Source organism: Xyrauchen texanus, chromosome 17 (genome assembly GCF_025860055.1).
Source record: "Xyrauchen texanus isolate HMW12.3.18 chromosome 17, RBS_HiC_50CHRs, whole genome shotgun sequence".
NCBI classification, from domain to species: domain Eukaryota; kingdom Metazoa; phylum Chordata; class Actinopteri; order Cypriniformes; family Catostomidae; genus Xyrauchen; species Xyrauchen texanus.
Genome location: NC_068292.1, coordinates 41,638,217 through 41,782,395, shown reverse-complemented (window position 1 = coordinate 41,782,395; position 144,179 = coordinate 41,638,217). Strand labels below are relative to the sequence as shown.

The window sequence follows — 144,179 nt, the reverse complement described above, 5'->3', positions numbered from 1 at the left end:
CTAAAGTAAAGTTATGATGAAATGGGATATCTAGAAGCTTTCAGAAGCTTTGTCATGTTGAATTTGTATTGCAGTTTTACTGGAGTAACAGGAACTATATATGATAGTTTGCCTAAACTATGGTTATTAGTGTGAAAAATTGAAGAACAACCAAATACAAATATAGTTTCTTCTCCCAAATAGTATGAACAGATAAATATCTCTAGACCATTTTCCCAGTTTAGTCTTTCATACTTGGTAACACTTACTGTAGGGCACAATAAGGTTGCATTTATTAAAGGGATAGTTCACCCAAAAATGAAAATTCTCTCATAATTTACTCACCCTCATGCAATCCCAGGTGTGTTTGACTTTTTCTTCAGCAGAACACAAATACAAATTTTTTAGAAGAATATCTCTGAAACTGAAATTAAAATTCAACTTTGAAGTTAACTTTTTCTTCTTGGACAGTATAATGCGGTAAATGTCTTTATATGATTTATATTATTACAGAGAATTTGCTTGAATGCTGGCAGCGTTTTAGTGTTTAATCTGTGAGTGGGTGTCTTGAGCAAAATGAAAAGCCATAAACACAATAGAGCCTCTAAGACAAGTGAAGAAACCATCTCATCAAAAGTATGATTGTTTAGAATAAATGCAATTAATTACCAATTAAATTCATTAGCCTTTAATTAATACCATGGCTGCAGTAAATGTTTTGCTACCTTATATTCGAATGACAAAGTATGTATGCAAAATAAAACAAATAGTCTAAAACAAGACTCTTATAGCAAAGTGAGGGTAACTACTATATCATAATTGTGCATTTCATTGCCTGAAAATAAATAAGCTTTGCCTCTTTAAAGATCTGTACCCAGCATAATCTGATCTCCAGTCAGACAGATCTAATTGCTGGGTGGAATTGTTGCACAACAGGTCATAAGGCCCTAATTACACCAATTAGATTTGGGTCCAATCTTAAACTTCACTGCTGGCATGGCCCTCAGTCTTTATTATTCGGTGTCACCTACAGTTATCTTCATCAACCGAGAGGCCTGTTTAAACAGAAGACCCTTTTTGTGTCCAGCATTCGAGTACACAAAGAGCTCCAGAGCGGCCAAAGTGTGTGTATAATCCCTGCTTATTCATTGCATGCGACGCATCTCCCGGGCATAATAAACACAGGAGCGGATTTACTGTATGGAGAATGAAGACTTCATCCGCAAGCGGGCGAGTAATACGGGCAAGCTGCTGTATCTCTTTGCATTGCACGAAAACACTCGCTGACTTTAATCTGAACTTGTTTTAAAAGTGAAACAGCCCGAGTGAGACCCAGCATGTGTGGAGGACCTAGCCGTATCTCAGAATAGTAGGTCAGCAGAGAATTGCCAGACAGGTTTGAGCTGACAGAAAGGCTACAGTAACTCAGATAACCACTCTGTATAATTGTGGTGAGAAGAATATCATCTCAGAATGCTATTCTGAGATGTGAGTTGGCGCAGTTTTGGCAGCACTAGGGGGACCTACTCAATATTAGGCAGGTGGTTTTAATGTTGTGGCTGATCGGTGTGTGTGTGTGTGTGTGTGTGTGTGTGTGTGTGTGTGTGTGTATATATATATATATATGTATATATATATATATGTATGTATGTATGTATGTATATATATATATATATATATATATATATATATATATATATACTCACACACACACACACCACTTAGTTTCGATCCTCGAATCTGATTGGATGAGAGACGTTCCATGAGTACTAATGGACTCACACCATCATCACTTGGATGCTTCTCTTTACATGTAATTTTTTGACATTACATATGTTACCCAGCAGCTGGTGGCAAAATATCATTTTTGTGTGTAATATGAGCCAGTTAGGTGACGTGAAGTCAGCATCAGTCAGTCTTTACATACAACAGTACTATGTAATCGCTTGTATTACTACTAAAGCTAGGAAATAGCTTTAAACATCTTTAAACAAACAACTTCAGCATTATGGCTCATCACAGCTGAGAGACACAACAGACTGATTAATTACACAAACTCAAGGCGCTTACCTCTTACCGGACATTCGAAATCAGAGAGGACATACTGTTTAAAATGGCAGAGAATATTGTGGTTTCTATAATGAAAGACTCTTGCACACTGGCTACCGTGAAATAGGGAGAAATATCCCCGCTTGGACGGCTATTTTTCCACAGAGAAAGCTGATCTTCAGAAAGCTGACAGCATCTCCGCTTGGGAGTGGCAACAGGTGATGGTACACCATCAGGCTCCATCTCTCACTCTCTCTCTCTCTCTCACACACACACACACACACACACACACACACACACACACACACACACACACACACACATACACACACATCCTTGTCTATTCAATAACTTGTTAGAATCAGCACAAGCTGTGATATTATTTCTGAAGTGAACTTTTTTAATTACTATGGAGGTTTGGATGCATCATTTTGTTTGAACATTAATGGCAGATTCTGATACGTCACGCAAGAAAGTAGTTCCATGCACAAATGCGTTTTTTTTATGACCGTACTAATTTTTTTTAAATATACTTGTTCATTAAACTGTTGTGTATAAGCAATATCACACAAGCATGCAATGTGGCCCTACATCAGCACTGCTGTGATTCGGCCGCAGGCTGAGTGCCATATATATATAGTACTGTGCAAAATTGTAGTCACTTCTGAAAAATTTTGCATTGTGACGATTTCTTCATAAATAATCCAATATAAAGTTTTCAGTGATCAATTAATGTTATACAAAGTCCAGTAAACATAAAAAAATAAATCAATATTTGGTTTGACCACCTTGGCATTCAAAACAGCGTCAATTCTCCAACGTACACCTGGACAGAGTTTGTCTTGTTTTTTGGCAGATAGGATGTTCCAAGCTTTTGGACAATATGCCACAGTTCCTCTATCTACGTTTTTAGGCTGTCTCAGTTACTTCTGTCTCTTCATGTAATCCCAGACTGACTCGAAGTTCAGTGGTGGGCACTGTGTTGGCCATGCCATCTGTTGCAGGGCTGCCTGTTCTTCTATTTTATTTTAGTCTATTTGCAAAAGGAATGCTTGTCTAAAATGTATATTTCCCATTGACACACTAAAACTGAAGATATAAATAACCATCTTAAGTTTGAGAAGGTCAAGACCTCTGAGATGGGGCAGGCCAAAATCACCATGTTAAGTTATGTTGTTTTCATACTACATTAATCTTACCTTAGATAATAGTTTATATAAAATATCTAATTGTTCTTTCTCAAAAAAAAAAAAAACTAAACAAATGCAAATAAAAAGGGGGGGGAATTTGTTTTGTAATGCCTTTAAAAAATAATGGGACTTCAAAGTGTACCCTATTCGTGGAAAGTGCCATGTGTGTTTTGGCGGGTTTAGAGACAAAACTTTAGGTTAAAAAACGGAAATGTTAGCTTTTTCAAGCTTTGTTCGAACATAATAATAAAGCAAGCCTGGTTTAGAAGGCAGAGTGTGTGCATTTTCACCTTAACACAATGAAACAGACCTAACTTCTCGGCATAGAAAACTAGACCGTGACTGCCACATTTGAATATGAAATAGCCGAAGATTTCTGTATCAGACACCTTGTACATTGTGCCAACAAAGGCACCAATTTCAGGAAAGAAAGACAAGTGAATTTAAAGCAGGCCTTTGTCGTTGTTTATAACTGTGTTGTCTTTGTTCCCATTTCTCCTCTGCAGGCGAAAGAATGGGCTGAAATATTTTTAAACAGTAATTACCTGGCCGCGATCCGACAGAGGAGGATTAATGGAGGAATGCGGAGCATCAGGTTCCAGAGATGGCTGCTGGAAGGTATGATGAGGGAGAGACATGTTACTCCGGCACACACGGGAAATGAGGAAACACACATTTCTGATGTTCTTTTACACAAACACAAGACATCAGCTCAAAGAATCAGCTTCAAATCCAGTCTGGAGATTTTTACAATTACAATCAAGGATGGTTAAATGAATGTGATTTGGTGGTGGTTACAAAAACATCCAGCATATATTATTTTAAAAACCAGGATAGTTGCACCAGCTGTGCGTAAGGTCTCACGTAAATTGGGACGTAAATTTCACACTATGAGCTTAATAACTACTTATCAGTGCTTAATTTGTTTGCACTACTTGCTCTTAATCCAAGACTTAACTTGTAGGTTGTAAGCTCTCCGTTAAGTAATGCGTAGTTGCATAATTTGAGGTTAACCTATATTGATCCAATAAACAGCCTTCAAATTTGTACACAGAAGTGTTAAAAAGCCATCAGCTCCTTGTTACTTGATGTTGTTACGGTTGATGTTCAAACCTTGTTTGCTTGCGTAACTGTCAGCTGTTATAAATTGTATCCCCATTAAAATTCAATACATAGTAAAAGTACAACAAAAAAAAAAAAAGGCAAAAAACATGGCATCTTTATTTTGATCAGATTAGATTTGTCAAAATGTTTTGAAGCAGCAGCAGTAAGCACATTATGCAATACATTTCTACATTTCTATTCTAAAGGAATTTCTTTAGGTAATTCTCAGCACCATAACTGGTAATCAGAAGGTCGCTGGTTCGATCCCCACAGCCACCACCATTGTGTCCTTGAGCAAGACACTTAACTCCAGGTTGCTCCGGGGGGATTGTCCCTGTAATAAGTGCTCTGTAAGTCGCTTTGGATAAAAGCATCTGCCAAATGCATAAATATAAATGTTATGACATGTGAACTCTTTTACTATAGTGCATGACTTGTAAGGCGATACATTTTAATGTTGCGTTGCATAACAAACTACATTTATATGCTTGTACGTGTGCGATTAAATTGCGTGGTAGCTCAACTGATAGAGTGCTGCACTTGCAATGGAAAGGACCGGGGTACGAGTCCTGAAGAACATGCAGTACCTGAGCTGAAAATGTCATAGAAGCACCACAAAATAGCATGGTTGCTTTAGCAATTGTGCTTTTTATCACACATTTGGTTTTATGACACTATCGGTTACGTTTATCTGTTTGGAAGAAAATGTAACTCGCTTTTAGCACCACACAGTGGACATTTCATGTTAAATGTTGTATGTGGAATGATAGTATGATGCCAGTCTTTTGCTATATTACCTCTTCAGCAAACGCAACTTCTTTTAACAAGTGTTAAATACGTGCTCTGACCAACTTGTAATCAAACTTTAGTCGTCACTGAAACCCTGCTGAAAAGATCATATACTTTGTATGGAAACTATGCACTTTTAAGACAACCTCCACCCCACCCCCAACATTTTGTTTTGACTTCATTTGGGGTGTTCAAGCCTTAATTGGGGGGTAAGACACAACCCAACACCCCCATATAATTTGCATCCTGTCCATCATCTAACGTTATTCAGAGGTACACTCAAATTGAGCTTTACTATGATGCATCAAAACATGTTTTGCACTAATACAGAGGTCTGTAGTTAATTGAGAGCGCTTCATAAATGTGTCTGATTTATAATCGGACATAAACTGATTCCTTCCATAAACCACCCGTGCAATCTAGAGTCTAATTTCAACAACAGCATAAATCACGAAAAAACACAATATAAACAAAATAAACTTTTGCCTGGAAAGTAAACAGTGTTATAACTATGAAAAGCAGCGGAACGGAGTCATAAAAGCTCATTTAAAAGCTGATATTATGCCTGATCATAGAAAATGTCAGTGGTCTATTGATAGTAAGCAATGCATTATTTGTGAGTAATGGGCAGGCAGGAAGTGGTGTTGTTATGGCATAGGTTTGTCTGTAGTTGGAGAATGTTTTGAGTCTGAAAACCAACAAAAGGATGAACAGTATGGCTGCAATTGTGATATTTGACAAACTATTAATAGCAAAGGTGAAGTGTATATTTTTTTGTGGCACCAAAATTCACACCCCAAACAAGATTTCTAAATACTCTCCCCGTCTGCCATTGGTCAGAAAACAGGTTTTTCCACCCAAAAGTCAATGCTATTGGTTGAGCTAGAAGTTGGCAAATTAATTGTAAAAATGTTTGACCGATTGTGACCAATTGTATTTATTTATTTTTGAAAGACCCTTAAATGTGCAAAGTCAAATTATAGAAAGTTTGCGCTACATACAAGTATTTGCATATGTGTTTTCAACAAAAGGTTTTGTATCCCTCACACATTACCTCACAACTTGTGAAAAAAAGCACATCTAATAAGGTGATTACTGCACTTTTTACTGCTTTCACCGTCTGTTGAACAACTCAGCGTTTGATTCAGAAAAGAATAAAAATAACATGTGATCAGACACTAACACGCCAGTTTAGCGCACCATATCTGTCGTTCTAATCCCAAAACAAAAACAACAACAGCAGTAGCAGAAATGCAAAAGCAGACCTAACCATGAAGCACAACAGATATGAAGTGGCTTTATTGTGCTGTAATCCTGTTAGCACAAGAAACACCCTGTCATTGAGTTCTCCACCCTGCAATTCAAATCAAACCGAGAACCTGTGCTCTTTCCACCACTGCAGCATAATAATAACTCATTAATGATCCATGCTGGGATGATCCTTTATTATCAAAGCTATATTTAATATAACACCAGCATGGGAAATCAATGTACAGTTAATGTGAACTCGGTGTACTTCACATATCTTCTCTGAGCTCAGTGGCCTGCGGTGGACTTATGGAATGTAGAGTCTCCTCTCTGCGTTTTTAGTTTTTTGTAAGTCTAATGTAAATTCATGTTATGGTTACACTCTTTTGTTTTTTTGCTGATTGCTAAACTTTAAACAGAAAGAAACAGTAGGTGCATGTTTCCATCCAAGGAATGAATTTAGTTAATGCACAAAATGTAATATTGCAAAAATAATTTTTGTATAAAGCTGCGTATCCATCCTATGAGTTTAAGAGAATAAAGTCATCACTTCTGGTGAAACTGGCACAAAATAGGAATCAAAATGGAAGTTGAAGCCACTGTGGCTCTTTTATTAAATGTAATGATTGCTTGTGATGTAGAGCACGCAGACAAAACACTCTGATGAACTTCATGCTTGCTTGCCTTTAACGGAAAAGTGTGTCTGACAGTTCTAGTTGCCAGACATTTTTATAACAATCATTTTTAGAACCAGAGCAGCATTTTGGATGCTTTTACAATATAATATTTATTTGAATATATTTGGTAAATGTGTTTACATTGTATTTTATGCACATGTCTTCTAATCAAATAACACATGTATCCACCTCTAGCAAGCATGTATGTTTTTCATGCACATTTTGGAGATTTTATCTGCATCTTGCTGTTTCTTGCTAGGTGGCAGTGAACATAAACCTGTTCACATAGACCTGTGATATAAAAAATATTTGTTTTGTTTGATGTTTTTAATGTTATTTTCTCTTCCTTTTTTCTTCTTTTTTTAGGAGAATAAAATAAAATGCATGCCCTTCTTAAAGCTTGGAGAAGAAAGATCTAGGGCCCTATTTTAAGAGTGCTAGGCGCAGGACTTTACATGTAAGTCATAAACTCAAAGCCAATGGACATGGCCATGGCTGGACTGATAATCTGGCATACCAGGAATTTTCCTGGTGGGCCGAAGCAATCCCTAGGGAGGTGTTTCAGGCACGTCCAGCTGGGAAGAGGCCTCGGGGAAGACCCAGGATTAGGTGGAGAGATTACATCTCCACAGTGGCCTGGGAACGCCTCGGGGTCCCCCAGTCAGCGCTGGTTAATGTGGCTCGGGATAGGGAAGTTTGGGGCCCCCTGCTGGAGCAGCTGCCCCCGCGACCCGACTTCGGATAAGCGGTTGAAGATGGATGGATGGATAGATGGATGGGCCGAAGCACTTTTTGGGCCCTTCAGGTGCGGAATGTCCATCGGGAGAACCGAGCGGGCCGGTGGTTCGGACACGAAACGTGCCGAAAGGGCCGCGATAAGCAACAATGAGCAGCTGCGTTATGCAGAATGGACCACAAAACGACGCCGCGATATGCAGAAAAGGAACACCCCCCATCCCCCCTAACTCAACAATTGGGCCAGTTGCCATGTAAAATCCCGGGCCGATTTCTATTCCAAGTCCAGCCCTGGACATGGCCATAATGTTTTGGTATTTTCATGGAAGCTTGTGCTAAGTATAGGCGCATGTGGGTATGGCGATATTGTTTGTGCAGTGCGCTAATGGGTTGGGTCAAATGCAGTTTAATTCGGAGGTTAGCGCTGTCTGCATCCTATTATATAGTGCATTCCCTGTCAAGCACCAACTATATTTTATCAAGACAGCACATTCATTAGAAGTTGGTAGTGTAAATGGACTGTATGCAATGAATTAGATAGAATAGAAATATGGACTTATGTTCTCCTGTGCATTAAATGTGTCCTTGTTGAATGTCTGGCATATTTCTGTTACAGTGACACGCACCTTTAATGTGCATGGAAAATGTCATATTCTTAGATGTGCGCTCCATTCAATTATAGAAAATGTAATGATCTATCGATCTACTGACACACATCATGGCTAGTATCAACAGTGATTGTATTGGCACACATTTCACTTCTACCCGCTCGATTTTGAATATTTAATTTATTCCGTTTTTAATTTATTATACATAAAAAAATTAACAAAAAATAATTCAAAATTTTAAATATAAATTAAATACAAAAATATAATCAATATAACAATGTGGTCAAAAAATAAAAGTACAAACATTTTACCCTCTCTATCTTCCACCGGCACTGAGTTAAAAATCGCTCTATGACAACAGGTGGAAAAATACCAATACATAAACCATGACCTATAGATAGTTTAACACAAGTCTCGTAAAAACAATTCATAAAGCAGCTACAATAGTGATTATCCGGGACATAATTTGATGTTCCACTATATTTTCAGAGTATGGACATGAAATTTATCACCTCCTTATGGTGGAATCACCAAACTGCAAATGCAGGAACTGAGTTTAAACTTTCCACTGAAAACAGATGTATTTCTAAATGACCTATTTATTAGGAAAATAGCAAATTGTGCTTTGCGCCACTTCATTAACATATGATACACCCAAAGTTTGCACACATATGGCCACAGATAGCGCACATACTCCTACCCACACCTACTTGCGCTTTGCGCTGGCTCTAAAATTGCACTTAGAATTAGCGCTTTCATAAAAATAGTTGTTGCGTGGAACACTGTGCTTAGTTTGGTCATGAAAACAGAACCTAAAATGTCAAGCACTCAATGATGGTTGCCTCATTATGTAAATAGATGCATACAGTATGTCTATGTATGCATGTTGTTTAAAGCACTTAGGCAGTCTTCACTATATGCTTGACCAAATTCAGATAATCTTGCATCTGGTAAGCAGAAAATAGCTATGCTCTTGTGTGTATGCGGTCCCTATTAGCATTAATGCCATTTGTTAGACTGTCATCTGGAGAAGTCACTCATGCCTTAATATTCTGTCTTAAAATATCATAAACAATACACATTTTGAACTCATCGTTTAGTGCTAATCTTTTTATGTTTTGTAGATTTGAAGAATTGTTTTATTAATGCAGTAAGTAATGAGAGGGTGTGCTTTACAACTCAGCAACTTGGAGTATTAATATATACTGTATGTATGTATGTGTGTATGTATGTATGTGTGTGTGTATGTATATATATATAATGTGAGCTCAAATGAGTACATGTATCTACATTTTACAATGGCCTTTTAAGAATGCAGGTGTCTTTATTTTGTTTATGCTGGGTTGGGTCATACTATTTGACAATACTGTACAGTACATTTTGTAAGAGAAAGCATATTACTATAAACGATACTATAAACAATTAAAGAATTGTGTGGAGAACAAGATTTTTTACATTTCGGAAAAAATATGTGTGGTAATTTCTCATGCAAAAGATGCCTTCATGGCTAGGGTGTTGTAGGTGGTTGTCAAGGTGTTGCTATGCAGTTTCTAAGATGTCCTGGGTGGTTACTAGGTGTAACGGTGGCCAGCTGGTAAGTAGCTGTGCATTGTGTAAACCTTAATCCCATGGCCTAGCAACTGACGTTAGGAGCTGTAGCATTTAGCCTCCTCATAATCGCGCCCACCTCCCATGCTAGAGATGCCGGCTCAAATCTTGCTCGGAGCAGGTTGTGCAGGACCGGTTACAGTGGTACCGTGACCCGGATGGGAGTGAGGTTTATGGGGGTGAGTCTTACAGTAGCCAGCTGGTATGTGATAGCTGTGCAGTGTGTAAACCTCACTCTCATGGCCTCAAGAGGCACACTAGCGACTGACGCCCGCCTTCCATGCCGGAGATGCATGTCTCGGAGCGGGTCTAGCAGGACCGGTTACTAGGCACTTGATAGGGTGGTTGCTTATTGGTCCAAGTTAAAAGAGCCCATCTCCATGTCTCCAGATATGGATCACTCCTACAATGTAAGTCCATGGGCTATTTTCACAGTTTTATCGTCCAACAAGGCTAAAATAGCAAGGAAGATCACTCACATTATAGACATTACAGTTTTATCGTCTGTTAATGCCTGATCTTCTGTAAAGCTGCTTTGAAACGATGTGTGTTGTGAAAGGCGCTATACAAATAAAATTGACTTGACTAAATCAAAAGAATAATATGAATGCACCGTAAGGTGATTTGGGTTTAACTCTACCAGCTGCCATCAATATCATTAGCATTCACCATGACCAATTGTAATATTAGATTATTGAATACCCAGAGGCTGATGCACATGAGCGCCAAATCCTGCATATCATTATACAACATGTGAGATTTATTTGGAATACAGCCTTTCTCATGTAAAATTGAAAAAATTGTCTTCAAATGTTCTTGCAGTAGGATGTGATTTATGTAGATTGTTTTGTAGTGCATGTTGTAGTGTCAAAGCCAGAATTGTTTTTATTTATTTCTTTGCTCAGAGGTTACTGGAGTTTCATTTGTGTTTTATTTTGGGTGCCAACTTTGTTTCAGATTTCTTTTACAATTCCTTAGGAAAAAATAAAAGACACCAATGGGTTAACATTTGGGAAGAGTACACAGCTACAAAATGTATGTGAAAAAATCTCATAATAAGGTTTTGGGAGAATTTCATGAGAAATGTTTGAGTTGATATTGAAATCTCTGACTTTTGATGAAAGATTTTGGTGTCTTGGAAAATTAAGCACAGAGACATTGCTGAGATATCCTCTAGAGAAGACGCATGCGAGTTTCCTACTGTAGGGTATTTTTCTCCTAAAACTAATCTGTGAAGCAGAAGTCTTGGCAAAGTCTCAATTTGCTCCTAATTTAATCTCTTTGCTGTCCAGGAGAAACAATTTAGAGATCTCATTAGTTGTTAGTTATATGTAAGATAAGGCCATATAAAACATGTTCGACACTCTTGTTCCAAAACCATGTAGAACTTTCTTCTGTGGAAGGCAAATTGAGATGTTAGGGACTGACAGTTTCAGTCACCGTTCACTTTCATTTTATGGAAAAAATACATTACAAATTAAATTAAAGTAAATGGTGATTGAGAGCAAAAATGAAGTCTCACTAGTATTTTATTATACGTGTGTTATATGTACCATAAGACCACATAAAGTTATGTTGATCAGTTTAGCATTAACAACACTGAATGGATATTTTAGGGTTAACGCACATCTAGTGACAAAAACATCTCGACCACATGGCCGTCTCCCATTGTGCTGTCTGTCACCTGAATTAAAATCATACCAAACGTTTCACTGTAAGTGACTGAACGTCTTCCTGTCAAGACACCCATAAGTAGAAGAATTCATGCTGATCAGACATTTCTACAATGAGTTAAGATACTCAACAGAACTCTACCATGTATTTCTAGATGTCTTTAGAGAAAACATTTGACATGCCCACTGTTCACAAGGTCTTTTTCACCAATTAGAACAGGTCATGCTTTGCAGAAAAGCTCTTATGCAGACATTATTCTGATTTTGCATTAAATATGTACCATAAGCCATCTGCTTCACTGTTATGTGCTGGACACTCTGTGAGCTCATGCAAAACTGAATGTGCCCCTCATATCTCAGTTGGTTAAGCTTATCAAACTTTTATCAATACTACACAGGTTTTACCATAGAAATCTGTCTGTCTGTCTGGCTGGCTGGCTGTCTGGCTTTCTTGTTATCTGTCTGTCTGGCTGACTGACTGACTGCCTGTCTGCCTGGCTGATTCCCTGTCTGATTGTCTTTCTGTCTGGCTGGCTGCCTGTCTGTCTGTCTTTCTAGTTTTCAGTCTGTCTGGCTGGTTGACTGACTGCCTGCCTGTCTGGCTCTCTGTCTAGTTATCTGTCTGGCTGACTCCCTGTCTGATTGTCTGGCTGGCTGCCTGTCTGTCTTTCTAGTTCCCCTTCCCCTAGTTATGTTGATGTAGTGACACTAGGGGTTGCTCTCGAGAGCCCGAACACCTCCCATTCTTTGAGAAAAGGCCATTGAGAATTGGCGAGTGGAATTTGCATGCCACTCCCCCGGACATATGGGTATAAAAGGAGCTGGAATGCCCACTCTCATTCAGGTTTTGTGCTGAGGAGCCGAGACAAGATCCGGCCATTTCAGCGGCTAGTACAGTGCTGTGGCAAGAGGGACACAATGTCTCGTTCCGGGCTCTCAAGAGCGACCCAGGGAATGTAACCTCCGTTCCATCAGGGAACGGAGGTTACGACAGTAACCATCACATTTTCGGTCTATCTGTCTGTCTGCTACTAAAAATATCACAACTGTTTTGCACAACAGATTGGTGACATCCCCCTTTCTAATGACACCGTTAGTCACCCAAATATCTGACATGGCATGTGAAGTTGCAGCTTGATGAGACAACTGATGTTGCAGGGCTTCCACAGTTGCTTACCTATGTACTTTATGTCAGATATGTCAAAGATAGTAACATTGAGGAGGACATTATTTTTTCTCTGTGTCTTCCAGTGCACATTACTGGCAAAGCATTGTTTGAATTTCAGGATATGTATATATGAGATGCAGAAATGTCATGGGATAGATGTGTGGGGATATGCATGGATGGGGCCTGTTCAATGACTGGGAATGTTACTGGGAAATTTTAAGAAACTCTGAATAAGTAGAACAAAAAAAAATACGTTCTTTTGTGCATTAACTTCTTCCTTGATGATTGTCAGGCATATTTATATGACAGTGAAATTATTGGAAAATATTTTTAATCAGTTTCCCTCTGCTGACACACAAATCATGGCTAGTGTTAACAGTGATTGTATCGTCATGCACTTCACTTCTGCCAGTCGATTTTGAACAATTATCACATTTCAAACAAAACGCAAATATCATAAAAATAACAAAGTGGTAAAAAAAAATCTACATTTTACCTTTCTCAGGAAAATAGCACATTGCACTTTGCGCCAGTTCATTAATATACAATACACCCACAGTTTGCACACATACACCCACAGTAGCGCAAACACTCCCGCCCACGCTCACTTGCGCTTTGCACTGGCACGAAAATTGCAATTAAAATGAGGATGAGATGTTGCACATGGTTATTGCATGTAGCTCATGAAAATAAAGCCCTATATGTCTACCTGTCTGTCTGAATGTTTGTCTGTCTAATCTGTTTATCTGTCTGTTTGTCTGTCAGCAGCCCAACAACCTCTCAAAACATTTTAGAAACCAACACCCTAGTAATGCCCTAGCAACCTTAGAAAATCTATATAAATCCTAGGCAGCTATAGAGACGATCTTAGTATATTTAGCAGTGCCCTAGCAACCACCTAGCATCTACCTAACAACTGCCTAGCAACCATTCAGAACACCTTAGCAAACATGTATGAAGGTTTTAAACAGTTTTAAACTATTTAAGGCCGATATAACCTACAAACTTTAAAACTGTCTACAAACTGCCATGGCTTAAAATAACCTTCATACTTTAATATGAACTTCGGACTGTTTAAAACTTTCAGGCAAGGCTTTGTTAAGCCAGCATTCAAATTTTGCCATGGGAGCTTTCAATTTCTCGTTATCTCTTTGTTACAGTTTTCTTAACAGTCAGTTTATAACTTTAAAAGATCAGGTACTTGCTTGACTAATATTTCCATTTTGAAAAGCATATGAAGTGTACCAATTTCTCTGGGCGAGCCTGTCACAAATAATGTCAAGCGATGTTACACTGCTGCCAACTGTGCTCAGTTCATAAACTTCACCTTATTGTTGTCAGTAGCTGTACCATTCTACAATATTTCCAGCCTGCTTTTGTTAAGCACAGCATACTCTAAGCCCGCCAGCATAGCCCTGTAAACCACATAGGTGTAGCGCTGAGAAATTGGCAGTTTGAGGCTTTCATTTGTAGAGACTGGAAAGTCACACTGATGGTTCTGAGGAAGTCAGTCTATAACACCCTTTGAACATCAAATGAGGCTCATGTGCCGCTTGAAGAGTAGATGATGTCTCGTGATGTCAACAGGACACACAGTGACCTTTAGAGAAAGCCCACAGGTAATGTTTTTTTTTTTAAATAGCAGCTGGTGATATTTTAGAATTGTGTTAACGTGTATGTATTTACTAAGCTTAGCCGGTACAGAAGAGTTTGACATTCCTGGACAAAACCATCTGCCACAATTTCAGTGTCAGAATACTGAAAACCAGGCCAAAATATCTTATTTCTTCCAAAAGATATAATTTGTTTTTATATAAAATTATTTTTTTATTTTTATTTTTTTTAACTATCAACTTTAAGTACTTTTTGTAGCTGTCATTTTCAATATATTTTACAAAAAAAAATTGGAAAATATTATTCGTTTAACATATAAACAAGAAGAGACGTTTTAACACAGGTGCACAGCTTATACACTATATATTATACTGTATATACAGCAATGTAAACAGTATAAATAGTCAATTTTATTGCAATATTTCAAAGGTGAATTACACTTAATCGAGCAAAGACTTTAAATACAACACACAACAGGGTTTTTCCTGGGTCAAAAATGGTCTTCGGTGGTGACTGATTTATACGTTCATCATAAATAAACTTATTATTAATGCTTTTTTTTAATTTTTTTTATTGCAACTCATATTTAATATAAGTTGTTGCATTTCATGCTTGAAATGAATATTATTTATTTTTGATCATCTGATCATCTAGAAACTTCTGAACTCAATATAATTATTTGTAGACTAGGTAGGTGTGGTAGGAAATCAAACTTCACACCTTATTTCTCTAGGGCTAGTTATAATATTCATGAGTAAACCACTTTACTGATTTGGAACTGTGCTTCTATATTTAATGTTATTTTTCCTATTTCATAACAGATATTGTTTTTCTTTTATCAGACTTAGTGATTTAGGAATCCAAACCAGGCCAGTTTGTTTCCTAATATCAAACATCATTAGAAAAGGACATTTCTTTCAATATTACACATGCTACATGACTTTCTTCATAATTTATATTTACAGTTGTTAAAAGCATGGATTGCTCCTCAGTTGTTAGTTAGGTAGACTTTCTTAAAAAATAGTTTATTTGTCATGAAAAAAATAATAGCCTAAACACATTTAAAGGCTCACAAGAGCCCTTGTTTCAGCACAGTCGAGCACTCACCACATTTTTAAATGATGCACTCAAAGTGGGCGTGATCATCAGCAGAGCAGACTGGATCAACTGTCTGATCCAGTCTCTCTGCTTTATTTCAATAATGCAGTTAACAACATCAAAGATTTATTTCTTATAATTACTCAAAACAGAATGCACAAATAAAGTTTTGCAAGCTCACAATACATTGCACAGAATCACACTGGTCATTTTATATCTGTATTTTAATAGGCAAATAAATGCCATGTGCTCTGTATTGAAATTATGTGAATGTTTTTACACGTAACTTTTGAGACTTATTCCAAAACATTGATTTACAAATATATGTGCTTAGACCGGTTTTGCATTAAGGATGGATGGATCGATGGCGTTTGTTTCTCCTGTCATGTTAGACAGTCCTCCTCAATGCATATCTCAAAACATGTATGCTAATAAATGCATTCTGTGCAAACATTTAAAAGTGCTGCCTTTGACTGAAAGCCTGTTTTGTCCCTCTGTCAACAGCGCGGGGAGGACTTACGTCACTCTGTCACTGAGGCGGTTGAGAGTTTGAAGTGCTGGTCATATGCATGGCAACAACACTGACAAACCGGCGGCACTCGCTCGTCAAAGGGTAAAGGCCACGACGTCTCATGAATAATATTGAGAACTCACGTGATGTAGAGGCACTGAAATTCAACGCTAATCTAAACCCTCTATGTCACGACTTGTGACGTTGACTCTTTGTACATTTCAAACCAGACAGTCGAAAATAGCCCGAAAAATCCCCTAAAAATAACAAATGATGACATTCTCTTCGCTTGTGTGCAAGACATATATACCTGTTAACTTCTCCAAAAATGTGTTGTAGTGTTTCTTGACCCTTTAAAAACTTAACTTTAATACAACTACTACATATGTAATGAAAAAAATGTCATGCCATCATGTCACTGGAGCTCGCATACAGTAGTAGGATAGAGAAGAGCGCATCATTCTAGAGATTCTCGGTGAATCGCATGACATGCAAGTGATGCCAGTCTTCAATCACCCCATGCACATCTGCATACCATATAAGAAGCATATTAAGCACGTATTCACCTTGCTTTTCACAGCTTTATGTCATAACATTTGTTTTGGGGGCCGACAACATTTTTTAGATGCAGGAAAAACCCTGTACAAGCAGTTTAAATATCGCAAGCTTTAACTTATTTTACATTTTTGAATCATTGTATGTATAACTATTATCTCTTTACCCTGTCCTTCATTTAATAAATCTTGTAAACTCTTATGTGGCATGTCATGACTGCTGCAGTGGGCTGACGCAATCACTTTTAAATACTGATTTTGATTTCACTCATCCTTATTTCCGGATTCTCCACCATTATTTGTTGAAGACGAGTACAGGTGGATTGTCATCTCAGCACCTACTCACGTTTTTGACAGCGTGTCTGATTCCAAGGCTGAGGGTTTTATTGTTGTGTCGGATTCTCATTGAAATAATTTATGTGGATTGCACAGATGTTGTTCAGATCCTTATTTTTTCCCCTCAATTACAGAATCCATCTTGCTGTTTTAATTATCCTATGAAAAGCCCATCTTCCTCTCCCACTCCTCTTTTTAAGCTCATATTAAGACCCGCTGTATGGTCTGGAACTATTTCAATGTGCAATCTCAATCTATGCGCCTTCTCTCCCATAGTATTGTTCATTGTTTGTGTTGGCACCTTAGATTTATTTGTCGAGTGGTTCGATGAAAAACGTTGTCAGCGCTCTTGGATGATGCACAACTGAACCAAAAGCAAAAGCTTTTTTTTTTTTTTTTTTTTACATCAAAGTCAACATGAATTCAAATTGACCATATTTACTTTCCTATTGTGAGCAATTAATTAGTGCATGCTGTAGCAAATAAAAAAGTTTATCTTTCTTGCCACATAATCTTTATCTGTCACATAAAAACCACTTTTTTCAAATCAATACCTGTTATTTGTTTTTCTATCTATTTACACCCAGTTTTTAGAAACATCACATTACGGAAGTGAAATGCTTTGTTGACGGGGCTTCACATTGAATTTACTCAAGATTTTCATCCAAATTTGAATCTGGATGCTAGTGTACGCTTAAAATGAAAAATAACTTTAAGCATATACAATTATATTTACAGTCCTTCTCTCCTGGGAAAAGGGGCAAAAATATTGTTGACTTAAGCTGCATTGATTTTGCACAATCAAATTCTCTCTTGAATAAGAGTGTACTTCTCCTAATACTACGCGCTTCTGACTAGCAATAAATAGTCGCAAATTATGGTTCACGGCTATGTTGTGAATAAAGTCTATTGGCTGTTTTACTAAAAAAGGGGCAAACCCAGGAAAGGAAATTACACTTGTCAGCCATTTCTGGGGGTCTTTAATGTATAACTTTAACTTTCTTAACACATTTCCAACAGCAGTTTCTGCAAAATGTTCTTTTTAACCTCATTTACGTGGCCGTCATGTGTTTGTGTCTCATTCCTGCGTTCCCTATGTTCCTGTTATGATCTGAAAGTTCTCTTTCTACTCTTTTGTTTTTGTTCTCCACAGTCATTTCTTTCAAATAGAGGAGAGCTGTTGTATTTCCGTAACTGTCTATAAGTCACTGTAGGAGATGTTCCCTTTAAACCCGACGCCAATGCTTTTGTCACTGGCAATGTTGCATTATGGATAAACACTTTGCCTTAGCAGATAATCCGTGGCGTACATTCAAGCCCACAGCTAAAAGCAACAATTTGATGGGTCGTCGCAGACAGTACCTGACATTTGTCCCCAGTCCGACCAGATGCCGCATGAAAAATTGACTTTGACTCGGAGCACGAAGAAATCAACATTTCTCCCGCGACTTTTACTGAGGGGAGCGCAAGGTGAGCAGAACTCGCGCTTGTCATGGATGCGCGCTTCTGACAAACATAAGTAGATGCTAATGGCGAATTCGTGACAGAGCAGTCCCACCACCATATGGCTAATTGCCACAACAATATCTTCAGTGTTATTAATCACGTTTTCATAGCGTGCCATGATAATTGGAATAATTAGAGCGAGAGTAGGCGCAGGCCTTGCTCTCTCTTTTAACATCTCTCTGAGACCAGCAGAAGTGAATATTTCACCTCCCCCTCCTTTGTTTATATATTCTTTAGGGATTTTTTCCCTACATCCATATGTTATCCTTTTTTCTAAACCTGTAGACTCTGTATTTTCTTCTTGTGTTGTGTACAGTTGTCCTTTGGAAAACGTTGGGTATAAATAATGGATGATTTCTCGGGGACCTCGTCTGGCAGCTCAGGGTGGGGTTGGGCTCAAAGGTAGCTAAATAAGAACATTGCTCACCCCACCGCTGATTATCAATGTCAAAGAGACTCTTAGCCCACCCTGTTCACTAAATTAATCCTTGTCTTGAATGTACGTCTTTTATTCTTTGTTGTTGGCTTTTTTTTTTTTGGTTGTTAGATTTTTGTGTTTTCATATTTGTAGTTTTTTTTGCAGGTTGAGGAAATATGGATTATGTTTTTTCTTTTTCTTTTTTTACATTTGTCATGGTAATCTCTTCAGCTGTAACATAATGATAATAATAATAATAATAATAATAATAATAATAATAATAATAATAAAAGTTAGATTGTACATTCTCTAACAAAAAAGTGAGTGGCGCTTGCCGTGGCAAACCTTGTCGGTACAAAGTCAAAGGAGCCCACCCCCATGTCTCTACAATGTTCTGGTGCAGAGATATGGCTGGGTCATGTTGTTATACAGTTGCTAGGGTGCTCTGGATGGTTGCTAGGGCATGGCTAGGCAGTTGCCAAGCTGATAATCTAAGGCTGCTAGCTATCTCAGGTCAAAAGAGCCCACCCTTATGTCTCTACGATGTTCTGGTGCCGAGATATGGCTGGGTCATTTTGCTATATGGTTTCTAGTGTTCTCTGGATGGTTGCTAGGGCGTGACTAGACAGTTGTCAGGGTAATAATTATAGGCTGCTTGCTCTACCAGGTCAAATGAGCCCCCTTATTATCTCTATGACATTCAGATCCAGAGATATGATCCCACTGATCCCTTGTCAATGGAAATCTATGGGATGTTTCACCAGATTTTTTGCCCGCCATGCAAACACCATACTCCCTATCTCTTTTAAAAGACATAGCACACTTCTCCTCATTTAGCCTATCAATTTGACACCTCATTCATGAAGGTGACTTCATTCACGTTGTGGAACTAGTTAGATGCCTAAATTTGTATGGAAGAAGATCAGTTAGGTTAGGAATTTTGAAAATGTAAAAAAAATTGTAAATGCCAAAGTAGCCTTCTTATAATGTAAACTTTGCACTGCATTAATTAAAGTTCTTCCTTTTCTTCATGTTTCTCCACGTATCTTCGTTGTTCTCATGCGTAAATAGCGTGAAGCAGTCCTGGTATAACAAAACCTCTTTTGAGACATTTCTATTGTCACACGGTTTATACCATCATACCACCTGGTCCTAGTATACATTGTTCGTTTTTGACGTTTTTTAACCTGATTTATCTCATCTGTACTGATAGCATGAGACTCATCAGTTTTTGATGCTGTTTTATGCCACAATTTAGCCTTTTATCATTGTTTCATCATCCTTATGTACCACATTGCACACAATCCAGCCAGGCCTTTTGTTTTCATAGATGGCTGTTTACTATGACAGGTTATGTTTGAAGTTGAGTAAGTGGGCACTTGTGTGGCATAAGCAGAAATTGGTGTGGCGTAAACAGCTGCCGGCGTGCGCTCAGCCTCTCTGCTCCTTCATACTTCCTCCAAAAGTAATGTGCAAGGAAACAGAGAAAAGCAGCTGCTTGTCTGACCATAAAGCGAAGAGCAGGGGCGTTAATTTTTTCCCAGCTGAGAAGGAATTAGTTCACACCAACCAAAACCCGTTCAAACTCCAGGGAGGCACGAGAAGGGCGGTGGGCCGCTTTGGCAGAGCCAGAGTGGTGAGTGGGTGCAGGCCCAGCCGTAACTCTATTACACCGTGTGGGTAAGGGATGGAGGTTCCGTTCCAGGATGTCCACACGCTTGCCCAATGAAATCTCAGGTTACTCAGAAAACAAAAAAGACAGAAAGTAAGAAAGATAAATAACCAACCAAGACAAAGATTAAGAAACTGAAAAGAAGTAACACACATGGAATCCATCACAGATTACACACATATTCAGAACAACAGCATGATTGCAAATAAGTTCCATAAACAAAGTAAATATTGGGTATCTTCCATTTTAGACACAAAATTACCTGTTTTTGTTTTTTCATCTATTTTTGCTCAGCTAACAAAAATAGTTTCAAATGAAGCCAAAGCATGGTCAACCTGCAACTGCAGTGCTAGATTAATGCACAAAGGCCATGTCCAGACTAGTAGTTTTTTATTTAAAAACACATTGATTTTGCTGCATTATTGCCTCTCAGAGTGTTTCGAAAATGCTCTCCATCGCCTGGAAAATAATGATGTTAGAAAAGTAAAACAGTGGTTTCAGACTACGAATCAGTGTGGATGTAGCCCAAGTCACCACGTTGCTTGGAAAACATAAGCAGCCTACAGCTAGTCTAATGAACTTTATTACTTGGCGGAAGAATTGTTAATTGTTATTATCATAATAATCTCTCTTCGGAGACTCACAGCACGTGGAGGCTCATGCTACCCTCCGCAAACCATGCACAACTTACCACGCACCCCATCGAGAGCGAGAACCACTAATCTTGACAACGAGGAGGTTACCCCTTGTGACTCTATCCTCCCTTGCAACCGGGCATTTGGTTGCTTAGGAGACCTGGCTGGAGTCACTCAGCACACCCTGGATTCAAACATGTGACTCCAGGGTTGGTAGTCTACGTCAATACTTGCAGAGCTACCCAGGCCCCCCCTGTGATTTATCATTATTAATTAACATATTATTTGTTGACTATTGTTGCCGTTTATTTTGTGAATGTAATGGATACATGTCCGGGACACATTTCACTCCAAAATCAAAGATGAGAATTAAAAAGTGTTAACTAATTATTTCAGAATGAAACGATTTTTGCATTGTGACATTATTTTCATGATCATCAAGCTCAATCTCTTTAGCTTTTCTCATTATTGTCCTGTTATTATCCTTGAGTTTTATTTAATTTACTTAAGGGTCATTCCATGTCAACTCAATCAGAGGTCCCTGGTTTAAATTTGTGTTTTTGTTATTTTTAGCTTTTGTAAAGAAATACATAAATGATGATTAAAACCAAAATTTTAAATGCCATGGATACATTTTTACTTAGTTATCCATTAGAGGGGGTCAATATGACGATTTTGGAGCAAAACTACAGGTAAACAAAATAACCTTAGAAAGGTGGCAGCAAAAGTTTTTATTTATTCATGTTTACACAGAGAAAAGTAGGTCTATTACTCAAATCGGTTGACTTCAGTACCCCTTGTTGCATTATATGCCAATGGTATGTTTCCGAAAATGGGAAAAAAATTTTGTATTGTTTTTTCTAAGTTTGAGTGCTTGTAACTCCAGAAGTATTAAAGATATATTGATATCCTTTTAGATTCTGTTTCAGAAGAAACATTCATTTTTGTATCTCCAGTTTTAAGGCCCTACATGGTTAAATCCCAGCGATATGGGACTCTATCTGAATTTTGTATTTTTTAATTTTACCCATTTCCAATTATCGAAAACAAAATGTTGTTCACATGGTATGAAGCTACATTTTCTAGTCCAACAAAACAAAGGTCTGAAGTACATTTAATTAAATTTGGTTGCTTTTATATGGAATAACCCTTGAGTTCTTGTTTAACTTGACAGTGTCTAAAAAGGTGGTTCTCTTGCGCAAGACGCTAAAAACCCAGCGACAGCAGAAAGGCTAGAAAACCTTTCTATACTGCTGTTGTTGTGATTCTGTAAAAGCGTTAAGCCAGGTGAGGCCATGCGTTGCAGTGATCTTAATGCAGTTGAAGTAGTTTCTGGCACTCTTGCTTCCTGGGTGTCCCGTTGTTGCTTAATTAAAAACCATCTTATCAGTACATTATCACATGCATATTATGTGCATGTATATAAATAAATTCCTTGTGTGCTTTGAGAGGTGCGTGAATGGCTTGCTCTCTAGAGGTGATGTTGAGGTGGCTCTTCAGATGAGTTTGCTTTGCATTTAATGAGGCAGCGGGCCATGAAGGTCCAAGCACTCATAAATGATGTATTCATTAAATCAATGGTGCTTAATGATGACTGTAAAGACACAAGTGACCCGAGCACTCCTGTTGGGCGGCCATTACCGTGGAGACAGCCAGCTGGGTGACATGGACGTTTCCACCATTTAGACTGTCAATGAGATGCTTAAGTCTAATAAATGAGTCCACTTCAGCGCTGCACAGTTTTTATGGGGAGGGGTGAAGGGCTTAAACTGTCGCAGGTGGAATACATGCATATGTCTACTGGTATCTATCTATCTATCTATCTATCTATCTATCTATCTATCTATCTATCTATCTATCTATCTATCTATCTATCTATCTATCTATCTATCTATCTATCTATCTATCTATCTATCTATCTATCTATCTATCTATCTATCTGTCTATCTATCTGTCTGTCTGTCTGTCTGTCTGTCTGTCTGTCTGTCTGTCTGTCTGTCTGTCTGTCCATCTATTGTCTGTCTGTCTGTCTATCTATCTATCTGTCTATCTGTCTGTCTGTCTGTCTGTCTGTCTATCCATCTATTGTCTGTCTGTCTATCTATCTGTCTGTCTGTCTGTCTGTCTGTCTGTCTGTCTGTCTGTCTGTCTATCTATCTATCTATCTATCTATCTATCTATCTATCTATCTATCTATCTATCTATCTATCTATCTATCTATCTGTCTGTCTGTCTGTCTGTCTGTCTGTCCATCTATTGTCTGTCTGTCTGTCTGTCTGTCTGTCTGTCTGTCTATCTGTCTGTCTGTCTGTCTATCTATCTATCTATCTGTCTGTCTGTCTGTCTGTCTGTCTATTATCTGTCTATCTGTCTGTCCATCTATTGTCTGTCTGTCCGTCTATTGTCTGTCCGTCTATTGTCTGTCTGTCTGTGTCTATCTATCCATCTATTGTCTATCTATCTATCTATCTGTCTGTCTGTCTGTCTGTCTGTCTGATCTTTTGTTCTCTGTCCAAGAGATCTCTTAGCCTGAAGTCGTCTGTCTTTCGATCTGTCTTAGTTGTCTGTTTATTAATCTGTAGTTCATCCATCCATCCAATGTGACAAAGCTACTTAAACCTTTTTAAGTTCCTTAAACCTTTCTTTTTTGTATTAACCTTAATGCATTATGATCTTTGACATATTTCAGACAGACATCAGAGGTCACGGAAACAGCAGGGACCTTTATGTCATACAATTGAAGCCAGTTTGATCTGGGGGCTGTGAAGAAAATGATGCTTGCTCTTAACTGTAAGCATTTAGTACAGACGTTTTCAGACTCCATAATTCATACGACTTTAAATAATCTACCTTTAGTTAATTTTAGGGGTTTTGCATGTTCCTCTCCCCATCTTGAAGAGAAATGTTGCAGTGTGTTACCTTTCTTTATCTCCAGAGTCAATCATCGCTCCCTGTGGATCTCTGCACATTAGTGGTAAAATAATGCTTCTTCCACTCTCTGGGCTCATGAACGTCACAGAGCAGGTTTGTAGGCATAATATCTTTGTTATCAAGAGCGGTAAATAACCAGACTGGTATGTATTATCTCAGTAATGGCTCTAGGACTGCATTTCAGTGGTGTGATGCTGTCGTTAATCGTCAAGAATTTCGATTTGGTACAAATCCCAAAGGTGACACTAATGTATCCAGATATATTTGCAACAGATGTTAGTTTTTATTTTTAATGATGGAACAAGAGTTTAAGATTTTCAGGATCGTCAAATAGCAAGTTTTTAAATGAGGCCTTTGCCTGCTCCACAGTGTGAGAAGTGTACCACCTACTGGTCATAAATTGCTTTTCATCACAGTCATGAGGCTTCACTGTAGTATGTAAACATCAGTACAGTACACAAAAAGATGAATTCATCATTGAAAGGAGCAAACTAATGAAATGATTTAATATGTTTATAACCTGCTGTGTTTTCATTGAGAAAATAGATTCACTTGTAATACATGGAATATTGTAGTCATTATGATTTTCTTGCTGTAATTACCTACTGATATAAAAAATGTCAGAAAGTCATTCATTTAATTCAAATAGAGGCACAATGTACTTTTAAGCAGACTCTATGTTTACTTTAATGTACAATCTACATTATGTTATTGTGAGAGGCTGATCAGATGTTAAACATCATGTGACCAGTTATAACCTCTTTTATACTGTATATCAAGAACAATGTGATTGATATCACCGCTCCTACACTATAGACATAGGCTGCATTCTGATATGCATACTTCTACTACACACTACAAGTATGTACTTGTGAAAATATTTTTTATTAGAATTGATATAGCAACAAAATGTGTGTGAAAAAAATGTCATTAAATTAAGTGTTTGAATGCTGAGGAAGAAAAGTAAAAAAGCTAATGGTGCAATTACCAATTTTAACCCTTAATGTATAATACTATTGGCACTATTTTGAGATCTGGACAGAGCTTGACAACACAGGGCCCCTCCTTCTTCTACTTAGTCCTTAGCCAGGACAATAACACCTGTATTCTTTTTAGAAATAAGGATGTTTGGGCACAAAGGTGTGATCACTATATTGAAGTATCAGCCATAAGTGATGAAACATGTCACTCAAAAACTTAGCACCTAAGTTTGTGATTTTCACACATAAATTTGCCTAATTTCGTTCTGATGCAAAGGACCCCCGAATATGATGATCTCCTTGCGGGAACCCCTTTCCCGCAATATAATGCAGCTATATATTTTCAGCTATAAAGAACCATTGGTAACACTTTACAATAAGGTTTCATTCATTAACATTAGATAATGCATTAGGTATATTCAACAAACTATCAACAATATATTCTACAGCATTTATTTATCATGTTAGTTCATAGTGCATTAACTAATACAAACAAATAACAAAACTTGCATCATGTGCGCAAAGTCAATGGGGCATGGCCATTAAGTTTTGGTATTTTTGTGCAAGCATGTTTCAAGTGTAAGCACAAGTGTGTTTTGTTTGCAAAGTGCTAATGGGTTTGGTCAAGTGCAATTTAATTCGGAGGTTCTTCTCCAGTTTTTGAACCATCTGCATCCTATTATATAATCCACTACCTGTCAAGCACCAGCTATGTAAACGAAGACAGAATTTGTGTAAGAATTTGGTAGTGTAAATGACCTGTTTGCAATGTATTAGAAGAATAAATATGGACATAGGTTCTTTTGTGCATTCTTCTTGAATGTCTGGCAATTTTATATGACAGTGACATGCTCCTTTTATACGTATGGAAAATGTGGTTTTCATCAGGATTTGGATGTACTCTCCATTAAATTATAGAGAATGTAAGTATTATTGATCTACTGACACACAATGATGGTTAGTATTAACAGCGATGGTTAAGCTGTGAATCGAGGGATCCTTTTCTTTTTTTTTCACACATTTCACTTTTACCAGTCAATAAATGTATTCATTTATTAAAACACCAAAAATTTAAACCAAAAAATATTTATAATTTCAGTGTACTTTTAGAACTAAACAAAAATAGAATTAAAATAACAAAGTGGTCAAGAATCCTATATAAAATCCAAATATTTTACCCTCTCCAACTTCTTTCTTCCTTTTGCAGTGACTTAAAAATCCCTCTATGACAACAGGTGGAAAACTGTCAATACAAATTAGATCATAAATACAATTCTAAATATGAACACAATAATAATAATAAGAGTAATTGAAAAATAAACCGTGACCAATAGAAATTTTAACACAAATCTCATACATTTTTGTTTCATAAAACAGCTACAACAGTGATAGTCAGGGACACGGTTTGATGTTCCACTATATTTTCAGAGTTTGGACATGAACTTTATCACCTCCTGCTGGTGGAATCGCCAAACTGCAAATGTAGAAATTGATTTTAGACTTTGCACTGAGAATAGAGGTGCTACTGAAACATCTTAGCGCAATGATCTATTAAACAGCGCCAATTCATTAACATACAATACACCCACAGTTTGCACTCATACACTCATCGATAGAGAAAACACTCCCACACACGGCCACTTGTGCAGACAAAAATGCGCGCTCTCACAAAAATGAGATAAGGTCATTGCGTGTAGCTCGGTCATGGTTTAAGATCAAATTTTCACTGTTTACTTGATTATTTTTCTTTCTTATTAGAATCCTAATGAACTTGTACGTAATGCCTGCGCTGAGCGTTGTGTTAAAGCTTCAGCGTTAGTTGTTTACGAACTCTCTTGATGTTTCAATGTCATATGATTTACTTTTTCAGTCACCATTCACTTTCCTTGGATCTTTTATACATACAATGAAAGTGAATGGAGGTTAACACTCTGCCTAACATCTCCTTTCATGTTCTCCAGAAGAAATAGAGTCATGAGGGTTTGGAACAACAAGAGGGTGAATAAATGATAACAGAATTGTCATATTTAGGTGAACTGTTTCACTTTGACTTTCACCCTGTGAACCGCTGGTAGCTAAAGGGGAGGGCAGAGACAGATATGTAAGACTAAGTGATCACTTTATAAATGAAAGCAGATGCCTGGAATTATGAACTGTCGGTTTGCAGATGGAGGATGTCGGTGATGAAGCGCTTCCCGACCCCGCTCATGATCACTCACTTCTGATGCTCATGTGTGTTCCCCGTCATGCGTGTATTGCAAAACTAACACGCTATTGTTTCAGTGAGCAGGGTAAACCTCCTCCCAGACACATGATTATGGCCTTATGACTTCTTTATTTCCCCTTCCTTCAACGTGTGCTATTTCGTATTTTTTGCCCAAGCATCGCGTTTGATTGATCTGATTGTTGTTGCATGTGTGATTGATAGCGGTTGTGGCAGAGCGCGAGCCCGCCAGCGTTTCTACGAGCGTGTAAGAAAAGAAGGCCCTGTCAGCGTAATTGATCTTCATATAAATGAAACCTTCCGTTTCCTGCTGCATTTTATTGTTAAATGCAGTTCATTAGCGACAGAGAGATTTATCACCAGTGCTCTCTGTCGAGTGAAGAACTGCACTACAACAGCGCACGCCACGCTAACTGGTAGGTCGAGCCAACCTGAGGGCAACATCATCCATTTTGTGTGTGATCCGTCACGGAGAGTAAGATGCTAACCCAAAACATGCCATAGATATTCAGACTTTTTTACCTTTCCTCCATCTGAGCCGTTTTACGTGTAATTACCTCTAAGTGCATTGACATACCATATGTATCATTAAAGGGATAGTTCACCCAAAAATCACCCAATCCTGTCATCATTCACACCCTCATGTTGTCCCAAATGCATTCAAGTGTCAGAAATATCATAATTATGAGTTCTGAGCACATGAATGTCCCAAGTCATTTACAAGTTGGAAAAGTCATTTTTATAATAGTAATTTGTTATATGAAGTCAACCCTCATGTTTTATGCTAATTAATAATTTGCTAGCTCACATGCATTAATAAATCAGATATGTCTTGGAAAATTGTTGCAGGATTATTTACTTATGCTTATTCTCTGGTACAATAAAGAAAAGAGCTTTTGCCGTCGTTTATTGTGTATTTGTTCATTGTTGTATAATGTTTCCAACTTGAATGCATGACATGTTAGAATAACGATTGCTGGCAGTGTGAATGACCCTTTAGAAGCCAGCTGCCTATATAGGCGGTAGACAGCAAGGCAGCTCACTAGATTTTGGAACTGAGCTGTAGTGTGCAAGATTTGAAAAGATTTTAGCTCATGTACCAGACGTGGACTTTTGATATCTTTGTTGTCCTTTAATGCAAACACGCTTTAATTTTGTTCAATACAATGATTTATACATACACAGTTTTGAACTTTAAAAACATGTATGTATATGGTAAGGTACTACCATGGATGGTATATATCAAAGTACCATGGTTTTGCTACCTAAATTCATCACTGTGCCATGGTGCAGTGGCACTGTACATGCCCAAGTACTTTGTAGTAAGGGTAACCTTCTCAGTTTCCTGTCTTGTCCGATGTTGTACTGCACATGCAAGCTACTATGTTCATCTTTTCTGAAGTGAAAGGCTTCCTGTTTTGTGTTTCAATTTACATATGTGATATTTCCACTAATGCAATAATGCAAAATTTCCACTCTCCCTTAGAGGAACCAGCTGATGCACTAACAATATGACCCTTCGAGAACAAAAGCTGCACTTCTGTTTGCTGCTGTTAAACATCTTTTGTGTCTGAGCGATTAGAGGGCAAACTTCATTGCGTGAGATGTCTCGGCTCACTCAGATTCAGTAACAAAGGCAAGATAAATGAGCACAGGACTGCTCTACGTTTTATTTGAGTCGAACTGCAGAATTTTGACTACATAAATCCATTGACTAAACAAGCGATATTTAAATTTATACTGTTGCATTAACCCTAAAAAGGGGAACATATATAAGTACCTCTAAAAATTAATTCATTGCTATTTTCCAAAACATTAGGACCCACATAATACATTTACATGTTTTTATTTATTTATTTGTATTTATTGTTTTATTTTTTTATACAATTGTATTTATTTAAAAATATATATATATATTTTCTTTGTAAATCTTGAAAATAACATTGAAAAGATAGGAGTGATTGCCTCAAGGTCAGATGCTGATCAAAAAATGCTGCCTTTTTACTTTTAGAAACAGATTGTTAGTTGATGCTAGACTTTATATACAAAGTCGGATGTCCTTGGTTTTAATATTTAATTTTTTTTATGTAAAACAACTTTTTAGGGTTAATTCTTCTCAGCATCTAATTGATCAGAAATGCTGTATGCAATGAACAGGCCCAGACGAAATCTGCATTTTAATATGGGAAAATTTGTTAAATCGAGCTGAGAGTACTATACTTTTATTGGTAGCTGCACTGTATAATAATAATAATAATAATAATTTTCTTTCTTAGTATTTTTATATTGCTTTCCAGGAAAATATCGACACATCCTTAAAACAAGAGACATTTACTTGAGAAGGAAAATTGCATAGCATATTAAGTCTTGTTTCAGATAATACATCTTCAATTAATAATGAATTAATTGTTAATCACTTTGTACTACTCAAAAAATGACCCAGTTACTCATTACCCATTTGTTTTTAAGAATAAATCTAATACATTTAGTGAAGTTATGCTTAAAACAAGTTAAAATAATAATAATAATAATAATAATAATAATTTGCCAATGGGGTAAGACAAATAAATGTAATTCAAGATATCTTCTAGATATTTTCACTATAAAACAAGACTAAAATGTTGTATTACAACAATAATACAATTATGTTGTATTTGTCCATATCGGTTAGCAAAATGTGTTCATTGGAATTCACAATTAACTTTTCTTTTACCACATATTAGTTTTGGTTAATGTTAATTTCAACATGCATACAGTACAAATGCATTTTTGTAAAAAAAAAAAATCATAAGTCAATATTTGTTAATGCATTATGAACTAACATTAACTAACAATGAACAATTGTATCTTCATAGATGAACATTAATAAAAATAAATGCTGTAAAACTATATTGTTCCTAGATTAGTATCATCGTATCATCACATTATCACCTAATGCATTTAGTAAAAGATAATGTTACATGTATGTGTTTATTTTGTGATAACAACCAACTGACTGTACATTATCCTGCTTATTATATGGCTACTAACCAAATAAATAAATACATGGACATAAAATATTGATTTGCATTGAAATTATGTCATTTTAGAAGAAATCGCCAAACAGCTGGAATCAACCTCCAGTTTGGGGTCTGAGTTATGTTGTTTTTTACTTTGTAAAAATGACCGTCTGACGATTCATTATTCAGACTATTTACATTTAGATTTACATTTATGCATTTGGCAGACGGCTTTTATCCAAAGCGACTTACAGAGCACATATTACAGGGACAATCCCCCCAGAACAATCTGGAGTTAAGTGTCTTGCTCAAGGACACAATGGTGGCGGCCGTGGAGATCGAACCAGCGACCTTCTGATTTACACTTATGTGCTTTAGCCCACTATGCCACCACCACTATTAGCTTACTTGTAGAGATCGCAAAGTGAACTGAGAAGCAGGAAAGACGGCTCGCAGAACCCGGATGAGCGGTCTGAAACGTCTAAATCCCCGGATGTGCGGTTGTTACAGAGAAATATCTGACCACTGGATGGCGCCATTGACCAATCAGAATTGAGTATTCCAGAGAGCCATGTAATAACTAATGTTAACAAATACAACTTTATCGTAAAATGCTACCATGAAATCATTATCAAATTAACCAGAATATCTCTTAAACACACAATTTGTATATACAGTATCTTGTCATGTGCTGCCCTTTAAAATCCAGTTAAACATTCTTCTGAAAAGTTCTTTAGCTTAAACAATGTCATTCTGTAGAGGACGTATTTTAAGAACAACTCTAATCTGCTGGTCAGCAAGTGTAATTTATTAATTATTTTACTGCAGTTGCAGGATACCCTTTATTGACATGGAGTGAGCCATTGTACATATTGGAATTAAACTCAGTGTTACCTGACTGTGAACTGTAAAACAGGGCTTAGGGTTATTCCCAGTCCTACAGGTAGATTTAGCTTCCGTTTTGAGATGTGAGAGCAGCTCTACTCATCCATATTCATCGCTTGAAATTGGGAACTGTGGCATATGGTTGGTACTCCTGTATGCCCCACAGAATGAGAAAGACAAGTTCAAAATTAGATTTAACACTCCATTTCCCCACTGAACTCATGGGCTGACACAATTACTATCCTGGAGTTGTATCAGGCAGGTCTAATCTTATAACAGTAGCTGCGATCTACACGATTCTGCAGCAGATCTGTCCCAGTCTGCATTTTAAAGAAATCACAGCTCTGTTTGGAATCGGGCACAATGGTTCCCCCTAATGCTGAAGTGTTTAAGAACAGGTGGTGTTGTTTGGTGTCTTTTGCATATATTACAACAGAGGAAAGCCTTCTATAAACATTACCATGGATAAAAAACTGCTTGGGTGACAGCGGTAGTTTGTAGTTCACAGTCATGGCCAACTCAACAAACAAGCGTCTAGTCGATTAGCAAGCCCAGACGAATCTGCAGGCATTTTCTGCACTGATTATGGAGAAAAATCTGATGAATTTTGCAGAACGGATTTAAACTTTGTAAAATGTGTTGAATGGAGTACTCTTATTGGTAGCTGAAAGCATCATCATATTTGAAAAACTTTTTAATAAAGGTGCAAGAGGTGGCGAATGGAGACTGGCGATTGGCGGGAGCTAACTCCAAATCATCTGTCCTCATCCTCCTTGACTTGTCTGCTGCTTTTGACACAGTGAACCACAGGGTTCCAATCTGTGACTAAATTGGTCACAAATGGGACCAAATATAATTGATTGCGACAATAATTAGATATCTAGTCGGGATGTGTGCATTCATATGCAGTTTCTTGTGAGTTATTGAGTACATCTTTAGAGTGTGCACCAGTGTGTCTCCAGCCTCTTTACACCCGTTTATATATATATATATATAATCAAGCTTTTGAAACTTAGGACAATAGAACTTTTTCACAGAATGTGATGATGCGTTTCCGCCTTATTTAGCAGCGGAAATCTAGCAAACTTTATTTAAATAGAGAGTAAGTTTATAACATTGTGCTTTGTGTTATATTACCCTGGAATTAGTTTTAAAAACAGCTGCTGAGAAAGTGGCAGTAAATTTGGCATCTTCTCCCATCTGACTGTTTTAATCCACCGCTCTTTTATTTTTTCTCTGCTGGAAATTCATTCAAATGTAATAGTATATTTTTTCTTTTGGTCTTAGAGCAAATGGGTAAGTGAAAATAATATTTGCTGTGATCTCCCATTCACTCCCATTCACCTCTGTCGAGGTTTACCCTGCAAACATTTCCTTCCACTTTCCAAAATCCAGAGTGTGAAAAAGGTCTATTGAGGGACTGAATGCAAACATACATTGATGCTCAGGAAGACAACACACTACTACATGCATACTGTACTTTATGTAGTTATCTATGATATAGATTCTGAAGAGAGTACTAAATAAAACAATTTTAGCACTTATATTTATAGAAATTATGAAAGGGGTGTGAACATTTATGCGACAATAGGGAATGCAATCTCCTCTTCTAAACTATGTTTATTAAACCTCTGATTAATGGGTCTATCTTGTTTCTGAATAGCAATCTAAATCGAGCAATTCTGTGATTTGGCAACTAAAAACATCCATTTGGCTACTTGATGTTTCAGTTTAGGAGCCGATGGCTATGTTGGGTAACATTACTTTTAAAAGTAACTTGTAAGAATATTGCATTACTCCTAAACTTACTTAATTAAAAAGTAAATTTTTATGGAAAGCGTTATGTTACTTCTGTATTATTTGCGTTACTTTTTTCTCACAGCTACTTTCTGTTCTGCTATGCTATGCATTCCAAATAAGCCATGCATTGCATACAAGAGACATTACAGGTCATGCTAGCTACTGTTCAACACTGTACAACATTTTTCACAATTCCTGACATTTAATCATAGAAAATATTCCCTGTCTTAGGTCAGTTAGGATCACTACTTTATTTTAAGGATGTGAAATGTCAGAGTAATAGTAGAGAGAATTATTTATTTCAGCTTTTATTTATTTCATCACATTCCCAGTGGGTCAGAAGTTCACATACACTTTGTTTGTATTTGGTAGCATTGCCTTTAAATTGTTTAACTTGGGTCAAAAAATTGGGTAGCCTTCCACAAGCTTCTCACAATAAGTTGCTGAAATTTTGGCCCATTTCTCCAGACAGAACTGGTGTAACTGAGTCAGGTTTGTAGGCCTCCTTGTTCGCACACGCTTTTTCAGTTCTGCCCACAAATTGGATTGAGGTCAGGGCTTTGTGATGGCCACTCCAATACCTTGACACTGTTGTCCTTAAACCATTTTACCACATCTTTGGGGGTATGCTTGGGGTCATTGTCCATTTGGAAGACCCATTTGTGACTGAGCTTTAACTTCATGAATGATGTCTTGAGATGTTGCTTCAATATATCCAAAAAATTTTCCTTCCTCATGATACCATCTATTTTCTGAAGTTCACCAGTCCCTCCTGCAGCAAAGCACCACCACAACATGATGCTGCCACCCCCATGCTTCACAGTAGGGATGATGTTTTTCACACTTTTCCTCTAAACATCATAATGATCATTATGAACTAAAAGTTTAATTTTTGTTTCATCAGACCAGACCTGTCCCCACGTGCACATGCAAACTGTAGTCTGACTATTTTATGCCAGTTTTGGAGCAGTGGCTTCTTCCTTTCTGAGCAGCCTTTCAGATTATGTCGATGTGGGACTCGTTTTACTGTGGATATAGATACTTGTCTACCTGTTTCCTTCAGCATCTTCACAAGGTTCTTTGCTGTTGTTCTGAGATTGACTGGCACCAAACTACATTCATCTCTGGGAGACAGAATGCGTCTTCATCCTGAGCTGTATGATGGCTGCGTGGTTCCATGGTGTTTATACTTGCGTACTATTGTTTGTACAGATATACGTGATACCTTCAAGTGTTTGTAAATTGCTCCCAAGGATGATCCAGACTTGTGGAAGTCCAACATATTTTGGCAGATTTTTTTAGATTTTCTCATGCAAAGCAATGAGGCACTGAGTTTGATGGTATGCCTAAAAATACATCCACAGGTACACCTCCAATTCAGTGCACCTCCTATCAGAAGCTAATTGTATAAAGGCTTTACATCATTTTCTGGAATTTTCCAAGCTGCTTAAAGGCACAGTTAACTGGAATTATGGAAATATGACTTGTCATGCACAAAGTAGATAGTTTGTCCTAAACAATACAGTTTTTGGCTACTCTACCCACCTCTTCTAGTGAGTGATTTGATAATCAGTTAATCTTTTATTATTTTATTATTTCTTCAATGAATCAGATAAACTAATTTCCTATTTAAATGTTTATATAAATAAAATAAATATATATGTGTATATCTATATATATATATATATATATATTTATTTATATACATATATATCTATAAAATATATGTAATATATATCTTGAAATTCATAACATTTATGCTCTCATGGGTATCATACAGCAAAACACTATATATTCATATTTATAAAGGGCTTGGGTCATTCTTTTTTCACTTCAACTCATGTTTATGCAAGGATATGCGTGCAAACTCTTTTACATGTAAGGTCTCTGTGCACGATGCACATATTCAACTAATCGATAATAAAAGTGGTATTGATTATTATCGATATTGTCTTGTTCTACGGTCAGTTTTCTCTTTTAGATCAATGACTGTCATGGTGGAGCAACAGTTGAGTAATCTTGCTGAGTAAGTTAGTCAAACAACATGTTTATAGCTAGCTACCTGAACAATAACATCCGTTTGAAGGGCTGTTTTATCTTTTTAACTCGTAGTGTCAGGGAAAAACATTTTAACTGTTTAAAATAATGTTAATATTAAATAATGCTAAAACTATAGTGAATCATGAAGTTTTTACCTCCATTGATTTTTAATCTGAGCCAACAAGTTTATATTTCAGTATTCGAAGACTATAAATTCAGTTTATGGAGGCTAAAAAAAAATGAATGTATTATAGAATTTGTTTTAATTATTTCCACAAAATGTTCTAATATTTCTTAATTTTACTAGCGATGTAATTAAATTTTAAAGCACCACAAGATATCTAATCCCTTTAGTTTTTGATAATCAGCGAGCAGTGAGAATAATTCTTTGGGTGTGTTTCTGTGCTGATTAAGAGCTCTCGATTTTCCCCCCTCACCGTCTGCCCAGCTGGGCCGGGGTGAGCACAGGGAGGCAGGTATCCGTGCTGACAGATCGCACTGTTAATTGCTAATTGTGTCTCTCATTAGGCACTGGGGTGACAGGTGTTGTTAGTGTGTTGTGAGTTTTTGTTCACTCTCTCATGACTTGTGCAGGCTCCCCTGCGCTTTACCGCAGAACTACGCTTTAATGGCTCCCCAGAGATATCCCATCAGCCCCTTGGCACAATGCACCGAGAGTTCAGCATTTGATACTGTGTTGCAGTCAATCGGTAGTTCCCAGCGGAACGAGATTCACTGTCTATCTCGGCTTACCACTCTCTCAGGTATATGGATAAGTAAATCTGAAATACAGTTTATTTAGTTAGTTAGTTAGTAGAGTGTAGTACAATCTAATATCTGGTCTTTTTTGGATTAAATGTAGTTCTCCAAAGGTCTCAAAACTAGCGGGGGATGAATTTCACGCTTTTCTTCTGTTAGTAACACTAGCCATGGTTCACTGCTTTTGTAGTATTTTAGTCCACTTTGTTGGTGTATGAATGGAAACAGTGGCATGAAATGTAATTTATATAGATAATAAATATATATATATATATATATATATATATATATATATATATATATATATATATATATATATATATATATATATATATATATATAAGGAATATATTAGTTTTGACTTAGTTGATGCTGTGTGAAAACGTCACTGCTCTGATTTTATTTTTTTAAATCCTGTCCACCCTAGTCCTAAGCAACTAAATAATATAAAAGTATAAATTAGATATAAATTAATAAAAAGAATGCACCAAAACAATTTATACAGAGTTTGATGTGGAGTGGTGATATGGAGTGGTGGTGGTGTAGTGGTCTAAAGCACTAAACTGTTAATCAGAAGGTCGCTGGTTCGATCCCCACAGCCACCACCATTGTGTCCTTGAGTAAGGCACTTAACTCCAGGTTGCTCCGGGGGGATTGTCCCTGTAATAAGGGCTCTGTAAGTCGCTTTGGATAAAAGTGTCTGCTAAATGTAATGTAAATGTAAATGTACATTTTTTTGTTATTCTCTGTAAAGAGTGCAGATAATCTCGTCATGCTTGGCACTCAATGGCCCCCTGGTCACTTTATGATCGAAAAGTATTTGTAAAAACTTTTACATCAAGTACAATACTGAACATTGTTATTCTGTGAAACAAAAATGAGATGCATTGTTACGTTTACAAGTCCTCGTCATGCATGTTTTTCATCTTAAAAATTCAAATTTAGTGGGACTAGGCCCTTTAAACTAATGATGCATTTTTACAGTTTCCTCTGTAATAGAAAAGTGTCTGATGATTGTTTTCATGATTAATAATTATTGTTGTGTCTCAAGTGCTGATGTCCCTGTTTACCTTGCTGAAATTCTCTCTCTGGTGAGCCATGTTGTCACTGGCTACTAATTACAGCCTTAGGCGCTTCAGTTCAGCATCTCTCCAGACCGACTCGACCCCGTGGCCCTGCTCTCTGATTTAACTCTTCTCTCACTCCTTGCTTCCTGTCTCTCACGCTCACTCTCTGTGGACATTAGCTCATCTCGCTGCTGAATATTAACAGCGTTATTAATAGGCTAGCCCACCTGGCATCTAATGTGATATTAGCAGCGAGTCTGTGAGTTTTTGGTCCTCAGTGAAGCTGTAGAGGGACGAGCGCTGGTAATCGCTCCCCTGTCGCCGGCTCGCTAATGATCAGTCCCGTTCAGGGACCCGTGTGCTGGTGAATCTACTCAAGGGATCCACACCTTTGAGTGAGAGCTTGAAATTCTCCTCAGGGACAAAGACGCTTTCCTTTTCTGAGATTTTGTTTTCAGACTGGAGGGGGGAAAAATACATGTATTTTTTATATCTATATTTCTAGATCCTAATCTAACATTTTGCCAATGGGGTACAACAAAGTAAAGTAAAATGTAAAAGGATAGTTCATTCCAAAATGGAATTTCTGTCTTCATTTACTCCCCCCTTAAGTCATTCCAAACCTGTATTACTTTCTTTTGTTTAACACAAAAGGAGATGTTAGGCAGGATGTTGCCTCAGTCACAGTTTGGTTGCAGTAATCTTTGCCCAGATTGTTCATCCGGACACCAGGAGTGTGTTTGATATTTAACAGTGCTGAAATCAAATATTGCAGATAAATCAATAAATTCAAACCTCATTTGTTTTCATCACGTCTTGAGACCACTGACATCATGTCACAAACACCAAATAAGATTGATGATATCAACGTTGCCACAATATTTGATTTCAGCACTTTCATTCTGGTCATCACACCATGTGATCATATTGCTTCAGAAGACTTTGCATGTACGGTAGTGCATGAGGTTCATCTATTACTTTCCTGTCGTTTCATGCTTTTTCCTTTTCTTGTTTCAAGCTTGACAGACTGGAGCCACTATTAACATTTATTAGATGGAGAATAAACCCTATAAAGATTCAACTTTTTAAAAAATACTTTAAAATTTGTTCTTTATTGATCAACGGAAGTCAATAATGACAGGGTTTTCATCTATCCCTTTAAGCTTTATCAGCACCATCTGTTCAATTATTACAGAAAATGTATCTGCTATATTTGATTTCAATATCAAACGCACTCCTGGTATCTGGATGAACAATCTGGGCAAAGATTACTGCAACCATACTGTGACTGAGGCAACATCCTGCCTAACATCTCCTTCTGATGTGCAACAAAAGGTTGTTGAGCTTCACAAAATGGGAAGTGGCTATAAGAAAATGCCCATTTCCACCATCAGGGCAATAATTAAGAAGTTCCAATCAACTGGAGATCTTAAGAATCAGCCTGGTAAAGGACGTGTGTCTATATTGTCACCACGCACAGTGAGGAGGATGGTTCAAGTGACCAAAGAATCTCCAAGGATCACAGCTGGAGAAAAACAAACATCAACACAAATATGGTTCACTGACCACAAAATCATGGCCGTCCCAGTCCCCTGATCTGAAGGTGTGAAATTCTGAAAGATCGAACTCTCAATTCCTATTGGATGAAATGTGCAACAGAATGCATCCCTCAACCATGATGTCATAGAGAGTTTAAAACCCCTAAGTGTAGCCTCGCTGCCCAAGGTAGTAAGGTACATACCTGAACATTGACCATTCAATCTCCATCTCGCCGAGATTCTCCGTGTTCCACCGAGCATGCTAATGGATCCGAAGGAGACTGCTGAGCAACCCGTGTCTCATCTTTTTGCCTGCAGAAGTGAAGAAGATTTCTCTTCCTTCTTCAACCAAGTTGACGTTGCTGATTTCTCCACCAACCCACCAAAAATCAGCCGCCATACTGCCCACAAACAGAGCAAGGAAACGGCCTCTCATCATCACTCGAGCTTTGAGGAACCGAGACGGAGTCAAACGACTAAAGTAAGAGGTTTACATCTGGGCAGAGATAGATTCTTGTGTATCAAGGCTATTGCTTGAACAGTTTATGGACTGCCGAGTCTGCTCATTGCTGCTAATAATACTCAAGGTTTTACTGTAACTTGCTGTTACCACGAATGAGATTTGCTATGTTGTCGTCCAACCACGTTGGGTTGTTTGTTCATTTCCGCCATCGCGGGTGAGACCGGCACACTGAGTTTATCCATGAAAGAACCAACGACTGCACCGGACTGATTATGAGCCTTTCACCGCATCACAGAGTGATAAAACGACCAGTTGCCATCTCTCCCACGATCGCTAAACCGGCTTCATTGCCATCAACATGTTCTCTCTCTCTTGTACTAACCGAACACACACACAACCCCTCACAAACATACCCACACACACATTTGGCGAAAAGATAAATTGGCGATAGAGCCCAGCTTTGTCCCCAATTTATCGTAACAGCAGAGACGCGTGTTAAACGGGCAGACGTCATTAACCAGTCTCTCCGCCCACATTCTCCGGCCGGAAACCTTACATGATGCACTCTCCACGAGAGCCACGCCCACCATTTTGTGCACACCTTCTCTCCTTACACACACACCCACTCACACACACACCTCTACCCTCCTCTCATGTATTATAGGCTTATCTGTTACCATATCTAATCATGTTACTGTTTAGTTTGCAGTTGGAAGTCAGAAGTTTATTGACTGTAGTGTATTGATTATTAATTAATATTACTGCATCAAAGAAGTGTTTTGGTATTGTCCTGCATGTACCTGTGCCAAGGGCTGGCAGGGGATGTCAGTGCTCGGATTCACGCCTTCTTTGTTCCCTTTTTGAATGTAGATGTTCTCCGGACACTGACTTGAGAGATCGTGTCTGGTAACGTGCGTGTATGGGATGGATGGATGGATGACAGATGGATGGATGGATGGATGGATGGATGGATGGATGGATGGATGGATTGATTGATGGATTGATTATTCATGTTGCACTCTAATCTCCAGTCAAGTCCAGCCTGTTGAAACATGCTATTATGACATCATAAAGCATCTGTATATTAGATTTTTTTCCACAAGGCCTCAGATATTTAAACTGTGATGTTTTGTGATGTAAACTTCGCAAGGCAGAACTATTTCTGTTGCTGTAAACCTCTGACATGTCTATTAATGGTCACTGTGGGTAAAATAAGAGGTAGGCGTTGGACTGTGTTTGACAGTCACATGATTTATCTAAACCTGTCCTCTCAGTTTTCACCACCATGCTCAGCTTCGCTCATGTCAGTCATAATAAGCATCAACTCGCGTCTCCGCTGAGGCAAATACTCCCATCACCAGCAGGTTTTTGTTCTGGCAAACTCTATTTAAACAACCTGGTAAACATGCCTGTCTTCATTCATTATTTCATCGCTCATCATGATCAAGCCTCTCAATTTAATGAGGCAAATAGATATTTTTGCAGTGATTGTCTCCCCCTCCAAGTATTAAGAATATTAAATGGACACATCTGTTTTTAATTAGCTGCTAAAGTCACCTCGATGCTGCCTTCCATTTTAATGTAGTTTTTTTTTAATCACGACTGCTCCATATAAACAGACAAGATTCGTAGCTAAACGAAGGAAAATTAAGAAGTCGAAAGTCTCTGTTCCTCCATTTCATCCTTTGCTCTAGTTTGTCCTGATTGGCCCACCGAAGTAGCCCCCAAAGAGCGTTTGGAGACTTTTGGGCATTTAAATTTATAGTTCACCCAAAAATAAAAATAGTATCATTATTTAATCACCCTTAGTCTGTTCCTAACCAGTCATTACTTGCTTTTTTCAGTGAAACACAATAGGAGATTTTGAAATGAATAATGTTGACGCTGCACTTTCCCATACAATGAAAATGAATTATTTGTCTCAATTTTTCTGCAACAACTTTTCTCTTTGGGTCGAAACATAAACATTGGCATAAGGTTGTTTTTTACCCTAAACAAACTTTTGGAGTAGCATTTTTAATCTGTAAAGAGTGCCACCTATATGTCAGTGCCAGTACTATTCTTTTACTGTACATATACAGTAAAAACTTCATTTTGAGTTAGAAAAGTTGATCATGTGAATACTCACACACTGTATCTGTTTAAACAAATACAGATACGTGGTTCATATTCTAAAATATTTTTATTTCAGGATCAGGATGACACAGTGACTTGGGTGTGATCTCTTTTGGGTTGGGCCAGTTAGCAACCATCCACGGATACCAGCAACCATTTAGTAATGCCCAGACCTAGACGAAATCTGAGCACACAGAAAATCTGAGCACCCTTGTAATTTATTTATTGGTTTATTTGTATAGAGACAGTACAAAAACATGATTTCAGCATAAAAACTAAGAAAGATGCATTGTACATAGAGATTTTAGTGCATGCTAATTTGCATCTCAGGTCCCTAGATAAGCTTTTTTCATTAAATGGCAACATCTGTCGTTCATAAAAGTTCTGCACATTCCCCTGCCCTTGCATGTTTGTTTTAGTAAATAACAATCTCCTAGCAACACCCTAGTAACCACCCAAGACATCCTGATATTACACAAATAATATAAACCAGTATCATTAAAATGTACAGTCATGTTTTTTTTTACTTATTCATTGTCGTGGAGAATTTAGAGGCTTTTTGACCAAATACAAGATTGAGATTCGTTTTTTCCGCTGTTTTTTTTAAACAGGACAAAAATGACCCAAACATAAAAGGAGGGGTTTTTTATTTTTTATTTGGAATGCCTAATTCCCACTACTTAGTTGGTCCTTGTGGTGGCATGGTTACTTACCTCAATCCGGGTGGCGGAGGACAAGTCTCTTCTGAGACAATCCACTCATCTTATCACGTGGCTCGTTGTGCATGTCACCGTGGAGACTCGCAGCATGTGGAGGCCCATGCTACTCTCCACAATCCACTCACAACTTACCACGCACCCCAATGAGAGCAAGAACCCGTAAGCGTGACCACGAGGAGGTTACCCCAAGTAACTCTACCCTCCCTTGCAACCGGGCCAATTTGGTTGCTTAGGAGACCTGGCTGGAGTCACTCAGCACACCCTGGATTTGAACTTGTGACTCCAGGGGTGGCAGTCAGCGTTAATTCTCACTGAGCTACCCAGGCCCCCAAAAGGAGTGTTTTAAAATAAATACAATTTGATTTGATATTAAGTTAATTTGTTAATAAAATGAATGCAATTATTCATGTCCTCAGACCATACTACTCATTCCTGCCATGAAGCTATTTAAGCTTAATCAAAGTACCACCTGTTTTCAAACTACGTTTAACTTGACACAGCAACCTAAAAATGCCATTTATGACAAAACACAACCAAAGTGAGATGCTATCAAATGTTGGTCTGATGCATGTGTACATTGATGCATCCCTAGAAAAGCCCATATAATAAATCTATCTCAACAGCTTGACTATTTTAGTTGCAAAATGTATTGCTGTGGACTGTAGGCCAATGAAAGTATTATGTTCAACAATATATTGCCTTCTAAAGCCACTTTTTGTAATGTCTGTTCAATGATTTACTTGTCTGCCACAATAATGTAATTTACATTTTTGAATTATTATATTATTAATAATAATAATACTATATCTGGAATTATTTTAATATAACTATGTACAGTAAATTAATCATTATATATTGAATTATTGGTATTTGAGGGCTGCAAGTCTAATTTTCTGTAGTAGCCTGACCCTAGACCTGTCATAACAGTATTGGGTGCTCTAAACACAGGACTTCTCACACCTTAAGCAAGAATCAACATTTAAAGGTGAAAGGTCACCTTGTGTGGCTGGTTACACCTTTAAAGAGAGTTGTCTGTCCTCTGGAGACACCTCTGGCTGTTAAACGCTCAGTTGAGCTGGGAATTATGAGAAAGGTTACTCAATGAGGGATGATTTTAGTTCTGCAGACATTGCATGTTTAGGGTGCAGGTGAGCGACGCTTCACGCAGGTGTACATAATAAGATACACACAAACACTCACTAAGGGCATCATGAAGATGCACACACAGATGCATGCATGTGTGTACACGCACACAAAAAACGAAGTATTTTCTGAGCTCCACCTGCCCTCTAGTGTTGCCCTGTGTCCTCTTCTAGTTCACTATCAAGTGTTCAACAGAGGAAAATGGCAACTTTACAGTGTAATTACTGTGCATAGAATTGTTTCTAGTGTTATAATAATAGAATAACTGATCCCAAAAGAAATGTTATTGCTCAGAGGCTGATTTTTCATTGCTCGGGAGACTTAAGAACCATCCTTGTTCTTACTAAAACTCCTTAAAGAACAAACAAATGGCAAAATTGTTGATATACAGTTGACAAAGAGCTATAATAGTAATTTTAACAGCATACAGTAGCTCAGTTAATTCAGTTTTGAGATAAATTGATGAGAAAAGTTTGTGCATACATGGAGATCTCTGAATTTTGACTGCAGACTTTGGTATCTCGATAAATCTGAGCACAGTTTGAGAAACTTTGAGACTCATCTGTAGTAGACATGTGTGATTACAGGGATCTTTTTCTCAGTAGGAAAAACCTGAGAAAAAAGTTCTATAGTTGTACTACAGTTATAATATACAGTCAAAAAATACCTATTTTGAAGATTTATGCGTTTAAATTTCATAGCAAAATTCCATAAAATTGACATGGGTAATTTTAACTAAATTAAATGAATAAAGTATTTCTTCTTCTTCTTATTATTATTATTATTATTACAAAAGATTACTCAATACAGATTAAAGGAATTTTTGTTATGAATTTCAAAGGTGTACTTTAATAAAAATGGGGTAACAATACGTTGGTTTACATTTGTTAACATGAGTTAAAACATTAAGTATCATGAACTAACAATTCATTACACCATTGTTAATGTTAGTTAATAAAACACAAGTGTTTATTATTAGTTCATGATAGTTAATTTTGCATTAACTAATGTCAACAAATACAGCTTTTGATTTTAATAAGGCATTAGCATATGCTGAAATTACAAAACAAAGAATATTAAATGCTGTAAAAGTGTTGTTCATTGTTAGTTAATGTTAACTAATGCTGTTAACATTAGTTATATACAATATTAGTTATATTCATAACCTTATTTTAAAGTGTTACTAAACATCAAGTGCATATAGTACATATTTATTTATTGGTTTATTTGTGTAGAGAAAGTACGAAAACATGATTTCAGCACAAAAACTAAAAAGATGCATTGTACATGGAGATTATAGCACATGCTAATTTGCATCTGAGGTCCCTAGATTTTTGCATTAAAAACAACATAAATCAAGCAATATAAACTAATCATATACAGTTGAAGTCAGACGTTTACATTCACTTAGGTTGAAGTCATTAAAACAATTTTTTTTGCTCTGTTCTGATGAAACAAAAATGTAACTCTTTGGCCAAAATGACCATCGTTATGTTTGGAGGAAAAAGGGTGAGGCTTGCAAGCTGAAGAAGAACACCATGCATGGGGGTGGCAGCATAATATTGTGGTGGTGCTTTGCTGCAGGAGGGACTGGTGCACTTCACAAAATAGATGGCATCATGAAGAAGGACAATTGTGTGGATATATTGAAACAACATCTCAAGACATCAGCCAGGAAGTTAAAGCTCGGTCACAAATGGGTCTTCCAAATGGACAATGATCCCAAGCATACCTCCAAAGTTGTGGCAAAATGGCTTTAGGACAACAAAGTCAAGGTACTGGAGTGGCCATCACAAAGCCCTGACCTCAATCTGATAGAACATTTGTGGGCAGAACTGAAAAAGCATGTGTGAGCAAGGAGTCCTGCCAAACCTGACTCAGTTACACCAGTTCTGTCTGGAGGAATGGGCCAAAATTTCAGCAACTTATTGTGAGAAGCTTGTGGAAGGCTAATCAAAACGTTTGACCCAAGCTAAACAATTTAAAGGCAACTGCTACCAAATACAAACAAAGTGTATGTGAACTTCTGACCCACTGGGAATGTGATGAAAGAAATTCACAAATTTCACATTCTTAAAATAAAGTAGTGATCCTAACTGACCTAAAACAGGGAATATATTCTATGATTAAATGTCAGGAATTGTGAAAGATTTAGTTTAAATGTATTTGGCTAAGGTGTATGTAAACTTCTGACTTCAGCTGTATATTAAATAATAATAATAATAATAATACATTGCTAAATAAAAGGTCCGGTGGGTCGGCCGCGAAACGGGCCGCCCACGAAATGGGCCGAATGGGCCACGATAGGCTAAAATGAGCTGACCACAAAACGGATGTTATGCAGAGCGGACCACAAAACGGCGCCGCAATATACAGAAAAAGACGGCATAGCCTGTTGCTATGTAAAATCCTGGGCTCATTTCTCTTCCCTGTCCAGCCCTGGTCCAAACTCTAATGCAATATGAAAAATGAGACAAAAAACATTGCATGCATAAAGAGCTGAGCCGCCTGCTTTGAAATGCACTGTATAACATATTTGAAAAATGTAAGTTATCTATTTTACAGTCAACAACTTTAGGGCTGTTCTCATTTAGAATCACATACCACCACACACCCAAACCCATCCCCTCCACCCCATTAACAACTTTGGGGCTGTGTTGAAGCGGGTTTCGACCAAAATACAAATAAAAAAAGACCACTTTACTGTGAGTGTTCCATATAGCTGCTTTTTCAGAGTTGCAGTACCTTCAGTCACCACCAGAGTGCAGCATAAGATCACGTGAGCAGTGAGAAGCGGCACAATCACAGTGCACCTGTGACTATGTTTAGAATAGCACACTTGCATACTATTACCATTTCTGCTGTATTTAAAAAGTTTACTAAGCACAGAATGCACATATCCCACAATGAAATGCGTTTGACATCACATTTTCACTTGGACAAATGAACCAGAAGACTTTTAACATCTCTTTCTCCACTTCACATTAGATCAGACTGACAAAAATATCAAAGTCCAATATAAACCAACTTGGATTAAATATGCAAAATGATTTTAGTTTAAGTTTTTATTTCAGATATTATAAACTGATGCCACTCGTTGAAACATGTATGTGATGAGATTATGTGATAACTATATACTATGGTTTGAAATGTGTATAGATGTATACAGATTCTCATATTATTTTTGAAATATAGTAAACAGTTTACAGTATAATCTGCACAGTATTCAGCTAGCAGTCCATTGCAAACACATCCTAGGTGTCCGTTTTTGTCTTTTTCTTTTTTTAAGCGTGACAGACTTGTTCACTATGAACAAAAAGAGCTTTGTAAAAACTTTTCAAAAATATTCCACATCATAATTGTGAGTAAAACATTACAAATGTAATTTTTTTTTAGCTAACTATTCCTTTAAATTGCATGAAGATATATATAAGAGACAAAAACAAACCGTGTTCATACATGATTGTGATCTGTTACCACTGACCAGTTTAGTCAACAATAGCAGTAATATTGACATATTGTGAGGTTTTGGTGAGGTGGAGAAAAGTTTATAATGTACTTAAAAGTTTATAATGCACTTCCTATCTTCAAATATTGTGTCATATCTGATTTGAGAAGAAATGAGAGTCAGGGATTATATCCCTCCGTCATAACAGGGGTGAACTGGCATATAATCAAGTGAAACGATGAAGCTTACTTGAGGGGAATCATGGTTTTTGGATAAAACGGATTAATATTGGGGTTTTATGTTTAGTCATTAATAGATGATCCGAAACAAATTGGCTAATCTAACTAATGACAGTGTTTTTGATGACGTCTACAATTATCGTGGCAACAACCACTGAGGTCTGTGAAAAAACCTTCTAATGTGGAAATAATTGGGGGGGGATTATGAACATTGTGGCGTCTATGAGACTAATTAAGGTTGATTATTGATTAGAACTTTTGTTGTTTTGTTGTATTTTCTTTGCTTCAGAATTGAATACTACTATTAAATTACTCTCACCATATTATCAGCATATGAAGTAGTTTGGATACTGTGCACAGTATGCACATTTTCAGTATGCATAGAATTTCCAGTGTCCCACAATGCAACACTCTTGTCTTGACCTCCCATTTCTAGTGTGATGAATGAACCTGATGCAATATCAACTGTGTGAATATTTTTTTTTTATTGTCTTCTTTTTGACTCATTGTTTGATTCTGTAAAACTATTTTTCATACAGAATCTGATTTTTTTTTTAATGCAAAATAAGCATTTTAAAGTTAATATTTAGATCCCACTGAATTTGAACTTGCATAGAAGTAAGGCATGTGAGAGCATATGAAATATGTATTGTTACATAATGCCTGCAACAAAAATATATATGAGACAGTGTACAATATGTACTGCACAATATAGTAAAATTGTAGGGTTGGGAACCGATAACCGGTCCTCACTCGAAAAACCAGTAACATACAATTCCCAAACGAATAAATCTAACGAGCCAGTTCATTCCAATGTACAGTACAGCGCGAAAATCTACAGCGTGACCAGTGTAGTCTGATTCCTGAACAAATGACTCTAGTGAGATTTTATTTATTTTTGTATCTACCGTGCAACCAGTGTAGTCTGATTCCCGAATGAACAAATGACTCTAATGAGTCGGTTCTTTTGAATCTAAAGCATGAAACACATAGCGTGATCAGTGTAAAGTGATTCCAGAATGAATGACTCTAATGAGTCGGTTCTTTTGAATCTAAAGCACGAAACACATAGCGTGATCAGTGTAAAGTGTTTCCAGAATGAATGACTCTAATGAGTCGGTTCTTTTGAATCTAAAGCACGAAACACATAGCGTGATCAGTGTAAAGTGTTTCCAGAATGAATGACTCTAATGAGTCGGTTCTTTTGAATCTAAAGCACGAAACACATAGCGTGATCAGTGTAAAGTGATTCCAGAATGAATGACTCTAATGAGTCGGTTCTTTTGAATCTAAAGCACGAAACACATAGCGTGATCAGTGTAAAGTGTTTCCAGAATGAATGACTCTAATGAGTCGGTTCTTTTGAATCTAAAGCACGAAACACATAGCGTGATCAGTGTAAAGTGATTCCAGAATGAATGACTCTAATGAGCCGGTTCTTTTTAGTGAATCAAAAACACTTTGGTTAAAAATAGTTCTAGATTTTGCAGATATACTTTCCAAGTTTTGTTCTAATTGGTGGAATTTTAATTAAATAAATATATGAAATACTCTAGCACCTTTTTTTCAGAACTTTTTAATATGTACTGTAGGAAGACGTATTGGATTGCATTTATGCTTCTAAAATAAATCTTTTAGAATAAAGTAATTAAAAAGTTGGTTATTACGCCTTTTGCCAGAATTGTGTTAAATGTATCTCTAGAATTTGTTCTATCCACTTTGTTGACATCTGAAATGATGTCATCATTTGGCAATAGACCGCTGAGGGCAGTGAATGCAATAAAAATTCAATTTAATTATTATTATTTTTTTTTTAAATTCCATTTACATTTCAGGAAGAAATTAAGAGTTATTGAGTTATTAATGGAAACAAGGAATTCAAGGAATCTGAACTGTAATCATTAAATTCCTCATGATCTTATCCCTTTAAACTAAAACACTATTTCCAAAATGGTTATAGTGATGCTTGACTAGTAGCTTACACATTTACAGTAACGCCCCCTCCCCCCTTATTGCAAGCATCCAAGTGTTATTAAACTGTAAAAGGTTGAGAGGAAAATGCACGATTCATCACACGGCCTGCATTAAAAACACTTTCTCTCCATCGTACGTGAGTTCTAGTAAAGCCATTGACACACAAGCCTCTCGAGCTCTCGTGTAGCATTCTGCATGCACAATAGCCGAACATCTTGAGTGGCAAATTAAATGACTAATTATGCAGTCTTGCTCCATAAATGTTCAAAACGTTGGGTCCTGTGGGGTCAAACGTTTCTATTGTTGTCTTAGTTTTGGGGATTGAAAAACACATCATTACCGACACAAACTTCTTTCACACACACTCGGACTAAAGCTTCCGACAGAAAAAAGATCCACACTGTTGGTTGACCAGCATAAGCAGTCATTGTGTCAATGAGAAACGCTGTTAGTTTTGTTAAGGTCTTGTGACTTTGTTAATGGGTGACCTTATGAAACTTCAGCCCTCAGTTGACCTTTGGAATCCACTCAGCAAGACCGCTCAAAAGAGGACAGATAATTAAAAGAGTAGGAAAACGTCGTTTTCCTTGAAATAGCTGTATCGCAGATGTTTCTCTTGAAATCTCTTGACAGAAATGAAAAAGAGACAGTTGTTGACAAAGTAAGAGGAGAGAGTAATGCAGTTAATGTGGATCACATAGATCATTTGGTCTTGGAAGAATTTAATAAGATTGTGTTTGTATTAAAACCTCTGACTTTTGATAGCAGACTTTGGTGTCTTCGCAAATCTGAGTTTCACAGTTTAAGACTGTTGAGATCTCTTCTGAACTTCTAGAGGAGGTTACTGGGGTTTTTCCCAGGAGAAACATCCGACAAGCAGGAGACTTCAGCATTTGCTTTTCATTCAATCTTCTTGCTGTCAAGGATATACAGATATTAAGGAGATCTCATTGGTAACCCTTCTCACATTTGGAGAGTAGTTTGAAGTTCCTCCTTCATTTTAACTTTCACTTCCTTAATAAAGTTAATTGTATAAACTAAAGAGTTTAATCTAAAAGCACTCTCAGTGACCTGTGTATTTAGTTTGGCCCATCTCACAGAGCGCAGTTAACATAGTGTCAGGTGAGGTTTTAATCTTGGAGGGTTGCTTTTACATAAACATCTCATGATTAAGCAGAGAATAAATCACGACAGCTGGGGTTAGAGTACGTTTAATTCTGAAACTAAAAACATGAATCTGTATGCCATCAGGTTACGCTCCACTTCTTGTGAAATCCTTCAAGCAAAACCAACATTAAGAGATGGGACATTCCATATTTCTGAATGGTTCCCCTTTTATTCCCAAAAGCTGAACGACGGCATTCAATCTGAATGATTATTAAAGGAATGTTTCACCCAAAAATGTAAATTCAATTATTATTTATTCAGCCTCGTGTTGTTCCAAACACCCATGCAACATTTCTTCTTCTGTGAAACACAAAAGGTTTTTGTTGTTGTTGTTGTTGTTTTAAACAAAATTAGAAGAATCTTCATACTGTTGTTTTCCCTACAAATGTAAGCACAGCGTAGTTCTAGCGGGAAGACTAGCAGCTGTACATCATCACACCATTAGCTGGGTAATTCCTAGCCAATCACATGTAAGCCATTGCTTTATAAGTCTGCCACAATCCATCACATTGCCGTTTCAGTGTGCTAACACGGCAACCTCCTCCACCCCACCACCACCAGTTGAGTCCCATCCAGCACGGTGGTAGGCCGAAAGACAATTCAATCTTGACCAAGATTGAATTATTTATTTCAATTAATTATTTGTGCTAGTTATCTTACATCTGGCTAAGTGATAGTGTAAGCATACGTGTATAAACGTGCGGAACAGGAATAAAGTGTGTTCACTGCTACGCGATTATTCCCTAGTGCTGAACGCGCCTTTATTCCTTCTCTCAGCGCGTTGCCTCTCTTCCCGCTATAGAGGCGCCACATAAAGCCTAATTCGCTGTACGTATTTGCAGTCACGGTTATTTTAACAATAGTAGCGGAGACACCGTTACAGAGACTGGCATCTTTCGCTTAAACACACCGCAGAAAACAAAATGAAGCAAAGTGAATCTATCTTCACAATTATCTATCTGTGATTCAGACCAGGGATGGATTATGACTTGCACCAATTATCTCCAAAGGCCCCCTCCACCAAAAAGGGTTTTTAAGCAGGGGGGTCACCTAACTAGATCGCACAGCCTTAAAGCCCAGGGCACCCCCGGGCTGTCAAGGGCCCTCTGGTAGTCAATCCCTGTCCATTCTCGAAGATAATATTTTGACTGTTTAGGATTTGCTTTTTTTTCTTTCTTTTTTTTTTTTCAAAGTACAATTGCTGCCAATGACAGTAGTTTAACTATTTTAGATTAGTAGCTTCCCCAACACTGACAGCTATTGTATGGCTTCAGGACACTTGGTATATAGCACCACATTTATTTATTTTTTTAAGCTTGACGGATGTGGTCTCTATAAACAATAGTATACAGAATTTTCCTTTTTGGTTGAACTATTCCTTTAATTTGACTCTAGAACACAAGGCAGAGTGTTTCTAATAAATTGTAACTTGAAGATTCTTCAGGCTTTATCTCAGGGGAGAGCAGCTATATTCTCAATGGGCTTTATGTGAGGACACTGAAGAGAAATAGGCCACCATTAGCACTGTAAGCAGCTCATATGTGTGTTTATGGAAGCTATTTGCAGGCTTGTTTTGGTCTCGCCTCGGGCTCCATGTCCCGGTCATGATCCCAGTGCTAGTTCTGCAGGGACACAATCGGTCTCCAAACTGCTGGAGGTACCACGCTTGACCACAACAAAACAGCCCGTCTCAGGACAGAGTGACTCGAAAAAAGGGTTCTTTTAGTGGTAAGCCAAGCATTAAACACAGACTGCTCGACTCGAAGTTTGAAAAGAGAAAGAAAACATGTCTAACCCCTCGACCTGGCTGTCATTTATTCAGAAAGAAAAGGGATGGATGTTGAATAAACATGCCACTAACACTCCTCCATAACAAAAGCTCTTTAAGACCAGTCCCGTTAGAGTAAATTGTTTTCTTTTTCAAAGACTTGGAAGATGCAACCGTGTCAAAATGTATTTAAAGGAATACTTCACAGTGCTGGGTAGTAACCGGTTACATGTAATCTGGATTATGTAATCAGATTACAAAACCAAGTACTTGTAATTGGATTGCATTACATTTTAATATACTCATAATCATATTACAGTTACAGTTAAAAGTTACTTTTTGATAGATTACATGATTAATTCAATCTTTTAAAATATGTTTTATATATTTAATATATTTTGCACCTCACCTTTGGAATAGGCGATGGACTATAAATAAGCAGTCAGGGTTCAAAGTGTTTCAGTGTTTTTAGATGAAAGTTTTGACCTAGCAACATCATTGCTGTTTATTTTATGGTCATTAATGTTTGTTATGTTGCTATTGTTTTGTGCACTTAAAATGAACTTGATGTCTCAGTGTTGTGAATTATAAACGTTATCCATGTACTGTCATTGCTGTTAGAGTTAATGTTTATTTTGTTCATGTAATGTTTAATGCACCTTTTAAAAAATGTCATAAGGAGCTCTTTTTGTTAGTAAAAGCAATGGAATACATTTTCTTCCGATTTGTACTTTTATGTTAAAATGATTATCCTATGTGACATAAAATAGAATTAAGTTGAAAGTAATCCGAAAGTAATTAGATCTATGAGAATACATTACTGGTTGCATTTTTTATACCTGATTACAGTTCACAAGTAATCTGCCCAGCACTGATAGTCAACCAGTTTGGGATTTGGACTACACAGGTCGCATTGGATGTTTTGCCCTGTAGATTCAAAAGAACCGCTCATAGGAGTCATTTGTTCAGGAATTGGACTACACTGGTCACGCTGTATATTTTGTGGTGTACATTAAAAAGAACCAGCTCATGAGAGTCATTTGTTCAGGTATCTGACTACACTGACGCGCTGTATGTTTTGCACTGCAAGGTTAAAAAGAACTGGCTTATAAAAGGCATTTGTTTGGGAATCGGACTATACTTGTCTGTGTTTTGCGCTGTAGAATCAAAAGAACCGGCTCATAAGAGTAATTTGTTCTAGATTTTGACTACACTGGCCGTGCTGTGTGTTTTGCACTGTAGATTCAAAAGAGCCAGCTAATAAAAGCTATTAAGCTATTTGTTCAGGAATCAGACTACACTGGTCTCACTGTATGTTTCATACTGCTAATTTGATTTAGTATCAAAGTTGCAGTGCTGTTGAATGGTTGCCCAGGAAGCACTGACAGAGTATTTAATACTGTGTTCCATCCGTATCGGTGGAAGAATGCACATTTGAGAACTGTTAACGGCACCTAATGTCATGAACATCATTCAGTTCCAGTATATTTTCAATAGCTAAACCAGTTCTGAATAAAAACCAGTTCTCAGATCACAATGCTACTCTTACTGTAAGTCAACAAATGTCTCATTTGCTTTCATTTTTATTTCCCCTAAGGAGTTTTAGAAGACGTCAAAGTTGATCCTCATAACTGATAACTCCATTTCTTCTGAGCTATGAAAGAGCAACATCTGAGCATCTTCATTTTTAACCTGGGGAGATCAAAACAGCTTTAGCTTCAGGGCACTCTGTGTTCTGATCCTGAATATAGATCAAAGCTTGCGGCTGTAAAATTAGAAGGCAGCGGTGAAGCCAATATAGCCTTCAAATTCACTTTGAATGGAACTTGCCATGAAAATGTTATATCAGTCGTGATCGTGAACCCGCTGAACACTACTATAGTTTTGCGAGGAACAGATTGATTGCTTTGCTGTGTATTGAGTGCGTTTGAGTGGATGCATCTAGCATGGCCACATTTGTGCTTTATTGTTTTAGTTTTTTGTTTGCTTCAGTTTAACATCCCAGAGAGAGCATTATAACAATATAGAAACAAAACCTGTCTGAATGATTCATTCATGAATTGGACTGACTTTTCTTTTCAGTGATAAAATGACTAAAATTCATCATTTTCTCATATAAAGCTCATGAATGACTTCAGAAGACTTGGAATATAGCACACTTGTCATATGGACTTCTTTTATGGTGCTTTTGCATCCTTTTTGTGAACATGTTTGTTCCTTTCAGACGAATATGTTTTTTTTTTTCAATCCGATACCAAGTACTATCAAGACCAGTATCGTTGTTATCGATACCAATACTAATACTTTGTCATGTCACTCTATTAAATGAATTTTTGTAACATTTCTGAGGATTGAATGGGTAATTTTAGCTATTTAACATTGTATTTAGCTATATATATATATATATGTGTATATGTATGTGTGTGTGTGTGTGTGTGTGTGTATATATATACATATATATAATGCAAATATTCAGACATAATTTCTATTTATCATTGTTTAACAATAACAGAACATTTGAGTCGTTTAACAGATTTTAATTTAAATATATTTGTCACAAGCACTGTGACAGATTTCTGTGCGTTAAGATGAGCAGGAGGAGAAATAGATACAATCATACGCTAATATTTGCTTGTCTAGTTCTCTTTTTGTCACTTTGAATATTAAATAAATAATAAAATCACTAGGTTAGTAAAAACATTTAGGATCAATATTTTTATGTGAGTATTGATCCACCGATCCCTACTGAAGTGTAACATTTTATTGGATTTTAAACATATGAATATGGTTTGGATCAGGTTTGTAATTATTTGTATTTATTTATTTTATTTTATTTTATTTATGCCATTTAACCCATTTGAGTCAAAAAGGCTAAATTGTCCTGCCTGCACAAAGTCTTTGTAAGCACACACTTAGACTCTGGTATTTGGCACGGTCATGGGTTAAATGTGGCTTGCTGTGTTTGTATAACATGTTCTGCGATTTGTTGACTGCTTCTGTCACACATCCTGCTCACTAAGCGACACATTTGATCTAACCCAGATCTTAAACTCTGTGGTCAATTCTAATGAACTCTAATATAAAGTAATCTGACAACTTACTAAGAGGTGGTGGTCATAATAACCTTCGCTTTTAAGCTTGTGAAAGACATTGTGCAAGGTCTGAGTTAAGTGTTACTGTTAAGGCCAAAGTATCCTTTGTTTTTAATCCGTTTTTTGGCACAAATTTCATCAGCACAGTACGTGCGTACTGCCCATGTGCAGCCCATAATCCTCGACTGTGCATGCATCTGCCACTGACAGCCCTAAAGAGTAACACAAAGCGCTCGTAGTGAGCATGTGAAGAACGCACCCCTACGGGCTCACATTCAAAAGAGTTTATGTGCATGAGACGTAATGACATGTGGTAAAACAAAGTAAATCCTAGCCTCTAGGTAACTGATTAATGTGTGGTATTACAAAAAAAATAAATAAATGTTTTTGTAATTGAAATGTAATCATGAAACCAACCACCTATCTCCATCCTGGTAACATCCACTTTTTTACGATCCGATCAATTAAAGGGATAGTTCACCCAAAAAATGAAAATTCTCATCGTTTACTCACACTCATGATATCTTATGTGTGTTTGACTTTCTTTCTTCAGCAGTACACATTTGAAGAAAAACAACCAAAAAAATATCTTAGCTCAGTAGGTCCTTAAAATGCAAGTGAATGGAAATGTATCTTTTGAAGCTCCACAAATCACAGACAGTCCGCATGAATATCTTCTAAAGCAGCATGATCACTTTTGGTGTGAAAAAGATCAATATTTTAGTACTTCTTTTAACTCTAAATCAGGGGTATTCAATTAAAGTTCCAAGAGGTCCGATCTCTCCATTTCCTTTCCAGCAAAATCTGGATAATAATAACTTAATCGGTGTCAGTAATCAGTATGGCTATGAAACATACATATATATATATATATATATATATATATATATATATAAGCAATATCACCCAAGAAAGAGAGCAATGTGGCCCTACATCAGCACTGCTGTGATTCGGCCGCATGTCGAGTGCCGTAGGTAATCACATCAGTGCTGATGAAAATTACAACCTTTACATCTTGACCATTAACATTTAGTCAATATTTCATCATGACATATTCAATAATTCTAGTCAATTTTACTCCAAGTAAAATGGCATAATTTTAGTTGAATGTGCAAAAGAGCATTTTGGAAAATGCATAAACTACTTATAATTATTTGAACATACAAATCATAGATGTATTGTCTATTATGTAAGATTAAACAACATTGGGAAACTGTCCTTCAAATGTCGTTTTTGTTGACAAAAAATAAATAAAACCTGTCCATGAACAAAGTAATGTCCTTGACGAGATGAATACTGACTGGGTTTTCTTTATACTGGGAAACAGTGCTGTAGTCAAGAAGACCATCTAAACTGAGACCAAGTCAGAGACCAGGCCAGTGCGAGTCCCACACTGCATGACACACTTACGATTAAATGTGGAACATGCAAAACATAGGCACTCCTCAAATTGATCTGAAAGATCCACATTCCCATAATCACACCCACAGAAAACAAATGAAGATCCCTCTTCATTCACCTCTTTTATTGCCATATATACGTGTGTGTGTGTGTGTGTGTGTGTGTCTCAGTATACCATGAGAAATGTCTTGATAAATAATGAAAAGTCATTGCAGAGGTGAATTTTATGTGTGTGAATTTTCCTTTGTTTTCTATGAGAAAAAACAAATACAAACAAATACTAAGGAGCTGAAATGAACTTCACTTTTCTATTGTTTCTTAAACAATATAGAAAGTATTTTGTTGTTTTTGAACCAATAACAAGCCTTGTATAAATGTGTGCAATATGCTAGCCACATAGCTAAATCTAGAAAATAGAACAAAGAATGCCGAACATAAGCAAAGCAGCCTATTTAAAAATGATAATTATTCATTGTAGCGTTATGTCGGTGCTGACATTAGCTAATGTTGATGTTACGTAACTTTATATCCATTAGCTACATAGCTTTATGTGGCATGAGCTACATCCCTCAATATATGTTAACTAAATTACATAGCTTGCACACCTAGCTAGGTTGCAAATAGCTGGAAAGCAACTGAAATTAGCGCCCTAAAAACAGTCAATACATAGATAGCTAATACTCACTAAATCCCTTTGGGAGAGGGGTGAAGATGAGTTTAGGTACATTTATGCATTTGGCAGACGCTTTTATCCAAAGCAACTTACAGTGCACTTATTACAGGGACAATCCCCCTGGAGCAACCTGGAGTTAAGTGCCTTGCTCAAGGACACAATGGTGGTGGCTGTGGGGATCGAACCAGCAACCTTCTGATTACCAGTTATGTGCTTTGTTAAGTCCAACAAATACCAGTTAAGTCCAACAAATGTTATGTGCAGGCGTCCGTTGGAAAGATGAAGAGGAAGTTCACCTTTCAGCATGACAACGACCCAAAGCACACATCCAAATCCACAAAAGCATGGCTTCACCAGAAGAAGATTAACGTTTTGGAATGGCCCAGCCAGAGCCCAGACCTGAATCAAATTGAACATCTGTGGGGTGATCTGAAGAGGGCTGTGCACAGGAGATGTCCTCGCAATCTGACAGATTTGGAGCGCTTTTGCAAAGAAGCAAATATTGCCACGTCAAGATGTGCCATGCTAATAGACTCATACCCAAAAAGACTGAGTGCTGTAATAAAATCAAAAAGTGCTTCAACAAAGTATTAGTTTAAGGGTGTGCACACTTATGCAACCAGGTTATTGTGAGTTTTTCTATTTTTCTCCCTCAAAGATTTCCGTTTGTTTTTCAATTTAATTGTTCACGTTATAGGTCACATTAAAAGTGGAAAAAGTTCTGACATGATTTATCTTTGTCTCATTCTTTTACTTTACAAGAACCTGGCATTTTAACAGGGGTGTGTAGACTTTTTATATCCACTGTATATCCCACCCCTTGACAGGTGCCATTGTAATGAGTTACATTTTATTAACTTCACCTGTTGGTGGTTTTAATGTTGTGGCTGATCAGTGTATGTTGAGGGGTCTGCCTAGATCTCCTAATGCTGTCACATCTTTCAACAGAACTATTTAAGAAACCTAGAAGGGCAGATGCTGCCTCTGGAAAGACTTCCTCTTTGGGAGTTGAGGAACTGTCCCCATTTTAATGGACTGTGAGTATATGCGTGTATCAGTGTCCCATTCCGTGTCTAATCTTCCCAGGTGTCCCCAGCAACAAACCCAGATCTCTCCCCGGGGCTTTTCCATTGCTTTCCACGAAATGTAGTTTAATCAATAGTAATGCCTTCAGTCTGCGAGCATCATGCCATTGAGTGAAAAATCTCTACTGGCTCACTGGGGTGGCTATAGATCTCCCAGGATAGGTCATGTTTTAAAATCATCCGTCGGAGAAAGATCTATTGGGTAATAACAGCAGAGAATCTCATAGCTGGCATTATTAAGATTGCTGTTACGCAAGCTCATAAGCAGGAGCCAAGGGTGATTCATCTAATGACTGTAAGGTAAACAGGGGTACAGTGTATATATCATCTGTTTCGGGTGTCAATACTGTGTACTTTAGAGAGCTCGACGTGTTGTGAGAGCCAGTGCTGTGATATAATGATCTTTCACATACAGTATACTGTATGACAAAGCTGATAAAGTCTTTGTTGGTCTTACCTGGATATATTTTTATGAAGAAAAATGACAGCACTTCAGACCTGTTGAAGTATGTGACGTCTCGATAATGATTTGATGTATTCTAAGTAAATAACTTTAAATCTAAAACAGCAATTTTAGTGTTTCTCACAAAAACTGTCAAGAACACATCCAGGTCACATTTCACTGCATAATTAAAAGGAAGCAAAAATTATATTTTGCATACATTATTGCATTATTTCAGTTGTAAAGTGTTTAATTTATGCAGCCATTTTTATTTTATAAGATATAAAAAATATAACGATTTTGATTTACAAGAATCCCAAATAAAAGGTACTTATTTGCATGTGCAATCAAACAAACTTGCATACACATTGTTTGGTTGAATAATTGCACAAACATCCACCCATATTTTTAAGGAGGATTTTAAGTTTAGTAATACTAAATACCACCCATGCAACTAGCCACCCGGTGCACTCACTTGCAGTTCACACTAAATATCACAGGTTTCGAGTATGAAGTTTTATATGATTTATAAAATACACATTTATTGTTGTGTGTAATAGGCATGAGACGTGAGACTTGAGAGAATCTTCACAAGAAATAGTTCAAAAATGTAATTAATGATTTATTTCAGAGCATTGGGTCTAAACAGGGTTTAACAAAACTTATATTTTCTTGGAAACTATCATCCACTCCTCACTGGTATAACTGGTTCACTATAGTTATAAATACACAACAACAGCACTGAAATTCATCCACAAACTGTTTCTTTTTTCATGTCCAGTTAAATCTCTGGTCACAACTTGTAAAGTCCAATGGAAGTAGTTCACAAGATCCAACAGTAGCATGGCACAATGAGAAGACCAACGGAATGAGCCGAGAGGCAAATACTGACAAACGAGAGCGACTTGTCGGATTAAAAAAAGGCAATGAAAGACAGAGCTTCAAAAACATGGCAGAATCATATTTGAATTGTATTCTCATATTCTACTTTGTTTCCAGGAATGGTTGAGAAGCTTAACCGCAGCACTCGGCGTATAGTATTCAGTCCATTCTAACAGGCCACGTTCTCACTGCATCGAAATTTGGTTTCAGGCCGCTGAAAAACGTAGGTAGTGACAATGACATTTACATTAAACTGTAACTTTCACATTTTAAATGCAGTCATCGCTCCCAAAACGTTGCAGTGTGTACATGGCCAATGAAACTTTACAATTGACCTATAGAGTCTTCACTATTCACATGTACAGTAGCTGCTGGTAATATCTAAAACTATACTCTCTCTCTTGAACCACCAAGTGGCGTACGCCCTCAGATTCCTCCTGAATCTTTCTAAGATCATTTCTGGACCCATCTGTACAAGCAAACAAAATATGAACTCTTTTAAAACATCAATTTCTTTTAATAAAATAATCTCCATTAAAATTTCACATAGCAAAAAAGGTAACAGATCTCTATATATATATTTTATACTGTATATATACACACAAACATACACTATTTTGGCAGACAGAACATGAATTAGTTCTTATTGTAAACAGCATGCCTCTTGCCTCTTTCTATTCACACTCGACATCCAGAATCTGGATCCAAATCTGAATTCTATTACATTCATGGCTCCAGTTCGAATTCCTCTTACTACTCTTAAAGTTTCTGTATGTAGAAATGCCCTAAAGCGAGGTTTGGAATGCCCACCTGACCCTAGAGACCGGACACAGGAAGCAGAGGGGGCGGAGACAAGAACAAGAAGTAGACAAGACCTTTACTCCTCTCGTAAAACCCCTTTTCTATCCGTTTCTTTCAGGGGCATCCATCGGGTGATGTGCCAAGCTCGTTTGAAATGTTCTAAGACACCACTGCTTCACCCCGGGATCGAGAAGCAGGATTGGTGGGGTTTTTGGCGGAAGGGTTCAGTAAATTCAGTTCTCCTTATCCATGATGTCCTCCTTGCTGACAGCTTTCTCAGGAATGGCATCCAGACAACGCCGGACCTTGGAGTCCGACCCTGATGATGACCCGGGCCCTTCTTTCACCAGGTTACAAGTGAGCGCAGCAGAGTGGATCTGTTCCAGGTTTTCGAGCACTTCTGCACGGGCGTGTTTCAACAGATCGGTCTGGCCCTGAGAAGACAGCAAGACAGAAGTCAAAACGAAACGAAATGTCACAATATGTGTAAAGGTGCACTCAGTAGGGCTGGGTAAAAAAACAGCTTTCTGATAAATTGCTATTTATTTTGAATGATCCTGATATTGATTCTAAAAATGAAAAGATCGATCTTTAACTCTGTCAGGGATGCTCATTACATCAATCCCGATCGACCAGCCTTTCGCAAGACAACCACTGGTTGATCTCGTTAAGAGGGTAGAAAGAGAAACGAAAAAATAAGGAGAATCTGAAAGATCACTTTATTTCACCCACGCGCTTTTTTATTTATTGGCAGGCGGCTTGTGTGTGCATTTATGTGTGGATACACCGCTAAATGGTTCGAAATTCTGTGATGCATGTCTTGTTGAGACTATTTTTGAAGGCATCATAAAAGTAAACCATAAAACTCCAGAGGATTAATTCATGTCTTCTGAAATGAAATGTTAGGTGTTGGTAAGAAATGGATCAATATTTCAAATGTTTGCTTCCGGCCAGCTGTGGTTTGCATGTTGACAAGGGTGGCATTCAAACTGTTTCTCACATGATGTAAGCGCATAAGCCTCATCTGCATAGATATTCATATACCTTATTAGCAGCGGTTCCTATGGACCACAATACTGTTTCCACACAAAAGCAGTTTATGCAGCATTCAAACCGATTCAAGCAGCTTTCCTTGTTGACCGTTCCAAGATGGCGCTGCAGATGACGTATCCAAACCAGCCGAATGAGGCATCTATGTACGATTATCTATGCTCCTCTATTGAAAACAACACTGCGCTTCCGCATTTATTTCATATTTCACGCATCAGTGCTCGCGTGAGCTTGCCAACGTGACAGGCTGCGTGACCTCGACCCTCGAGAATGTTTGGTAAAAAAAAAGTTTTAAATATTGATCTATTTCTTACACCTTGCATTTCACATTAAATAATCCACTGGGGTCGTATGGACTACTTTTCTGATGGTTATATATGCTTTTTGGAGCTTCAAAAAGTCGGCACCCTTTCACTTGCATTTTATGAACCTACAGAGCTGAAATATTCTTCCAAATATCCTAAAATCTTAATTTGTGTTCAGCAGAAGAAAGAGAGTCATGCACATCTGGGATGGCATGAGGGTGAGTAAATGATGAGAGAATTTTCACTTTTGGGTCAACTAACCCTTTAAAGTAGTTTTAAGTTACTTTTCATTACTTTTTCCAATTTCTGAATGTTTACTTGAATACTTAATACTGTTGTTTTATTTGTATCTTTGTTCTGTTGGTTTTTATTTGTTCCATTGCTTGTCATTTGTTTCTTAATTACTGACTGTTTACTTCAAATCTTCAAAACTTAAAACCATGTTTACTCAAATCAGTTAGTATTTGATTGTGGTCTTGAACTTGGCATTGTCAATCATCAAATTGCTTTCATATGGAAGCAAAATGGACATCTTTACTGAAATATAACCAAATTAATTGAAATGAATCAAATCAGGATATCTGTATTAACACTTAGTCAGGTTTATGTCAATGTTGTGCTGGATTTATACTGACACCTAGAAGCACAAAGCACTACTATTCTGTTGCAGATGCCCATGTAGAGAGGTGCTATTTGCAGTTCACCATAATAAATGTGTTTCAGTACGAGGTATCATTCATGTCCACAGCACAAAGTGTGAGGGATGAGGTACGTCCCAAATTTAAAGTGACAGACACCCAGACATGTCTATCATTCTGTCATAATTTACTCACCCTCATATTGTTCCAGACTCATACGACTTTTTGTCTGAACTATCCTTTTAAGGCTTATGGATTCTGAAAACTCCCTAACCCAAAGTATACGCAATAATAATAATATTGGTGCTTGTCATAGCAAACACCACTAAAAAAAGAAATACATAAATGCTGAACTACAGCGAATTAGATGTAATTTGTGTTCTAGATGTGAGAAATCTCCAGTAATAGCTCTGCGATGGACACGATGTCCCTAGTCATTTTCAGCACAAATGCTGTATTCAGTAACATGGTTGTGTAATCAAACAGACAGTAATCACATTCACCATTTAATTATCACCGATGCTCTTTAACCACAGCAAATCATCACCTTAGTGCTTTCTAATAGCTGACTGGGTTTCCCTGACAACGGCGATTTGAAGCATGGGTCAGTGCATTTCAATTTTGAACCACCTCTGTTTTGACATCTTATTTTCAAGGGCAGACGCATTATGGGTGTATGCAGTGTTTGGGAGTAACTAACTAAAAATGACCGACACGTAATCACATTTTAGAGTAGCATTACAGTAGTTCAGCTGTTTTCAAAATAATGCCGATTTTTCTGAGTAACGATGCTGAGCTAGTCTAAATTCTGTTACAGGATATTTGTCCATGTTACCAATGTGCCAGTCCTCAAAACTGGCACATTGGTTGAGAGACCATTATCATGTATTCAAAAAAGTTAATTGTGATACATGAAAACATCTGAATTCTTTCTGAAAATGTTTTTGAGTTTAGATATGTGCAAATCTTCTTCTCAAACATTAAAGGGATAATTCACCTAAAATGAAAATTCTCTCATCATGTACTCATCCTCATGCCATCCCAGACTGTATTTGACTTACTTTCTTCTGCAGAACACAAATTAGGATTTTAGATTTTAGAAGAATTTTTCAGCTCTGTAGGTCCATTCAATACAGGTGAATGGTGACCAAAGCTTTGAAGCATCAAAAAACACATAAATGCAGCAATCCATACAACTCCAGTGGTTTAATCACTGTCTTCTGAAGCCATCCAATCGGTTTTGAGAACAGACCAAAATAAAACTCCCTTGTCAATATAAATCTTGACAAAAATCTCCTTGGCAAGCATGATTTCAAGCTCAATTACACTTCCTATAGAGCCATCTAGCACTCCGAGAATGTGCCAAACACTAGGAAGTGTAATCAAGCTTGAAATCATGATCGTGCCAGAGAATGTAATGGCAAGATGTACAGTGATAAAGGAGTTATATATTGGTCTGTTCTCACCTAAAACCAACTGGATCAGTTCAGATGACATTGATTACACTAGTGGAGTCGTATGAACTACTGTTTGATGCTGACTTTATCTCCTTTATGGAGCTTCAAATGCCTAGACACCATTCACTTGCATTGTATGGACCTACAGATCTGAGATATTCTCCTAAAAATATTCAGAAATATTCTAAAACTCTTTGTGTTCTGCAGAAGAATTCAATTCATATACGTCTTGGATGGCATTAGGGTAAGTGATGACAGAATTTTTATTTTTGGGTCAACTGTCACTTTAACAGAATTTTTCACCAGGTGTTAATTGGCTGTTTAAAATCACCTTCAGTATCGTGATGTTCCAAGTGAAGCTCTCCACAGATTTATGGAGTTTTCTTCCTTTGAGTCCCTCCTTCACCGCCATGTCAAGCAGATTCTCATGGAACTCCATTGCTGAAATGAAACATTCAGAGGTACAAATCAGGGCTATATTTCTTATTACATATATACAAACCTGTATTTATATTTATATATATATATATATATATATATATATATATATATATATATATATATATATATATATATATATATAAGGGCCTAACCTTATAACTTTATAAACTATGCGGACGGCCGTTACCTGGAAGCCAGTGATTACAGTTTATAAAGTTATAAATATGGATATTGTTCATACAAATATGCATCACTTCGCTTCAGAAGGACTTCATTAACCCCCTGGAGTTGTATGTATTACTTTTTCGATGGATAGATGCTCTTTTTTGGGGTTTCAAAATGTACCATTCACTCCCATTATAAAGCTTGAAAGAGCCAGTAACTCAAATTGTGTTTGGCTGAAAGAAGAAAGTCAAAAACACCTTGGATGGAGTAAATTATTGGCTAATTTTCATTTTTGGGTGAACTAACCCTTTAACAAATACAATCTTACCAATACTATCAACATATTTTTTGTTAGTAATTTGGAGTGCAGCTAGCTACTTTTTTTTCAAGTGTAGATAGACTGTCATTTAGTAACATTAAGTTGAGTAGCTTGGGAAGCAACAGTTTCAAAGTAGCTTCCCCAATACTGATATACTGTGTAAATACAACAGATATATTTATCTCAACAATGGTTTAATGATGCAGTCTTTACAAAACATAATGGATTCATTTAAAAAAAAAAAGCATCAAACAAATTGTGAATGTAACATGAATATTTAATATACCCCCCATTTCAGTATTTCGCAGAAATCAGTTGTGCCTCTGTATTTATAAGTGCTTTGTTCTTGACTATTTCAGTTACCAGAATAAAAGAAAGGATGGAATGCGGTCTCGTTGTGTTTGCTGTTTAATGTCCACACGGGTAGCTGTTACAGGAGTTTTGGTAAATCGAGAGTGTCAACTTTCTCCTCGAGCGTCGCCTTGTAAATGCGGATAGTAAACACTAGTGACATGATCAGAACACAAGTGTCTAACAAATATATAAAACAAAGGAGGAAGAGTGACAGAGAGGAAAATAGATATGAGAAGATGCCAGATGCATGGGCACAGCAGACAGACATTTGGACCTTTCAGAGCGCATTAGCATCAAGGCAAAGAACAAGAGAAGAGATTTGTCACCCAAGAACCTCACTGTTGTGTTTCTATATTTGTATTATTTTTTTCATTCATTTCCATTGATCTGAAGAATGAATGCGGTGTATGAACCTTCCAACAACCGACTAGTCAGCGAGATGACACATCTTTTTTTTTTGTGATTTTTTTTTTATTTTTATTATTATTAGCACGATCAGAAAAGTAAATAAATTCTTCAATTGCATCCTCTTTAAAGCACTGTTGTTACAGCCATACACATGCACATGGACATCTTTGATTGCATCATGACTCACACTGTTTATTTGAGCGTCTTACACCATGAGTGTTGCATTTTTATAAATGAATTTAGAAACCCCTGCATTCTGTTACATTTTGCTGCAATTCACCCAGTTGTTGAACAAAAGAATGTGTCCAGTGTAGAGGTCGATTTTTTGCATTTTTTACATAATCGGCATCGGCCAATATCCACGCATATCAAGCCGATTATTAGGCAGGCGCATCTGTGGGCAGCCTAGTGTTGTTGTGGAACACGTGTTTGACACACGCTGCCCCTAGAGTCATTTTCCAGCAGAGTGAGCAGACCTCATCCAGTGCCTAAGGAAGGAGCTAAGCTCCTTGGAGAAAATGGTAAGGATTACATTTGTATAACTTATTTATATTTAATTAAAAACCTTTGATATGTTACTGCCAACTTCGAGAAAAATGCGACATGACATTCGGCTACTTTGGATATTGATAGCGTAGTTGAAGTTGCATTATCACAATAAGCAAGCAAGAATTTTGCAATTACAGACAGTGAATCTGAGACTTTTATTTGTTCTGTTTGTGTGTCTTATATTTGAGAGGGTTGTCACTCAATGCAGAGAAATAAGTAATACAAATATACCAACGCACTATAGGCTATTGAAGGACTGGCTTTGGTAAGCTCGGACGTTATCGGTTCTGCTGTCTGTACTGGAGAAATTAAGAAAATACATTCTTTATTGCTATAAAGAGAAAGTTATTTTATCTCGCCAGCCATTTCTATGTATAATAATATGAACCCATTTGTCTGTGATGCAATTTAGCTATTCGCAGTCAGAGAGAGAGAGAGAGAGAGAGAGAGAGAGAGAGAGAGAGAGATCTCGCGCACAGCGAGCGCAACACAGCCCTGCTAAATGAGTGACAGAACTAAACATTCAAACGTAGCCTGGTTTAGATCTGTGATATTAGTCTGATTTTATTTTAGATTTCGCCTTCCAAAGATTATAAAAAGAATATTTATACATAAGCCGCATTCTGTCTAGCACAACTTCCTTCCCTTCACAGCGGTGCACTGACATTTCTCCCTAAAACTTAACTTCAGAATCAGCACGATCGGTGATTGTTGTAAAATGCTACTGTTGCTAAATTGTGGGACGCGTTTAATAATAAAATAGAGCAAGAGATACCGTTCCCAAAGCGGCGCGCGCTCCGAAACACACCGCAACGAGACAAGCAAAGTATAGGCTACTTTGGGTTTCATGTGCGCGTCTAAACGATCAACTACACACAAAAATATGTCAAAACGACTGGCTTGGAGATTCACTTAAACACAGTTTATGTCTAAAATGGACGTAGTTATGGAAATAGTTGGGAGAAAATATGCTGCATCAGGAGTCTATTAGACTCGGTCTTAAAGGGGAAGCATCCTAATAAACATGCTGACGATTGAGCCATTACTGCGAATCAAACAACAAAAGGCAAAGAGAAAATCACTTACAGCTCTTGAATGAATAACTTCTGCATTAATGAGCATTAATCTATCTATGATAAACTATGCAGTGTTATTTTACAATTGATTATTTTATTAGATTTCTTTTTAGACCACACCTGAACAGTAATGTTAGTAGACCTTCCTGAAATTAAATCACTGTGCCTATATAACGTTTATATTTGTGTAATATATATATATATATATATATATAAACAAAAAGAACCGTTAAGAATACCGTTAAAGTACCGGATCGATAAGCAGTATCGGTAAGAGTAGTAATACCATTAAATCCTTAACGATACCCATCCCTAGTTATGCCTGTGCTTCTCTTGGATGCTCTGAATATTGGATTACATGTCTGGATTGCCCCTTAATTAAAGCTGCATTTGGATCTCAACCTTCGTGTCTCGGAGCAGTTCGTAACACCTGCTTTGTTTGTTTAATATATTTATTATACATTATTTATACAATATGTTTTTACATTATACATTTTTAATTTTAAGTGTACAAGTGCAGATTGGTCAAGTGTTCAATAAATGTATTTGTTGAGAAATTTTGTCTATCTTAAGTAATTATTTGTGTTACATTTTATCTTTCAAATAAAAGGTTCAAATAAGAGGTTAAAAACAAGCACATATCAGCCAAATATTGGCCAAAATAAATCGGCAGCATTAATCGGCCATCGGCCGACCCGGATTTCAAAAGATCGGCATCGGCCTGAAAAAACCAATATCGGTCGACCTCTAGTCCAGTGGGGGTCCTGGGGGAATGCCCACAAATGAACGTATCTGACTAGGGTCAGGTGGTTTCCTAAACACTAATTAGTTAAATAATAATTTAGGCAGTAGATGTGCATATACGATTCTGAAAATATTTAGTTTTGCACATCACAGTTTTGTTACCATTCTGTTAGTTTGCATGGTACAGTCTTTCTGAAAACACTTGCATTGTTATTTGAGTGTCTTGCACCACGAGCGTTATACATTTAACTTATGGTTCTACTGTTAAAAATGCACATCGAGATCCCTGCATTCTCTTCCATTCTGTTGCGAACCATATAGCAATTTTTTAACATAAATGCACCCTGTGTGAACGCCCACTAACAAATGTATCTGATCAGGGTCAGGTGAACCTGAAACCAGCACAATTATTCAGGGTTTCCATAACACTAATTAGTTAACTAATCATTTGACAACCAACCTACTAACTGATTATTGCACATCACTAAGGCAGGAGAGACAAAAAACAATCAGTGACATCAAGTTGTGTGTTGACAATTGAAACAATCTATTAGGAAATTGAAATTATTGAAAACTAGCAGTGAAAAACGTAATATTTTCGTATACATCAGCAACAGCATATGGGAGTTCATGTGTCCATAAATACCGTTGCTCTATGTCTAGCTGTATTTATGCAGCAACATGTCCTGTAGGGGAAAATAAGTTCTTAGTGCCGACATCCCTTCATGGATATGCAAACTCAGCAGACAAAATTATCTCACCACTGCCTAGCAACCCTGTAAACACTTCCCGGTATTCCGTAGCGACACCTCACTAAAAGGACATCACCGATTTAAACATTGGTCTCTAGATGCCGATCGCTGGCAAATGAGGCGGCACACAACCCCGGGGAGACAGTGTTTGACTTTGTACAAATAGAGCAATATTACTCGAGAGAGGAAAGCCATTACCGGGAATAGCGTGGGCATATTTCAAGATGATTTGTAATCATTCTTGACTTTACTTTCACACTGTTCGCCTCAGTGGTGGTGGTGTTTGCAAGCTCCTCGGATTTGACGGGCGGTAAGCAAGGAGAGGTGCTGTCGGTTTAATGATGCGTTATCGTGCAGAGGAAGGCAGCCAACGGCCGGTGTTGCCTAGCAACATACTGTAGGCAGATTGGGAAAAACCGGCTGTGATTTTACATACACAGTTCCCAAGCGGTGTGTCTGTGAACGCATGCACTGACACAGTGCAATCACCATGAAAAGAAGTCACATACCTTGACCGCACATGTGAAGGCGGCAATGTGCTTCTGAGGCACCTGTGCATCACTTCATAGCCCTTTATGTGCTTTATATTATTGAAAATGTGAACTTGGAAAAAGATGATACACGGCATACAATAGCCATGCCTTGCGGGTGAACGCTTGTGTGATCTGTCAACTGCAAAGATGAGAGTGACTGCAATGGAAATAATGTTGTTAGCTCTTTATAAGTGCATTCCTGCAGAAAAGACCACAGTATTTTGTTTTGAATGGTGTATTTCCCCACCAGCAGAGCCGGATTATCCATAAGGGCACTTGGGCCAGTGCCCAGGGGCACCAACCATTCACAACCACTAGGGGGGCACCACATGACACAAGCTTTAAAAATATTTTTCGTAAATTGTTATATTATTAACTTGAAATTCTTGAAAGACCATACATAACTTGTTTATGAACACTAATTTAACAATAATAATAATAATAATAATAAATTATAAATAAATGAAGATTACATGACCACTATCACTCCCCTTCCCCAATCTGTCAGAGTTGAGTTGGTCCACAACAAGTACGCGCAAATGTGTCATTTTTTAACGGCTACAGAAAATGAATCAAAATCCAAAATGGACAGACGGCAATTGAGTGGTTTCGCAAAAAGAAGATTAAAGAAAGAGAAGGACGCTAGACGTTTAGCTACAATAAAAAATGTTCCAGGGATCGACAATTTTTTTGTTAGATCACTAGTTTTTTGGGAGAACACTGGAATTGCAGACACCAGCAGCACTAAGTCTGACACCGCTGGCGCTGCTAGCGGGGGAGATGCAGCAGCTGCTAATGTTAGTCAGGGCGTCGGCGATGACCGCCAGGCGAATGAGGATATTCTCCTTGTCCTTAGGGGAGACAGGAGCGAGGAAGACTCGGGTGAGGAAGAGGACATTAATGAAGGTAAATATTAGGGGTGGGACGGTACATGTAAGTTATTCGTACTGAACCGAAACGGTACGGGCGTCACGTCTCAGTGCACGAATTTACACGGAGAATACACGGTATAAAAATAAATAAAACTAAATAGCGATACATATCGCTCATTATTTCGCATAATGAACAGTCTGATCAAGATTGCAATGCTGGAGTGTGTGTGTGTGTTTGTGTGTGTGTGTGTGTGTGTGTGTGTGTGTGTGTGTGTGTGTGTGTGTGTGTGTGTGTGTGTGTGTGTTTGTGTGTGTTTGTGTGTGTGTGTTTGTGTGTGTGTGTGTGTGTGTGTTTGTGTGTGTGTGTGTGTTTGTTTGTGTGTGTGTGTGTGTTTGTTTGTGTGTGTGTGTGTGTGTGTGTGTGTGTGTGTTGTGTGTGCGCGCGCGCGATCGAACTGTGTGTGTGTGAGAGAGACACTGATCTATTATAGAATGTCATTATGTAGATCAGTAGAGCGAGAGAGAGAGGCGCGGGCGCGATCGAACTGTGTGTGTGTGTGTGTGACGTGAGAGAGAGAGAGCTGTGGTCGCGATCGAACTGTGTGTGTGTGTGTGTGTGTGTGTGTGACGTGAGAGAGAGAGAGCCGTGGGCGCGATCAAACATAAAAACATACTCCGTCATTTTGTTCATACAGGACATCATTCAAACTGCAAAGAGTTTACTTATATTCGTGTACACTCGCAATAAAACACAAGAAAGTGCTTTTGTCACACTCTAAACTCTTGTCAAACTGTAACCTACAACTGTCACCCAACAAAACACACACACACACAAATCTGTTTATTTTTAAGTTACACATTCTACATTGATTAAAAATCAAATGTGTTTTAATGGTAGTATTAATAAATTGAGACATTTGAATATAGTGCTCACTGCTCATTTGCCTACATGTATGTAGTTGGACAAGTTAGGAAATTACATTTGAGAAATCACCTTGATTATGTCTTGTCTGATTGGGGGGGGGGCCTTTTGAGGTATAGTTCCCAGGGGCACCACACTGTCTTGATACGACCCTGCCCACCAGTCTTCTTTGTGACAACTAAACCACCAGCCCTGAGCTTTTTTACTACCCCACACCACCTAATCAGCTAGACCAGAATCAAACCAGTACATATACTGTATAACCTATGGGCTGATGCTTACATCGTCTGTCATCTGCAATGAGGAGGGACTGCATTGGCAACATGCATTGGCAAGTATTTGCCAGTGCACCAAAACTATTTTTGCAAACCAAACCATGTTCCAAGTCAAATCTTGTTCAGCCAGCTGGTCAGGGTTTGGATTTAAACATTTTAATTAATTCATTAAAAAAATGTACACAATTATTCATGTCCCCGGATCGTAATATCCTACCATTGGAGCAGTTCAATCTTAAAGAACCACCTATTCTTTAGGCAGGGGGCAGAAAGAGATACTCCAGCTGTATAGGTAACGTGCAGCTACAGACAACAAAACATAAATGAAACTTTATGAAGCAATGAGGCTTTCAATACAAATGTATTGAAAAAAGGTTCATTTCTTAAAGCTTCCGTATATAGTTCAATTTACTGCAATTTGGTGGTAAAAAAAAAATGAAGTGCACCTTGTAACCACTGTGGCTGACAATTTTTTGAAGCAATAAAATGTATTATCGATGCTATTATGATACTGTTAATAATACTGTTTTCATGTTTTATAACAGGGCTCTCTGGAAAACTCGATTCTGATTGGTCAGTTTATGATGCAACGCAACCATCGGCATGAAAACTTTTAATCAATTGACAGCCTTAAATTAAAAAAGTTAGAAAATGTTTCTCAGGTATATTGATCTTGTTTAAAGGATGTCTAGATATTTAACTTAAAAAAAACAAGACAAAGACTTGTAATATTTACCAGCAACATCTATCATATAGGCAAATGCATTTGCTGTCTGTAACGCAGTTTTATCAGGTTTCTGGATGGCAATATGCAGATGGAAATTATATGCAGCTGAGATTATGGTTGTAAATATGGTTATTTAGGGCAGGAGACGGCATGGGGAAAGAAGCTCCTGCATGTAGAGAATATAAGGTGAACTTTATGAAGGTTCTTCATACATCTTATACAGTGAGGAAAATAAGTATTTGAACACCCTGCTATTTTGCAAGTTCTCCCACTTAGAAAACATGGAGGGGTCTAAAATTGTCATCGTAGGTGCATGTCCACTGTGAGAGACATAATCTAAAAAAAAAAATCCAGAAATCACAATGTATGATTTTTTAACTATTTATTTGTATGATACAGCTGCAAATAAGTATTTGAACACCTGTCTATCAGCTAGAATTCTGACCCTCAAAGACCTGTTAGTCTGCCTTTAAAATGTCCACCTCCACGCCATTTATTATCCTAAATTAGATGCACCTGTTTGAGGTCGATTAGCTGCATAAAGACACCTGTCCACCCCATACAATCAGTAAGAATCCAACTACTAACATGGCCAAGACCAAAGAGCTGTCCAAAGACACTAGAGACAAAATTGTACACCTCCACAAGGCTGGAAAGGGCTACGGGGAAATTGCCAAGCAGCTTGGTGAAAAAAGGTCCACTGTTGGAGCAATCATTAGAAAATGGAAGGAGCTAAACATGACTGTCAATCTCCCTCGGACTGGGGCTCCATGCAAGATCTCACCTCGTGTGGTCTCAATGATCCTAAGAAAGGTGAGAAATCAGCCCAGAACTACAGGGGAGGAGCTGGTCAATGACCTGAAAAGAGCTGGGACCACCGTTTCCAAGGTTACTGTTGGTAATACACTAAGACGTCATGGTTTGAAATCATGCATGGCACGGAAGGTTCCCGTGCTTAAACCAGCATATGTCAAGGCCCGTCTTAATTTTGCCAATGACCATTTGGATGATCCAGAGGAGTCATGGGAGAAAGTCATGTGGTCAGATGAGACCAAAATAGAACTTTTTGGTCATAATTCCACTAACCGTGTTTGGAGGAAGAAGAATGATGAGTACCATCCCAAGAACACCATCCCTACTGTGAAGCATGGGGGTGGTAACATCATGCTTTGGGGGTGTTTTTCTGCACATGGGACAGGGCGACTGCACTGTATTAAGGAGAGGATGACCGGGGCCATGTATTGCGAGATTTTGGGGAACAACCTCCTTCCCTCAGTTAGAGCATTGAAGATGGGTCGAGGCTGGGTCTTCCAACATGACAATGACCCGAAGCACACAGCCAGGATAACCAAGGAGTGGCTCTGTAAGAAGCATATCAAGGTTCTGGCGTGGCCTAGCCAGTCTCCAGACCTATACCCAATAGAGAATCTTTGGAGGGAGCTCAAACTCCGTGTTTCTCAGCGACAGCCCAGAAACCTGACTGATCTAGAGAAGATCTGTGTGGAGGAGTGGGCCAAAATCCCTCCTGCAGTGTGTGCAAACCTGGTGAATAACTACAGGAAACGTTTGACCTCTGTAATTGCAAACAAAGGCTACTGTACCAAATATTAACATTGATTTTCTCAGGTGTTCAAATACTTATTTGCAGCTGTATCATACAAATAAATAGTTCAAAAATCATACATTGTGATTTCTGGATTTTTTTTTTAGATTATGTCTCTCACAGTGGACATGCACCTACGATGACAATTTCAGACCCCTCCATGATTTCTAAGTGGGAGAACTTGCAAAATAGCAGGGTGTTCAAATACTTATTTTCCTCACTGTATGTACATTCTTATAAATCTGAAACTTTTTGTGTTTATTTTAAATCTGTCTTTTGTGTGTGTAATCTCCTTTTAGGATGAGATCTATGCAAAGACTTATACATAAGGATCCTGAACAGTATTGCTTTAAAGTGGACCTATTATGCAAAATTCACTATTATATGGTGTTTGTACATAAATGTGAGTCTGCAGTGTGTACACAACCACCTTATAATGTTAAAAGTCCACACACTCCTTTTTCTTATATTTCTATTAATCAAAAACAGTGTGTCAATTAACGGTTTTCGTTTCTGCTCTAAAGTGACTTCTCATTAGAGCAGGCCTCGCCCACGACTGGTGACGGACTCCGCCCTATTATCATAGATCCTCCCCTGAGTGATCTACAAACAGTCTGACATTTGTTTCCACACTGGAGCAGATACAGTGAGAAGAATAATATCTCAGCTTCATAAGCATCATAAGTGTTCTGTTATTTGCTGTAAAATGATCATAAGGGTCTTCATGTTCTCCCGTCATGTGAGACCCTGAAGACGCAGTGGACAAGTTGTTTTTGAAGGAAATGTGCCCCAAAATATACAAAAATTTCTGTATGTTTCTGCAAATCATTTTACACCAGACTGCTTTGTGATTGAGTGTCAATATAAAGCAGGATTTAAATTTGTTTTTATTCTCAAGCATGGATTAGTACAACTGTTTATATCCTGAAGATGTAAGTATCGCTTTTTATATTTTGTGAATGTTTGCAAATCACCTTTCCGAATGTGCTTGTTAGCTGATTGCACGGCTAATACAGCTAAAGTTACCATTGCCTCTGACTGTATTCACGGAGACCAGATATACACATACATATATATATATATATATATATATATATATATATATATATATATACACACTCACCTAAAGGATTATTAGGAACACCATACCAATAGTGTGTTTGACCCCTTTCAGCCTTCAGAACTGCCTTAATTCTACGTGGCATTGATTCAACAAGGTGCTGAAAGCATTCTTTAGAAATGTTGGCCCATATTGATAGGATAGCATCTTGCAGTTGATGGAGATTTGTGGGATGCACATCCAGGGCACAAAGCTCCGTTCCACCACATCCCAAAGATGCTCTATTGGGTTGAGATCTGGTGACTGTGGGGGCCATTTTAGTACAGTGAACTCATTGTCATGTTCAAGAAACCAATTTGAAATGATTCGAGCTTTGTGACATCGTGCATTATCCCGCTGGAAGTAGCCATCAGAGGATGGGTACATGGTGGCCATAAAGGGATGGACATGGTCAGAAACAATGCTCAGGTAGGCCGTGGCATTTAAACGATGCCCAATTGGCACTAAGGGGCCTAACGTGTGCCAAGAAAACATCCCCCACACCATTACACCACCACCACCAGCCTGCACAGTGGTAACAAGGCATGATGGATCCATGTTCTCATTCTGTTTATGCCAAATTCTGACTCTACCATCTGAATGTCTCAACAGAAATCGAGACTCATCAGACCAGGCAACATTTTTCCAGTCTTCAACTGTCCAATTTTGGTGAGCTCTTGCAAATTGTAGCCTCTTTTTCCTATTTGTAGTGGAGATGAGTGGTACCCGGTGGGGTCTTCTGCTGTTGTAGTCCATCCGCCTCAAGGTTGTGCGTGTTGTGGCTTCACAAATGCTTTGCTGCATACCTCGGTTGTAGCGAGTGGTTATTTCAGGCAAAGTTGCTCTTCTATCAGCTTGAATCAGTCGGCCCATTCTCCTCTGACCTCTAGCATCAACAAGGCATTTTCGCCCACAGGACTGCCGCATACTGGATGTTTTTCCCTTTTCACACCATTCTTTGTAAACCCTAGAAATGGTTGTGCGTGAAAATCCCAGTAACTGAGCAGATTGTGAAATACTCTGACTGGCCCGTCTGGCACCAACAACCATGTCACGCTCAAAATTGCTTAAATCACCTTTCTTTCCCATTCTGACATTCAGTTTGGAGTTCAGGAGTTTGTCTTGACCAGGACCACACCCCTAAATGCATTAAAGCAACTGCCATGTGATTGGTTGATTAGATAATTGCATTAATGAGAAATTGAACAGGTGTTCCTAATAATCCTTTAGGTGAGTGTATATATATATTCATATGTATATGGCTGAACTCATAATCTGGTATACCAGGCATTTTCCCGGTGAGCTGACGCACTTTGGGACCAATCAGGGGTGGACTGGCCATCGGGAGAACCGAGCGGGCCGGTAGGTCGGCCGCGAAACGGGCTGAATGGGCCGCGAGAAGCTAAAATGAGCCGGCACGTTATGCAAAACGGACCACAAAACGGCGCCGCAATATGCAGAATAGGACAGCGAAAATCCCGAGCCAATTTCTCTTCCCAGTCCAGCCCTGGCTGAACTCTGGTATTTACGCTGTCATATTGGTTGTGATTTCGGGGGGGTCCCTGTAATAAGGGCACTAAGTCGCTTTGGATAAAAGCATCTGCCAAATGCATAAATATATAAATATTTGTGGACTGCTCATTCTTCAAAGCGAATGCAAGGTATTTTTAAGCAAAGTATGATCGTAACATGAAGGAAATGCTGAATAAGAAATGTATGTTGCATATCATGGCCAAACTATTAACATTTTAACTAAATGTGTCTCTCTCTCTCTCTCTCTCTCTCTCTCATACACATCTTTTTTAGATGGTTACTGTAGCAGCAGTCAAACTGTCTACATTTTGTTGGAGGCTTCCAGATTCATCAGCCGTCTGGGAGTATGCCACACGAATCGATAAAAAACTAAAGAAATCTTTTATGCTTTCTGAAATTTGTCTCAGCATCATGGCCAAAATGACAGCATGCACCTGTCTTTACTCAAAAGGCAGTTTGTCATTTACTCTGCCTGTTGATCAATACCTGGGGGGTCTTTTGCAGTGGCCAGTTTTGATAGATTATTCAGGATTGTCGAGGCCAGTTTTCCACTGGATGCTATGGGTATTGACCCACTTTTCCAATTCACAGTGAGCTTGAGCTCCTGATTCAACTCCCATTGGAATAGCAATAAACCACAGACCAGCAGTACATTTTCTACCTTTGATTTACTGCATATTAAGTGAAGTAATGCTGCTACAGTACCTACCTGTGCAGAGACAATTACAAGTAACCCATTTGTAGGTTGATTTAACCTAAATGTGTAAAGATGTGACTCAGTGCTGCTTTCAAAACATTTCTCTGTTTGACACAGCAACATTAGCTAAACCAATGGCGTTACTATTTGTTTGGCTGCATATAGCAGATTAAGAGTAGTCGCACAGAAATGACAAACTTCACCTTTAAGGTAGGCAAGAAACAGCAGAGATTGATTTATAGTGTACGCTTCAGATTAGACACAGCGATTCTCTGTTCACTTGTGCTGGGACAAAATCGGATTAATATTTGATGTGGCCACAGAGTCGGAAATCAATGAAGGATTTGTGGTCTTGTCACACTTATAATGAAAGATATTAGGCCACATTAAAAGTGGTGAAAATAAAAAGGTGTTAATCATAAGAACAGTGAAAAATTGAAATGTTTGCGTGACAGATTAAAATAATGTGATTGGAGCTTGCCCCTGTAAAAGTCACAGCCACAAAGCTGGGGAGGCCAGGGCATTGTTATACAGTTGCTAGGGTGTTCTGGGAGGTTGTTAAGGTGCTATAAGTGATTGTAAGTATGTTGCTATCGTATTGGGGAAGCTACTTTGAAACTGTACTTTCAAGCTAAAAGCTACATATGAACAGTTTAAACTACAGTCAAGATTCAAGAGTTTCGCTACACTACAAGTTGCTGACTACACTGAAGCTATTTAAAGAAGAAAATATTTTCAGATATATAACAATCAGATTGTGTTATTAAATTCCAAAATGTGGATCTATTTTAAAGTACAGTATATGTAATTCATGTGACACTCTTACCAAAATTAAACATGGTACTACTACAGTAACTAGCTATCTGAAATAAATAGGGCTGTCAATCGATTAAAACTTTTAATCGAATTAATTACATGGTGTCCCGATTAATTAATCGCGATTTAATCTCATATACAAATAATTACTGAGAAAGCCCCTCATATAACAATAATTCAATATATAAAGATTATACATATTTAAATCAATATATAATTATACATAGTTATCTTTAAATATTAAAAAATTATATATATAAGTAAAAAATATTCAGATAATTAAAATGCATTACATTCCTGTAGCAGAAGAGTTAATCATTAATAAGACAATACAAAAAGTGGCTTCAGAATATCATTGTCAATCATTGGCATACAGTTCACAGCAATCCATGTCAGGCTTGGGTTCATAGTATTCTAAACTAAAGTGTAAGAGCAGCGCAGATGTGCACAAGAGCTATGTGTGTCTTTTCATTTTTCCCTGTGACATTAAAGGTTTTAGCCAGCAGGTGCTGAATTTTTATGTGTCAGTCAAATTTGACATGCATAGAGTCAGCCCTGTCAGTGAGCAAGTGGTTTCTTTGAAGTCACTCACTCCATGATCGCTCAGATTACTACTATCACAGCTGAGAGACACATCCGATACATACGGAGGGCACTTACCTGATACTGGTGTTTCTGCATTGTGAAGAGTTGTGATCAACATGGCGGAGGAGAGAGTGAGTGACTCTTGCACACCGTCTACCTCGGAATACCCAGGGGAGACCCACGCTTGGATGGTTATTTTAACAGAGATAATAGGATGTTTTTGACAAGAATTCACATTATCACCCCAAATTATGTATTAACAAGTCCCCCTTTTGCTGGAAAGAATGGATGGAGAGGGGTGTTGCTACACTTGGTGACCTTTATGAAAATGGAGCTTTGAGATCATTTGAAAGTATAATACAGAAATTTAGGACTACTAGGTCTCAATTTTTTACTTTGTACTATTTTTTGTGGTAGTACACGGCCCCCTAAAGCTGCAGACATCCACTGTATGGTGCTCACAGCCTTTGGAAGGGTCATGAAGCATCAGTGTATTATTCCTCATTGATTCAGAGTGATGGGGCCTTAACAGCTCTTAAGAGGTTATGGGAAAGAGATTTGAACTTGGTATTGGAGGATTGGGAAAGAATTTTAAAAACATTTTAAAACTATGTCTAGGTCAATGGTACGCCTTATTCGGTTTAAGATTTTGCATAGTTTCTACTGAACTGGATAGATTTTTTAGGCTTGGTTTAGAAGACACATCTCCCTGCTGGTGATGTCTGTTGGACGATGGAGACATAGCCCATGCTCAGAGGTGCTGAGCTAAGATTCAAGAATTTTGGGTAAGAGTCTAGAATTTTATGTGAGAGGTTCTAGATTCTCAAATTTCATTCTACCCCAGACTATGTATATGGGTAGTTTATAGGTCCAATCTAGTGTAATGATTGGCAGACAGACCATTCTTAGAGTATGGAAGTCAAAGTGCGCTCCTTTATTTCAAGAATGGTTCACTGAATTGGGCAGGGTGGCGGCATTTGACAGATTAGACGTGTATGGTAAGAAATGGGACAAATACTTGACCTTTCTGGAAGGCTCTCAGTGAGGACCATGTGTAATATAATTATGGTCGAAATTTTTTATTGTATCCATTGTGGAATTTTTCTTTTCTCCTTTTCTCTCTTTATTTGGTGATTTGTTATAATTTAATTTTCTGTTTATATTGCATGTGTGTAACTCAGGCTTGACCATGGAGATGTTTGTTGAGGGTTGGGGATTGGGAGGGGGATAGAGTATTAATGGGGGTTAAACTGGGATAAAACAGCCCAAGCCGTCATTACTAGTTCTGAAGTGGTGTTTTTGAATTAGTAATGGCGGCTTGTGAGTATCTTTAAACAAGCAATGGCAGATCCTGATCTGTAGCGTAAGAAAGTAGTACCATGCACAAATATGATTTTTTGTTGTTGTTGAAAATCTTTAGTTTTTCCTCAATGTTTTATTTACTTGTTCTTTGAACTGGTGTATAAAAGCAATAGCACACTCACAATCATGTTAATGCTGTGATAACCTGCAGCTGAATTACAGCCATGCTGATGTAGGGCCATACAGCATTCTTGCTTTTGTGTTGTCTTGCTGCTTTAGTAAATAATTTATGAGTAGTAATTCATCAACAGTAGGTCATCAGTGATCCAGTGATAATTTTATACCCCTTTTCTCTAGGGACACCATCAGTGAAAATCAACATGAACATTAACATTAACTTATGGTTAATGTATACCTACTTATCATCAAAACCTCTTCAGAGCGCTAATTTGTTTTAAGCTTAAAAAAGTAATAATAATAAAAGATAAATCTGTAACTATCGGCTTAGATTTTTGTTGTTAACCAAAAAAAAAAAAAAACTATTGGCACAGATACATCGGTTGTCCTTTAAATAATTTTGGCAAAATAGTCAATTTCAATGAACAGTCTAAAAGAACCGACTTACTAATATGAATCAGAGCTCTCAATGCTAAATAGAAGGACATTGTTTATTTTAACTAGTTAATTTACATAAACTGTCTGAAAAAATGATTCACTTTAAGTCCCCAGAGAAAGAGGGCAACTCAGGTGAGCGAGTTTGATTACTCCCAAAGCTCCATTGCTGCTTTCGCAATACAATGTGACAAATGTAGCGTTTTTTGATGCTCCAGTGCTACATACTATACTAAGGTAGTAGCATCGCTACTCACTACTCCCCTATACTGGTTGCTATGTTTGCTAGGATGTTCTGGGTGGTTGCTAAGGTGCTATGTGTGGTTGTTAGTACATTGCTATGCAGTTGCCCAGGTCAACAGAGCCCAGCCCCAGATTTCTATAACACTTTAGATATGACTTGTAAGTGTAAGTGTATGACTGATTTTTTTTCTCTCCCATTTTATCATCCGCCAAACAAGTCTTAGTAATAGCGCAACTCTCCCAAACACGCTAATTCACGTTGTATTACATAATGTAATATTAAGGGCAAGAGTTTTTTTTTAAAAATCCTCAACCCTAAGTATGAGCAATAGTAATAGTGATACTTGCCTTAGCAAACATTTCGGTAACACATTACAATAAGGTTCCATTCGTTAAAATGAGTTAATGAATTGGGTATCATGAACAAACTGATGAACAATTAATTTTGTACAGAATTTTTTCATCTTTGTTAACGTTTGTTTTTTGTTTTTTTTATTGTCCAATGTTAGTTCATAGTGCATTAATTAATGTTAACAAATACAACTTTTGATTTTAAAATGTATTAGTATATGTTGAAATTAACGTTAACCAAGATTAATAAAATGCTGTGAAAGCAATGTTGACTGTTAGTTCAGGTAAATGTTGTTAATGAACCTTTTTGTAGTGTTACCAACATTTCTAACTCCAGTGCATTAAGGTTTATTTTATTTAGGAGATCAATGACCGGAAATGGCCTGTGTGACAATGGAGTGATATTGATCCAGTGAATGGAGAACATATTGGTTTCAGTGTAGGCTTGACAAAACAAGGGGTATGTTTGCATTTGTGCGCACCAGTGATAATTGTTCATCGAGAGAACACATAATGAACTCTTTAACAGCTTCCTGTGCCAAGATTCCATCAGCCCAGATCAATAAAAAAAGAACGCCAACCCACCGCATCGATTACCTGCCAATTTCATGGCAACAAAACCAAGGTGAAGAAAAAACTACAATAAAAATGATTATCAGTTTCCACTCTGCATCACCAAGTTGATGAGCTGAACTATGAACACTTTAAAATATAAAAAGATAAATGCCACGGGGAAATTGATTATATATGAATTACAGCAGGAGTGATTCATATTCTCGTTTAGTTTTTTAGCCACAGCTTATAAAATGCATGACTTTATACCATATACTGTTCAAATACTCGATTGTTTTTCCTCATTTATGTGAAAATGACAAAGAATAGAAATTCAATATTACATGTTCTTAGGAGTGACAACCTAATCAACAGGAGTGCGTTAAACGATTTTAATGCACTTCACATCGGGTAGTTCTTCGCCTCTACGTCATGCATTAAAAATGGAGCACTAAAGGCTGTGCATTACAATGATTTTACTGTGGTAAATGTGTGTTTTTGTCAGGAAAACTGTCTGTTCATACTAATCTGTTTTATTTTGAAAACTCGTTGATTTCGTTAAGTTTACACCTCTTATACACACTGAAAAGTAATTTTCCTCCACCAAAAACGGAGACTTTAGAAAACAAATTTATGACGTTAGGAAACTGAAAACGGAGGTTTCAAACAATTAAAATAATTATTCCGCTCAGTATAATAGTTAAGCCACATTCACACTATTATGTTTTTGTTTTTAAACATTGATTTTGCTAAGTTTACTCTTCTCAGCCACACGGGACAGATGGTTTCCTCCATGGAAAATGAAGACTTTCACAAACACGCTCCATGCATACTTTGGAAAACGATGATATTAGGAAAATGAAAACAAAGGTTTTAAACTATCAATTTCAAATGAATTACTGTGTACATGGCCTTAGAGTGGCATACTGCTTTTATAAAAAGGCGGCAACAGCAATATGATAAAAACAATACCAATGTTTCATAACAAAAATGATCATTAATACACTGGCATGTGGTGGAGGCAGAGTGCTATCTCTAAAATGTATTACAAGTCAAATATAAACTCCTATTTTATGTCGGCCATTTTTAATTTAGACATCAAATGCTGTATTTTATGAATGACTTGGCGTATCATTATGAAACCTGGTATGTGTTTTTGGCACCATGCTCTGAAGGGACTCAAAAAGTTCAGAGAGAGCACCAGCTTGTGGTCAAAAACTGTAATGCCACTCATCCGTGGTTCATGCAAAGAACAACGATACCAATTATGACATGATCGTGCATACTACCTACTTTTTCGAACTCCTAGACTGTTTGTCTGATTTGCATGAAAATTAGCCTGCATCTAGAGGCACTCACAACAAAACGTTATTAACAGAACTTTGATAAACAATACCGTTTTTGAATTGTGCTTCAATGAATTCGATGAAGAATGCGCAAAATTGAACTTGAGGCTGTATCTCCGCAACGCTTTGAGGGATTGGGATAAAACTTGGTACGTGTCATCATCATTAGGCCCTGAGTTTACCTGCAGCGTGTTGGTGCACTACCCTCTACTGGTCAGGAGATGGCAAAAACGGATTTTTGTGGCTTATAACTCGAACACTTGCCGAAAATAACGAAAATTGTCTCTTTAGATCAAGTGCTACATACCAAGTCGAACGATACCACACTTTCCTATGTTGGCCATTTTGAATTTGGACATCAAATGCTGTATTTGACGAACGACTTGGTGTATCGTTACGAAACACTGTATACTAGACTGTTTGTCCGATTTGCACGAAAATTGGCCTGCATCAACAAGAGGCACTCATGGCAAAAACGTATTCAAAGACTTTTGATAAACCATAACATTTTTGAATGGCGCTTCGACGAATAATGCACAAAATTGAACTTGAGGCTGTATCTGCGCAAAGCTTTGAGGGATTGGGACAAAACTTGGTACGTGTCATCACCATTAGGCCCCGAGGTTACCTGCAGCAATTTGGCACACTGCCCCCTACTGTTCGGGGGATAGAAAAATTGCAATTTTTTTCTTATAACTCTTGAACGCTTTCCTACACGATAACCATCATGCCCAGATAGTACCTCAGCAGTTTCAGAACAGTGCCACATACTGGACAAAATTCTAAGAACTAGCTTTTTTTGTTATTTTTAAAATAAATGGGAAGTTGAAAGTTGACTTATTCTAACCCCTCATACTCTAACCAAAAACATGTCACAAAGCTTCTTTTGCTGCTCATGGTGCCGATAATTGACTTAATCCCGGTATTGCTGCTTGCAGCTATATTGATCATTATCATCCTCATCAAAAAAAGGGTTACACATCTAACCCTTCCGGTCAAAAATGGCCGCGAATCCCAAAAGGAGGTGCCATTTTTCAATACCATAGGAGGGTTAACTTGTATTGAACCCGGATATTCCTTTAATTCGCCTAATTGTTGGCTGGCTGTTAGTGGTTGCCAAGCAACATTATAACAGAATGTGCAGTCGTTTTACACGTGCACACATATACTAATGTTACATTTTGCAAAGGGTGGATGTAAAGCTGTCTGTTTTCTAAATTCAATTTTGATTCTTTCACCTGATTTGATTTGTCGGATTAGAAGCGAAGTTTAGGATGAGGCCATTCTACTTAAAAAAACAAAACAATCAATGCAATTTCAAAAGGGCACAGATGCACCTTAAAATTACACAAACGCTTGATAACACAGACTGCTGCCTTTCTTCTGCATTCAATGCTTCTCTTTCATAATAGAGTGAATGCAATCAAGACTGATATCCGGCAATCACATCATCCAGCTGCTGGAGTCACCATTGATTGCGGGGGGCTTTGATAGGCCATAGATGTTTATCCTTTTTCTGCCCTGTTAATTAACAGGGCAGAAAAGCCACTGACAACATTGAGAGTCAAAAAAACACTTAATCGGCATTTGAAAAGCAGGACATCACACAGGTGAAGAGAAAAGCTTGCGCAATGAGCCTTTCATAACAAAACACCCCATAATTAGCTTATTCTCTTTGAGCTCTTTTAGTTCGACACACTTGTGTTTTCTCCGCTCTATTTCAGAGGTCACTGCGATCGAAGGGATGCGTCGATCGAATGTGTTCCAAGAAACATCTCTCCCTGGTGGAACACAGTCTTTTTTTTCTGGTCTCTCACTCGCTTTTATTCAACGTCCTGAACCATTCATACTCCCTTACAGTGTTTGTCTCTTACCTGTTTTCTGGACTTGCAGTATTCTGTCATACATGCTATCAGAGTTCTCGAGCAGAGTTCGACTTGTCTGGATCATCTGGGAAACACAAGATAAAGAGATACATAGTTAACATTCATGTAGTTACTGTAGCAACTTGATGATCGCTTTAAAAGATGATGCCTGGCCTCATTTATAATGTGCTACAATGGTCATACATTGCCTGTACACTGGATGTCAAAGATAATGTGTTAACTCAATTGCCATATACTGTACAATGGCCCACAAAGTATTTGTACACTTAAACCACACTTAAAAATATAAGAATGTAATTGTATTAAATTATTAAACTCATTTTAAAGATATGAAGCACAAGCTAACTCTGCGGTATTTGCTTGCAACAATTAAATAATATTATTTTATTTAGTATTATAATAAAATAATTTTTGGTTTTTGCAGTCATTGATCAAATATATATTACTAGGCAGTTATGCGCCGTGCAGTCGAGCACACTTTGGTCTTTTTAAAAAGTCAAAAATGGCTTTGGTTAATCCTGAGAAAGCTCTAGTATCATTTGTGTGCAGAATTCACTTGCTTTGATATTTTGTTCTCTAATGTAATGACACTCAGACATGTTTTAAAGGGATAGTACACCAAAAAATATATAATTAAAAAGAATGGTGACTGGCGTTGTCTCAAAAAGAGATTTTGATGACAGAATTTTCACTTTTGGGTGAAATATCCCTTTAAGTGTAATGAAAAAAAAAAAAAAATCTAAATACTTTTGGGGGCCACTGTACAAAGTAATGTTTACCACATTGTTAGAAGCAGAAGTCAATACAAAAGAGGAAGTACAGGGCTATTGCATGTAAACCTCTCACTTAATGAATAAAGTCGCAGCAGGACAGAAAGTGGGGCAGATTATGTAACAGATACGCTCTTTTGTTCAGCGCGGACCCACACTCTTCTAATGAGGTGAGCTGAATCCTAATTTAATTATGGGAGACCATTAAAACACTCTAAAACTAATTCAGACAGACATCTCAGCACAGGGCCTATGGCTGTATATCCTCCACTGCACTCGTAATGACATCAAAGCCACACCATAAACCCATAGTCTAGAATAGAAGCTTTTTAATAGAAGAGTTCCCAAACCATTTGTCTAAGAATTTCTGTGACTTTATAGAAGAAGAAGTTTTATTTATATAGTGCCTTTCCATAGCTCAAGGTCGCTTTACATTGTACATTTCAAATACATTTAGATGCCCTCACATACATTACAGTCACATAGGATACATTGTCACCTTATCCAAAATGCATGTTAAATAGATATGTTTTTAACTGGGTCTTAAAATTAGCCACAGATGTGGTATTACGTAGTGTCAGAGGTAGCGAATTCCATAATTGAGGAGCATTAATACTAAAAGACCTTCCACCTACAGTAGACAACCTGAAACGAGGGATGGACAGTAAACCAAGTTCAGCTGATCTAAGGGACCGGGCAGGATGGTAAGAGTAGAGTAAGTCAGACAGATATTGAGGTGCAAGACAATTTAATGCTTTGAACGTTAGCAGCACTACCTTATATTGGATACGTAATTCCACAGGTAGCCAGTGAAGGTCATGAAGCAGAGGAGTAATGTGAGCAGAACGTCTGGTAGAGGTGAGAACTCTTGCTGCAGAGTTCTGTACATACTGTTATCTTGCAATAAGTTTTTTGGGAAGACCAATAAATAAGGCATTGCAATAGTCCAGGCGTGATGTGATTAATGCATGAATTAAAGTTTCGGTATCAGCTAAAGTGAGAGAAGATCATAGACGAGCAATATTACGCAGATGGAAAAAAGAGATTTAACAACAGAAGAAATATGAGAGACAAAAGATAGAGTTGGATCGAATAAGACACCTAGGTTACGAATCAATGACGAAGGCTTAACGTGAATTCCATCAATGTCAAAGGACTGGTCCATCCTTTTAACTGAGGCAGTAGAGCCAATCACTAATATCTCAGTTTTCTTGTCATTTAATTTGAGGAAATTCAGGGACATCCAATGCTTGATGTCCTTGATACATGCAATGAGTGAGTCAGGCATAGATGGCCTATCGGAGCAGGTGGTAAGATAGATTTGAATATCATCAGCATAGCAGTGGAATTTAAGTCCATGCCTGCGTATGATGTCACCGAGCGGATATATGTAGATAATGAACAATAGTGGGCCAAGAACCGAACCTTGAGGAACACCCTGCGTGAGTGAAGCAGTGGCAGATCTAAACCCTTGTATAGTGATATAATACTTTCTGTCGCTGATGTAGGAAATAAGCCAGGAAAGAGCAGAGCCAGTGATGCCAATATCAGAAAGCCTAGAGATCATTATTTCATGGCAGACTGTGTCAAAAGCAGCGCTTAAATCAAGGAGCATCAAGATGTTTATCAGCCCTGAATCCATAGACAAAAGAATGTCGTTAACCACCCGAAGAAGGGCAGTTTCAGTGCTATGTGATGGGCGAAAACCAGACTGAAAAGATTCAAAAAGACCATTAACATCCAAGTGTGATCGCAGTTGTGAAGCAACAACCCTCTCAAGGACTTTACTTAAGAATGTTAAGTTGGATATTGGTCTGTAATTGTCCATATTTAGATGGTCTAGGCCAGGTTTTTTCAGAATGGGGGTCACCGCAGCCATTTTTAATTCTGCTGGAACGACGCCGGATGCCAAACTACAGTTTATCATATGTGTTATGATTGGTGTAATCTCGGGCACACACAACTTAAGCAAAACAGTAGGTGTAGGATCAAGCCGGCAGGATGTGGAATTTGACTTTAAACAGCTAACATTAAATGAACGTTTGAGTCACTTGTGTGAGGAGTGTTTTTTGTAATGGATGCAGTGATTGACTTCAATTCACCTGAGAAAAATGGAGAAAAGCTATCTACCAGCCCCACAGGGCCTGAAATAACATGTTGTGGTGGATTTGTGAGTTTGTTAACCATTGCATAGAGTGATTTGGGCCTGCACTTGGAATTCCTGATGGTAGAGGTGAAATAAGAGGTTCTTGCATCGTTAAGGGCTGTACGGTACTTAAGCAAGTGTTCTTTAAGAGCCAAGGAGTGCACGATTAGTCCAGTTTTCCTGTATAGTCTGTCTAGGCCGAACCTCAGTTTTTATTGTTCGTAGTTCAGGAGTGAACCAGGGAGAGGCATGAGTAGATGGAACCAGTCTAGTTTTAACAGGAGCTTGGCTCTTAAGTATTTGAGACAAAGCATTATTTTATATACAGCAGATTTCTGACGGACATTTAGATAGTAGACATTCTGACAATATAGAAGCCCTTATTGAAGCAGAGAAAGAAGATGGATTCACAGAATTGATTTTACGATAAGTCAGCATTTTCTTCAGTGGTGATAGATATTGGAACACTACAACTGAAGCTTATGATTTTATGATATGAGAAAGCAAAATCAGAACCATTAACAGAGATATTATTTAAGCCAGATGTACATATGAGATCCAGTATATGACCTCTGGAGTGAGTAGCAAAAGTTACATGTTGAGTTAGGTTGAAACAGTCCAGTACAGACATCAATTCATTGCATTGTGTATTGTTTTCATGTATATTAAAATCACCAAGCAGAATAACAGATGAATAACCTCTACAGACAAGAGTAACTAACTCACTAATCTCAGAGAAAAAGTCAGTAGGACATTTCGGAAGTCGATAAATTAAGATTACAGCCAGTGGCGTTTTGCCAGTCATTTTCAGTGCTAGGTATTCAAATGCTGAAGCATCATGAAACTCGATCTTGGAAACTTTAATAGTCTCACGGCAAACCACAGCCAGCCCTCCACCTCTACGATGGAGACGCGGTTGAGAGGAATAGATGTACCCAGGTGGTGTTAAGAGGTTCAGGTTGAAAAGGTCGTTAGGAACCTGCCAGGTTTCCGTCAAAAGTAGCATGTCCAGGTTTGTGTCAGTGATTATGTCATTCAACAGTGTTGCTTTATCAGTTAGAGAGAGCGTGTGTTCAACAGATCTGAAGATGCGCGTCTGCAGGTTCCGAGGTCAGGATCAAAACACAATGATCTTAGATTTCCAAAGTTACTGGATCGATTTTCCAGCTGTGTTTTATCAGAAGCAAGGGTGTTGGTACAGAAAACCGGAATATTATTAGAGGACGAGTAGTGATAATTCCGAAGTTTCTTCTGCGACCGGTGTATGTAGCGCGGTCGGCGTAAAACTCCAAGTTGTTCGCACCATTTATAAGTGTCCGGAGCCAATCGGAACGATCCTATATATGTTCTGAGATGGGCCGCAGAAAATTGTACAGCCATCTCGGGGAAACTAAATTGATTAACGTCATTCAAAAACAGCACAAACCAAAAAAGACCAAATAACAGAATCTGCAAGTGGATCCGTGACGACATGACCAGTGATGTTCAACGCGACCTACACAACAATTTATCGGTTTAACTACGTTAGCCAGAACCGTATCAAACCCGCAATCCACACAATCCACAGAAGGGAAGGCTACCCAACCATACCAAAGATTGAAAAAACAAAAATGATAAAGAGAGGGGAGACTCACAGTATCAGATGCCGCAAGGGATATGAGGATAAGAATGGAGAGGGCTCGTAGCCGATCAGTGTGACAGGATCACGGAAACCACCAGTTAAATTACTCAAAAACTTTTGAGCGTGTAAATGGTCCAGTGAATAATCCAAGAAGTGTTTCGAGGGTGTAAAATAGTCCAGTGAATAGTCCAAGAATTCCAATTCAAATCCAAGAAAAAACATCCACAAAACAGGTGTAACAACAGACAAACAGGTACCAGCGTGAAGCGGCAGCACAAGCGCGCCTAGCGTTCTCACACCGGAAGTGCATCGAAGGTGCTGGCCATCGATGGCAAACCACAGCGAGCCATTTATCCATTTTTAGAGATTACTAGATAAAGATCAAGTATTAAATGATCATTGAAAATCATTTTATAGAGACTTCAAATGCAATCAGAAACTTTAATTGAAATTGATTCTGAGCGGACAATCAATTACTATACAAAACAATTTTATTTGTTTTTCCACATTTTGGTCACATTTTTGCTTTTTAAAAATGAATCCAAGTATTCAGTCAATAAATATCATATTGCATATATTTTTGTTAGATGTTTATTTATTAATTGCATTATTTGCACTATTTACAAGTATTTACATTGATTTTTAGAACACGTGCTAAAAACCGGTACTGTCTCTTTAACAAAATCAGCATTTCTGTAAAGAACAAGCACAAATAACGAGAGGGACTCGACCTCATCTGTGCTATGCATGATTCCAATTAAATGTTTTGTTGTTTTTGATCAACCACTGACTGTAGAAAACAGAAAGGGTATTAAAAGAGACATTATTCAATGACAAATGGGTTGCATGGGTCTCGTTCTTGAACACACATTACACAGAAACTTTTACTCCCAACATGCAGTGAAAGGATCTCGCTGAACACTCCATCACTGTACAACACAATTCATTCATGGCGAGTGAAATATGAACATTTACCAGCCAGTTGCCAATATTTATATTTTAGCCACATAGTGCGAAATTTGGTTGCACATGCGAGTGATTTCCTCTCATTGTAGTGGAGGGTTGTGCATAGAGTAAAAGAGCAAACATTGAGATTGTTCATCTTTAAATGCAGACTGTGATGTATCGGAAGATCAATATTTTTACCCACCCCTATTTGTTATTGTACCTTTTAACACTGCTTTATCTAAATGACTACATAAAACTTCTACATCTAAATGTAAATTCAATTTTACGATTGGATAGGACTGAACCTTCGTGTCATTCATCAAAGTAAACAAAGTTGCTGAATCATTAGTAGGCGTTTAAATGATTGGTCATACTGTATGCTAATGTACTTTGTTTGAGACATCATAACCATGATGGTTTTTAAAAAAAAACAGGATCTTCTGCTTTACTCGGTGCACGTGTTCTTCCTGACCTTTAAAATGCTGGCCCTTGTCATGAAACAAAGAACTTTGCAAAGATTTTAAACACTTGAAAGGTGAAGCGTGTGATTTCAGTGCTGCTAGCATCACCAGAATTGCACATATCATTAGGGGGGAATTCACTAAAAATTGCGTCTGGTTAAAGGGGAGTTTACTAGCATATAATGACTGCGACCCAAACACAAAACAGATCAGAATCAGAAATGGCATCAGCATTGGTAGAAATAAGTTCAATTATTTTCTGTTAATCAGATTTAAAATTTGTTTAGTCCGTTTTGTTATATCATCACTCAGAAATATTCACGAATATTCATTTCATGTATTAAAGGTGCACTCAGTAACTTTTGGACTTACAGTGACACCTAGTGGTGTGGATGCAATATCATTCAAAATCATAGTTTTCAGTTACAGATGCCATTGTAGAAATTCGCTATTCACAATCTGCCATGATTCATTTAATCTAAGAGTGAAAGTGTCCAATAACAAGACAATAACTGAGATTAAGCGAGTAGTATTCCACTGGTCATGTGATTTTTAAATGGCAGCCCCCATGAAAACTCCCTTGACCCATGTATTATAAAACAGCTTTTATAAGGGGGCCTGAGTAGCTCAATGGTAAAGACGCTGGTAACCACCCCTGGAGTTTGCTGAGTGACTCCAGCCAGGTCTCCTAAGCAACCAAATTGGCCCGGATGCCAGGGAGGGAAGAGTCACATGGGGTAACCTCCTTGTGATCGCTATAGTGTGGTTCTTTCTCAGTGGGCACGTGGTGAGTTGAGTGTGGATGCAACGGTAGATGGCGTGAAGCCTTGTCTCAGTGGCAACGTGCTCAACAAGTCACGTGATAAGATGCACAGGTTGACGGTCTCAGACGCGGAAGCAGCTGGGAATCGTCCTCCGCCACCCGGATTCAGGCGAATCACTACACGACCACGTGGACTTAAAGAAAGCACATTGGGAATTGGGCATTCCAAATTGGGAGGGGAAAAAACTGCTTTTATAAGATCACAGATATGACTAGAGTCCTCATCTCATGTGATTTTATACATATGTTTCCAAATTATAATTAATTTCTTTAGGAGGGAAGGAGGTATTGCCCCAAGTGAAGGAGTTCAAGTACCTCGGGGTCTTGTTCACAAGTGAGGGGACAATGGAGCGGGAGGTTGGCCGGAGGATCGGGGCAGCGGGGGCTGTATTGCACTCGCTCTATCGCACCATTGTCATGAAAAGAGAGCTGAGCCAGAAGGCAAAGCTCTCGATCTACTGGTCAATTTTTGTTCCTACCCTCACCTATGTTCATGAAGGCTGGGTCATGACCGAAAGAACTAGGTCGCGAGTACAAGCGGCCAAAATGGGTTTCCTCAGAAGGGTGGCGGGCTTCTCCCTTAGAGATAGGATGAGGAGCTCAGTCATCCGTGAGGAGCTCGGAGTAGAGCCTCCCTAGGGAGGTGTTTCAGGCACGTCCAGCTGGGAGGAGGCCTCGGGGAAGACCCAGGATTAGGTGGAGAGATTACATCTCCACACTGGCCTGGGAATGCCATGGGGTCCCCCAGTCAGCGCTGGTTAATGTGGCTTGGGATAGGGAAGTTTGGGGCCCCCTGCTGGAGCAGCTGCCCCCGCGTCCTGACTTCGGATAAGCGGTTGAAGATGGATGGATGGATGAATGGATGGATGGATGGATGGAGGAGTAAAACTGCACATTGAAAAAGTTTCATTTAAAATAAACAGATAAAAATGGCTTCCCATTACTATTTATATTTATAGGGCAGGCTATCTGTGCATAAGAATTAAAATGACTAAATATAAATTATTTGGTGTTCATTAAAGTGAGAAACAGGATAGAAAACATGTCATGATTATTTTCAATAATATTTTTGCTATATTTCACGTCTTGCATTAAATATTTTGAATATACTTGATTTAGATGTTTCCTAATTGGAAAACAAAAATCCCCGTTTTAAACCACTTAAGAGCAAATACTTACAATAAATTCTGAGATATACAGTATATTTTATATTGACAGCCGGCAGGAAAATATAAATATTTCTAGCTATATTGCACAGTCCTATGTGGTTATACATGAATACCTGTAAAGTGAATTATTGAAAGATGATTTTAACAACCTTGATATGTCATTTCTATGACACTGAATCATCAGACTTCATTGTTTTGAGCAATCCCTTGCTCTTGTGATGAAGTGATATATTAGTGTTAGCTAAAACTAGTGCAGGCTTTTAATTGAATGCAGTCAGGGAGTTTCTGAAATACTTTTGAAGGGCACCAATCTTTTTGTACCTCAGGTTTGCTGAATTGAATTGTATATCCCTATAGTTGCGTAGCACATGGCAAAGTCAAATATCAGTGGCAGATTATTTTTCCATGCCAACGACGAGAAAAAGCAGCTGCCTTAGTTTCCCACCAGCATCTTCCTCTGATGAACCGTGTTCAGAAATCTCTCACAGAGATTAGTTATGAAGCTGTGGCAACCTTCCAGGAAGACAATTCAGAGCACACACTTTCTGATGGTCTCGCCACGTGGCGATGGTTTCTGAATAATTTCCTCATACTCAAGAAGTGCAGTATAGAAAAGAAAATCTCACCTTCATGATGTTCCAAACAGGGACTAAAAACTAAAAAATTATTTGGTTCGTTCTGAGCAAAAACTATATTTTTTCATTCTGGTTGTATCATTCTGCTGCCTCTTTCCAAATAGGTAAACCTAACCGGTTAAAACTAAATAAAATAACTCTGTGCTAAAGGTGTGTGATATAACAGATGCAATGTTACCAAAACTGGTATGGAAAAACAAGCTCAAAGTAAGGCAATTGCCTCAGCCAAAATAAGTAAGTTTTTTCCGCATGTGGGGGAATTATCACTCATAACAAGCAATGTATACAGTAGCCTTTAGAAAATAACATCTTTTCAATAAATGTTTTCTTCATAGTAAATACTGTAACTTTTTAATCTGCGCAGCAACAAAACCTCTAAGGAGCACTTATGTTTATAACATAACTGGAACAAACTGGATGCCGCTCAACCTCTACAGATCAGCACAAATTCATAAGGGAATATTTTTTAATCAAAATGACAAATTAAGAGGAAAGATAAGCAGTTTACATTCTTGACTTTGGAACACTGTTCTAACCATTCGATCAGCTAATGTTAGCATCCTCTCCACCTTGTGCAGCTATTAATAATAACCAAATTAATGATCAAACCACCTTTGGTTGTCTTAAATGACTGATTTATTGTACCATAATAAACTGTATTGTACATATACCTAGGCTTTTCTCTGCCGATGTTTTAAATCCGCTTCTGAAGCATCAGTCTCTCTGCATAGTCTAGTTACATTGCACAACAAACTCCACGTTGAGTCAGTGATTGTTTTAATTTAACCTCTAGAGAGCGCCATTATACTGTAGAAACAAGGAGTTCAGAATGTAGAATTCTCCAGTGTTGGCCACGAAGAAATTAAACCAAAAATAACTATCAGAAACTATGGGAGTTATATATATATTTTATTTTATTTATTTATTTATTTATTATTTATGCATTTGGCAGATGCTTTTATCCAAAGCGACTTACAGAGCCCTTATTACAGGGACAATCCCCCCAGAGCAACCTTAAATAGTCATCTTAGACTTACACTGACACCTAGTTGCCGGGATGCAGCATCATTCAAACTCAATAGTTTTCAGTTTGTGATGCCAATGTAAAAATGCACAATTCACAGTCAGCCATGATTACTTTAATCAATGAGTGAAAGTATCAAATAACAGGATGTTACTGAGATTAAGCAGTATTCGGCTGGTCATGTGATTCTAACATGCAGCCTCCATGTGAGGACCCTCTCCACGTAGAATAAAACAGCTTTTATAAGATTACTGATATGACTGGAGTCTTCATTTTAATATGAGTGCTCATGATTTTCTACATAGGTTTCAAAATTACAAATAATTTCTTAAGGAGTACAGCTTTTTAAATGAGGAAAAAATTACTCAGTGCGCCTTTAAGACAAAGAAATGTGTGATGCAGAAGTTTCCTTCAGAATCAAATCATATGCTTATCATGTTCAACTAACAGAAGCCTCATTTTTTGGGCAACAGGAAGTGGTGTAATTCTGAAGATTTACTGTGATAAACCATTTAGACTTTGGTTTAATGAAAGTATATATATTAGAACAAAATAAACTGGTTATTAACTGATTACCAACACTTAAAAATAAAGTTTTCACTACGGACAATTGAAAGGGACGTTCCTTGGAACTTTTCAATCCCCGGTTCCAAACTCTAATGACTTTGTTTTGAAAGGGTTTAGAACATCGTGAGAGTGAGTTAATGATGGAAGACTTACTAAAACTACTAATTTGAAGGCCACACCACCCTTCTTTGGTTGTAACTGTAACACAATAAGAGACATGGTCCATTCAATCCATGGGTATCTGTCCTCATGCACACACAGCAGTAGCAGCTGTCTCAATTCTGACATGCACTCTGTCATTACATTACTAATGGCTGAAGAAATTGCAGCCTTGACGGCAGATCCACCACTATAAGAGGATATTTATAGAGCAGAGGACCAGAGGGAGGACAGCAGCTCCTCCTATCCAACTGATACACAAACAGTGCTGCTTCTACTCAAAGGCACATGAGCATGTCGTTCAGCTCATTCATATCTATACGAGTGCTCCATAAGCAGTCTGTAATAGCTATTAGGACTGGGCATATGAAGATATACAGTACACCATGGTGCTACAGTTGACGCGTTAACCGGAAGAGATCATGCTATATTGTTTATACCATGGTAGAAATATTTGTACGGTTATCAGTGGACACATGAGAGTGATTAAGAAACATGGAGTTATGTGAAAATACAGAGGAAAAACTTGTTATTATGGGGTATTAGGAACAAGGTGTAGTGCAGTTGAGTTTGTTTACAGTTGCCAAGCACTGTCACGTATTGCTGCATTTATATAAAATTTGCCTAATTGCCTGCAGTCACAGGTAGGGGTGTGTGTGTGTGTGTGTGTGTGTGTGTGTGTGTGTGTGTGTGTGTGTGTGTGTGTGTATTAGCTATTTTACAATGGCTTTGATGTTGCTCATCCAATCAGAATTTTGAGTCGTAAAAAAAATTGTTATATGCATAATTGGCCAGACAGACTTAAGATTTATTCATGCCCCTGACCTGTATGTAAATCGATAATGAGGAATGTTCCTACCATCGGAGCAATTCTAGCTTGATGTACCACCTTGATGCGGCAGTAAGGGTCAGTGTACCAGATGCACAGGCAACAAGCCTAGTCAAACCAACAAGCAGTACGCTTGAAACGGCCTTCTACAGACATGCTCTTGCACTCAATGACAACTGAGCGGAGCACAACTATTCATAAGTATTGCACAAAATGCAACACTTATGACTAAGTGATATGACTATAACTTAAGAGACTACACTCCACTGGCTCTAGCGGACCGGAGCCAGTCCTCCAACCCGGTAGGGAACTCCTCCGCCCCTGGCAGTGGCTCTACCATTCCAGATGTTTGGCAGTGAGCCCCTTCTCCCCTTGCGGACAGTGGCCGTTCTTCCGACCCGCCGCGTTTTGGTGGCCGATAGGGAACTCTTCTGCCCATGGAAGTGGCCCCACCGCTCCAGGTAGCCGGCAGTGAGCCCCTCCTCCCCTCACGGATGGCACCGGCTGCTCCTTTGGGGTGGATAGTTGTGGCGAGGACTCTATGACTGTGCATCCCTCCTCCTTCCCGGGCTTCGACACCAATGTAACTTGGTTCAATGAAAGGAGGAGGTGGGAACCAGATGAAGCATCAAAGTAATGTTTTTAATAAACTTAAACACAAAGACACACAAATGTAAACGTATACAGGGCAGCTGCCTGTAGCTCTCTCTCTCTTCCGAACTGCCACATCTTGTTGCACTTATCCCTCTCATCGGCTGATTAGCCTAATTGTGGGCCGGGCGTGCGTAGTAATGGCCCGGCCTCGTCCTTGACACAATGTCTAAATACATATTATGCATGTATACATTAACGCGTATATAATAAGTAATTAATGCATTATACATTTTTGGTTGTTTTTTTTAAATTCCTGAATCTCCACACGAAAGGTGTCTCGATTTGTTCCTGGCAGACTACTAGTCCTTACAGACTCGAATTAGGGTGGGGGCAGGGTTTGGGCATCTGCTGCCTGCCAAGAATAAACCCAGGCACTTTTGTACAATGGGCAAAACTTCACTAATGTTTTCCCCACTTACTGTTACTAAAATTGTCATATATATATTTTCAGGAGATACTCGCTTAAGTCAAGTGCACATCCTCGCACAGAAACTGATTGTGTGGAGCAGTGCACACTTATTCATAACATTCGATGCATGTCCCGGGCATAATAAACACGGGAGCTGGTTTACTCTATGGAGAATAAAGACCTCATCCCCGTGTGCAAGAGATATGGCCAAGCTGCTGTATCTCTTCGCATCACCTGTAAATGAGCAACTACTTTTGTCTGAACCACTGTCAAAAACAAAACCACAAAAGAGAGACCCAGCATGTGTGCAATAGAGACTGAGAAGGACCTGGACCTTCAGCAAGCTGCACACATACATGTAGAGACTAAATGGCAGCCAGAGAAAATAACAGTTTTTACATTTTAAACTTCAGCATTCAATATGTTTTATATCTGTATGTATAGTGTCTAATAATGCATTGGCAAAGCACACTTAAGATTCACTTGCCAATAAAGTTAGATGTGAATTGAATCTGCCCATTTGATCCCATTATTTAAAAAAAGTCCATTGGAAAATACATAAACTTGAATCAAAGATTAATACTTGTAAAAATGTGCCTAATAAACTTTTTTTAATTTTTTTTTATGGTTTTCCAAAGTTTAATTGACAGTCTTTGTCTGGGACTAAAACAGTCAAACTTTTCATAAAAGGCATTTGAAAAATAAGTTTAAAACAATTGAAAAAAGCCTGGTAAAAATGTTCTAAGTCAGATTTAATGTGACATTCATGTAACAAAAATGGGAAAAAGTTGAAAGCTGTTAGTTGTAATATAAATAAACACCTGGAGACATAAATATTGCCATAAATTGAAGAAAAACCCATAGCCTATACTTTTACAGTGATGTCGATTACCGTGACTGATTTTTATCATTTAGCTTGGCTACCATAAACAACCTACAGTTAGGTTAATTAACTGTATCACTTGGTGGAAGAACTGATTATAGTAATTATATATATAAAAAAAAAAATCTACTAGTTTTTTGAACACTGATGTTGCTTTTTTTTTTATTTAATTTTATTACTTCAGTTGAGGGTATTTTAGGCATTCTGCTTCATGTTATGTCTTACATCACCCTTTCCAAGAAACAATTACACACTGTCGCAATAACTTCCTGCTGTTGACTTTGAAATTATTTTAGGACAATGTGTGCACAAAACCATGACCTCTGGACTCATTACTATTGAATGTGTTGAATAGCATTGAACTACATAATGACTGCTTGTTTACAGAGTTGTGTGGAGTTTGGTCCTGTATGGATCTGCTGTGGTCTTCTGCGGAGACCATAATTGCATTCGAACTCATCAAACTGATTAACTTGTCTACACTCTATTCTGTTTTCCCGGAAGTTTGAATTTTCAGTTTGCGATGGTGCATTATTCAAACGCAAACGCATTATCATGACCCATTCTGCATCATTACAAAGCATCAAATCTGACTCAATATACAGTGAATGTAAAAGCATGCATACAGTACTTTGAAACATACACAGATTTTAAGTTTCACAACTTTTTAGAACTGTAAATTATGTCACGTTTGACATAATTTATTCCTTCATATGTTCATTTAGACAATACATCATTTACTCACCCTCATGTAGTTCCAAACTCATATGGCTTTCTTTTTTTCCATTGAACACAAAAGGAGACGTTAGGCAGAGTGTTAGCTTCAGTCACCATTTACATTTTTGCATCTTTTATCCATGCAGTGAAAGTGAATGGTGACTGAGGATGTCATTCCTTTACATTCTGCCAAACATTTCCTTTTGGAATAACATGGTTGAGTAAATGATCGAGTAAACTATCCCTTTAAGACCCATTTTATTCAGGTCAGATTACACAGCCTGTCACTAAGAACTGTCATTGAATGGAAAAGAGCTGTGACGACTACTCAAAAATTCTCCTTTTGGGCTCCACAGAAGGTGAGTGAAATGACAGATTTGACAGTCATGGGTGAACTATTCTTTTAAAGCAAATAATTTTATTCTGAAATGCTCACCATGTCATAAGCAGTGACAACTTTCTTCAGAAGTTCAGGCAGCAGACCCTGGGCCTCCACGGTGGGATACTGATCCTTGAGGTTGAAGAGCAGAACTGGGCAGTTGTCCGGCCCGATGAGGCGTGGCGAGAGCGCAAGTATACATTGCTTCAGGTTGGCCACCGCAGACAGACCGCAAAGCTCTTTAAATGGCACAACGGCATTCTGTTGAGTACAAGTAGGTAAATGTGTGCGTGTTTGCACATGTCAATTTGTCAACTTTTCTATGGACTTGTTTACATTTTTAGACCAAATGTATTTAAAAAATGCTTTGCTGCCATTTTCTCAAGTCTACTTTCTCAATGTCAAGCAGTAAACACTGTTTAATGCCTAATATCTTGAAAAAATTGTGTTTCAAAAATTTGCATGCTACATAGTTGTCCCATGTCCTCATCACTTTGCCTGTTTAATTCAGCTGGTGTCAAACAGATATCATACTGCAGAAATGTTATGATTTATTGTATGTTATTCTGAACATAGCCAGTGACCTAGTTGAGGGAGGTGATGTGAAAACAGAAACCAAAAGGCAGAAAGGTACCAGCTTTCTCAAAGTGAAAGTCTATGAACAAGAAATGTGACATGTTTTATGTTTTAACAAATGTCTTTTACAAAAGCAATGTTCTGAATATGGGCGGATGACATAATTGTTCTTGTGAAAGCAGCTCTACTGCTTTGAGTATGTAGTATAAATCAGTGTTTCCCAACCAGAGGTATGTGTAGCCCTGGGAATACTTTGCTTTGTCAAACCTATAAAACAAAAATTACAACTGTAAAATAAAAAACAGCGGGCCCTATTTTAAGAGCGCTATACCTTAAGTGCAGCGCTATGTGATATGTGCAAAGCAGGCATGGCCATGAAGTTTTTATATGTTTGGGCATAAGTCTAGGCGCAAGTGGGTTGAAATCATCTGCGAGCCAAACGCTTATGGGCTGGGTCTAGTGAAATTTAATTCAGAGGTTAATTCTGAAGTCTGCGTCCTATTATGTAAGTCAAAAGGAGACTTTTTGTAGAGTCTTCACATTGCTCCATAATACAATGATTCAAAATAGTGACCACATTGCCAAGCTCCAATAATTATAAACACTGGCAGACAAAAGTTTGGAATAATGTACAGATTTTGCTCTTATGGAAAGAAATTGGTACTTTTAGTCGTCAAGTGTTTTTTATTGTCGTTCAACTATATACATTTAGTACAGTACACAGTGAAACGAGACAACGTTCCTCCAGGACCATGATGCTACATAAAACAACATAGGACAAACACAGAACCACATGAGACTACACAGACTAAATAACATACCTATATAAAGTGCACATGCAAACGTGTGCAAAAAGTACGGGACAGTACAATAAATTATTAACAATGCCAAATGTAAACATAACATACTGTGAGATCGTGTTCTATGCACATAGCAGTTATTGAGGTAGCAGCCAGTTATAAAGTGACAAAATTAAAGTGCAACTCAGGACACGTGTGTTATTTTCTATTCACTTTTTATTTTTATAACATTTTTGTATTATTATATCTGTCTTATTGTTGAATTGTTTGTGCACTGGAAGCTTCTGTCACCAGGACAAATTCCTTGTATGTGTAAGCACATTCTGATCCACACCTCTTTCTGTCCTTGTTAGAGCCAGTTGTCTTCTTTGAAGACTGTAGTTACACCTTTGTATGAAATCTTAATTTTTTTGGCAATTTCAAGCATTGTACAGTCTTCATTCCTCAAAACAATGATTGACTGATGATTTATGCAATTTTTGATCATAAGACATGCCAGTCTATTGCATATTGTGGCAACTCAAAAACAAACACAAAGACAATGTTAAGCTTTATTTAAGGAAACAAATAGCTTTTAGCTGTGTTTGATCGAATTGCAAATTATTTTCTAGTACCAAATGATCAATTTAGTATGATTTCTCAAGGATAAGGTGTTGGAGTGATGGCTGCTGCATTTAACATGAGATCATATTAAACTGAAATTATGGCGTGCGAGAGCAGCACTGCAGCTCGCGTCTGACTGAGGAGAGGAAGAATTACACAGATCAGTCCAGATGCACTCTAAACTTTCCAAACAGCTTCAGGTGATGTGATGTAGATCCCAAAGTATGAGGGGATTATACAAAAATACCAAATAAGTAAATACAGAAGCACTCTCGTTGTGGAATAAGTGGAGCCGGAGCTCTTTAAAAGGAACACCTTAAATGCAGTTTTAATGCGCTATAGATTTATTAAAGTTTAAATAATACGGAGTCAGATCATGTAATTAACTTCAAACTCTGAAACTGGCATTTCTCTGCGTGTCAGCGCCTCTTCTATGAGTTGTGCAAATGTCCCGGTCTAAGGGGGAGAGATTGCAACTGCACCAGCTGATGAGCACTGTGACGGGGATGCTCGTCCCGAACGCACACGCTTAATGCAGCTAGACTATAACGTGATGGCTTGCGACTTATTGAATCATAATATATATCACTGTGCATTTCTTATCGTGAAGAAAACTGGCAATACGCAGCTTTATTAATAAGGGAGAGTTTGTTTTTGTGAGTTAAAGATGGATTGAAGTTAAAAAAAATAGGTGAGAGAGGAAGTCTTCACCCCATTATACACTGCAACGATATACTTTTATGATTTGTTTTGGCTTGTTTTCCAAAAAAATATATCTAAAACTCATTTAAAACAATGTACATTTACTTTAGCAGCTATACTGCAGGAGAAAAAATTGTTATCTGAGAATATTGAATATAATTAAAAAAAATACAAATATTTTAAAATATCTAAAAATCCTTTAAATAAAGATGCATTCACCTGAGCAGCAGCATAGAAGATTTACTTTTAGAGAATAGATCTTGAATATAATTATATTTTGTCTTTACTGCACTCGCAGAATTATAAACAAGTGAAAAAAATACACTTATATACAAAATACACTGTATATTTAAGACACATTCTCTTAAAGCAAGTCTAAATATCTTATATGTTGCTTCTCAATTTAATGTATCTTGTTTTAAGGATTTTTAGACCATTTTAAATGGAAAACAAGCCAAAAACACTTGATAACAAGAGGATTTTTTGCAATGAATATCTTTACTAAACTTTCCCCTTTAATTCAGTAAATGTCATTTAAACGTATATTTAAAATATGATTTTGTCCCCTTTATTGTTAGCAAGCACGTTTAATACAACCTTTTAAATCAGGACACAAGCTGAATAATCGATCAAGAGTGAATTATTAATTGATGCAATAATCGTCAAATAATCGTTCTAATAATCGTTAGATTAATCGATTATCAAAATAATCGTTAGTTGCAGCCCTACCGTAAGCACATACATTGCCTCTCCAACTTTATACAGTGAATAATAATATAAAAAGATTAATTTAGTTAAATCTTACAAGTTGTGTTACTGTTTATTGACCGTTGCATGATTATTAGCAGGATGTTATAAAAAAGACATATGAAGCATGGGCATTATCAAGAGATTATTCATATAACCTTTATTGATTTTTGAGTTCATTTTTAATTTTGATAGATGGTGTTCCTGTAGAAAAGATTCAATAGTACCGGAGTACCGGACAAGATATCACTGATGATCTGCAGTTGATGATTTACAGCTCATTTGTGTTATAATGTATGACAAGTGTTTATATAGTAGGCTAATACGTTGTAGAAGATTGAAAGTACAAATTTAGTTTTTTGTCTGCGCCCGTCACTGTAAGGAAAGACTGAGAACATATTGCACATTCAATAAAGATATTTAATAAACAAACAAACAAACAGGTTTTTGTCTTTTCCACCACCTTAGATATCGGCAAAAATAATTATCGCTTGACCGTTTTTGGACACTTTGACACTAAAGGAAAGTTCCAGGTTCAAATTAAGTTAAAATCAACGTCACATTTCTTGTTCATAATTCAGAATCGTAACAGAAGTAACAGTTTTAAAAAGGGTTTAAAACAGCATTATTGTTACTGATAGATTATAATCTATAAAATTAGATATATTATATAGAGTTTTCATAGATTATTCAGTCAAAAATCTCTATTATGTGACCTGTCAAGCTGTCCAAATCGTCGTTTTTTAGATATAAGACTGCTGTTTTTAAGTGGATGAATGTCTTGATGATGGATGCTTCTTGATTTTATATTTTCTTATGTAATATAAACACATTCAGGCCACTGTATATAAAGACTATATACAGAGGTACATTTATGCGGGAGGGTACTTTTACTTGTCTATCTCACAAGTAAAGTGTTAAAGTTTCATCCCATCAAACGTCTCAGCCAATCAAACAGTATTAAACTAAATACAACTGCTTCAGATTGTGAGAAAACTACTTGAGGCTATGTTTCATCCATAAACATAAAAGTGAATAATTGTAATAATGTCCATTTTAATGATATAACTGGTTTGTGGCTCTAGTTCACGAGACTAAAATGATTGGATAGCGTTGGTGTAAATAACTGTGAAGATGAAGTAGTGTGACTGAACACACAAGAAGTGTTATAGTCTCTAAGCCTGAAATTGTTTCCACGGGAAGAAACATTGTAAACATAACTATTCAAATAAACTCTAATATACAGCATGTTGTGAGAAACCATAACAGAATATGTCATAGCCCAGAGCAGGAGACGTTTTACTATTCCATTATCTGACTTAAAGACTTTAAATGTAAAAATCCTGGTGTCTTAGGCTGGGAAATACTGTATATTAAATATTCACAATATATCTGAAATTATATAAAATCTCAGTCACCATTCACTTTCATTGTATGGAAAATGAATGCAATGGAAGTGAGTGGAGACTGAGGCTAACATTTAGTGTTTCACAAAAGAATGAAGTCATCATATGGGTTTGGAATAAGATGAGGGAATGAGTGAAACCCATGATTAAAGATGCATTTGCATCATCAAAAATGTTCACAGAAGTCCCTATTTGGCATTCATCCTGTATTAAATATTAGTAGCAAATGTATGTAGGTAAAAATGTATGCGTATCACTATGTATTGTTACATTGATGCATATAAAAGGAAAATATATGCCCAGTAATCGCAGTTATTTCAGACGGTTATTTAATAATTGCGAAAAGCCTATTTTGAATTAAACATTTTGAATCTAATTGGTAACAATGACTGTTTGGTTGAAAATATTGTTGTTCTGTCAAAAGTGTAATATTTATTGATATAATATGTGAAAAATCTATTGTTTGTTATTTTCCTAATTTGTAAGTTGCTTTGGAGGAAGCGTCCGCTAAATCACAAAATGTAAATATATACTGTATATACTGTGGATGGATGAATCTAAATTCTTTAGCATTAAAATAGAGTTGCATTAAAATGTTGTGTTTTGATTATTGACCACAGATCTATAATTAGAATGAAATTATTAGGGCTGTCGATTTAACACGTTAATTCAGTGTGATTACTTTGACAAAAAATAACGCGTTAAAAAAATTAACGCAATTAATCGCACCATAATAAGGAAGATTCCTGAGAAATGCAAGCTTGTAGTACCACCTGTTTACTCCAGAGGGCAGTAAGTGAACTTTCAGCTGTATGAGCAACACACAGATTATACAGTGAAGAAAACAACGTTCAGCAGCAACAACACAAACATGCGTCACATTCTTGCGTTCAAAACACTTGAAGGAGCGCAAATGCGAACTAAGGGATCTCAAGATGTGTTTAAAGATTGAGTATTAAACTATATTTAACTTGAAACAGTGACCTAAACATTTTATGTTTATGACGCAACGCACCCGAGACGCTACACAAGCATGTCTGACGCAGGTGTACATTGACGGGTCCTTAAACAAGCCCTCATAATAAATCTCTGATTGACAAATTCACTTGTGAAATGGATTGCTGTGAACTGTGTGTCAATGATTGACTTATGATCAATAATATGGTAATAAACAATACATTGTATTCTAAAGCCGCTTATTGTATTGTCTTATCAATGATGAACTCTTCTGCCACAAGAATGTAATGCATTTTAATTATCGGAATATTTATTTATTATATATATATATATATATATATATATATATATATATATATATATATATATATATATATTTTTTTTTTTTTTTTTAATATTTAAAGATAACCATGTATAATTATATATTGATATAAATATGTATCATCTTTATATATTGAATTAGTGTTATATGAGGGGCTTTCTCAGCAAATATTTGTAAAATGAAGGCTCCACCTTCAAGACGACACAAAATCTGAAGGCACTGCTTGGCTATTATGAAAAATAATAATAATTAATTCAAAATTAGACTTTTGGAGCTCATTATCAGATCATATACAGGTTTACAACATGAATGCTGCTCAAATGAATTCTTTCAGGCGAGATCTCATGTAAACAATGGAGAATATATCAATATTTCTCAGATTTATCACTTTTATGGACAAAAAGTGCTATTGGATGTTTTTCAATGAACGCTTGTCATGGACGATTGACCCAAGTGTGTTGAACTGGATTCATCTGGCGATCGTGTTTTCATAATAAAAGTCCCGTTTTGATATTGCATGTTTTAATTTGTACTCCTGGCACAAATAACTAAAATGCCGTTTCTGTAGCATTACTATCGTGAAACAGAGATCGGATATCAATGTTGAACCCTTAGACCTTTGAAAAGATGTATAATTTGTTAACATTAATTACATTTATAGACTTTAAATTATATACTAAATGTAAGCAGAGTGACGTTAGTACCACGTGCGGGGGAATTGCGTATCAACCGGTTAAACACCGCCTGCGGTACAATCTTTTAGAAAGAAAAAAAAACTCCTGACTCATTTTAAAACAGCTGTGCCCCTTTAATCCATGAGACAGCCTAATCTCTTCTTAAAGGGGGTATAACAGATACATGCCTCTGGGCATTCTAACTCTGTGTTATGCAACACATTTTCCACATCAAATATTAAACAGGAATTTGGCTGAACTTCTACCTGCAGCCTATATATGAATATATTCTCAGTTTTCATGGCTAAATAAGGGAGTTTGCTAGTCTGCAGCTGATCTATAAAGTGAAATTGTGCCAGTCCAACAAGTTTTGCAACACAGGAATTTCAACCTGATTAAAATCAGCAGTTTTGTTATGTTTATCTGCACGAGAAAGGCTTCAGTTCGAATGCTGCTGGCCTTGCAAAGAGATACTTTCTGTAATCTGTGGCTACCTCTCAAGGTCATCTTTCTGATGTGTTTGCCATTTGAGAAAAAATTCTCACACCATTGAAAAGAAGCTACATGCCACACATAATATAATAATAAATAATCCACTAATCCCTCCTTTCCTTAAAGCAAAAATGAAGATTCAGTAAGGCATTTACAATGGATGTGAATGGGGAAAATTTTGGGAGGGTGGGGGTGGGTTAAAGGCTTAAAAATACATCAATTTAAATGCATTAATAATAAATTATACTGTTAAAATGTGTGTATTATTTGAGCTTGCATTTTATGATCTTTTTAGGGTTTATGGTGTCACATCGTCATGGCAACAAAGTTTTAAAATTGGATATACCTTTACACAGAAAAGGTTATTATCCATATTATCACACTTATGCATAAACCATGTTAGCACGCATACTGTTTATGGCTACTTTTGAAACAGTGAGTATTATAACATTTACAGATTTGTCCCATTCACTTCATTGTAAATGCTTCTCTGTAAGCCAGATTGTTTTTTGGTTTTTGTTTTTAAGAAAAGGTGGGACAAGTCTAAATCCTTTTGTGGTAATCAACATTATGTCACAAAGGTTGTTGATTGTAACTTCTATTGAAACAATAATATTTTTCAGAAAAGAATGTTCCTTTTGGGTTTATTTGGTAAGATAAATGGCATTAATTTGAAGAAAATTAAAATAATAATAATTTTATCTCACCTGCATGTTCTCTCTGAGGTCTGTGGCTTCCCGAAGTGGCTGTGCAGCAGTTTTGAAGACTTCATCTATAGACTTGATGAGAAGTATCCTCATGGTGGCGTATTCCCGACCCCTTTTACTTTTGCGGACAGAAAGCCCCCTTTTGTGAGGCTTACCGCCACCCCGGCGGTTCGTAATGGCCACATGGACAAAGAGCCAGGCGTGTGGTAACACTTCACCTGTTAGTAACTGGAGTGGAATGTGGCGGAAACCTGGCTGAATGCACTCAAAGGGAATGGTGTACTGACCAATAAACTCATCCCCAATGTAGTCGTCATCCAAAACGACAAAGCGCACCATTGCCAGTTCTGGAAGATTAATTTGAAACTCAAAACTCTCATCAAAGATGGGATTGTCGCCATTCTGATGTACCGTTTTAGTCCTTTGCTCCGCGCAATCAGCGGGGATGCCATGAATTTCAACGTAAGCATAGGGATCTACAACATCACCTTTGGCGCCTGAGCCCTTGGGTTTGGGAAAGTTGTGTCCACTAATAATCTTTATGTGAAGAAGCTGTGGAGATACTCCAGGAACTGAGTCTTTAGTATTGGCACTAAAATAAGACACCTGCTCCCTCATGATGGCTGGGCGTAGTACATAACCACAGTTGCCATTTTGTCGAAACCAACCGATGTTAAGGTCCATCATGAGGCCTGGTGTTTGGTAGTTCATTGCTACTATTTGACAGCCACATTTCCAAAAGTCCTGAGGGTTCATGTTGCTGGAATCAATCCGCATTGGACTGGGGTAAACCCTTGCGAGAAACTTCTTGTTGTAGTTAACAAAGTCACCAGGGTAGTCAGTGGCACATCGACTGGCAAAGACCTCGTTAAGGGAGCAAAGCTCCCAGTGCTTCTGGTTCTGGAAAGCTGTCTGAAAGTCCTTAAACCGAACAGATTTACACAGGGTTACCAAATCAGACAAGTCCTTGGAGAGCTGAAACCGTTTGGGTTGAGCAACCATTTGCTGTTCCCCTCCCTCATTGTTCATCCGTTGAGACATTTCTGCCCCTTCGTCCTCATCGGTCACCTCACCTTCCGAGCCAGTGAAGTTGCTCGCTAGTTTCTTTCCCTTCAAAAGAATCTTGCCCTTCAAATCCGAGGGGGACGGAAGGTAGTTGTCCTCAATGTTGGGAGGATCTGAGTGAATTTTGTCCCCAATTATCTTTTTGAGGTGTTGAAACATTACCTTTTGTTGCTGTAAAGAGCAGTGGTTCTCCAAGCACAAAATCAAAGGAAATTCCGATGCCACAAAACCGTATTTATTGATGATGTCAATGACGCTGCGGAAGACGATCTGTGAGGTTTGTGTATGGCCAGTGTAGATGACCGGTTCATTGTCTGGCCCATCCCACACATCAAGTTCCACACTTCTGCAGCCCATCTTTAGGGCACGGATGTACCCGGTTATGTCAGATGGACCCCTGAACTGGTCCTCAATCAGATAGGTATTATGGGAGGAATTGATGTAGTAGTGAGAAAGTGGTTGGTTCATATCTTGGCATACTGTTTTTTGTTCAGGATCAAATATGTGACATTCTGTTGACATGAGGTAATTGGTAAATCCATCCAAGGAAAGCCATCCTTTGCGCTGCCCCTCTTTTGAGGGTTCATATTTCTGAATAACTTCTACACTGATGTCTTCACTCACCTTGGCCATACCCTGTTCTGCCTCCAAAAATATCATCAAGTCCTTGGTATCGAGAAATTCCTTGTTGCTTGAGAACTGAACCAACAAAAAATAAATCTCTGGTCTTGTGCAGAGGTCATGAAAGACTTCAATGAACTCCTCCTTGGTCACGTCACAACCTGTTTTATCTTTTGCTTTGTGCAACTCTTTAAACTTGAGCTCTATCTTGACAATTTTCACTCCGGGATTTAATTTTTTGATCAGCTGTACAGCTGAACAAAGACTGATGCATTTTCCGCCAATCACATTGGCTTCATCGAAGAGGTCGCCGAGCCAGGAGGCGCGCATGTTGTCCTGGCTACTCTGAATCATGTTAAGGGTATGCTTTCCATAAGATATGAGGTACCTGAGTCCCGTCACCCATATATTTGCTACATCCGCTGAATTTGACACTAAATCGAGCGACTCATAGTTCTCCCCATAAATGATGGAGAATGCACAATCCTCAGAAATCTGATCCGAAATTCCGTTGGTCCTAAAGGTGTCTGTGTTTTTACCAGTTCGCACCTCCTTAATAGATTTGACGTCAATCTTGGCCTTGTCGGACTCTTTTTTGGATGGCTCCCACCGCAGAGACTGCATGTCAGCATCTAGGAGGAAGTAACGATGGTAAACTCTTGAATTGGAGCGTACTTTCCTCAATTCAGAGCCGTCCACCATAGAATTAATGCAGTCGCTTGCACTGCTGATTTTCTTCTCTGTTGGCATGCTACTGAATGAAACAGTTTTTTTCCTTTCCTTGCATCGTCTGGAGCCATCCTGGAAAATTAAATGATTAACCATCAGTATTGAACAACTTGACAACTACGGGGGCATTAAGTGGACACTTGGTCACTTCAAGCGTTTTACTGATCAATGATTAGAAGATTTCCATATTGCGCAGGAATTGAAGATCGGATTTATATCCATGTGGCGTAACACGTTGATGTGGCCAAGTATAAATGGAATGTGCTTAATCAATCATATAGCAGTCCGATCAGTAAAAACGCATGAAGTGACCAAGTTTAAATAACCCCTATAATGTCATAAAAAATAATAAGTAACAAACAGGGTTTGGAAAAAAAAAATTATAAGTATGTTTATTTACATACACAAAATCTTTTCTTAAATATTTCAATTAATAATAATAAAAAAAAAAACCTGACATAAGAATTATTGATCAGATTTAATAAATATGTGACAACTGACTAAATGAGTCTACTGTATATAACTTTTGTTACAATATGCACATTTGGGTTTAAAACTTAAATGGTTAAAAAGATGATTCAAAACAAGATTGTGCATCTACTGAGCAAGAAGGGAATACGTTTCTTCATGCACAAGGTGATCATAAGTCTGAATGCTTAGATAAGTAATAGCACACCTCTCATCCACAATCCCCAACATTTTAGGTATCATTAATTTCCATAGCACAAGTGCTGCAGGACGAGATAATCGATAAAAGCTTAATGATTAGATTTCAAAACCTCACCCCAAGTATGAGAAATATTGATTTGAAGAAGAATTTTTAAGATACTCACCTGTAGTACCACCCCTTTAAAACCATCAGATGTTTTTTTTTCTGTTTTATTGTAGTATAAGAGAATTAAATACGTTATTTCGATGAGTCCTTTCTGGGTTTCATCATCTGTGATTGTATGTGCTATAATCACTGTGCATCAATGTGTCCTTTTCTTTAATAACACACCAAGCCCAGAGGCAGGAAGATATTGAACTAAACTGGGATTAATTTAGAACATAATTACAACCGTTTCACAAAGACAGAGCAGTTAAAGTATTGACTAGAATTAGTATGGCCAAAGGAAAAATGTAAAATAAACTCTCTGTCCCTGGAACTATGAGAGATTATTCTATGATAAGATTTTTCATGCTTATTAAACAGTACAAAAAATCCATTCTACATTTTGAGCTCATATGCTGACAGACATAACTCACCAATGCTAATGTTTCTGTATTTTGTGAATATTTCACTTCTAAAGCAGATTACTGCATTCTCAATAAGTGAAGGATTTAGTGTGGGTGATCATGATTTCTCATTTGATTTAACTTCCTTATAGGGCCATCTAATGCTCTGCGCACGTGTCAAGCACTTGGAAGTGTAATCGAGCTTGAAATCATGATCATGCCTAGAGACTACAATAGAAAGATGTACAGTGAAAAAAGAGTTACATTTTGGTCTGCTCTCACCCAAACCTAACTGGATTGCTTCAGAAAATTGATTGAACAACTGAAGTCATATGGATTACCTTTATGCTGATTGTATCTCCTTTTTGGAGATTCAAAGTTCTGGCTACCATTCACTTGCATTGTAAGGAACTACAGAGCTGAAATATTCTCCTAAAAATCTTGGTTTGTGTTCTGCAGAAGAAAGACATTCATACACATCTTGGATGGCATGAGGGTGGGTGAGTAAATGATGAGAGAAAAAAAAATTTGGGGTCAACCATCCCTTTTAAATATGGCACCAAGTAGACATTTTTCTATACCATTTATACAAAGGTAAGCATATTTAATGGCTTCGAATGCGGCAAATCCAATCAGAATTTAGAGTTGGGACTATCCATTTTACAATATTAGTTGAGCTGTTTTGGTAAAATGTGTTTTTTGATCAAGTGTTCCATACTGTAATGTAAAGGTGTTTTTTTGCCAAAACTAAATAAAAAAAAATTAATTAAACTTTACAAACCAATTAGGCCATTTCATTGACTAATATTTGGCCATTTTGAGATCAATGGCCAAAATTCAAAATCTGTAGACAGAATTGTGAATTGCATTTTTTGTTTATAGATATCTTTAGTAAATTTTGTGTTCATATTGTGTAAAATATGTGTTAATGTCATATAAGCAATTTTGTGTACATCTCATTGGATGTCATTAAATTGTAATATACAATAATTTCATATAATATAATAATTTATTTACTTCACAATAATATATTATAAATGTACATCCTGCTCAGTAGTCATTGGCATCAGTCATAAAAAAAAAAAAAGAAAAACGTAGAGACCACTTTTAACATAAGTCGAATTAAATAACAAAAATAAATTTTATAAAATAATATGTGAAATGACCCCTTCAAGACCACGCAGTTTGGACACTTTGAGGCCAGAGTGTCATACAGCTGAGCTGGAATGAGTCTCCCATTTGGCACCCAACATTCCTGAACATCTATGTCCTAGAAGCGTTCCACCTACTCTGGTTTTTTGGCAGTCCCACTGTCCCATGTTACCCCAGCGTCCCCCGAGTGTTCAGTCCAGAGTTTGGCCTGCACCCATACGCCTGTCTCTCAATTTGATGAGAAGCAGGCGCTGCGGCACTTACTGAGAGTAATGGCCCATGCAAATGTCAATGGCTTTAGTCCACTGGAAATGTATTCTAGCTGGGTCAAAGGAAATGTGCCTTCCTGTAGGAAAGAACTGAGCTTTGGAGGTGAACTCAATTCTGCTTGTAGGGAATTAGCCCTCTGTGAGCAATAACGTCAATGTAATTTCTGAAAAATAAACTGCCTAAAATAATTTTCCAAACATCGCATTTGCAAAAGCAACCTACAATGTTTGAAAAAAAAAAAATATATAATTATCTAAAAGCATCTGTATTTTTTTAGGAAATATCTTGTTTATAGTGATGTAACTTCGACAGCCATCAAATGGCAATTATATAAAATAAGCTACTCACATTTGTAGATAAGATTAATGTGCAGTAGCATTCAGTAGTGCAGTCTAGTGGACTTCATCACACGCAACAAACCCAGTTGTACGCACAAATTGCATCAGACTGTGGGTTTATTAACATATAGACAGCCATTTTAGCCAATGATTGCTGCCTTATATGTTAAAAGGGTCCATGAATTTAGCTGAAAATCAGTTTACAGAGAATGTTAGCCTCAGTCACCACTCACTTTCATTTAAACTTTTTTTTTTCTTTTTCTCAATGCAACAAAAGTAAATGGTGACTGAGGCTAATGTTTCTACTTAACGTTCTGTAAAAAAACGAACCGTACAGTTCGCCACCCATGGTTCGGGAAGCATTGGCACCGCGGTGGGTTCACCTCACGTTTAATGACACATCTGGAGAACAAGTTTTGGTCAAGAAAACAAAGCGTCAAACAGACAGGCACAGTTACAACCTCGGTTAATGCACCTCAATGGATACGCTCCATCTGTGTTTCACGTGGGTCAACTCGATGAATATATGAGTATATATGTGATCAATAATGTGCTTTGATTAATGGCATTAAGATGCCGTTATAGTAATACACTGATGCATGATTTATCATTTACGCCGACATAACCCAGGGAAAGAGCCGTAGGTGAGCCGAAACTGCATACACTCTTCCATTTTTAAGCAGGCACTCAGTGCTAATTCGGACAGAAATTAAACGATAACTAAAGCGCTTGTGGTGTTCATGTGGTAGTTCCATCTATGATTAAAATACTCAAGCAGCATTATCACAACATCCCTTCTCGTATGCATTCTAATAGCTAGGTTATTCTTTGTATAGTGATGCACAGCTTCCAAATATGTAATATATGATGATGATGAGTTTGAAGTGTAATCTATGTTGATGCATGTAGCGTATTAGTGCAGGTATTAACTTAAAATGTTGATTTAGTAATTAGAGAAAATGTTTGTTTTTTTAGTTAAGGACCCTGACAAAAATTAACCATGGTTTTACTATAGTATCAATGACTGATGTCACTATGGTTTTCTGAGCAGAAATCATGGTTTTGATACCATTAATAATGTATTTTCTATTTAGTAACCATGATTTCACTATACATTGTAACCATGACAGTAACCATGCTTATATTGTGGTTACTATGATTTTACTACAAATGCCATGGTTAAACTATGGTTACTGTTGTAAAACAATTATTGTATTTAAGGGCAAACCTATTGAAGAGTTTACCATACCAGAAACCGTGACCCTTTAACATTTACAATTATGCATTTGGCAGACGCTTTTATCCAAAGCGACTTACAGTGCATTTATTACAGGGACAAAGCGCCTTGCTCAAGGACACAATGGTGGTGGCTGTGGGGATCAAACCAACAAACTTCTGCTTAACAGTTTAGTGCTTTAGCCCACTACGCCACCACCACTCCACTTTAACCACGATACAAACTGAACCATAAGAAATTCTAACCGTTACACCCCTAATATATATATAACATTGCTAACATCTCCTTTTGTGTTCCACAGAAGAAAGAAACTCATACTGGTTTGGAAAAGCATGCGGGTGAGTAAAAAATGAAAAAATTAAATTTGAGTATATTATGTACCTATCTTTTTGACACTATATGCAGCTAATTATGCATAAAAGTGTAGGGAGTACTGTGCAAAGACAAGTAGCCTAGAGGTCTGGAGAACAGTGGTCAGCTGTTACATAATACACATTCTTCAAGTCTTATGAAAAAACTTGAAGACCTTTGAGGAATTAGTGGAAATATTATATTAAGCTTTAAGCTGACTGACACTTCCAGGAAATGAATGAGTAGTTCAGGGATTTTCAAACTTTTTCATGCCAAGCATCCCCAAAGTATGCTGATCCGCTTACATTGGACCCCATTGCTAAAATATTAAGGCGAATATACATTTCCATGTTTAAAGTCCATTTATATTGTTTCAGAAAAGTAGCAAGTGTAAAACATTATAAAGTCAGAATGCTGTTTTCTCTGATTATTTACTTTTCGCACCAAAAGCGATCATGTCACTTTGAAAGACATTGATTTAACAGCTGGAGTCGTATCAATGGCGTTTATGCTGACTGTCTGTGATTTTTAGAGCTTCAAAAGAGAAATCTCAATTCACTTGCATTTTAAGGACCTACTGAGCTAAGATATTTTTCTGTATTTCTTCAAATGTGTTCTGGTGAAGAAAGAAAGTCAAACACACCTGGGATATCATGAGGGTGAGTAAATAATGAGAGCATTTCCATTTTTGGGTGAACCAACCCTTTATATAATTGGACTTTATATTGTCATTGGACTAAAGCATGAAAATGATTACAAATATTATCTGGAGAATATTTTTCTATTAAGCTGACTGTAGATTTTTTTTCTATCAGATATTAGGGTAATCTTAGATGTAGAAAACTGAAGAGAAACATTTTCAAAATTACAACAAATATATTTGTAACGCGTTTTTACAGACAATAATGTTCCAAAGCAGCTTTACAGAGAAGAGTCCCTTACAAGTCAACAGTGTTGAAAATAAACTAAAAAGTAATGAAACTGTAATAATATCATATTCTGTACATGTTAGCTTCTTCTGGGATTGTTCTTCTGGACCTTTTCCAGAGACCCCTTCACACCAACTTGAGGCCCTCTGGGGGGTCCATGAAAACCTCTGAACTTGATAATAAAACATTTTTAGACAGTGCTAAAAATAATTTGTCACAGGCAACACAGACATTTACAACAGATAGAAGCCTTTGGCAAGATCAATTGTGAGAAAACCACCATCTGGGGCTGGAGTTGCTTAAGGTCTTGTCAAACAGCACTCAAAACAGACCTTGGACCATCTTTTGTGTAAGGGATAGTTCATCCAAAAATAAAAAATTCTGTCATCATTTACTCAGAGGCTGTCATTCTCCATAAGATCTCCTTTTGTGTTTCATGGAAGAAAGTCATACAGGTTTTTAACAAAATGAGGGTGAGTAAATTATGCCAGAATTATTCCTCTTTTTTTATGCTTGGAATTAGGGAGCTTTTGACGGTTAGATTGTTTTCTCAGATGGCATTGTGGTTGACTGGTTTTATGAATATTTGCATATTTTCTTGCTATACAAAAAAGAAAAGGCTAAAAAGTCATATCATATCACAACAGAACGTGTTGGGAGGTTTTTTTTAAGGATATATAGACTCTAAGTGCAGCCAATACATTACAAAAACTGATAAATACACAACAAATAAATAGGATGTTCTGTATTTAATAAGAGATGCTCCAACATTGGGCACAACACCACTTATCTGCCTTCCGAGTGCAGAATGATCAATGTAACTTCAATGTAACCAGAGTGCTTGGAGACTCTTCAAAAGTGCATAACTGTAAGATCATTGTGGGTGTGCAACATATAGTTCATGGCATCCAACAGTTTGTTCTTCTGCAATGGTTATAAAAGCAGTCCATTGTCTGTCAAACACGCCACCATAAAAATTTGGTAACAGACTCAATAAAAATACTGTCCTTGAATCTGTCCACAACACCTCACAAATAAACTGGTGGACAATGCATTATATTGGGAACATTGCTTACAGCAGGTGATTCAAAGTCCGATAATGACTAAAACTGACATTTATTGCTGAATGCGGTGAATTTGTATACAAGCAATTCTTTAAATAATGAGGATGAATTAAGACTCAACTTCTCAAAGTTAACCACGTTGACAGTAACTACAAGCAAATGCACAGTGCGCTATCAGCATGCTTAAACATTACAAAACGTTGCATGTCTCAACTCTTCCCTTTAAAAACCCCACAGCTAAAAATATTACACCCACCAGTTTGTTTTTGGATGACTAGTGAAATATCCTGTCTCATTCGTAGGATAGTGTACAAATAAATGCCTTCTGTGATTCTCTGAATTACATCAGTTGTCTTCAGTAACCCTCGGTTATTCAAATCAGCCGATTTAACATGCTTTTTTTGTTGATTTTGAGTCTGGTTGATTGAATTACTGTTATTTTTGTAGTTGGTGGGTTTAGCCTCAGTTTAATTTGAATTAAAAGCATGCTCAGTCCACGACACCTGGTCAAGCACCTAGCGGATATTGTCTGTAACCATGGCAACAACCGCTCTAACCAGCCAGCAGGGCTCCAGATTTTCCTAACAGTGCAATTAAACTTTGCAAGAGGTCGCACTGGTGTGACTACAAAGTTGGCCGACTCTCTGATTATGCACAGTCGGTTTTTGTTACATATGAGAAATATCAAACAGCAAACGTTCCAAAAGCGAAACAAAACTCTACCCGGATCAGTCACCATAGCTCAATGGACAGATCAGCGCAGAGCATGTGTGGACCGGTTTACACGTGGACCGGTCTTGAAATCGATCAGATCACCATAAACAGTGCTGCGAGAAGCAAGGGCTGGGTTGTTGATTTGACATTTATTATGTGTTTAAAACCTCTATGAAAACCCCTAATGTGTCAGTGATTAAACTAGTTTAAAAAAAGGCTGTTTGTCTTCAGATGACTGTATTTTAATCAGTAAGATCCTGATGAAAGGAAACCGGGAAATAATTTCTAACTCATTCCCGCTGTTAGAGTATTTTAATTTAGAACAACATGAAAAAAGGTGTTAAGGTTTTTACAGAATACTTTTGTAATATATATATAAATATATATATATTGCCTTGTGTAAATAAAACACTTCATGGTATTTACATTTACATTTATGCATTTGGCAGACGCTTTTATCCAAAGCGACTTACCGTGCACTTATTACAGGGACAATCCCCCCGGAGCAACCTGGAGTTAAGTGCCTTGCTCAAGGACACAATGGTGGTGGCTGTGGGGATAGAACCAGCAACCTCCTGCTTGTGTTGTCAAAAGTACCGGTACTTTGGTACGAAGCCGATACTAAAATAAAAAAGATGTAACGGTACCAGTGTTTCTGCAGTACCGGTAGTACCGATCACCGAATCTATCCGGTACCAGCGCACAGTATGACTGACACACGACAGCTTTAAAATGCTCACAAGCTTATTTTGAATGCATGCTCTGTTACTTCTTGTACACTGAAACGGACAATTTATCAAATTAAAATAATGACATGCCCTAGCATGATTTATTAAACTGATAAAGGCTGCAATCTTATTGTCAAAGGGATGTGTACATTAAATAAATCCAACCTCTCATCCACTAGAAGCTCCACAAACATTGAGAATCATTCATGTTGTATGTGATGACAAAGCAGAGCACTTATCCATTGTGAATAATGTAAAATATATATATTTACATAATTAAAATCATAGCATCTGCTCTCTAATCTCATCTCAGCTTTATATCGCATTTAAAACAACAGTTAACCAAAGTCCGTCACAGTAATAACGTTTAAAACTTTTCAAAATGACCACATATACAAACACCAGTAATGTAAAATACAAACACTCCAAAACTGTGTCCTACATTTCATTCGTCAGACTTAAAGGCCAGTTTAAAGAGATGAGATTTCAGACGTGACTTAAAAGTCTTCAATGATCACACTGCGCAGTGTCGCAAACTGTTTATCCAGAAAAGTGAAGCATACGGCAAAAAACACGTCATAATAAAAGCACGATTCTAATTAAAATCTAGATGCCTGAAATTGAACAAAAATATATTACAACTTTATAGTAAAATTTGATATTCTCTATAATAATAATAATAATAATTAAAAGTATCACAAGCAAGACATCTGTTAAATAAAAAAAAAGGAATGACATGTTAAAAATGTTATTGATTTTATTGATTAGACACCATCGTGATGATGAAATTAAATGAGAAAAAAATTATAATAATTATTCAACTATAATTATTAAAATAATAAAAAATAAATAAACTGGTGTGTTCAATAGCACATTATCATATTAGCATATTTTTGCTGCGGTATCAAAATTGGTATCGATAACCATAAAATTTGACTGGCATCGGTACCAACTACTGAAAGTTTGGTACCATGACAACACTATCTCTTGCTTACCAGTTTTATGCATTAGCCCACTACACACACAGCTATTGGATGACTTCATAAGACTTAGAATATACCATTATTAGGGGTGGGTAAAAATATTGTTTTTCCAATGCATCACAATTTTTTAATTTTTTTTATTCTTTTTATTAAACATTTTAGTTATTTCAAACAAAACATACTAAAAAAAAAAAAAAACAGCACAGAAAACGATATAAATAACCATATCTATGGGCATGTGGACAATTTCCATTTTACATACAGCATCTCGTCATATGGTTGTACATACATTATATCCATTTTGTGTTTACGACCTTTTAATCTTCAGACACTTTAAAATATTCTCCCATTTTTTAAACAGGTGTAATTTACCATTGAGACAATACCTCAATCTTTCTAGAGTTACAACTTCAGATATCAGAGACTTCCACATCTGAGTAGAGGGGGCGTCGCTACCAACCCATTTGGTCATTACAGCCTTTCGAGCCAGCATCAGGAGAAACTGAACAGTCTCTTTGTGAGCTCTCAGATGGTCAGGTATAAGCCCCAGTAGGCACATGAGTGGGCTGAGTGGGGCTGTCTGTCCTATCACCAAACTGATTTCACTGCATACTGCCTGCCAAAATACCTTGATGTTCTTGCACTCCCAAAGACAGTGATATCTAGTGCCTTTAGCTAAGTTACATTTAGGACAATTCGGAGAAACACCTGGAGTGTACTTACTGTATATAGTATAAGGTGATATGTAAACATTATGTAGAATATTGAACTGCATTTCTTTGTATCTATTACAGATTGATATTCTAGAGGGCAGTATTACTATTTCCTCCCACGACTCAGAGTCAATTGACACTTTAAGCAGCATATTCCAAGTTGTTCGTAAGTGTTTCAGTTTGTCTACCGTTAGATTCTGTAACTCAGAATAGAATCTAGACACAAAACGTCCACGTTTCCGACAGTCCAGTAGAGTTTTTTCAAGCAAGTAACAGTTCGTTGGTAGCTCCAGAGATCCAGTCTTTGATTTTACGTAATGCCTGATCTGGAGATACTTGTAGTAATCGTTGGCAGGTATATTATATTGAGATCTTATATCTTCAAATGTCTTGAATTTACCTTTGTCCCACAAATCATACATTCTCCTAATACCAGCTTCTTGCCATGACTTGAGATTGAGACCAGCGGCCCCTTCTGATAAATCTGGGGTATCTACCAGAATTGCAAAAAAGTTAAGAGCCTTGGACTTCCCAAATATTTTCTTCAAAATACTCCATATGTCTTGATAACATTATTAATTAGGTAATTGTCTTTAACAGCAGGAGGCAGTTCTCTTACACGTTTATCTAATAAGTTTATAAGACAGAAGGGTTGACTAATTACTTTTTCAATCTCAAGCCAAGGTGTCTCATCATGTTCATCTGCCCATACTGAGACAATTCTAGCATGAATAGACAGTACATAGTTCTCAATCTTTGGTAAGCCCCACCCACCCTGTTGTTTTGGAAGTTGTAAAGTATCCATTTTAAGCTTAGGCTTTCTGCCTGCCCAGATAAAGTCTGATATCAATTTATTAATGTCCTTAAGATCATTTGGATTTAAAAACACAAAAAGCATTGACACTGGATAAGAAATTTTTGGAAGTAGTACCATTTTAGTAAGGTTAATCCTACCAAGCATTGATAAAGGAAGCTTTTTCCAACTTGTAACTTTTTCTTTTATGTGACTAATTAAAGGATTGATGTTTTCCGCATAAAGCTGACCAATTTTGGGTGTGATTTTTATTCCTAGATACTTAAATCCTTTAGGTGCCCAGCGGAAAGGTTTAACATAAGCAGGCTTGACCTGACCACTGTTTGTTAAGGGCATTATTTCTGACTTTTCAAAATTTACCTTATACCCTGATATTTGTCCAAATTCTTTAATACAATCAACCAGTGCTGGAATTGATTTATCAGGATCTGTTAAAGTTAAAAGAATATCATCGGCATATAATAAAATTTTGTGCTGTTTTGTTCCTATTAAAATTCCTCCTATATTTATATTCTGTCTGACGGCTATCGCAAGCGGCTCTATAGCCAGGGAGAACAGCAAAGGTGATAAAGGACTGCCCTGAGCAGTACCGCGTCTAAGTTTAAATGGTACGGACAAAAGACCATTTGTCAAGACAGAGGCTGCAGGCATCTTGTACAAGATCTTCACCCAGTCTATAAAAGTGGGTTTAAAACCAAATCTTCTTAGCACTTCGAACATGTAGTCCCATTCAACACGGTCGAAAATTTTGGTATTTGATGGTAATTAAGATGACTGATAATATTAATCAAGCATCTTGTATTATTTGAGGACAGACGACCCTTAATAAATCCAGTCTGGTCTGTGCTTACTATGTCTGATACAACCCGCTCTAATCTATTGGCCAACACCTTTGACAATATTTTCATGTCTACTCCTAACAAGCTTATCGGCCGATAGGAAGAAGGCAGTTCTGGGTCCTTATCTTTTTAATGCATCACAATTTTTATTTGAACGATTTCGATATCAATTCTTAAATCCCAAGATCAATCTTTCAATCAATGCACAACACTCTATATACAATGAGAGGTAATCACTCGCATTTGCAATAAAATGTTACGCTATGTGACTAAAGTGAATATATTTGGCAAATGGCTGCTAAATGTTTACATTTCACTAACCAGTAATTGTGTAGGTTAGAAGTAGTGTTCAGTATCAAGATCCTGTGTGTTAAGTTGTTCCGTGTAATGTGTGTCCAAGACGAGATCCATGCAACCCATTTGTCATTGAATAATGTCTCTTTTAATAGCCTTTCTGTTCTTTACAGCTATCATGCATGACAGAGATGAGATTAAGCCATTCGAGTCCTCTCTAGTTAACATGTGCTCATTTAAAAGGCTCTGTTTAAAGAAATGCTTTTTAAAGAGATAGTATCGGTTTTAGCACATGTTCAACAAATCAATGTAAATACTTGCAAATAGTACACATTATGCAATTTAACAATAAAATGTAACAAATATAATAAATGAAAATATAATATCTTATTGATTGCATGCATGTATTTGTTCTTTTGTAAAAAGCCAAAATGTTGAAAAAGTAATAAAATATCATTAGTAAAATTTATATTTTCCTTCTGTACCTATTTAAAAAGGTCTCTTGTATAATTAACAGCATTGGCTGGGAAAGAATGTATTTTATATGTACGCAAAAGGGACATTATAACTGAAATATACCCATATAAATCAATATTGAATCTAATTTAATCGAAATCGGAATCAAATAGAGAGCTTGTGAATCGGAATTGAATCGGGAAATTTGTATCAATGCCCAGCCCATTTATGCCATGTTATTCCTTGCAAAATTTTGGAAAGACTGCAGGACTTTGAACTTGTCTTCTCAAAAGAAAAAAGAAGGAAAAAAAAAACAGAAGCTCTCAGGAAAAGCTGAACCGCATGATTGAATATAATCTGTTTGATCTGGGGAACAATGCGGAAGGTCCCGTCTGTCTGAGAAGCGGTTTGAGCAGTGTTGACCTTTAGGTGTGGCTGTACGCAGGATGTGGTTCCTCTTCTTAAGTCGTGTCTTCTAGGCAACATGTCCTTCCCCAGGATTTCCTTAAGGCGTATAGGAGAAGCCATTCCATCCCTGGGCACCAAAAACAATGATGTAGAACCCCCTCTGTGTCTAAACAGCAGTTTTATTATTTCCGTTTAAGGCTATTTCAGGAAAGTTACATAATGGCCTCTTTTCAACCCCTGCTGGGACTGGGTCAGGCATTTCATTCGGTTTTAATGTAAAACAATATGGTTTATGTTCACATGAATGGCGTCGCAAAATATTCCTCTTGTAATCTAATTCATTTGAAAATGTATGCAAAGTCACTTATAAATTCTGTTACTTGAATTAAGTAATTTTTCAAGGATTTTTTTTTTTTTACCTGAATTAATAAAGTTATTATTAGTAGCACTTTTAATATCGCTTAAACTATGGTTTTAGGGATTTGAACAAACCCCTAATCCGAAGTATTAAGCTTATTAACTGGCACCGTTTGTGCCACAGCCATGAATGATACCTCAAATCAAGTGGCTTGTTTCAGAAAGGTGTACTGTTACTTTTCAAAGGGATCAAACATACAATTTTCACCTGGCGGACAATAAAATGGGCAAAAAATTCCCATAGACTTAAATTGATAGGGATCAGGGTATCATAGAGACTTGGGCTCTGTTGATATGGCCAGCAAGCAACCACCAGGCAACTAATCTGAACACCCTAACAACTGAATAGCAATGCCCTGGCAACCATCTGAAATACCCTAAGAATATGTGCCACTAACATGCAAGAAAATTATGCAACAAAGTTAAAAACAGTTCTGTTTCTTAAAATGAAAATATACAACAACAAAAGTGACTCCAAGGGAATTTGACTCAAGTGCCATTGTCATTCAATAAATTGATTCAAATCACATTACAAATAAATATGTCAATCACAAGCAGCTGTTTCCTTTTTACTTTGCTGTCAGCACTCCTGTAACCCAAAACACATACCGACTGAAAGTTTCCTAGAGATAAATGCGCACACATGTTAACCGAGGTATTAGAGCGAATGAGGTACATAGTCATTAAGATACTCCAACAGAGGGATTTTAAGTGTATTTTTGCCTACAAAATTTGCTCTGTGTTGGTCTGATAAGGGACTGTTCTCCACTCCCACCTGATTATAAATCCCTAATGGATTGAAATGAATTTTTTCTGGCTAACTGCACTGCTCAAACTGTGTGTCCCTTGGAGATATCCACTGGGGAGACACTATTCATCTACTACTCTTCAATATGTCACTTTTATGATTACATTGCAGTACAGATAGTATTGCTTTACTGAGAAAAAGGTTTACATCGTCTGGCTTTTAATACACTCAACAAATTAATCAGAAAAACATGACAACATGCCATAATGCCATTTTTAAAGCCTCTCAGCAAACTTGGGCATGAGAAATAGTGTGGTCCTAGAGAGTATCTGGAGAAGATAAATCCAGCAAAACTTGTTAAAGAGCATGTCTGGGTCTATGCCTCTAGGCCTGGGCGATATGGCCTAAAAAAAATTGTTGTTTACAAGTAAACTCCATAAGGTAAGCTACACTCAGTTTAGGATTTAATCCTACACATGGCGTGTGACTTCTTTTTGTTGAAATTTAGCCAATGTCATTGCCTTCAGTAGATGTTTGACTACACTGAAAGACTTTCTTTTGACGGTTCACTGTCCAGCTCAGTAGATGGCGGTAATACACCATAAACTGGATTGCCAACCGGCAACAGACATCATCAGAAGAAGAGAACTTTCTTGCCTGTGACAGCAAGTGCCTATGTAGTCGGCATCCCGCAAGACTACAAGGAACACCCCACTACACGTAATGCCCCCTTTGGATCATCAAGCGATTCTATTGGCTACAAGAACTTCTAAAATCCTACACAATTGCTGTATGATTAATTTACTATTGAGTCTTTAAATATGGCAAAGAATGGGGTGCCTGGGTAGCTCAGCGAGTATTGACACCGACAACCATCCCTGGAGTCGCGAGTTCAAATCCAGGGTGTGCTGAGTCACTCCAGCCAGGTCTCTTAAGCAACCAAGCGGTTGCTATGGAGGGTAGAGTCACATGCAGTAACTTCCTTGTGGTCGCGATTAGTGGTTCTCGCTCTCAATGGGGTGCGTGGTATGTTGTGAGTGGATCACGGAGAGTAGCATGAACAGCGAGCCAAGTGATAAGATGCGCGAATTGACTGTCTCAGAAGCGGAGGCAACTGAGACTTGTCCTTCATCACCCGGATTGAGGTGAGTAACCGCGCTACCCAGAGGACTAGGAAGTAGTGGAATTGGGCATTCCAAATTGGGGAGAAAAGGGGATAAAAATGAAAACAATAAAAATAATAAATAAATCTATGACAAAGAATAACTTTGAAATGATATGTCACATATCATTTTATTACACGGAAGATATAAATGGTAAACTGAACTTACTTGTTTAAAGTTCAATGTTTTGGAAGTGCTCTTTACTCTATTCCTGAAGGTGTTTGTACAATTTCTGCTTGTTCAATAATAAAAAAAAAATGATATAAATGGTAAGATAAACATTTATCTGTTCTGTCTTGTACAGTTAGCTACAGGCTAATTGGTTAGCATTTAAGCTTAGCAATAGCATACCGCTAGCTTCTTTTCCTCTTCACTTTCATTAAAGCTGCACTATGTAACATTGTGCTCTCTAGTGACATCTGTGGTTGAAACATGAAATTACAAGCAATTTGCAAAAGAATACTGGTTGTGGTCATGACTGGAGCCGGAGTCATTATGTGCTATTTTCATGATAATATCATGTTATATGATAACATTTTTATTTACATATTTGAAAGAATTTTACACTTAAATCGCTTCTCTGACACTACACTCAAAGCACTTTTAAATAGAGTACAGGACACTCTCGTCAGTCACCACCAGTAGATCTTAATATAATTATTCAAGTGTTTTATCTACTATCAATTCAAGAGGTTAAACTTGTGATATCTGATCCGACTTGAATAGAAGGCTTTATTATTTTAGACTATATTGTCCAGCCTCAGTTACTACAATAGCATCTCTATGCAATGCACACGAGGATTCAATAATGATGGGGATAAAATATACTTTATTAAATGTAAACAATAATATGCTTAAATATGCAATATAACAACAAGACAAAAAGTCAATTTCAGAATCCATACATGTCACAATATCTTAACCGGACAACTTAGATACATTGTGATCGATGTAATGTTCGATTCATAAAAGCATGACAAGCAATATAAGCTTCAACAACTCTACCAGAAAACAAATCCAAGCATTGCAGCAGGTCAACAACTTTGCCATATGGATAACTGATAAACAGGCACCGGCACTTCTTTTCCTGTGTGTGCGGACATGACGTAATGATGCAAGGATGAACGTCATAAGCCAGCGATTTTGCGCCAAATTTAACCTGACAGCTCAAAATACAAATAATTTTGATAGGCTTAGCATAGTGAATCTGGGTAAGGTGAGAACATTGTTTTGAACACTGATAGTTTATGTACTAAATCTATAATGGCAATTTGTTAATTTTTAATAAACAAAAAAATGCATAGTGCAGCTTTAAATTTCTCACTGTCGCCACCTACTGATACTGCAGTATGAATGATTTTAAAATAACTTTTAATTTGCAGTACATTTAATGATTTTACAAACGTTTCATTTTTAAATCTTTGTGGTTATCTTTACGTTTAGAGTTATGGATAAATGTAGGTGTTTATGGTTGCTGGGGGATGCCAAATAAACACATTCAAACAGTGTATGAATGTGGCATCTAACTGTTCCAAGACTTCAGGATTTCGCTGCTTATTTGGAGGGGCCGCAACTTGTAGTGGGGATGTCTTGTAGTAGTCTTGCAGGATGCAGACAGACCCTTCTCTGTGACAGTGCTATTGACCATGAAGAGAACGTTTAACTAAAAAGTACATAAAGAAACAGCAATGGTGTCGATGTCGGAGTTGTTGTTGTTGTGTTCAGTCGACAGCTGCTGTATTGCATTTTCAGTGCTGTCTTGTTCGGTACACAACAATATTAAATTATCCGGTTAGCTCGCTGCTGGCTAGCAGCTATCTAGCCTGATTGGTTTCCATGACAGGGCAGCCTGCTGCTACTTCCTAACAGGAAGATTTTCTGATTTCATTTGTGTGATTCAGTTAGCTAATTGTGTGTATTATTTTGCCAAACTGCTTGCGTTTTTAGAGACACATAGCTGCTCCGATTGTCTAGATGTAGAACATAGGCCAAATATAGAAAATTACTCAAAAGTTTATCATCGATATCAAAACTAAATTTTTTGCCATTAATTCCACACACAAAAAACAAAGCCCTCCCAGTCAGACAAAGAGAGAACCTATTTCCCACCCTAAAAGTTCAAATGCGTATGCATTCATGTGCTTGCGTAGAGTATATTTCGACCTTTAGAAACGACAAAAGACATTCATCTAGTGTGTGTTTACATAGACAATTAAAAAGTAATGCAGGCAGAACAATAAGTGTTTATGAAGTCATAATCAGCCATTGTAGACGTAATTTGTGTGAAAGTGAATAAAACGCACAGTAGTTGTAGCATCTCTAGTGTTAATATGTAATAACATTCATTCTATGAGACTAGGTTGCACAAACTACTGTATGTTTCAGGACAAAACATTTTCAAAGTTTTGCATTTTTAAGGAAGATTTTTTCTAAAGAATCTGCAGTCAGTCACTGTGGGATATGTCCCCAGCATTATAATCCAACTTTAACCTCCTACGCACACTTGTAAAGCAGCAGGGCACTTCCCAAGATGCTCATAAAACATGTGAAGTGTTCGTCTCGCCTCTATAATGGTGGCATAGATTGCTTATCACGTCCTGCATAATGAAGTAAAGAATTGAAAGGGTGGCTATTGCACTTCAATCACGGCTGTCCCCTTTAACACACGAGCTTTTTCCAGATGAAGAAAGAGTCCAATTAAAGTCCTTCCTATTGAATATGAAAATCAAATCTGAATGCAGCATGCTGGGCAGCTTTTCTTTAACTGCAGTATTGAAAGCTTTAAAAATCCAGTAGATTAATAAATAATACAGAGACGTTTAGGGTTTAATCTCACAAAGCCTGATAAGAACACGTTTTCACCCCATAATCAGAAGAAAATTATCAATTGTATTTTGCATTAAGATAAAAATTATTACAATTGTTTGCATTGTTGCTACACTGCATTGATGCTATTTTCATGACTATTAAAGGTGCTATATGTAATATTTTTACTGTACAAATCATAACATGTCCATAATATGTCATTAGAGAATTCGGAAACATGCTAAGTTGAAATACTGGCTTCTCCGATAACAATGCAACAGCCAGTATATTCTACTTTGAAATATCCATTCAGGGCTGGAATTTCTGTTTATGTTTTGGCCTGTGTGATCCCGCCAACTGCCCACTCACCAATAGTATTTCGACACTGCCAGGGTTGCCAGATTTGAACAAGTTTACAGGCAAACAACACTGCATGCTGCAGCCATGCAAACGAACTGGATCACGAAAAATATCCACATGAGCTGGTTTATATTTTGCAAACAATAAAAACATTGCAAACGTATACATTAGCTGATCAACTTATAGTGCAAAGCTTGTCGCTTGATATTTTCAGTTTCGCTCGTTCCTGTTGCGTGTCCTCATTCTGGCGACCCGCATGAGCTTCGAGTCTGGGGCGGGGCAGACAAGTCTCCAATATTTTGAATTTGGACTGCAGTACACAATAATTTATTTTACTAAAATTCAATAAAAATGACTGTATTGCAATGAGTAATGACTGGGATACATAATTGTCAGGAAAATAATGACACAATTCAAAAAAATCTTAAATTATCTTTTTAGGATTTATTTTATTTATTTAGGGGGAAAACACTGTTTGGCCAGGTCATGTTTTAATTAGATTTTCCCTTATTATCGCAATCAATAAATTTGTTTCGGTCCTTTAAAAATAATAGGAAAAATCTAAATAAAAAACAATACATTGCTTATAACTTTTTAAACAACTTGAATGTTCAATTTCAGCATGTATATCAAACTTTTATTTAAAAGCAGCAGGTCGAGGAAAGTGCCCACATGATTTGTGCATTCACAAAAATGGGTCAAATACATAAATAGCGCAGTTGAAGCTACTTATTTATTAAAATATAGCAAGACGTATTATTTTACACTACTGAATATGTGACTGCAGTTCACCAAGAAATAAAAGTGTAAATGTCAACCCAACAGTTATCTGTCTGTATAATGCCTATTAGGCCTGTTTTCTATCTAATCCATATCAAGTGGCTTACATAAAGATCGGAGACCGAATGACGCCACAACCAATGAATAGACCATGAACAACGTGACAGACCTAGAACTGAGTTCACAAGTGTCTAAAACTGTCTAACACAAAGTGCACATTGACCTTTTTAACAACGCACTACACCTACTATATTAACAGACAGCGGTACGTTCATCATCAAAACAGAAAACACCACTGGCTGTTGATGCTAACTTGTGCTATAACTAAGAGGTGGGTGGTATGACCAAAATCTTTTACGGTATTTGTAAATCACAGTATCAATATACATTACAATTTTGTTATTTTTGCTAAAAAAAAAAAAACTGTTAATCTCAGTCACCATTCACTTTCATTGCATCTTTAAGGATTCCCACCCATTTTGATCAAATCATTCATACCGATTTGTGTACCTTTCTGACAGTTTTAATTCTTTGACTCGAAAGGGTGATTTGCTCACAAATCAGACATCACTATGACTTGTGATTAAGTTTTATTGTAAACAAGTGCAATATCTCCTGTTGAGATAATTAAATAATCGACCGATCATGGATATTTGATTTAACCACGGTTATTTGAGAGAACCACGATTATTGTGCACTTTAAAGTCCAATCACATTTTAATTCCCAACTAAGGGAATCTTAAGCGAATATATAAATATTATTGTGTGTCATTCAGTTGAACTTCGAGAATCACTGAGACGCACTGTGGATGTCAACCAGAGCAGCTCTTTTCCGGAAGAGCGTGCAACATCAGCAGAGGCTGGCTCCACACTCCCGTGAAAATTTAAATCAACAAACTTTGATATGTATGTATATATTAATTCTGAAACTTGGGAAATAAAGCCCAAAGTGTCTTCTTTCAAAATATACTACAACTGTGTCCATACTCCAAAGGCTCCAGTAAATACAAACATTTAAGTTCAGGTGTGTCATTTTCATGGTTTTGCTCAAAAAGGGGGCGCGTATCAACAGGTTAAACAAGCCCTCATAATAAATCTCTGATTGACAAATTCACTTGTGAAATGGATTGCTGTGAACTGTGTGTCAATGATTGACTTATGATCAATAATATGGTAGTAAACAATACATTGTATTCTAAAGCCGCTTTTTGTATTGTCTTATCAATGATGAACTCTTCTGCCACAAGAATGTAATTCATTTTAATTATCTGAATATTTGACAGCCCTAATATATATATATATATATATATATATATATATATATATATATATGTCTTATTGTGTATTCTAGATATACTTTTCAATTTTTATTTTATTAAAAAAATATATATATTTTGTCTTGTTGCTATATTGTTTGTGTACTGGAAGTTTCTGTCACCAAGACAAATTCCTTGTTTAATAAAATTCTGATTCTGATAGTGAGCGCAAACTTTAATTTAACAATCATGTAATGGAAAATTGTTCTGGTCAAAGGGGGTTCATTCGGGCATTGGTAATGACACAGAGTGACACAGACACAAGCTTACTGTATTTCTGTAGAGTGATTAAATTATCAAATTAAATCTCAAAGGTTTTGCTTCATGAGAAATAATGGTTGGTTGGTTTAATCAAAGAACATTAAAATGACGTGTGAATGAAAATTAGGACAGAAATATTTTATTATTGCTTAATATAATATTATACAAATATAAGAAAAATATATTTTGTATTTTTTTTATATATATATATATAATTATTATTATGAGTTTCAAAAACAACAGTGTACATTTAAAGTTGACCAAAATGAAAGACATATTTTAAGTATTTAGAAAAAATGTTATATTAAAAAATATTTTTATGTCATTGATATAGTTTTAATCTCTATTTTATGATTTATACATTTGAATTAAACGAGTAAAAATGACTTCTTAAGGTTTATGTAGCACACATGCACTTTAAGAAATATGACCATTTATAAGACAATTACTCATGAAAGCCTTAAAAGAGACAATTAATCATCATAATTTCACTTATTTGTTTGACAATTAATCATCAGACAAAGTTCAAAATCTTGATAAACTTGATTTTGACGTTCATTCATGTCATATGCCTCTCAAGGGTGATAAACTGCTGTGGCATCACTGATATCAACTGCTGATTGGTCTACAGTTTCATGACATGACTGTGCTGAACACATGAGATATGAGGCTGACAGTCAGTCTTTTAAGGGCACAGACTTCTCTTTGTCACAATCCCGACGTCACCAATAACAGCCTTTAAAACTGCTGTTTTAGTCAACCTATTAGGTTTATGAAACAAAACAGAGATCTTGTGTAACTAACAAATATGTGCAGGCCTTCCAACAGCTCCTGCAATCAGTCGGCATGAGAAGTGTGGTTTAACTAAGGCTGGAGTTGTTAAAAAACTGTGATTTTATATGAACAACATGAGGTTGTTTATTCCCAAATGTCCAAAGCATAAACATAGCAGCTCATTATAGTATCAGGGTTGCCCTTAAATTACAGTCAGGCCATTGTTTTCATCTCAAAAAGGAGATTTGTATATTAGCATGACTGGGCAATGTAGCTAAAAAAGAATTCAGTATTTGTCAGCCAGTTTTAGGATGATACTCAACATGCATCTTGATATTAATATATTTGCACATAGATGGCTTAAAAATTTTGTTTTTGGTTTTTTTTTTTATCAAAGGAACCATCATTTCAACCATCATTTTTTTCCTACAGCATTTCTCACAAAATAAACACAAGAATGAATATTGTTATGCACATTTATGTTTTTACTAAAACATTTTAATATGTGAAAAGACTTCCACAAACATTTCGATCGATAATGCAAACAAATCATTGAATCATTATTTGCATTGAATAGTTTGAACTGACTCAATAGACAGCAAGCGTGGCATAAAGTTGATTCCCACAAAAAATATTTGGACTCGTCCCACCTTTTCTTTAAAAAAGACAAAAAAATCAAGGTTACACTCACAATGGAAGTGAATGGGGACAGTTTTTGAATGGTTTAAAGGCAGAAATGTGAAGCTTATCATTTAATAAAAGCATTACATCATCATGGTGGCAAAGTTGCAAATTTGGATATAACTGTTATACAGAAAAGGTTAGTTAGTAATTTTGTCATACTAAAATCATATTAAAAAGGTATTTTGCTGTACGTTTACAAGAATGATTGGCCCCATTCACTTCCATTGTTAGTGTCTAGCTGTAACCCAGATTTTTGCTTTTATTAAAGAAGGTCAAGTTCAAATACATGTTTGTGGTAATCAACATTATGCCACAAATGCTGTCAGTTGAGCTTAACTTAAAAAAAATCTGACACCATCATGGCCAACTTAAAAGCACATTAAAATAATTGTAATTTTCACAATAATACTTGAATATTTAATACATTGCACAGCCTTACAAATTGTTGCACTAATTAAACCGTGCATATAACCTATGCAGTGCAATCTAACTATAGTTTCTAAATTTGAACTAATGTTTCACCTCACCTTAAATGTAGCCAACGCCCCAAAGAGACCTTTAACAGATTAAGTAGTATATGTCCGTTAATGTTGAAACCACATCCTCTGACAGCAATGTAGAACTCTCTCATACCAAACCCGCAGTTTAGGACAGCGACAATCCTTCAGAAGCAATTCATGTGTACTACTGACTTTATCTGCTACCTGCAACACAGCATGCATGCCTGCTATTGGCAATTTCAATTAGCTTTTTTGCCATGCTGATAATTGCATTTAAATTTGTACTCTTTGCTCAAAGTGATTCTGGAAAAACATTTATGTTATATGCTTTTAAAGCACTGGCTTCTGTGGTGTCCTATTTGGCCAATTTTGTTCCTGAGAGCTGAAAACACTTCTTGAGGCAAAATTACCATAAAACAGTCTCTGCAGCATTTAGGTAATCTACCATTATATCTAATTTACTTTAAGGATCTTCTTGGAGACATAGCATGGTGGTCAACGCACATTTTCCAAAATGTTGTGTAGCAATGTTCCCTTTAATTTAAGTGTACAGTATATTTGGCCATGCGCTTGTTGCCAATCGGCACTATTTTTCTTTTTTGTAAACTTTACCAGCATTATTACTGGCTTATCCAATGCATGCAAGTGTTGTTCTCAATCCTGTTTACATTTTGAAGTTAAAGCAGAGAATTATCAATCTCATGTAATTGCCAGTTTTTTGAATAAGCTGTTTTTTGGAAGTTATGACTCATAACTTATGAGCGTCTTTTTGTGCATGTCACACTCTGTGTCGGCAAGGAGAGGCGGCTGTTAAACTTGCTGCTTCTGCCGCACAAATCCACAGATTTGCATGGTTATGTCAGTGTGAATAAAACTACATGTTTGCTGTACTGCAGTCCTAAACTACATGACAAAGTTGCTTGACAAATTCGACGAGCTGTACCGCTACAGTACAATCTACTTGCCATTTGCTATCGATCTTCTCACCTATATACTGTAAGCGTGAAGCTCCTCCATGGAGGTGATCTCAATGTTGCGTTTTTTGGTTTTAATTACACTATAATGTGATTGTTTATGTATTGTATGATGCATATGGTATTGAATAATAAGTGTTGTTTCTTAAGATACACTATGATGCAATATTTTTTTACACCCCCTAATTGCGTGGAAATGCAAAACTATAGTGAAGAAACGCAAACTATAGCGAGGGAACGCGAAACATATTTTGACAATGCAAACTATATTGAGAGAACACAAAACAGATTGCAAGGAAATATAAAACGAATTGCATTTTTTGTAAGGGTATGCAAAAACCATTGCAAGGAAATGCTAAACTTATTGTGATGGAACACAAAACGTATTGCGAAGAAACGCAAACAATTGCAAGGTAAAACAAAACTACTGCGAAAGAATGCAAAACTTTTTGTGAGTGAATGCATAACTCTTGCAAGTGATAGCAAAACTTACAATGAGAGAACGCAAACAATTGCTACAGAAAGCAAAACTATTGCGGGGGTACACTAAACTTATTGCGATGGAACCCAAAACTATTCCAAAGAAACACAAATTATTGCAAGGGAACGTAAACTATTTAAGGGCTATAAAACATATTGCGAGGGAACACGTATTGTGAAGGAACACAAAACTACTTTGAGGGAATGCAAACTATTGAGGAAACACTATTGTAGCGAGGGAACGCGAAACATTTTGACAGAACTCAAAATATTTTGAGGGAACGTTTTGCAAGGGAACGTAAACTTCTTGTGAGGGAACGCAAAACCATTGCTAATATTGCTAGGGAGCGCAAACAATTGCGAGGGAGGACAAAACTTATTGTGAGTGAATGCAAAACTATTGTGAGAACACGTAAATGTGTCAAACTATTGTGAGGGAACAGAAACTTATTGAGAGGGAACATAAAACTTTTTGAGAGGGAACATAAAACTTTTTGAGAGGGAACATAAAACTTATTGAGAGGGAACATAAAACTTATTGAGAGGGAACATAAAACTTTTTGAGAGGGAACATAAAACTTTTTGAGAGGGAACATAAAACTTATTGAGAGGGAACATAAAACTTATTGAGAGGGAACATAAAACTTTTGAAAGTAAATGCAAAACTATAAATACATAAATAAATCCCCTCCCAGTCTACAGACAACTTTGAGCGGGAAACGGACTAATATTTACATTCACATTTACACTTTTATCCAAAGCGACTTAGAGGAAGAACACAACACAAGCGATTCGTTTTAAGGAGACAGTAGTACAAAAAGTGCTGCATTACTACGGTTTTTAAAACTATCCAAGATAAGAATACATGCAACAAGAATATATACTTTTTTTTTTTGTTGTTGTTGTTTTATCGTCATTATTATTGATATTCTTCCCCTCCACTCAAGGGTTCCACAGAAAAAAGTAAGCCATACAGGTTTGGAACAACCATTTGGTAAATGGCATAATTTTCATTTATGGTTTTCAATAACATTTTCGTTCACTGTCCCTTTAAGAAAAGCAGCAAATGTCCTTGAAAGGTATACAGAAATTGAAACTATAGAGGAACTTGCAGAAGAATGATATAGGCTCTACTTTGTTCTAATCATCACAACAGGCTTTTGTGAGACCAAAGATCATTCTGAGCTTTCCTGGACTCTACAAGACACCAATGTCAATAGCGTCGCAATATAGCCTATCTGCTGCTGGAGAGAGTTTCAAAGTTCAGCACCATCTGTGACACAAGAGAAACATCTCCGTAGTTTTGGCTAAAGGCTTCAATTCCAATTTCTCAAGTTTGTAGTGGAGACCAAAGCTAGTTGTCACACTTTTTACTCTAGTAAATATTTCTCAGGATAGGTATATTTTTGAAAGCCACTTTCTGTATAGACACATGCACACAAAAAATGTCTATGTAAGATTTACTTTAATTTAAGTTTTAAAGTGAGTACATTTTACTTTTACAGTAACTTTCACTTAAAAATCTGATGTACATGGTACTTAAATATAATCTGTAAAATGTAAATGACCTTTTTTTTTTACAACATTTTACATAATTTATGAACACTTAATCATGGAAGCATTTCATAGGAAAGTTCTCTACCTAAGGACCAGGCACGTGCACACATAGACATCAAAGGGGGCTTGAGCACCTGCCCTTTTTCTTCCTCAAGAGAAAGTGCCCTTTTTCTGGGGTGATTTATTTTTTTTAATGAATATCTATCTATCTATATATCATATATATTTCCTGTTTGCTTCCCTGTCAAACAAAAATATTTACTGAATAAAAAAAAAATCTAAATATCAGGTCGGGAGATGAGACTTTGTCGAGTTCGATGCCCTCCCTCCGCACATCAGCACATCAGACACACAGACAGGCAGGCAGCATTCCCTCCCAGTTCCTATCCCAGTTGTGTTTGTCTTAGCTTGTGTGGAGGTGGTTGTAGTGGTCTAAGCACATAACTGGTAATCTGGTAATCAGAAGGTTGCTGGTTCGAACCCCACAGCCACCACCATTGTGTCCTTGAGCAAGGCATTTAACTCCAGGTTGCTCCAGGGGGGATTGTCCCTGTAATAAGTGCACTGTAAGTCACTTTGGATAAAAGTGTCTGCCAAATGCATGTAAATGTAAATGTAGGTTACATTAGCAGTTAAACAATTATAATTAAATCATTAAGATACACCAAACGAGTCGACACGTTCTAAACCCATTCCACCAGCTCGGTTGAGAACGGATGAGTATGGTTAGCTAAACATGCCGAGAATTGTTCTGTACCGAATTAATTTTATAAATATAAAATCAACTGTTTGTTTTGAAGCTGGATAACAACAGTCCAATATTTGTGTATGAAACTTTTTATATAACGAAAAGGCACAGGAGGCCTTACGACTAAGGAAAGATAACGTACAAGGGTTTAGGGGTTCCCCCGAGAAAACATTTAAAAATGTAAAAGTCTGAATGGACCATTTTTATGGATTTCCCTTAAAGTGAAAATCTACCAACAACAAACAATGTAGCTTAAAAATACTGTTAGCTTAATTAAGTAGGCCTATAAATGGTCGGACTATCAAATAATGGAAACGTTCTCATGAAAACTCCACTATGCTACTAGTAATATCACATTTTTGGTTGTTTTTCCTTGCCACCTATGCCAGAGATGATGACATTGGCATCTCTGATTAATGTTCACCAAAAATGATTTGGTTTAAAATTGCTCCGGAAGCACGTTGTCCTGTCACAAACCTGGTTTAGCTGAATGGCGGGATTAATTTCAGACATATGAAGTTGCTTTCACTTTGCTTCATTCTCGTTTTCTGCCGTGTGTTTTAGCAAAAGATGCCGTTATTCATCTAATGTAGTATATAGCTCACTGTATTTCTCCACTACTGTCGTTAAAATAACCCTGTTTTTTTTTTTTTGGGTGAACTACCCCTTTATTGTCCATGTTATTTCAGTTCAAATCACAATATTTATCAAAATAATCCAATTTTTTCGATTTAATCTAAAGTGGAATATCTTTATGCCAACACAGGTTGTTTTTGACCCAAAATTCAGCAAGGTTTGCAGTCTGCCATGATCAAAACGTTATTGTGGTTTTCTTGTGACAGTCAATGATTGTTCTAACCACATGGTTTGTCTGAGTTGAGAAGCAAATGATAAATCTTTCCACAGGAAACACCGTATTTGCTAGAGGAACACAAGTGAAACTAAGTCAGATGAGAGAAAGCATTTCCTTTTGACGTCTAAACTCTCTTCTACACAAGCCCTCAAACTTGCTTTGTGCTCGGTTCGACACAGATCTTTGACCAGATATTCAACAAAAAAATGCAAGTGATGAGACACCAAAACTTCAAGGGACAGTTCTTCCAAAAACGACAACTCTGTCATGATTTAGTCAGTCTCATGTCATTCCAAAACTGTAATGTCTTTCTTCCGTTGATCACAAAATGAGATGTTAGCATGTTAACCTCAGTCACCATTCACTTTAACTGCATCTTTTTTTGTCCATACAAAGAAAGTGCATGGTTGCTGAGGCTGTGATTCTGCTTAACTTCTTTTTGTGTTTGTGTTTTGGTTTGGAACAACATGAGAGTGATTAAATCATGACAGAATTTTCACTTTATGGGGGGACTATCCCTTTAATCGGACTACAGGAAGAGGTTGTTTAAAAGCTGCAAAATGTGCTTTAGTATGTCAGGACAGACTGCTTTGGCCAGCAAACAAATATAACCTACATCTAGGCCTAAATGTCATCTGTCCGTCTGTTTGGGTAAACTTCGACTCAGGCCACTTAAAATCAGTTTCTTCAGATTGAGCTGACAAAATGACTTTGTTTGCCACAACAGTCAGCATGGGGAAGTACTGCAATATTTCCTGTAACCACTTTGTACAGCAAAACTTTCAGGATTTCCCAATGATGTAGTAAACAACGACTAAATCAAGAACTGAATCCAAACAGTAAGAGAGAGAGAATATGATGTTAAAGTCACCATCTTGTAAACATTGTAAGATTCATTGGGATGAGGTTATTCTCCAGTTCATTTGCTTGCCTCTAATAACTGTAAAACACACTGATATGTGGCCTTGCAGAAGGAGCTGCATTATGAAGTGTAAATGTGTTGGTGTCACAACAACCTATTTACCATTTTTGACCCATAAAAAATGACGTCCATATGTGTAAACTACTGTATGTTAGGTCAGTCGTTTTAAAGGAATAGTTCAACCATAAATAGAAATGTCATTATTTACTCAACCTCACGTTGTTCTAAACATTCCAAATGTTGTGTGGCTTTTGTGTGGACTACTTTTGTGATACTTTAATGGTGCTATAATGTCATTTTTAGAGGCTTGTTAATCCCAGTTCCCATTCACTTTCATTATATGGACAGGGGCGGCCAGGATATCCTTCAAATATTCATATTTTGTGTTCCACTAATGAAAGAAAGTCATTCAGTTTTAAGACAACATGAGGGTGAGTGGCTAAATGATGACACTTTCCATTTTTGGGGTGAAATATTTATTTTAATAATCCTTGTGACCAGTGCACTGAGAAATGACCACAGGAAATACATGTTTAGATTAACTGACAAAACATTTGTACACTGTGTGCAATGGCTAAAAACCAAAAATACACATTCAATGGTCTCAGTATGCACTTATGTTTCACAAATGTATGCAACTAGAGCCCTTAATACCTTATATCCTCACAATCATGGTATATGATTGCTAAATATGTGTGACGTAACCACTAGCTCATGATATCCACGATCACTGTATTGTGTGGAATATCACAAAAGTTATCGGAATGAAACATGTTTGGAATTGCATATTCTCCCAGTTACCAACTAAACACAGCGTACATCACTTAATTTGACGGATGTGTGCGTCATGAAATAATAATAAAAAAAGGCTTTGGAAAGGCAATAACATGCCCATGGTGGGCTGTGTTGTTTTATGTATTCGGAAAACTCCCAAATCTCGAGCAGATTTGGATTGGCCATTGGGGGGTTGCATTGTGAAGCATTTATATGTTTCCATTGATCATGGTATATGACTAGGGGTTGTAATTGGTTACCTCCCCCCATTCCCCCAGGAATCTACGTCCCTGGGATGGGGTACCCAATTGTACTGAATGTGTATCAGGGCGAGGTTTGACATGCCACATTAAGCCTTTAAAAACGTATTGAATTGGTAGTTTACCTTTATAATGCTGGTCTTCCGTGGCATTCCAGCTTTACCGTCCAACACGGTAAACGTGGCCGTCTCGAGCCCTTGGTTCTCAGCTCCGCACAGCCCACAGTCCCCGTTTGAGACCGACACCTCACACGGAGCTCTGCCGTCCGCCTCATCGCTGGGCTGGGCAGATTTCCCGCCGCCGCACGGCGATGATACCCCGCAGTTCTCGGCGACAAACTCCGCCATGAGCCCCGTATACGTGCACACAGCACCCTGTGTCTGGCGGTATTAACTGTCGGTACGAGTATTGAACGTTTGGAGCTCTCGAAGAGACGTTAGAGAGAATTGGTGAGCCATATCCCAGGTTTAATTCGCATCAGTGTTGTCGCGCGGCAGTATCTGTCGGGCTCGATACATTGTGTCTCCGCGCGCGGTGTTCGAATGTAAGAATGTTGCAACGATACAATGTTGCACGTCTCATTGTTGAGCCGCTCTGATAGACACTGCCACCTGCTGAACTCACATCACATCAAAACAATACTCTGCCGTCGCTCAGAATCACAACCGATGCACATTAGGTTCCCTCAATACGCTCGTGCTAAGGCTGTGCGCGCTGTAGACGGTGTGCTACAGATTTTTGTTGGCTGAACGTGGAAGTGCATGCATGTCAAGACAGATATGGTCACAACTTGCAGCTGTTGCTTTGTACGTCAGATACAGTTGAAGTCAGATGTTTACATTCACTTAAGTTAAAGTCATTATAACTCATTTTTAACCACTCCACAGATTTCAAATTAGCAAACTATAGTTTTGAAATCGTTTAGGACATATACTTTGTGCATGACACAAGTCATTTTTCCAACAATTGTTTACAGACAGATTGTTTCACTTTTAATTGACTATCACAATTCCAGTGGGTCAGAAGTTTACATACAATAAGTTAACTGTGCCTTTAAGCAGCTTGGAAAATTCCAGAAAATGATGTAAAGCCTTTTGGAAATTAGCCAATTAGCTTCTGACAGGAGTCAATTGGAGGTGTACCTGTGGATGTCTTTTCAGTGTGTTGCTTCTGTATCTGGTTGCTATGCTGTTATGTGTGGTTGCTAACTGATTTCTTTCTGGTCTTATGATATTCTGGTCCCTAGATACGGCTTGGGGTCCCTTCTTTAATGTTAATAGATGGGATTGTTTTGTTCTCAGTCCAATTGCTCAAAAAAGATGATAATTTTTGTCCAACGGTGCAGGAAGAGGTATGTGCCAATGTTTAATACTTCGGGTTAGAGGTTCATTCAATAGAGCAATTCTGTAGCAATAGCACCACTTATTAAGCAAGCTTAAGACTTAATATAAGACACAATAAAGAGCATTTCACAACTACACTTAATGAAGAATCAAATCCACTGTTTAAATAATTGCATAATAACAATAACATCAAGTCCTATTAAATAAAACAAAACTTAGCACATCGTACATTTGTTTTTGCATGCATGTCCAGACAGATATCTGTTGCACAACGCATCAAAGATGTGCTGAAAAATAATTTCTTAATGTACTGAATCTACGCCAACAACTATGAAGAGATTAACCAAGCTGATGTCCTAAAGAGCATTCAAGTTAACATCTTATCAAAGTGACAGTACGTTCAGAAAATACAGAGTATACAATAATAATAAGAATGTTTACTATTGCAGTCACTTTTGGATTGTAAGGAGACAATAGCTTTCCCTTTTTTAGTATATAAAATCAACTTTGATGTAAAAACACATTTATCACAGGCTAAATAAAACGTTTTAGCCATAAGCTCTAAAAGTGTCATTCATGTTATAAAAAATAGCTTTAAAAAAAAAAAAAAATGCATTTTTAATTTATGTAAAAGACACACAAGTGTACTAACAATTAATAAACATGTGTCAGAATTCCAAACAATAAAGTTTTTTTAAACACCAATAATCAATATAATCTAATGTTATATGTGTTATGAAAAATCTATAATTGAAAACTACTTTACAATTACAGCTGTTGTATGAATTTCTATTCATTTGAATCCATTTTCATTCTTCTTCCTTAAATTGAAGCTCTGCATGATGTTTGCTACCTCAATTAGCATTCAGGAAATTGTCTGGCACATAAAAGCTGTATTTGACATTTGACCGCCATGAAAAATAAAAGCCCGCCTATTTGCATTGTGTTTCAGCTGCACGTGACATGCACATTTCAACAAGTAGAGTTCAAGCAGGTGAAAGTTGCACTCAAACTCATCGGACACAGAGCAGACACGGATGTGCAATAGTTTATTTGAATATTCTCAGCATATTTAAGCAGTGTCAATATTTGAAAGGAAAGACGAGTAGTCAACTACTAGACAGGAAGTATAAAACGTTTGTGCTGTTTCATTTCAAGTACTGTACAACAGAGTCACCTGCTGGAAACTCAATGTATTACAAAAACTGTTCAGGAATCAGGAAATATGTTGAAAGACGTGAACAAAATGTGCCTGTATTTAATTATTATTTGCTGGATATTATTCTTCGTGTATGTCTTTCCTTAAATATTTAAATAAACATTTTTATCTTTATTATATTTTATTTTTTAAAACTATATATGTGTGAGTAATAAAATATATATAAGTATAGTTTTAGAATTGTTTTTACATAAGCATGAAAAATCTTATTTGTTACTACTTATACACTGTTGTTACTACTTTTATAGTTATAAAATATTGATTTATGCTTGAATACTATAATATTAGTCCAAAATATCAACATCAAGGTTTTAGATAAAAAAAGAAAAATAATAATAATTATATATATATATATATATGTGTGTGTGTATTTGTAATTACCTTTTTGTTTTTTGCAGTTCACCTAAATAGTCATGCAGTATCAGAAATAACATTTTAAACCTACAAATATTCCATGTAGCCTCTCAATTAACATGAGGTCATAAAAACGGCATATATTATAATTAAAAGAGAATTAGAAAGATGCTGTTTTTTGAACTGGAGTTCACTACATTTATTCCTTGGAGTAGCTATAAGCAAGGTAACCCTCTGGCAGTCAAAGTCTTGTGAGAATGTCATTAGCTGTAAACAAGGGGTTATTGTTAGATTTAGGGGTAGGGTTGAGGTTAGGTTAAGGTTTAGGGGTAGGTGTAGGGTTTCTTTGGGACCCCAAATATCGCGTGTGACTCTGGCAAGATTTTCGGCAACTGGAGGATTACCTTCTGAACAGTGTGCAGCTCCTTATTTTCCCTCGTGTGCCATTACACAAGATTTTCCTCACTATTTCCCATATCATTAAAATACATTAAAATAGAAGATGACAGGGGGCCTGAGTGTACTAGCTCAGCAAGTAAAGACGCTGACTACCACACCTGGAGTTGCGAGTTCGAATCCAGGGTGTGCTGAGAGTGACTCCAGTCAGGTCACCTAAGCAACCAATTGGGCCGGTTGCTAGGAAGGGTAGTCACATTGAGTTAACCTCCTCATGGTCGCTATAAGGTGGTTCTCGCTCTCAGTGGGGCGCGTGGTGTGTTGTGCGTGGATTCCACGGAGAATAGCGTGAGCCTCCACGCGCGTTAGGTGTCCGCGGTAAGTCGCTCAACAAACCACTTGATAAGATGCTCAGATTGTCATCTCAGATGCAGAGGCAACTGAGATTCGTCCTCCACCACCCAGATTGAGGCGAGTCACAACGCCACCACGAGGACCTAGTGTGCATTGGGAATTGGGCATTCCAAATTGGGAAGAAAAGGGGAGAACCCCCCCCCCAAAAAAAGTAGAAGATGACAACTGTAGTAAAGTGATGTGTGTAAAGCTAAATAAACAGTTTAAAATGTTGAGGTTGTTAAGTTCAACCAAGGTAGTTTAAAACGGATGACCATCTACTAAAGTTCCTCTACACAACTATCAGTGTTGGATGCAGGGATGCTAATGAATTAGCTTAATAAAGAATGTTTTGATGAAAGTTTGTGTCCTTAATTGAATTGAATGGTTACTTCATATTAAGAATATTAAGCACTTTTCACAAATTGCTAGCCTCTTATACTATATTGCTTTATTATGGTACATATGGATCTGTGGACCCTTATGATTTCACCTAAAATCACTTTACAGATTATGCTAATTAGTTATGCAAAATGTAAGATTAGGGTGGAAATAATGGAAGTGCATTAATGACAAATGTTTTTTTTTTTTTTTAGCAAAAAGCACACGGAAGCACACATTGCATTAACAGTTCTTGAATTTTTGGGGGCGTGCAATTTCATATGAATATTTAAATTGAAAACATTTCACACAAAATGTTATCATTAAAAATTAATGAATAAAAATTCACCTTCCAATGTTCAGTTCCAAAATAAAATAAAAAATAATAAAAATGTAATCTTCATTATTCAACCGGTAGATTCGGTCCATTATATTTCACGGTACATGTGGTTGGAAATTCAGCCTCGTACAGCTTGGCAGTTCAGGAAAAGCAGTAGAGTGCCGATGCACAATCTTTACTCGCTTGCTACTAGACCCCTTAACTAGGGGCGCAGTCGTGTGTTGATGAAGATCAAGAGCAAAAGCTTTTCCTGTAAGGATGCACAAGGATGAATTTCCAACTGCATTTAAACCACTAAAATGTAAGAAGTAAATTTGTAATGGGAAATAAAATGGACAGAGCATTTCTTGTTGAATCCTAAAGATGAAAAAAAAAATAGAAAACAATATATTGGAGGTTTGGGAGCAACTTTGGGAGGTGCATATTTACAATTGTAGTATTAATGGTGACATTTTGTGTGAAATGTGTTCAGTTAAAACATTCAGTTTAAATATTAACCATTTGAAATTGCATCCCCCCCCAAAATGCAAGTAATGCAATCCCTTTATTTTTCAATTAGTGCAATTCAGTGTGCTTTTTATTACTATACGTCCATATAAAAGGCACAGCAGAAATGACCATAACATGAACATTTTGGCAAGAGAACTACAGTAAATGTACATATTCGATAAATACAGAGTCAGAGTGGCAGTAGTCAATATTTTGTGCTTTCAACTGATTTTATTTTCAGTGTCATGGTTTATAAGGCTTACAAAACAAGTGGTTTTTACTTCTATATTGTTATGTAAGTTTGACTGAAAAAGAGGTAATGTAATTACAAATCAGAGCTTACAGTAAATGAAACTGGATTTTTATATAGTCTTGTCAAATCACTGTTTCCTTGTTCATGTTTCATTGTCATGACATGTTCTGTTGTACTAAACATCAGGAAACGTTGCAGGAAATGTAGACATATTTGAGGTTATCCACATACTGTAGAAAGAAATACATGATTTGTGTGCTATAGGATGTACAAATTTCACATTATAAGAAAGAGTCGCTAAAGATGAACAATCATATTGACTGAAAAGTGGTTTCATGGAAAATGGCAATAAAAGACTCATTTTCTTGCGACGGGGACGATTTTGTCATCACATTGACAGCTAGCAGGACACCATTTGCTCACAAAGTAGTTGTCGCATGTGGCGTTTTCTTTTAAGTCGGCACAGTTGATGTATTTGTTGATATATGGACAAGGATTAGCTAGAAGAAAAAGAGAGAATTGAAGTCAATGAAGTCATACATCTTTCATTTTATTACAAAGTAAGAACATTTAATAGTGCAAACTGCGACCGTGAGTCAGCACAAGTCACTTTTCATGACAGTTTTGAACTGAAATGCACTTACTGCAAAGGTTGTCTTCGCAGTTGTTTGGGCAGGCAGCGCAAGGATTGCCCAGTGAGTATGGTGGTACTGTTCTGAAATTTCCACTGAAATGAACGAGTAAACAAACTTTTGAGGGATTTGTTACTGTGTTACAGTCAGAAAGAAAACACGATGACATCACAGAGTGAAATCAACTCGTCAATATTGAGAGAAAGGGTGGAGCAACGTACGCGCGGTAATAATGGCATCCATAGAAGTAGAAGCTTCCACATTTAGCCACGGCACATCCGACCTCGTATGAGCTGTACCACACCACCTTTGAAGATTTACATAAAGAAAAGCGTTACTTTAAATGTCAAAACATAAACCTCTATAAAAAGAGTCTTATTTAATCAGAGGTTTTTAAAGATGAAGTGTGTACTTTCTGCACCACTAGTGGCATCAAAGGGAATTGCAAAAACAATCACTGTTTTTAAATTGGTTTCCCAAATTTTCAATAGTCTCAAACTGGCTGCTTGCCTCCCACGAAACTGATTGCAATTCCGTTTTGTGCCACAGAAATTAGGTATTATCACCTGTGTGTAATGTCCAGTGGGTTGACCATTGATGGATCCATATGCATATTCATAATTGTTGACTTCGCTGTGCCAGCTAGTTACTACATCAGTCCACTGATAGACAGCAGATGCCTTGAAGAGATTTTCACCCAACTCATATCCTGTCCATCAGAGAGAGAAATTTAAAGGGATAGTTCACCCCAAAAAAGGGAAATACTTAGATAATTTTCTCACCCTTATGTTGTCCCAAACCCATATGACTGTCTTTCTACCATGGGACACAAAAGGAGACATTTATCACAAAAGGAGGTGTTTAAGCTGCTCTTTTTCATA

At 37.2% G+C, this 144,179-nt stretch overlaps 2 protein-coding genes across 2 annotated transcripts in view; both read right to left on the bottom strand.

Annotated features, from left to right (window-relative positions):
* Positions 1-58,702: 58,702 nt before the first annotated feature.
* Positions 58,703-138,183, bottom strand: LOC127657975 (inactive phospholipase C-like protein 2). Its single transcript, XM_052147016.1, has 6 exons — positions 137,624-138,183; positions 106,200-108,686; positions 98,271-98,474; positions 84,008-84,083; positions 63,589-63,698; positions 58,703-60,241 (listed from the first exon to the last, which is right to left on the bottom strand). The coding sequence occupies exons 1-6, from the start codon at positions 137,843-137,845 to the stop codon at positions 60,041-60,043; spliced, it is 3,300 nt and encodes a 1,099-aa protein (XP_052002976.1). The 5' UTR covers positions 137,846-138,183; the 3' UTR covers positions 58,703-60,040.
* Positions 138,184-142,550: 4,367 nt separating this feature from the next.
* LOC127657697 (cysteine-rich venom protein ENH1-like) overlaps positions 142,551-144,179 on the bottom strand; it is a 4,019-nt gene continuing 2,390 nt past the window's right edge. Inside the window, exons 4-7 of the mRNA XM_052146538.1 lie at positions 143,865-144,007; positions 143,520-143,605; positions 143,311-143,393; positions 142,551-143,166 (exon numbers count right to left, since the gene is read on the bottom strand). Of these exons, the coding sequence (XP_052002498.1) occupies positions 143,024-143,166; positions 143,311-143,393; positions 143,520-143,605; positions 143,865-144,007 (455 nt within the window). The 3' untranslated portion in view covers positions 142,551-143,023. The remainder of the gene's footprint in view (positions 143,167-143,310; positions 143,394-143,519; positions 143,606-143,864; positions 144,008-144,179) is intronic.

Bases quoted from the DNA above. Each gene is read 5' to 3' on its own strand.
- LOC127657975 (XM_052147016.1), bottom strand. From the start codon at position 137,845: ATGGCGGAGTTTGTCGCCGAGAACTGCGGGGTATCATCGCCGTGCGGC. The intron at 63,699-84,007 runs GTAAGAGACAAA...GTTTCATTTCAG, and splicing joins ACTGCAAGTCCAGAAAACAG to CAATGGAGTTCCATGAGAAT. The intron at 60,242-63,588 runs GTGATTTTAAAC...CTGTCTTCTCAG, and splicing joins GGAACATCACGATACTGAAG to GGCCAGACCGATCTGTTGAA.